Source organism: Meles meles, chromosome 17 (genome assembly GCF_922984935.1).
Source record: "Meles meles chromosome 17, mMelMel3.1 paternal haplotype, whole genome shotgun sequence".
NCBI lineage: Eukaryota > Metazoa > Chordata > Mammalia > Carnivora > Mustelidae > Meles > Meles meles.
The window spans coordinates 66,502,699-66,646,877 of record NC_060082.1 but is presented as its reverse complement, the minus strand read 5'-3'; the positions used below and the strand labels follow the sequence as shown (position 1 = coordinate 66,646,877).

Genomic DNA, 144,179 nt, shown 5'->3' with positions numbered 1-144,179 from the left:
CCACATCTTGAGCAAAGTATTACCATGGTCTAAAGCTACTAGTCTCTTTGGCAATGTAGTTCCTTAAAATCTTGGTAGGCTTAACGCGTGAAAAATCTAGTAGGTTTCTCATCTACTTGCACAATTCTATGTGCCAATAACCATACTCTAAATCTTTTTAGGCATAGTTTTCAGATCTGCTTTATGTCTTTGCTTTCTTATTTCTATACTTGTCTTTTTCCACTTAACAGTAGCCACCTGGAGGCTTTAGGCTTGAAGGTGAAAAATTGGAATGTGGGGGCGCCTGGGTGGCTCAGTGGATTAAGCCGCTGCCTTCGGCTCAGGTCATGATCTCAGGGTCCTGGGATCGAGCCCCGCATCGGGCTCTCTGCTCCGCAGGGAGCCTGCTTCCTCCTCTCTCTCTGCCTGCCTCTCTGCCTACTTGTGATCTCTCTCTCTGTCAAATAAATAAATAAAATCTTTAAAAAAAAAAATTGGAATGTGATCAGTTTTGCCAACAGAGAGGTTTTATGGGACATTTTACCCTCAAGTTTTTTGTCATTACTATCTCATACTCTTTGAGGTTGATTTTTTTAAAAAATCAGTTTTTTTCTAACCCTGCATGATCTAAAATTTCTCTTCTCTCTATAATTATTTTAATTTCTGCTTACAAATTGGCCAATTCTTTTTCTGAGTTCATCACTTTCTTGCTTTTTGACAAAAGCAATTAGCAATAGCAATATTCATTGCTAATTATTTTTTTCTAATCTGCGGATATCATGTGGTCTGGCCCAATGCCCAAGTTATCACAGGGATAATTTTACCTTTTCTTTTCTTTTTCTTTCTTTCTTTTTCCTTTCTTTCCTTCTTTCTTCTTTTTCTTTTTTCTCTTATCTCCTTTTTTCTTTTTTCTTTTTTTTCCCCTTCATTTCTTCTCTTTCTTTCCCATGGAATAACATTCATTTCTCTTTCCTTACCCTGATGCCATTTTTCTCACTGCCTGCTTCACACTACTTGAAAGATTTTAGATTTTTTATTTCAACAATACCTCATTTCAAAATATTAATTTCTGTATTAGGATAATTAATATAGCTACCATAGAGGAGAAATGCCAAAATCTCAAAGACTTAGTGAAATAAGTTTAATTTTCTCATACAATACTTCATGTAGATTGGCAGTCTCCTTCAAACTGTATGCCTTCTGAACCATGTCAGAGAAACGCAGGAGGCACGTCATTTCTTTACTGCCTCATTTTTACTCTTAGCCCATTGGCCAGAACTTGTCACATGGTGCTAACCTAACTGCAAAGATAGTTGGGAAATGTTGAGAGACAAAGGGGAGAAACAACAGAGATATGATTATTAACTATCTCTGCCATACGTGCTAATAACTTAGTATGGTATCATTCACATTTCTCCTATGGTCACATCCTTCTATTATATATTCATAAATACCCATATATATAGCATCTTATCATTGTTTTATAAGTGAAATCATATACTTTTCTTGATCTTTCCTTCTATTCAAAATATTTCAAAAAAATTTCAAAAACACCTACTGGACATCTCTCCAAATTAACTTCTAGATTTCTAATTCATTCTTTAAAAAAAAAAAGATTGTATTTATTTATTGAGAGAGAAAGAGAAAAAAAGAGAGCTCATGAGCAGGGGCAGAAGGAAAGGAAGGGAGAGGGGAATCTCAAACAGACTCCACACTGAATGCAGACCTGTATGCAGGACTAGATCCCACCACCCTGAGATCATGACCTGAGCCAAGAGTCAGACACTTAGTCAACTAAGCCACCCAGGAACCCCTAATTCATTCTTTTTGATGACTCCCTCCATTATATCCCATGGTATAGTTCTACCATAATTTATTGTTTATTTGTTCAGGTATATTTACTTTATTATTTTATTTTTGTTTGTATCAACTGTTTCAATATATATCCAATCATATAAAATCCATTTTTAAAAATTAAAGTTTTTTTTCCCTCCTTGGGATAGATATCCAGGAGTGGATTTACTGGGTTAAAGTGTACATGTCTGGTATATTTTAATATTATGCTAGATTATTGTCCGTAAAAACTGAAAGCATTCACATTTCACCTGTCTCCATGAACCTGACAACAATACGTATTTTGACACTTGGTAATTTTGTCAATTTGATGAGGAATAAAGAGAACTGGGAGGGGCGCCTGGGTGGCTCAGTGGGTTAAGCCTCTGACTTCTGCTCAGGTCATGGTCTCAGAGTCCTGGGATCAAGCCCCGCATTAGGCTCTCTGCTCAGCAGGGAGCCTGCTTCCTCCTCTCTCTCTGCCTGCCTCTCTGACTACTTATGATCTCTGTCTGTCAAATAAATAAATAAAATGTTTAAAAAAAAAGAGGGAGAGAGAGAACTGGGAAATAGAAGTTAAAGTAAGACTATCTTCATATGTTGGTTGGCAAGTTGATTAATTCTTCATATCGTTTCCTATTGGGAGTTATATCTCATTTTTGTCAGTAAATAAGAACTTCTTATTTTTGTAGTTAGTAAACTTCTGGTGATCTTCTGAATTGTGAGGTTTTTTTCCCAAATAAATTCTATAAATGTTTGGATATATTTACTTGTAAATACTTAATATTATAATATATAATATGATAGATAATATTTTGTCATTCAAAAAGTTTAATTTTTGTATTGTCAAAATGATTTTTATGCTGCTAAGTCTCTCCTGCCCCTGGATTATACTTGTGTACTAGATTTTCTTATATTTTGTAGATTTAAGGTTTTTAATCCATATAGACTTATTTTTTATATAAAGTTGTTTCTTTTTTTTTCAGATGGGTAGCTTTTTGTGCAGCACTTTTAATGAAGTAATCCATTATTTTTCCTCTTTTCATATATCAAATCATGTATTTTCTGGGATTCTCTATTCTGTTCTACTGGTCTATTTGTTTCTTACCATGCCTATAACCATATTAATTCAATTTCAACTGTTTTAATAGTATGTTCTGATAGTAAGGCAAGTCCCTATTCACTATTCATCTTTGTCAAAACATGTTTGGCTATTCTACGAAATATTTGCTTCCTTGCAAACTTTGAAGTTTTCCTGTCCACTTCCCCCAAACTTCTGTAATGTTAAAACTGATATTACACTAACTTTAATAATTTTTGGCAAATTGACATTCTTATTACATCAGATCTTTCCATTGAAAAACTGGAAAGACTTTACTTGTGAAAATTTTATTTTCTTTCAGTTGATTTTCTATTTTCTTCGTGTAGGTTGTGTTCCTTTAAAAAATTATCTACACATATTGAATAGTTTCTTCTGATTTACTCTCTTGAGCTACCTCTACAATCATATTCTATTTTAACAAGGTTTGTACCCACCCCTGTCTTGTTCTTGATTTTATTGAAATTGCTCTAATGTTTTGTCATTTAGCATAAACTTTAGCTGCTGGTTTTGGATAAATATACTTTTTCAAAATTGGGAGATACTGCCAAATTTATTAAATGACTTTTGAACATCTAGTGATATGATTACATGGGTTTTTTTTTTTTTAAAGATTTTATTTATTTGAGAGAGAGAGAAAGCAAGAGAGCATGAGCAGAGGGAGAGGCAGAGGGATAAGCAGACTCCCTGCTGAGCAGAGGGCCCAGTGCCGGGCTCTATCTCAGGACCCTGGGATCGTGACCTGAGCCGAAGGCAGACACTTAACTGACTGAGCCACCCAGGGGCCCCAATTATGTGGGATTTTACCTTCAGATTTCTAATGATGGATTATCTTGATAATTAATGAAATATCCCTTCATCCTTGCAATGAACCGTCCCTGTAAAAATAACTGCTTATTCTTTTCATGTATCATAAGATTCTGTTTGCTTATCTTTGGTATGGATTTTGTGTACCAATATCTATCTATATATATATATGTATATAGGTGGTATTGGCCTTTATTATTCCTCTTTTGTAATATTAATTATTAGATTTTAATATGAAAGCCTTGTAGGCTTTGAAAAATAAGTTGGAGAATGAAAAAGTAAAACCAACATTGGAATTATCTATTTTTAAATGGTTAAATGAAATTTAGGTATTAAATCAGCTGTTCCTGGTACTGTTTTATTTTTTATTTTTATTTTTTTTAAGATTTTATTTATTTATTTGACAGACAGAGACCACAAGTAGGCAGAGAGGCAGGCAGAGAGAGAGAGGAGGAAGCAGGCTCCCTGCTGAGCAGAGAGCCTGATGCAGGGCTCAAGCCCAGGATCCTGGGATCATAACCTGAGCTAAAGGAAGAGGCTTTAACCCACTGAGCCACCCAGATGCCCCACCTGGTACTGTTTTAATGGAAAATCTTTAATCATTTTACAGTCTCTTCAGTGGTAATTGATTCACTCCAGTTTTCCTGTGTCATATTCAGTAATTTTATTTTGCTAGGAAATTATTCTTTCTTTGGCTTCTCAAAATTTGTTAAAAGTTGTATGGAAAGCTCATTTATAATTCTTTTTATCTTTTATGAATATATGATTTCTCTTTTTAAATACCTGATCATTATTTATTTATACTTATCTCTTAAAGCTTAGCAGTTTTGTGAAAAAAGTTAATCATATTACTATTATTTTTCTTTTTTAAAAAGTCTACTGGATTTATGCCTTTTCTCATCAGTCTTTTTATATGCAGATTAGACCTTTATTTGAACTTGAGGGAAATTTATTATTTTCTTTTTATTACATCTAATTTTGTGCCTTTTTCTTCCAGAACTTCTGTCATTCACATGTGAGGCTCCTGCTTTATCCTTCAAGTCTCTTTTTGAGATTCTATTTTGTGCTTTGAGATATTATCTTTACTTGATATTCTAAGCCTAACTTGACTCTCAGTGGTAACCAACCATTCCATCAACTAATTTTACTGAATTGCCTAGTCTGGAAATTGTAATTTTACACACAGGAGGTGTGAGGGCTACCTGAATCTTTGTAAGTTGTCCTCTGTTCTTCAACACCAGTATGGAGTATTATATATATATGTATTATGACTATAATGTTCTTGTGAACAGCTGAGCTCTCTTCAACTGATCATTTTTCATTATGAATTCATTGTGTAGTCACTGGAACACATCAAGTGGACTGCAGGCTCTGGAATTGTAGAAGGTAGAGCATCCTTTACAAGCAAGAGGCCGACTCCTATTGAGAGACTATGTGAAACCCTCCTGTTCCTAGCTCTCCTCCCTCTCTTCTAAGCCCAGGAATCACGAGAGTTCAACCAGTCTGCTTTGCTCCTCCTTGGCTCTTAAAGGCCAAAAGACCAGACACCTTCAATGGAAGTAATGTCAAATTTCTTCCAAGGGTTTATGTGATCTTAGAACTAGCTACTTTCCAAGATCCGTAGTTTCTCAGTCTTTACCGCTAGGATCCTCGGGCTCTCTCAGACAGAAAAAAAGCCCTATGTGAGATTTCTCCTCTAGGTGTCCCATGAAACTTGGGTTTCATTAGCACATGAGTGTATACCCACCAGCTTCAGGAGGTCTGGAGACGGAAAGTAGAATAGGCTGAAGTTGGAATAAAAGGGAGAACAGAACATATTCAGGTTACCACCTTCCTAGAAACTTCCTACTATTTTTTTCAGAAATTGTGGCGACTGGAAGAACCCAGTAACAGAGTGATGGAGACTGTGAAAAACTGGGCACTCCATCCAGTTATCGCCAAGTAAGAAGGAAGGTCCTGTGTGCTAACATCTCATTTTTTTAAAAAAAAGAAATCATAAATCCAGAATTTTATGTATCATCTTCCCATTTCAAAATATTGATGATTTGTTAAACTTTTTTTTTTTCGCCAATACTTTGTGAGACAAACCAACTATGTCTTTAGGTTGAATTTAAGCCTTATAGGCTCCTAGGTTAGGATTTCTGGACAGAAGGTAGATCTCTGGATGATAGATGGCCATCTCTAGTTTTGAAGTTCTGCTCATGAACGATGACTATTTTGCCTTCTTTATAGGCATGTGCCTTGCAGGCAGAGCCATGTCCTCTGTGTAGCTTTGTGTTGTAATCCCCAAGGCTCAAGTGTAGCATAAGGTGTACATGGACACTTCATGTGTATTTATGGGATGAAGAAAGACAATCCTGGTGCCACTGTCAGGAACTAATGGAACTTTGCTCTGGCTTTTGTGAATACAAACAGTACCACAGTGAAGGAAGCTGCTGACGGTGTCATTTGAAAATGAAAGAGGGATGAGGCGTGTGGCATGAAAAAAATCCCCTGAAATTGCTTTTAGTGGAAGTAAGTAGAACGTACACTTTTGAATTGTCTATAAGACCAAATGTCTTCGAAATCTCAACTGTTCATCTTTTCTGTGGCAAAGAGTTAGCTGGATAGTGAATACTGCTTAGTGAGAAAGAAGTTTTGTTCCAACAAACTTGTGGATTTGCAGATTTCATAGTCTAATAACCACCTAAATGCAAAGTCTTGTCTAATAAGGTAGAGTGTGAGGATGAACTCAGAACAGGAGATTTTTAGTTTTGTCTATCTGAGACACTTCTATAAGAGACTTCTCTAGGAAAGAAAAGCAATGAAATCATTGTGAGGAATCTGTTATAATGCTGGAAAAAAAAAGATTGTCCGAGAGGAGGACTCAAACACGATTTCAAAATTTGAGGGAGAAAGGCCAAACATCAGGTTTTGGATTGCAGTCCTACTCAATCCCTGATTGGACTCTGGTGGTCTGTTCACCACAGTGCTGCCTGGAATAACCTAAGTCCTATTCCTAATTACAACCCGCCTTTGGTGTTCCTAGACAACATCAACATGTATGGGATTAATAGAGAGAACCGTGCATGCTGAGTAACAGTTGTGACAAAAATACCATTTTTTTCCTAAGAGTATGGGGAGAGGTCAAAATATTAATGTCTAGATTTTCAAGACTGCTGTTATTATTCTGAAAAAAATAGTGTCATTCGATTGAGTTATTAGATTTGTTCTGGGCTTATCATTGAACCCATCTCATTTTACTCTCTAATTTTAAATTTCTTTGTTTATTAATTTTCTCTCTCAGAGTTTGAAACATGAGTTTCAAAACAGACTATTATTAACCTCAGAGAGTATTGGGTCCACTTATACATGGCAAGGAATGTAGAGTGTATAATAATATGACACATTTGCTTATAATCCGTCTACTTTCAAAGAAAGGATGTGAGGTGTGCCATTCAGAGTGAATGAAAGAGATTCAATCAGCCCTTTCTGTCTGGGAATTCGAGAATCTGAGTGTACCCAAAGGAGACCAAACCTGGCAATTTCTCCAGGACTGTCACATCGCGCTCTTTCCCAAGGCTACGACGCGCGAGGAGTTCGCGGCTGTGCTTTCATCACAACTTTAAATTTGACACTGGTGGCATCATAAGCACAGAAAATAACTTTTTTTAAAAATATCACAGCTGAGTTTTTAGGTCACATAAAGTAGCATTAGAAAGTGTGCTCTGTGTAGAGACTGCTGACCTTAAAGGATATACAAGGAAGGGAATTTATTATTAATGAATTTGCTGTGTCAGATTCTGTGTTAGCCCGTTCATATCCATGATCTCATTTACTTAGCCCCATAATAACTCCATTAACTAAGTACTTTATTATCCTTATTCTATACACGAGCAACTGGAGGTTTAAAGAGGTTAAATACTTTCCCCAAGATCACACAGCTGGTAAGTGACAGAATGAGGAAGCTTAGCCATGTCTACCTGATTCGGAAGCATGTGCTCTTCCCATTACAATTGGAATGTTTGGAATTCAGATTCAGTTCTTTCTGGGTCTGAATTAAAGACCTGCTCTGTGGCATCTCTCAGGAATCAAATAAAATAGCAACTAATGAAAATAGCTGGTTCACCTCCTAACAAAGCGTAACACACCACAGTAGCGAAGGACAGGGTCTCATCATTGACATAAAATTATGACAGGAGTGAAAACTTTCTCAGCTATTCCTCTTATGGATGCCATGACATCTAAAAGCCCACTATGAGTGTTCCTTCCTTATGCCCTCTTTAAAAACAGAAACCATTTCTCTGGAGAGCAGAAAGGCTAATACCTGAAAAAAATTCACTCAGGTGTCTGGTATGCTCTCACAGGTGTCAAGTATGCGTTTTATGAGAGGACAGGAAAAGGTAGTCACTACATTTGGTGTATCACCAAGAAGAAGAAATCAGATGTTAGTAGTAGTACCTTGAACAAAATCTTATTGGAAACAATTTCCAAAATTACTATTAATATTGTGAGGCATTAGCAATCAGACAGGGGAAGGATGAATTGCCCTTCAGTCCTGGGGCATTTGATCTGGCATTTATTTATTTAAGATTTTGTTTATTTATTTAACAGAGATCACAAGCAGGCAGAGAGGCAGGCAGAGAGAGAGGGGGAAGCAGGCTCCCTGCTGAGCAGAGAGCCCGATGCGGGGCTCGATCCCAGGACCCTGGGATCATGACCTGAGCGAAAGGCAGAGGCTCTAACCCACTGAGACACCCAGGTGCCCCGGTTTGCATCATTTTAAAGGTCAAGTACTGGCATCAATTTTTGTCTGAATTATGTACCTTTATGATTTTTATAATCCTGTACATGAACAGTACACTGTGAAAACTGAAGTGGTGATTTCTTCCCCTCAGCCTTGTGAATTTGACTTTTGAATTGTCATTGAGTTTGAAGTGCAAATTATGGATTTGACTAAGACAGGTAGTACACAGCAAATTATGTAAAACCACAGTGACTTATTTTGTCTCACTGACTTTCTTACTCAACTGAACTTTGTGTGTAATGTAACTAAATATAGAATATACCACAGGCCCTAAGGGTTAAAAGACAAGAGACAAATTCTAAGCACTGCCCGTAGTTAGCAAAACACAAAGTTCCATTTTTAACCAACTTTTTTCAAGGCTTCTGAAAACTTACCCCGCTCTTCATGAAGCGCCGCTGAGCCCTGTCACAATGAGACCAGCCGATGGGGCTGGCGGCCATCTTGTGCAGTGAAAGACAGAGTGTCTGGATCTGAGCCAAGGAAAGCCGAAGTGATCAATATTACATTCTGAAAGCACCAATGGACCCTTTGTGCCAGGACTAACGCTTCTGGGAGAGGTGCCAGAAGATTCACGTGTGCACATGTGTGCGCACACAGTAACATGATGATTCAGGAAACCCAGTCATGTGGGAAGATCAAAAGCACAGCAGGATGTTCCTGTGACTCTGGCATTGGTCAGCACAGCTTCAATGGCCACATCCAAATACGAAGGCAGTGTAAAGAGTGTACAGATGGAAGAGAAACAGAAACTTGAAAAAACGTCCCAAGGCAGCTTTTTTTTCTCCCGTTGTCCTTCCACCTCCCGTGAGCAGCCCGGGTGCATTGTCCGTCACTCCCTCACACCACTTTGAAGTGTGATTCTGTCCCTGAATCCTAGAGCGTGGATGCCAGCCTGGCCTGATCTCACCTCTGGAAGCCTTCTGCCCTCCAGCATGCTCACAAGTGTTTGGAACATCTCTTGGGAATGGAAGGGAATATGATCCCAGACCCAAGTCCAGACGGCTACTAGAACATGTCATGCGTCTGGCACTGAACAAGATCACGTTGCCAATTTAAAACCAACTTAATGACCTCAGTTTTCTTGGGAAAGAAAAAAGACCATGTGGCCGATGGGAGAACAATGAAAAGGTATCCAAAACCTTTTCATTGTTCTCCTATTTATCTGATCCCAAAGATCATTTCTCTGAAAAGTCGAGGCCATATCTGGGGGTGAAAATACATATTTAATGATAGCATTATCAGAAGAGACTCATGAGATACTCTTGCTACTGTTGTCCTTACAAATAAATTTAAAGGACACATTGAGCCTGGGAGGAAATGCATATTCAGTTAAGAGCTTTTTCATATATTTAATATCTGTGTCTCTCATCATATTCACAATTCTTACAGTCTTTGTTATGAGTAGCTTCTCATCCTGTTTCTGTGAGGAAGATCATCGTAATTACAACCTTACATTATGGGAGAGCAGAAAGAGGGGACTTGGCAGAGGTCATGAGGCAATGCCATTGCCTGTCTGGGAATGTCCTGGACAGGAAGGGAACCGATAGATCTGGAAACCATTGTGAATTGGACATTCCAGCGTGCCTGGAAGAAAGCAGTGCTCAGGTTGCCCCAGCCGAAGCTTTGAGCTGACTCAGAAACACCGATACTGACCGAACAACTGAACGAATGAAGTATTCTCAAAACAGTTTCCCTCCAGATTTTCCCTCTTTTCAGAATGGAGTTATCGTTTCCTTCGATTTCCCCTAGCCAAGAACCTCAGAGTATTCTAAATCATCCTCTTCTCCTCGTCCTAGCATACCCAATTGAGGATCAATTCTGTCCATCCCATTTTCTGAGTATCTGCCCTTCCTTCCATCTCCAGGACCATTGCCACCTGCTTCAGCTTCTGCGTGGCTGTCCGAGGGGATTCTAAACTTACGTGCTACCATGTCGCACTCCTCGCCAGCTCTGCCGCTGAGCTGCATTGCCGTGGGCAAGTACTTCAACCATGTTGTGCCTTATGGTGGGATGTTATGGGGCTTAAATGAATGAATAGGTGCAAACCATTTAGAACTGAGCCTGGGAACGTGGTAACAGTTAATAAATGTTATCCAGTATTTTTGTTATTATAACTTGGTATTCTTCCATGAACTTGCATTGTCTGTAGAAAAATAAAACAACCCCTTTGGCAGGCATGCAAGACCTTTCTGATCCGACACGGCCCACTGGTCTAGTCTCATTTCCCATTCTTCTCCTCGTTGGGAATTCTAGTACTACCAAGCCACTTTGCTGTCTCTGTATCTTTTTTTTTTTTTAAGATTTTTTTTTTAATTTATTTATTTGACAGACAGAAATCACAAGTAGGCAGGGAGACAGTCAGAGAGAGAGGAGGAAGCAGGCTCTCCGCGGAGCAGAGAGCCCGATGCGGGGCTCGATCCCAGAACCCTGGGATCATGACCTGAGCCGAAAGCAGAGGCTTTAACCCACTGAGCCACCCAGGCGCCCCTGCTGTCTCTGTATCTTAGTGCAGTCTTTGTAACGGCACACACTGTCGTCATCCCTTTGCAAACAAACTCCTCTTACCATGAAAGTCTCAGCTTTAATGCTTTGTCCCCTCAAGAACCTTGCTGGACAACTCTAGATAACGTCAAGCACTTTCCCCGAAACCACCACTTAACTTTGTGCATATGCCGCTTGTAGTTATTACCTTACTGTGTTATTAAACTTTAAGTAGCATTTGTCTATCTTCATTGTATACTTCTTTCAGGCAGAAATAGTTCTTTTGATCTTTTTTCCTTTTCCCTGGTACCAGGGTCTGGCATTTAGTATATGTTCAATAATTATTTGTTGAACAAATAAATAAATTGCCAGGAATGACCTATAGTACTAACAGGGAACAGTATTTCGAACAAAGGGAAAAACCTGCTATTATTATTCATGGCTCTGCTGGGACAACTCCAGTTCTGCACATTTAGTGAGGGTAGGCAAGTATGTATGTGCATCCTTTGAAGAATCCCATAGTTTGCGACGGGTTTTACCTCTGTGTATCCCTTCTCTAACACTCTTCCTTTACGTAGATCCAAGTTTCTGACCTACACCATTTTCCTGAAGAATTTAATACTTCTTGAAAGGCATACGTCTCCTGGCAACAAATTCTCTCAATTTTTGTTTATCTCAGAAAATCTTTATTTCTCTTTTGTTTTTGAAGGATAATTTCACTGGGTAAATAATTCTAGATTCGTAGATTTTTCTTTCAACACATTAAATACCCACTTTCACTTCACTTTCTTCTTGCTTGCATGATTTCTAAAAAGAAGTTTGACATAGTTCCTACTCTTGCTTCTCTGTAAGGTGAGGTTTTTTTTCCCTTTGCTTGCTTTCAAGATTTTCTCTTTGTCTATGATTTTCTACAGTTTGCATTGTGTGCCCTGATATAAATTTTTGGTCTTTATCTTGCTTGGTGTTCTCTGAGCTTTCTGTAACTATGTTTGATGTCTATCTTTAATTTTAGGAAGTTCTCAGTCATTAAAGCTTCAAATGTTTCTGTTGCTATCTGTCTTCATTTTCCTTCTGATATCTGCATTGTCATATATTGTACCTTTTGCAGTTGCCTCATGGTTCTGTTGTATTGTTCACTCTTCCTTCTCTGCATTTCTGTTTTAGAAGTTTCTATAGACATTTCTTCAATCTCACTGACTCTTTCTTTGGTTGTGTCCAGTCTATGAAGAGCCCATCAAAGACATTCTTTGTTCCTGGTACAGTGTTTTTGCCTTCTAGTATTTTCTTTTGATTCTTTCTAGAATCCCCATTTCCCTGCCTCTATCACCCACTTCTTGCATGTTGTCAACCTTTTCCATGAGAGCTCTTTACATAGTAATCATAGTTGTTTTGAATTTTCAGTCTAATAATTCTAACATCCTTGCCATATTTGACTCTGTGATGCTTGCTCTGTCTCTTCAAACTGTGTTTTTTTGTCTCTCAGTATGCCTCAAATTTTTTTTATTGAAAACTAGACACAATGTACTGGGTAAAATGAGGTCAATAGGACTTTTGTGTGAGGTTTTACACTTACCTTATTAGGAGCTAGGTTGTGTTTAGTGTTTGCTGTATCTGTCGTTGTCAGAAGCCAAAATTTCTCTCATGTCTTTGTGTTTGTCTTCCCTGATGACTTTGGGTTTTCCTTAGAGATTTCTCCTTAAATAAGGTCTGAGGAATGCTTTCTTTCAGTTGTATTCTCTAGTTATTATACATGAACCTACTGGTATGGTAGTAAGTTGTGGGGAGAGGAGAAGGGTTGTAGTCCTGTGATTAGCCGTCAGTCTTTTGGTGAGCCAGTGCCTTGGGCTGTGACCTTCATACGTGTTTCTCAGTCAAACCCTCCTTCCACTTAGGCGAGTCAGGAAATAATGGTGGGCTGGGATTAGGTATTTCCCTTCTCCCAGATCATTTAGGCTCTGATAAAATCCCAGTCAGTTACATTCTGTTAAAATTGTTTATTTTGAGGGCAAGCCTTGTTAAGAAGTACAGAATACTCCGAGTGAATTTCAGAATGGTCAATTTTCCTCTCCCCCTCCTGAAAACACAGGAGATTTTTTACTGGATGTTCACTGTGAGAACCTGGTGAGGCTCCCAGAGGTAAAACTCACAGAAGTATGGGGGATTCCCTAAAGTCAGGCTCCTTGGAGTTTTTACTGCTCAAACTTGTCCTCAGACACTAAGTCTTTAGCAATATGTCAGTTACAACTTAAATTTTCTTACTCTGCTACTTGTTCTCACAGAGGTTTTGTGCTCCTGGTCTTCTGCTCTGGTAAGCTGTGGTTCTCTGGATATACCTGTTTCTCCAGTTTGATGGACAGTGGTTTGCCCTGTGATGTCAGTTTTCTGATGGAACTAAAAAGTTTTTACTTTTTTGTTTGTTCAGCTTTCTTCTTGTTATGAGGATGGCAGTCATGATTTCTAAGTTCCTTACATGTTGGACCAGAAACCAGAAGTGTAGTTTGTGACACATAAAATTATAAATACATGATTGTTTCCGCTGGTTAATGGTTTGTCCCCTAAGATAAAAGTGAGTGCTTATTTGTCCATCTGTGGCAAGATGACATTGCTTCTGAGAGGTGAATAATAAATAGCCCAATATTATCTGCAATTTTGGGCTTCATTTCAGTTCTACCGTGTCAGAGGAGCATTGTCTTTTATTTTTTCAAAGATCTTATTTGTTTATTTGACAGAGAGAGAGAGCACAGGCAGCGGGAGCGGGAGCAGGGGAAGGAGAAGCAGACTGTGCCACCCCGGTGCCCCAAGCGTTGTCTGTTCACATCAGTGCTTATATTCACTGTGATGTCATAACAGAGATTATAAAGTCAGTATTTTCTTAATTAGCTAAAAATGGTTTCATTCCGGTGAGTCAAATGTCATGGGATGACTTTTTCTAGTAGATAATGAAGCAGCTAAGGAATGTGTGGCTTTTATGGAAAAAAATATGGAAGAAGTGAGTGGTCCTTATAAGGCTGGCATTCTTAAAACGATTTTTTTTTTTTTTAATAGACATAGGGTGACTACAAAGTGACTACAGTGCAGACTGAGACATACAGGTCTCTGGGAAGCAACTATAATTTCCAATTTACTTGTCTTTTTATTGGAAAACCTGATGCTTTGGTAGAATGGAGAGTTTTCCATCAGTCCATCCTTTGCTGATGCTAGGACCAGCTTGTCAGTGATATACATACACATGGATTCTGGAAAGCAGAATCTGGGTGAGGCGTGGGAGAATTTTGGAGACACCAGATTCTAAATTACCGCACGCTATTCTTAGAAGATGAAAATAGCTATTGGTGGTTTTTAATTAGGTCAGATTTCATTGGTTCTTACCCCAGCAAAGACAATAAAGAACTTGTTGGCTAACTCTGGATGTGGTCTCCTTGCATGATGTTAACTTTGGTATTATTGGTTGTCACTCAGTGTGTATGACAGTGTAACTAGATCGAAAAACTTGTGCCTTAAATGTATACGTGGAGTAATATTTTGTGGTATTAAGCAATTTTTTCCTCTTCTTTAAAATAAAAGGTACAGGGACACCTGGTTGGCTCAGTCAATTAAATGTCTGCCTTCGGCTCAGGTCATGATTCTAGGGTCCTGGGACCATGTCCCACATTAGGCTTCTTACTCAGCAGGGAAATTTCTTCTTCCTCTGCCTGTTGCTCTCCCTGCTTGTGTTGTCTCTCTCTGACAAATAAATAAATAAGTGAATAAATAAGATCTTTAAAAAATAAAATAAAAGTTACACATCTAGCAAGTAGCAAATGATTTCAGAAAATTGTTTCTCTAACTTTCTTTTAATAGTATTCACCATTTTCAGAAAAGTGGTAAATATGGAGCACAGAAGCCTTCAGCCAAATAGACTTTATTGTTGCAAAATCCCCTTTGGATTAAACCCAACCTAAATGAACTAAGTATAAAACTATAGGAACTTGAAAAGAACAAAAGAAGAAGACAAACAAATTAGAACAAATAAGGAACTCGGAAGGATAGAACATAGTAATACTGAACAACCATATTATGCTATTATGAATAGCACCACAGCTTGGCCTTATTTATGTCGTTACTATTGTATTTCCTCCTCCTGTCCAGTGTCTCTCTCTGCCTCTTCAAATGCTCTTGACCCTAACATTCCAGCTGCTATGTGTATCACATAAAAAGTTGTGGTAATCTTTGACATTTCAGTTTAGGAATTATTCCAGATTATTGATCATTCTGAACTCCTTGAACCCCCCCACAAATTGGTTATCTTAAATCTCAAATCTCCCCTTGCCTTTGGATCTTGGATTTCTCATCTGTTGGTAACCCAACCTCAAACCATCCTGACTATTATGGGTTGAATTGTATCTCGGTGTTGCCCCCTCCCAAAGATATGCTGGAGTCCTGTTTCCCAGTATTTCAGACTGGGACCTTATTTGGAGAGAGATTCTTTAGAGAGGTAATCAAGTCAAAATAACTGGTGTTGAGGGGCGCCTGGATGGCTCAGTGGTTTAAGTCTCTGCCTTTGGCTCAGGTCATGATCTCAGGGTCCTGGGGTGGAGCCCCGCATCGGGCTCTCTGCTCAGTGGGGAGCCTGGTTCTCCCTCTCTCTCTGCCTACTTGTGACCTCTCTCTCTCTCAAATAAATAAATAAAATATTAAAAAAAAAAACTGGTGTTGAGTATGAGTAGTTTCCCTATGAAAAGATGAAATTGGGACATAGAGACAGAAGCCAACAGCAGGAAGACCCTAAGAGACACAGAGAGAACATGGCCAGCTACAAGCCAAGGAAAAGCCTGGATCAGATCCCTCCTTCACAGACCTCAGAAGGAATCAATTCTGCTGACACCTTTGTTTTAGTCTTTAGCCTCCAGAACAGTGAGATGATAAATTTCTGTTGTTGAAGCTACCCAGTTTGTAGCATTTTATTGTGGCAACTCTAGCAAACTAATGCACTGGTCCTTATCGGACATCGCCTTAGGATGCTGCTTCTGATGAAACTTTTTTTTTTTTTTTTTTTTTGCCTCTAAGCATGGAAAACAAATGCATGATGTCCTCCCACTCCATGAGATACAGCAGCAAAGCAACATTCCTTACGCTCACACTTATCAGGAGGGTAAACTGAATGGCCACACCTTGGGCCTCTGAATCATTTTGCTTTATGTCTACATACTAGTAATAGTCTCTTTCAAAACACATAATGCACTATTTTATAGATTAGCAACTGTTGTTAAAGATATCGTTCGCCCCGCCCATCAGCCATATTATCTTCATGAAATCCCATGTGAGAAACATAGTGTTTCACAATTGGGCAGGCAATATCTATAAAAATTTAAAATATACTGAGTCTATAGTCAAGGAATTCCACATGACCCTTAAAGGAAATATAAGTTTGGAGCATTCGAAGATCAGGGAAAAAAGCCAGTCATAGTCTTTGGATGTGTCACAATGTGGATCTTTCTGAAACAGTCTGTTCTTCCCCTTTGTGAATAATTTAGAGTAGAATGGAATAGAGTGGAAAATACCCTTGAACATCAAATATTTTCTGTTTGGCCCCTTGGGCTTCTTGGAATTTAGAACATTTAGGATGAAACTTTTATTTCAACATAGACCTCACCTACACCATGTAGCTGTGACCCTTCACTTTGTGGATCCTCAAATCGGAGAGGAAAGATGATGTTGCTGATAGGAATCAAATGCATAGGACCCAGACACCGATCAGATGTGTGTTTTAAAGTGATTTTATAGTGTAGCTAAGACAGCACTCAACCCATACATGTGACAGTAATGATGGGCTTCTTATGAATTATTAGTGTGAAAGCTCAGAAGCCTTATTAAACACCCAGAAGAAACAAGTTGTGTGCACCTGCTTCTGTAATCCTTACGTAAGTGAAGGAAGAGCTATGATTTAGACTGTTTTGTGGTTTCTTTGGCCTCTGTCTGCCCCAGAGAAAACAAACACACACACAGCTGTTATAGCACTTGCTTTCTGCTCCAGAAAAGGGCAAGTATGGAATAGAAATCTTGAGTGCCTGCAGACACTGCCTAATAACTAACAAGTGACACGCACAGCAGGTCTCTCCTGCTTCCCAGTAAGGAGGCAGTGATTCATTATAAAAGCATCTCTACACCTGCAGTGACGGCTTTTTCATGTTCATTTGTGCAGCAGAAGCTGTCTTTGCATAACCGAGTGAGTTTGAAGCTGAAGAAGTAACATCACGACTGTGGGCCTGGAAATAGCACAACAGTAACCACAAATCAAAAACCAGTAATAGATATGCACAAAATAAAGAGTAAGGAAGCCAAGCATACCACTGAAGAAAACCAGCAAACCATGAAAGAGAAAGAAATGAAAGGATCAGAGAAACACTGATTAAAAAACAAACAAACAAACAAAAACCCACACAAAGCAAGTAACAAAATGGCAATAATACATATCTATCAATAATTTCTTTGAATGTAAATGAATGAAATGCTCTAATCAGCATACATAGAGTGACAGTGGATTAAAAAACAAGACCCATCTATTTGATGCCTCCAAGAGACTCCTACTAAAGACCTAAAGACACCGCACATTGAAAGTGAGGGGATGAGATACATCTATCATGCAAATAGATGTCAAAAGAAAGCTGGAGTAGCAATACTTAACATTGAACAAAACAGACTTTAAAACAAAGGCCATACAAAAAGACAAAGAATGACATTACGTAATAATAAAGGGGACAATCCAACAAGAAGGTCTAATAATTGTAAATATATATGCACCCAGCATTGGAGCACCCAAATACATAAAACAGTTACTAACAAATATAAAGGAACTAATCAGTAATAATAATAATACAATAATAGTAGAGGACATTAAAACCCCACTTACATCAACGCACAAATCATTCACACGGAAAATCAACAAGGAAACAGTGGCTTTGAATCATATGCTGGACTGTATGGATTTAACAGATATATTCAGAACATTACATCCTAAAACAGTAGAATACACATTCTTTTCAGGTGCTCATGGAACATTCTCCAGAATAGATCACATACTAGGACACAAAACAAGCCTTAACAAATTCAAAAAGATCAAAGTCACACCATGCATCCTTTCTGACCACAACACTATGAAATTAGAAGTCATCCACAAGAAAAAAATCTGGAAAGACCACAATAATATGGAGTTTAAATAACATGATACTAAACAATGAATGGATGAACCAGAAAATCAGAGAAGAAATAAAAAAGTACATGGGAACAAATGAAAATGAGAACACAATGGTTCAAAACCTTTGAGACACAGCAAAAGCTGTTCTAAGAGGGAAGTTTATAGCAGTACAGGCTTAACTCAGAGAGCAAGAACAATCTCAAATAACCTAACCTTACACATGAAAGCTAGAAAAAGAACAACAAACAAAACCCCAAACTAGCAGAAGGAAGGACATAATAAAGATTAGAGCAGAAATAAATGATATAAAGACTAAAAAAGCACAATACAACAGATTAGTGAAATCAGGAGATGGTTCTTGAGATCACAAAATTGATAAAACTCTAGCCAGACTCATAAAAAGACAGAGAGAACTCAAATAGACAAAATCACCAATGAAAGAGGAGAAATAAGAACCAATACCAGAGAAATACAAGATTACATTATATTGTAAGATAGTATTATGAAAAATTATGAAATTATGAAAAATTATATATCAACAATTGGACAACCTAGAAGAAATGGATATAAATTCCTAGGGACCTATAATCTACCAAAACTGAAGCAGGGAGAAATGGAATACTTGAGCAGATCAGATACCAGCAATGAAATAGAATCAGTAATCAAAAAACTCCCCAAAACCAAAAAATCCAAGACCAGATGGTTTCACAGGTGAATTCTACCAAACATGTAAAAAAGAGTTAATACTTATTCTACTCAAACTGTTCCAAAACTAGAAGAAGGAAAACTTCCACATTTATTTTATGAGTCAAATATCACCCTGACATCAAAACCAGATAAAGTTACCAGAGAATGAGAGAGAGAGAGAACTACAGGTCAATATTGCTGATGAATGTAGATGTGAAAATCCTCAATAAATACTAGCAAACAGAATCCAACAATACATTAAAAACATCATTCACGGGGCGCCTGGGTGGCTCAGTGGGTTAAAGCCTCTGCCTTCGGCTCAGGTCGTGATCCCAGGGTCCTGGGATCGAGCCCCGCATCGGGCTCTCTGCTCTTCAGGGAGCCTGCTTCCTCCTCTCTCTCTGCCTGCCTCTCTGCCTAGTTGTAATTTCTCTCTGTCAAATAAATAAAATATTTTTAAAAAAAAAAAACATCATTCACCAGCATACAAGGTTGGTTGGTTCAATATTTTCAATTCAATCAACATAATACATCACATCAATTAGAGGAAGGATAAAAACTACATGATCATCTTACCATCTGCAGAAAAGACATTTGACAAAATACAACATCATTCTTGACAAAAACCTCAATGAAGTAGGTTAGAAGGACATACCTCCAAATAGTAAAGGTCTCATACGAAATAACAGTGAACATCATACTTGGAAAAAACTGAGAGATCTCCCCTAAGGTCAGAAATAAGACAATAAGACTGTTGTTAAACATAGTACTGGAAGTGCTGCCGCAGCAATCAGACAACACAAAGAAATAAAAGGCATCTAGATTGGTAAGGAAGAAGCAAAACTTTCACTATTTGCAGAAGACATGATATTATATACAGAAAACCCTAAGGACTCCACCAAAAAACTCTTAGAATTGATCAATGAATTCAGTAAAGTCACAAGATACAAAATCAATATGCACAAATCTGTTGCACTTCTACACACTAATAATGAAGCTGCAGAAAGAAATTATGAAAACAATCCCATTTGCAATTGCACCAAAATAATAAGATACCTAGGAATAAACCTAGCCAAAGTAGTGAAAAACTTGTACTCTGATGAAGGAAACTGAAAATGGCACAAAGAAATGTAAACACATTCCATAGTTCTGCATTAGAAGAGCAAATATTATTAAAATGTCTATAGTACCCAAAGCAATCTACACATTTAATGAAATCCTTATTGATAGACTAAGAACATTCTTCACAGAACTAGAACAAAAAATTCTAAAATCTATATGGAACCACAAAAGACCTCAAATAAGGAAAGCAATTTTGAAGAAGAAAAGTAAAGCTGGAGATACCACAATTCCAGATTTCAAATTATATTACAAGGCTGTAGTGATCAAAACAGTACGGTACCAGTACAATAGACACATAGATCAATGGAAAAGAATAGAAAACTCAGAAAGAAGTCCACAGTTTTATGGCCAGTTAATCTTCAAAAAAGGAGGAAAGACTATGCAATGGGAAAAAGACAGTCCTTCAACAAATGGTGTTGGGAAAACTGGACAGCTACATTCAAAAGAAGGATCCTGGACTACTTTCTCAAAGAATACACAAAAGTAAATTCAAAATGGATTAAAGTCCTAAATGTGAGACCTGAAACCATAAAAATCCTAGATGAGAACAGACAGTAATTTCTGACATTGGCCATAGCAACTTTTTCTAGAAAGGTCTCCTGAGGCAAGAGAAATAAAAACAAAATAAAACTATGGGGACTACATCAAAATAAAAAGCTTCTTCACAGCAAAGGAAACAGTCAACAAAACTAAAAGGCAACCTACAGAATGGGAGAAGATATTTGCAAACGACATATCCAATAAAGGACTAGTATCCAAAATATGTAAAGAACTTATTCAACTCAACACCCCCAAAAATGGGCAGAAGACATGAACATTTCTCCAAAGAAGTTACCCAAATGGCCAGGAAACACATGAAGATGCTCAGTATCATTCATCATCAAAAAAATGTAAATCAGGGGCACCTGGGTGGCTCAGTGGGTTAAAGCCTCTGCCTTTCATTCGGTTCATGATCCCAGAGTCCTGGGATTGAGCCCCGCATCGGGTTCTCTGCTTGGCAGGGCGCCTGCTTCCTCCTCTCTCTCTCTCTCTGCCTGCCTCTCTCCCTACTTGTGATCTCTCTCTGTCAAATAAATAAATAAAATCTTAAAAAAAAAAAAAGAAAATGTAAATCAGGGGGTGCCTGGGTGGCTCAGTGGGTTAAAGCCTCTGCCTTCGGCTCGGGTCATGATCCCAGGGTCCCGGGATCGAGCCCCACATCGGGTTCTCTGCTCAGCGGGGAGCTTGCTTCTTCCTCCTCTCTCTCTGCCTGCCTCTCTGCCTACTTGTGATCTCTGTCAAATAAATAAATAAAAATCTTAAAAGAAGAAAATGTAAATCAAAACTACAATGAGATATCACCACATGTCAGAATGGACTCAAGAAACAAATGTTGGCAAAAGCATATGAAGAAAAAGGAGCCCATTTGCACTGTTGGTGGGAATGTGAAGTTGTGGAGCCACTATGGTAAACAATATGGATGTTCTTCAAAAAGTTAAAAATACTTCTACTCTAGGGGCGCCTGGGTGGCTGAGTGGGTTAAAGCCTCTGCCTTCTGCTTAGGTCATGATCTCAGGGTCCTGGGATCGAGCCCCGAATCGGGCTCTCTGCTCCGCAGGGAGCCTGCTTTCCTTCCTCTCTCTTTGCCTGCCTCTCTGCCTACTTGTGATCTGTCTGTCAAATAAATAAATAAAATCTTAAAAAAAAATAGATCTACTCGACAATCCAGTGATTGCACTACTGGGTCTTTACTCAAAAGGTTCAAAAAGCCTAATTTGAAGGAAGACATGCATCCCTATGTTTATAGCAGCATTGTTTACAATAGCCAAAGTATGAGAGCCATGCAGTGTCCATTGATCGATAAATAGATAAAGAAGATGTGGAGTGTGTGTGTGTGTTTGCAAGGACATGGATGGAGCTAGAGTATTATGCTAAGATGCTAAGTGAAATAAGTCAGTCAGAGCAAGACAAATACCATATGAATGCACTTATATGTGGAATTTAAGAAACAAAACAAATGGGCAAAGGGGAAAAAAAGATGAGCGGACCAAGAAACAGACTCTTAACTACAGAGAACAAACTGATGACTGCCAGAGGGGAAGTGGGTGAGGGAATGAATAAAACAGGTGCTAGGGATCACACTGTGCACTTGTGATGAGCACGGAGTGATATATGGAATTATTGAATCACTATATTGTACACCTGAAACTAATATTACACTGTATGTTTACTGTACTGGAATTAAAATTTTAAAATAACAACAAAAACTCCTACGTTATGAACATCATCCCAAAACAGTATACACCAATGACTTCATTATTTTAATATGAATAATAATATTATATAATAATTATATTATATTATATTAATAATATATAATAATATATAATAAATTAATATATATTTATATTTAATTTATAATATATAATTTTTATTTAATTTATAATATATAAATATATAATAATATAATATATAATATTATTAATATTATAATAATAATATAATAATAATAAGCTGCATAATATTTAATTAAACTTATAATGTATTTAGTCATTATCTGATTACTTGGTTCTTTCCACATTTTTGCATTATAAAAAATGCTATTATGGATATTCTGGTGTATAGATTGTTGTGCTCCTGCAAATTATATTTTCAGGATTTATTTCTAAAAACTGAATTATGTCAAAGCATACAATTTTTTAAATACAATTTGCCAGAATACCCTTTAGAAAATTGGACTTTCCCTGTACCTTTGTTTTGGCTTAACTCTAAAGCAATTTTGGCAAATTGGGAGAAAAAAGTAATTTCTGTTGGGAGTACATAAAATTTACTGATTAATTTAGGACTAATTGACATTTTTACACACTGTGGTGGTTTCATCTGAGGATGTGTTATGGTTCTCTTCAAAGCAAGTCTCCTTTGATGTCCCTCAAAAGTATAGCTTACCTTTTGTAAGCCCTATACATTTTTTTCATTTTATCCTTAGATATTTGGCATTTAAAAAAATATTTTATTTATTTGACAGAAATCACAACTAGGCAGAGAGGCAGGCAGAGAGAGAGGAGGAAGCAGGCTCCCTGCAGAGCAGAGAGCCCGATGCGGGGCTGGATCCCAGGATCCTGGGATCATGACCTGAGCTGAAGGCAGAGGCTTTAACCCACTGAGCCACCCAGGCGCCCCAGATATTTGGAATTTTATTACCATTATGATTAGGGTGTTTTATTTAACATCGTATATTATATCTGACTATATTTGTCTGTTTTAATATTTATTTATTTATTTTAGAAAGAGAGGGAGTGAAAGAGCATGAGTGGGGGTGAGGTCAGAGGGAGAGAAAAATCTCAAGCAGACTCCCCACTGAGCAAGAATCCGTACCTTGCGGTGGGCGGGGGTAGATCTCACCACCCTTAAGAACCGGACCTAAGCTGAAATCAAGAGTTGGATAGTTAATGGACTGCACCATGCAGCTGCGTCCCTGACTATATTTAGAATGTAGGAAAACTATGGAACTTTTAATATTTAATTTCTAACTGGCTACATTATTGAACTCATTGATTCTAAGGGTTTTCTTTTCTGTTGATTTTCTCTGGTTATTGAAGCGGACAATCATATCATTTTATAACATTTGATAAATTTGCTTCCTCTTTCCAATATTGTTAAACCAATATTGTTAAACCATTCCCTAGTTTTCTTATTTAATTGTGTTAGCTGGCATTTCCTGGACAGTCTTACATAATCTTTGTGATCATAGTCTCTTCTCATTATTCCTAACTTTGATGGGAATTTCTGTGGAGTTACATCATGAGGCATGATATTGTTCAATTATTTTAAGCTATGCATCTTAGCATGTTACACAGTTACTCTCTAATCCTATTTTTAAAGTTTTATTGAGAATAGATACTGAACTGTATTAAATATCTCTTCAGTATCTCTTCTGATGATTTTCTTTTGAATTAGAATGGATATCCTACATATTAGAATACATAGAATACATACATAGAATACATACATAGAATATACATAGAATACATATTAGAATACATATCCTAATATCAAACCACTCCATTCTTAGAACAAGTGCTGCTTGGTCATTATAGCTTAGTCTTTTAAGAAATATTTTAGGTTGTTTAGTTAACATTTTATTTAGGAAATTGATGAGTCCTTTGGTTTTTGTGCTCTCTCTGTAAAATTTTGGTATCAGAGTTTTGTTAGCTTTCAATATAAAAAAGAAGTTAGAAACATTCTTTCTCTATGTTCTAGAATAACCTAAATGACCCAGAATTATTTGTTCCCTGCATGTTTGGATGCATGCACCCACAAAATTAGTTGGCTCCAGAGTCTTTTGAAGGGACAATTATTTAATAAATTTCTTTATTTATTCCATGAATTTTGACCTAGTAAATATTTCTGCCTTTTCTAGGGTTGATATATTTTATTTTTATTTTCCTAAAACATTGCTTATTTACCTTCTAGTTATTTACAGAGAATTATAGGATAAATTCTCAGTTTTTTACATTTTTCTTATCAATTATTGTAAGTTCCTTCTATTCTCTTTTTTCTTAAATAAATTATATTATTGATAATACATACATCTTGCCCATATGATGCATTTTTTTTTAAAGATTTTATTTATTTATTTGACAGAGATCACAAGTAGGCAGAGAGGCAGGCAGAGAGAATGAGAGGGAAGCAGGCTCCCTTCAGAGCAGAGAGCCGGACGTGGGACTCGATCCCAGGACCCTGAGATGATGACCCGAGCCGAAGGCAGCGGCCCAAACCACTGAGCCACTCAGGCGCCCCAATATGATGCATTTTTATTAATAATACACCTGTTGTTATTACTACTTTATTAGTGTATTTTTTGAAATTTTCCTTATTTTTTGCCAAAAAATAAAACATGAAATTGAAGTTATCTGTTTCTTGTTCCATTATACTTTTTCTCCTTCCTTTCATAAAGGCAACCATTATCATGAACAATATACAGTATTATTTTATGTTTTTAAAGCACTTATGGAAATAGTTATGATACTACCATACTGATGTATACTTCTGCATCTTCTATACTCCATTTTCAAAAGCTATGTTAACGGACCTGTAGATAGAGTGACATATTTATACATCTTGATATGGAGAGATTATTTGTTTATAGCTGCTGTTTGGTGTTTTGTCATGTGACTAAACCAGATTTTATTTAATCCCTTCCTTTATTAATATTTCCATACTCTTTATTTTTTCGTCTTCAGTTATAATTTACTCTTTATTAAACTGAGATGTAATTGATTAGTATTAGTTTTAGAAATACAACATAATGATTTGATATAGGTATATTTTGTGAAATGATTAAACTAAGTTTCATTAGCATCTATCACCACACTTAGTTACAATTTTTTTTAAATTTACTCTTTCAACAACTTTCAGATGTGAAATATAATATCATTTTAACTATAGTCACCATGCTATATTACATCCTCAGGACTCATTTATCTTGTTGGTATAATTTGCTTTAAGTGTATCTTTTGTTGGCATATTCCTGGAGTTTTCCTCTAAATATTGTCTGACCAATTCTGACATTTAATAATTAATTTAAATCTGTTCGTAATATTTTGAGTACTATATACTTGATTTTGTGTTTTATATTTACTATGCTTCTCTATATTTTCTGGGTTTTTTTTCTTTTTTCTTTTTTGCTTTCTATTGATATAGTTGAATTTTCTTAGTTTTTTTTTCCTTTTGTAGTTTCAGAATTATGCACCAATTTATATTCTTTTAATGGTTAACCTCAGATTTGTAACATATAAACTCAATTTACCTTAATTTAGCAGTTTAAAATTAATCATTATCAGTATCTTCCTACCAACAGTGCAAAAGCCTTAGAATGATTTAACTTCACATCTGATTTTCCAGATAATTTTTGTCTAGATTTTTGCTAAGCTTGATTTTTAATTACAACAATTTAGTGATTGTCTTTGTATTTACTCATAATAACATCACAAATATTAAAAAATGAGCAAGCCAACTTTACAGAAGCCATTGGGTGCATAAATGGGAATTTTTTAAAAAAGAGTCTATTTATTATTTGACAGAGATCACAAGTAGGCAGAGAGGCAGGCAGAGAGAAAGAGAAGGGGAAGCAGACTCCCTGCAGAGCAGACAGCCCAATGTGGGGCTCGATCCAAGGACCCTGGGATCACGACTTGAGCTGAAGGCAGAGGCTTTAACCCACTCAGCTACCCAGGTGCCCTGAAAAAATTTTTTTTACCATAAAGAAAGATAGTGAAGCCATCTAAGAGAGATTAATAAATATGTTCAGAGTATTTAAAAAAATAAAAGAGCTGATAGTCATTCGGCAAGAATAGGAGACAGTAAGAAAGAACTGGTTAGTTAACATAGGTAGTCATTGAAATAAAGTAACTCAGTAGATAGGTTGAACAACAAACCAGATCCTGCTGAAGAAAGAACTCATAAAGCAGAAAACAGATCTGAGGAAATCAAGTCACTCAAAACACAATACAGAAAGATAGATACAGTATAGGATAGAGAAGTTAAGAACATGAAGGATGTAATCACCAATTCCAATATATGTTTGAAAAAAAAATCAAGGCAGAAGGCACATAGAAAATGGGAGAAAGATAATGGTACAGATAATAACTAAATTTTTTCCAAAACTGAAAAAACACATGAAAAGGAACATATCAAATCCTCAGTAGGTGCATTAAAAAAGCCCACATTTATTCAAACTAGTGAAATTAAGAAAATTTACAGCAAAGAGAAGATCAAGTCTCTAGAGGAAAACTTGGTGCAAATTATTTTTTTATTTTTTTGTTTTTATTAACATATAATGTATTATTAGCCCCAGGGGTATAGGTCTGTGAATCATCAGGCTTACACACTTCACAGCACTCACCATGGCACACACCCTCCCCAGTGTCCATAATGCAACCACACTCTCCCTACCCCCTTCCCCCAGCAATCCTCAGTTTGTTTTGTGAGATTGAGTCTCTTATGGTTTGTCTCCCTCCTGATCCCATCTTGTTTCATTTTTTCCTTCCCTACCCCTCAAAACCCCCACTTTGCCTCTCAAATTCCTCATATCAGGGAGATCATAGGATAATTGTCATTCTCTGATTGACTTATTTCACTCAGCATAATACCCTCTAGTTCCATTCACATCGTTGCAAATGGCAAGATTTCTTCTGATGGCTGCATAGTATTCCATTGTGTATATACACCACATCTTCTTTATCCATTCATCTGTTAATGGACATCTAGATTCTTTCCATAGTTTGGCTATTGTGGACATTGCTGCTATAAACATTCAGGTGCATGTACCCCTTTGGATCACTACATTTGTATCTTTAGGGTAAATACCCAGTAGTGCGATTGATGGGTCATAGAGTAGCTTTATTTTCAACTTTTTCAGGAACCTCCATGCTGTTTTCCAGAGTAGCTGCACCAGCTTGCAATCCCATCAACAGTGTAGGAGGGTTCCCCTTTCTCCGCATCCTCGCTAGCGTCTGTCATTTCCTGACTTGTTAATTTTACCATTCTGACTGGTGTGAGTCTTTGTGATTTTGATTTGTATTTCCCTGATGCTGAGTGATGTGGAGCACTTTTTCATGTGTCTGTTGGCCCTCTGGATTTCTTCTTTGCAGAAATGTCTGTTCATGTCCTCTGCCCATTTCTTGATTGCATTATTTGTTCTTTGGGTGTTGAGTTTGATAAGTTCTTTATAGAGTTTGGATACTAGCCCTTTATCTGATATGTCATTTGTGAACATCTTCTCCCATTCTGTCAGTTGTCTTTTGGTTTTGTTGACTCTTTCCTTTGCTGTGCAAAAGCTTTGATCATGAGGAAGTCCCAATAGTTCATTTTTGCTCTTGGTTCCCTTGTCTTTGGCAATAGTTCGAGGAAGAAGTTGCTGCAGGTGAGGTCGAAGAGGTTGTTCCCTGTGTCCTCCTCAAGGACTTTGATGGATTCCTTTCTCACATTGAGGTCTTTCATCCATTTGGAGTCTATTTTTGTGTGTGATGTAAGGAAATGATCTAGTTTCATTTTTCTGCATGTGGCTGTCCAGCTTTCCCAACACCATTTGTTGAAGAGACGGTCTTTTTTCCATTGGACAGTCTTTCCTGCTTTATCAAAGATTAGTTGACCATAAAGTCGAGGGTCTCTTTCTGGGCTCTCTGTTCTGTTCCATTAATCTATATGTCTGTTTTTGTGCCAGTACCATACTGTCTTGATGATGACAGCTTTGTAATAGAGTTTGAAGTCTGGAATTGCGATGCCACCAACTTTGGCTTTCTTCTTCAACATTCCTCTGGCTATTCGAGGTCTTTCCTGGTTCCCTATAAATTTTAGGATTAATTGTTCCATTTCTTTTTTTTTTTTTAGATTTTTATTTATTTATTTGACAGAGAGAGATCACAAGTAGGCAGAGAGGCAGGCAGAGAGAGAGAAAGAGGAGGAGGAAGCAGGCTCCCCGCCAAGCAGAGAGCCCGATGCGGGACTCGATCCCAGGACCCTGGGATCATGACCCGAGCCGAAGGCAGAGGCTTAAACCACTGAGCCACCCAGGCGCCCCAATTGTTCCATTTCTTTGAAAAAAATGGATGATATTTTGATAGGGATTGCATTAAACATATAGTTTGCTTTAGGTAGCATAGACATTTTCACAATATTTGTTCTTCCAATCCATGAGCACAGAACATTTTTCCATTTCTTTGTGTCTTCCTCAATTTCTTTCATGAGTACTTTGTAGTTTTCTGAGTACAGATTCTTTGCCTCCGTGGTTAGGTTTATTCCTAGGTATCTTATGGTTTGGGGTGCAATTGGAGGTGGGATTGACTCCTTAATTTCTCTTTCTTCTGTCTTGTTTTTGGTATATAGAAATGCAGCTTATTTCTGTGTGTTGATTTTATATCCTGACCCTTTACTGAATTCCTGTACAAGTTTTAGCAGATTTGGAGTGTGGTCTTTTGGGTTTTCCACATAAAGTATCATATCATCTGCAAAGAGTGACAGTTTGACTTCTTCATTGCTGATTTGGATGCCTTTCATTTCTTTTTGTTGGCTGATTGCTGAGCCTAGGACTTCTAGTACTATGCTGAATAGCAGTGGTTATGGTGGACATCCCTGCCGTGTTCCTGACCTTAGTGGAAAAGCTCTCAGTTTTTCTCCATTGAGAATGATATTCACTGTGGGTTTTTTAATAGATGGCTTTGATGATACTGAGGTATGTACCCTCTATCCCTACACTTTGAAGAGTTTTGATCAAGAAAGGATGCTGTATTTTGTCAAATGCTTTTTCAGAATCTATTGAGAGTATCATATGGTTCTTGTTTTTTCTTTTACTAATGTGTTGTATCACATTGATTGATTTGCAGATGTTGAACCAACCTTGCAGACCTGGAATAAATCCCACTTGGTTGTGGTGAATAATCCTTTTAATGTACTGTTGGATCCTATTGGCTAGTATTTTGGTGAAAATTTTTGCATCTGTGTTCATCAAGGATATTGGTCTGTAATTCTCTTTTTTGATGGGGTCTTTGTCTAGTTTGGGGATCAAGGTAATGCTGGCCTCATCAAATGAGTTTGGAAGTTTTCCTTCCATTTCTATTTCTTGGAACAGTTTCAGGAGAATGGTAGTTAATTCTTCTTTAAACGTTTGTTAGAATTCCCCTGGGAAGCCATCTGGCCCTGGGCTATTGTTTGTTGGGAGATTTTTGATTATTGTTTCAATCTCCTTACTGGTTATGGGTCTGTTCAGGTTTTCTATTTCTTCCTGATTCAGTTGTGGTAGTTTATACATCTCTAGGAATGCATCCATTTCTTACAGATTGTCAAATTTGCTGGAGTATCGTTGCTCATAATATGTTCTTATAATTGTTTGTATTTCTTTGGTGTTGGTTGTGATTTCTCCTCTTTCATTCATGATTTTATTTATTTGGGTGAATTCTCTTTTCTTTTTGATACTTCTGGCCAAGGGTTTGTCAATCTTATTCTTTCCAAGAACCAGCTCCTAGCTTTGTTGATTTGTTTTATTGTTGTTTTGTTTTGTTTTGTTTTTTTGGTTTCTATTTCATTGATTTCTGCTCTGATCTTTATTATTTCTCCTCTGCTGCTGGGTTTAGGCTTTCTTTCCTGTTCTTTCTCCAGGTCCTTTAGGTGTAGGGTTAGGCTGTGTATTTGAGATCTTTCTTGTTTCTTGAGAAAGGCTTGTATTGCTAGATATTTTCCTCTCAGGACTGCCTTTGCTGTGTCCCATAGATTCTAACAGTTGTATTTTCATTATCATTTGTTTCCATGAATTTTTTTCAATTCTTCTTTAATTTCCTGGTTGACTCCTTCATTCTTTAGTAGGATGCTCTTTAACCTCCATGTATTTGGGTTCTTTCCAACTTTTCTCTTGTGATTGAGTTCTAGCTTCAGAGCAATGTGGTCTACAAATATGCAGGGAATGATTCCAATCTTTTGATACCAGTTGAGACCTGATTTGTGACCCAGGATGTGATCTATTCTGGAGAATGTTCCATATGCACTAGAGAAGAATGTGTATTCTGTTGCTTTGGAATGGAATGTTCTGAATATATCTGTGATGTCCATCTGGTCCAGTGTGTCATTTAAGGCCATTTTTTCCTTGTTGATCTTTTGCTTGGATGATCTGTCCGTTTCAGTGAGAAGGGTGTTAAAGTCCCCTTCTATTATTGTATTATTGTTGATGTGTTTCTTTGATTTTGTTATTAATTGGCTTATATAGTTGGCTGCTCCCACGTTAGGGACATAGATATTTAAAATTGTTAGATCTTCTTGTTGGACATACCCTTTAGATATGATATAGTATCTTTCCTTATCTCTTGTTATAGTCTTTGGCTTAAAATCTAATTTGTCTGATATAAAGATTGCCCCCCCCAGCTTTGTTTTGATGTCCATTAGCATGGTAAATGGATTTCCACCCCCTCACTTTAAATCTGGAGGTGTCTTTGGGTCTATAATGAGTATATTATAGACAGCATATTGATGGGTTTTGGTTTTTTATCCATTCTGATACCCTGTGTCTTTTGATTGGGGCATTTAATCCATTTACATTCAGGGTAGCTATTGAAAGATAAGAATTTCGTGCCATTGTATTGCCTGTAAGGTGACTGTTACTGTATATTGTTTCTGTTCCTTTCTACTTTAAGCCTCTCTCTTTGCTTAGAGGACCCCTTTCAATATTTCATGTAGGGCTGGTTTGGTGTTTACAAATTCTTTTAGTTTTTGTTTTCCCTGGAAGCTTTTTATCTCTCCTTCTATTTTCAATGACAGCCTTGCTGGATATAGTATTCTTGGCTGCATGTTTTTCTCATTTAGTGCTCTGAATATATCATGCCAGTCCTTTCTGGCCTGCCAGGTCTCTGTGGATAAGTCCGCTGCCAATCTAATATTTTTACCATTGTATGTTACAGACTTCTTGTCCCGGGCTGCTTTCAGGATTTTCTCTCTGTCTGTGAGACATGTAGTTTTACTATTAGATGATGGGATGTGGACCTATTCTTATTAATTTTGAGGGGGGTTCTATGGATTTTGACCTCCTAGATTTTGATACTTGTTCCCTTTGCCATATTAGGGAAATTATCTACAATAATTCACTTCAATATACCTTCTGCCCCCCTCTCTCTTTCTTCTTCTGGAACCCCAATTATTCTAATGTTGTTTCATCTTATGGTATCACTTATCTCTCGATTCTCCCCTCATGGTCCAGTAGTTGTTTTTCTCTCTTGCTCAGCTTCTTTATTCTCTGTCATTTGGCCTTCTGGAAGCAGGCTCCCTGCTATGCAGAGAGCCCTATGTGGGGCTGGATCCCAGGACCCTGGGAGGCTTTAACCCACTGAGCCACCCAGGCCTCCCTCATGTTCCTTTTGTTTGTGTTGTGTGGTGAGTTTTTCCATCTTGTCATTTTATCAGATAAGAATATATGAACAAGAGAATATAATACTATAAGGGTGGAAAAGACCCCAGAAAAATGTACAATAACCAAATCAGAAGAGACCCCAAATTGGAGGGGAGAAGAAAAGGAGGAGTAAAAAGAAGATTAAAGAAATTTTTTAAAATTTTATCTGTGTGTGTGTGTATATATATATATATATATATATATATGACTGGTGAATAGAACAGAGCCACCCACTTGATTTTGAGTGTATTTTTGTCTCTTAGAAGAAACTACCTCCCAAAATTTTAAAGAAAAATTTATATATAGATAGATAGATAAACATGATGAATAGATGGAATATGAGTGTAAAGAGGAAAATTTTTTTAAAAATAGATAAACATGATGAAGAGATGGAATATGAGTGTAAAGAGGAAAATTTTTTTAAAAAATCTAAAAAAGGAATTGACAAGTTGGTTGGAAAAGAAAGAAAAAGAAAGTGGAGAGAATTTGGTCAGGCTTGGGACCTGAACAAAGCCCTGTGCAACTTTTTTTTATGAAAGGTATTGTTAAGATAAAGTAGTTAAAAAATGTTAAAAGAGGAAATAGAAAAGTAAAAAAAAAAAATTAGAATAGGACAAAATTAAAATTAAAAAATTAATTAACTTTGCAAGACTAAAGAATCATGGGGAGAAAGCCATGAATTCCATGCCTTGCTTTCTCCTCCTCTGGAATTCCACTCTTCTCCTTAATCAGTGAGCTTGGTCTTAGCTGGATGTTTTTGCTGATCTTCTGCGGGAGGGGCCTGTTGCCATGATTCTTAATTGTCTTTGCCCGAGGCGGAACCACACCGCCCTTGCCAGGGGCCGGGCTAAGCAATCTGCTCGGGTTTGTGCTCGGAGCTTTTGTTCCCTGAGCGCTTTCTATAGAGCTCTGGAGGATGGGAATGAAGATGGCGGCCGCTCAGTCTCTGGCGTGGAGGAGCTGAGAGCTCGGGGAGCTCGGGGTCCCGCTTCTCAGTGCAACCTTGGAGAAAAGCCGTCAGTCCCTCTGGTCTCCCTGGTCTCCAACTGCACTCGGGCTCACCCGGCCTGTGATCGAGCGTTTCTATGTCTGGTGCACGGCCCCATTTGGAGTCTCCAAACCCAGCAGATTCCTACTGCTCTGCTCTTCCAGTGGATGAAGGTGGGTCTCCCTGGATCTGCCACTTGTGGGGTCCCTGGTCAAAGAGCAGTGGCCTGATTGTACTATGGGTCACAGTTTAAGGTAGCCTCGAGCTGAGAGCTCACTCCTTGGCTCCGTCTCTGTAGCTGGCTTCCCTGCTCTGACACCTGACAGCTCTGGGACACTCACACACCCCCGTCCTTCTGTGACCCTGTGGGACCTGAGACCAGACTGTCCCCGCGAGGGCTCCACCCCCGCTAGCCTCTGGAGCAACATCCCTCAGTGGAGCAGACTTCTAAAATTTCGAATTTTGTGCTCCGTTGCTCTACCGCTTGCCAGGAGTCGGCCCCTCCCACCGTGGTCTATCTTCCCATCACTTCAGATTCACTTCTTCACAGTCTTAGCTTTCAGAAAGTGGTCAGTTTTCTGTTTCTAGAACTGCTGCTGTTCTCTTCGTTTCCTGTTGGGCGTAGATGTTCAGAATGGTTTGATAACTATCTAGCTCAACTCCTGTGACCTGATGTCATCTCAATCTGCCAGTCCTCTGCCATCTTGGCTCCTCCTCCTCTGTGCAAATTATTTTTCATGGGATTTCTTCAGGACTTCCTTTCTGGCTCAGGCATTCCTTTTCCTTGGTTTGGGGTTTGCCTGCTCAGCCTGCCATGTTCATCAGAAGTCAATATGACTTTCCTTTGTAATTCTAGTTTTAATTATGCTTATTAAGTGGTCAGAATCAGTTTCTCAAGCCTTCTCCCATAGAGCGCCTCCCCACCATATCCCCCAACTCCAAGAGCTTTTCCCTCTATTTCCTATTTAGAAATCCAGAAAGAGATAACCTCACAGAATTTTATCCTATATCAAAAAATAACAGGGGCACCTGGGTGGCTCAGTCGGTTGGGTGTCTGACTCTTGATTTAGGTTCAGGTCATGATCTCAGGGTCATGGGATCGAGCCCCATGATGGGCTCCATACTCAGTGGGGAGTCTGCTTGAGATTCTCTCTCCCTCTTCTTCTGCCTCTCCCCCCTTTCTTTCTCTCTCTCTCTCAAATAAATAAATAAATGTTAGAAAAAAAAAAGATGGAAAGGCTTGGTTTGCTTAGGAGGCCTGAGTTAGCCCTCTGAAGACTCCCTCCTCTCCTTTAATGTATAGGAGATATCCAGAAATTCACAAGCCCCATGGTGTGGGAGGTAGGAGTTAAAGAAAGTAATTGAGTTGAACCATTGGACTTTTCTGGTGTTGCTGTGGCATGGGATGAGGAGACTTATGAAAAGGATCCCAGCACTGGGGAGCTGAACCCAGGGGGCTGAAACGGAGAGGGGTATACTTGATAGAGTCCAAGTGGGCCTTAGAGAACCAACGTGAATATTGATTTAACCATCTAAGAGAAAGAAGGTATATGTTCATCAATAATACCTGCAAAAGGGAGGCCAGAAATTGTTCCCAACCATAAGACTTAGTAATCAAAAAGGACTTATCTATGGATTGTGGATCCTATTTGTGGATCTTAGAATCTCTCTCCCCAGTATCTTTGAGGCTTGAAACCCCTCCCTGATGTGCTTAGATGCTCCTAGAGGAAAGCCAGGGGGATGGAAAGCAAGTGGAAAGGGGAGCACCAGAATCCCCAAAGAGACTGAATTATCTTGGAGAGACAATTTGGCTCTAGAACTCTGAGATACCATTAAATACTGAATTTGAGTTTTTCTTCGTCCTTCTGGATGAAGGGCTTGGGACTAGATCAATTTTAGAAATTAAAGAAATTACTTTTTTTATTTCAAAAATATAATGTTCAATCATTGACTCTGCCAAATCATTTTCTAAATTTCAGAGTGTTTATCTCCCCTCTTAGACAATGAACATACCATGAGCAAACCTGGTTTTTCTGTTTGCTTGCTTGCTTGATTGCTTGTTTTAATCCTCAGGGTCAGTAGGCAATCAACACATGTTGAGTTGAGTAAGTAAATGAATGCAGAAAGGTCTGGGAGATTTAAGAAGGGACATATTTTGCTGGTTAAGACTGAGACAGGTGTGAAAAATAAAATGAAGACAGACATCTTGTTGAGAAGTGAAGTTTTGAGGTGAATAGTTAGAATCTGCAAATGTAGAAAATCAAGTTTTTTAAGGTCACTGTGTTGAATTCTATTGAACCTTTAATCTCAAATATCATTAAAAGCAAAATCTGAGCAAAAAAGTGCTGGAATCTTCACTTCATGTGCTGCTGACTCACTATTTATACTTTTATTTGATCTTCAATAAAGCTCTCTTTGTTCTCATACATGAGTAATGGGTTCAAGGTTTTTATTAGTTGTCTTGCTACAGCAGGGTGCAGTAGCTGAAATTCTTCTTCGACCTGTGGAAGTATAGATTCATTTTTCAATGAGACTCTTATCTTCAGAAAGAGCACATTTCACCAACACAGTCCAAGGTCATGATAACAAGTCTTTCCTATGGTCTAAGAATAAGAGTCTGACTCCTAGCAACTGAGGAACATGCTTTTGATAATACTTATGTCAATGTGATATGGCAAAGGAATCTTCATTACAAACAAAAAAAAAATTGGAACCTTTCAAACAAGAGCTGGATAAAAAGAATAATCTAACTACAAGTATACTTTGATTTATAGGATATTTAACCCTACATTTTATAATTCTTTTCCATTTTTCCACCAAGAAAAATAGTAAGTCTGAATGCTACTGTACAACTTTTCTCTTTACTCCATTCCCAGGGGAAGAAAGCAAAGAGTGACTCCAAAATACTCAATGGTAACCCAATTTTGGGATATGGACCCTTTGGTGAGATAAACAAAGGGACTGATGTTCTCTTCTTCCTCCTGATATTTCTAGTTTTTTAATTGCTGCGACAGTATACTCAAGTGAGGTCAAGTGAGAGTTAAGTAGAGGACAAGGGAAGGTAAACAGAGACTCCTGAGGCTGAGTTTGTATTAAAACTTACATTTAGGGCACCTGGGTGGTTCAGTGGGTTAAGCCTCTGCCTTCGGCTCAGGTCATGATCTCAGGGTCCTGGGATTGAGCCCCGCATCGGGCTCTCTGCTTGGCTGGGAGCCTGCTCCTCCTCTCTCTCTCTGCCTGCCTGTTTACTTGTGATCTCTCTCTCTGTCAAATTAAAAAAAAATCTTAAAAAAAAACAACAACCTTACATTTACAGGTTCAGATTATTGCATTGGCATTTCTGTAAATCACTGATACACACCAGCATGACACACCATCTGTCAGGGTCATTGCAGCACGTGCCTAATTGTGGTCAGAGAACCAGGTTCTAATCATGGCTGAGTGCCCTCTCCTACCCTGGGAAAATTACTTAAACTTGGTTTCCTTATTGGCAAAAGGGAATAGTAAAACCTACTTTCTGGGATTATCATGAAGATTAAATGAAGTAATGGGTATATAAAATGGAACACAGTATTTGGCATATAGTAAATACTCATCAAATGATAGCAATTACTGCTATTACTGCAGTTCCAAAGTTAGGAGATTGAGGTTAATGTTAATGGCTGCATAGCTAGGAGGAAATTTCATGGCCTGTATATTTTAGACATCTGTTTTCAGTGCTATATACTTAGTATATCACTTAATTGAACACACAAAAGTATATTTAAGATCCTGCTACATACCAGAAGGCAATTTGTAAGGATATTTGACACTTGTTAAACCAACTAATATTCTGTTCTAAGGTGTTTTTTTTTCTTACATGCCTCTACTCATCCTTACAGAAATTCTCTGTGGAAGACAAATGGTAGATAAATAGCAAGAACTAGGCCTCCAATTTCTTGCTTGAATTATAGTTCCTGTAAAAAATTTAATGTGGGATGTCTTCAGCTTGAGAAGTGGAATATGAAGGGAACTGGCTTTTTTAAACATAAGAGAAACAAACAAAATGCGTTCTTTGTGTCTGACATTTTCCTATGAACACTATCTCTGTGAGCCTCGAACATATTATTTCACGTAGCAGCAGGTAATATTCAGTTATATCAACATCATGCTATATATTCATAATATTGAATATTTGGATTATTTGCAGTTTAAGTCTGTTACAAATAGTATTGCTTATTTGAAAGTCTGTTGTTTAATTTGTGAACTTTCCAGTTTTGCTTCTGTTGTTGATTGTTAATTTCATCTTGTTGTGGTCGGGAAATTTTGGATGATATCTGTTGTTTCAATCTGCTGAGACCTGATTTGTGGCTAACATATGGTCTACCCTGGAAACTGCCCTGTGTGCACTGGGGAGGGATGTGAGTTCTCCTGTCGTCAAGTAGAGTGCTCTGAGAGGCCTGTTCCATCTAGTTGCTCTATGGTGTTATTCAAGACGTCTGTTTCCTTATCTTCTATCTACTTCTATCTGCTCTTGAGAGTTAAGCATTGATGTCTCCTGCTATTGTAAAGCTGTTTACTTCTCCCCATAATTCTGTCAGTTGTTACTTCCTGTATTTTGCTGGTCTGTCATTAGGTATATAAATGTTTATAATTGTTATGTATTCTTGCTGTGTTGAAACTTTTATTAATATACAGTACTCTTATTCATCTCTTTTAACCTATGCTGATATAAAGCTGATTTTGTCTACTATCCCTATAGCAACTTTTGCTCTTTTTTGGTTACTATTCGGTGAAATATCTTCTTCCATCCTTTCACTTTCAGTGTCTGATTTGGATTTAAAGTAAGTCTCTTGCAGACAGCATATGGTTCAATCACACATCATTTCCTTTCCACCAGTCTCTGTCTTTTGATTGGAGAGTTTAATCCATTTACTGATAAGGAGGGAATTCTGCCATTTTGCTGTTTTTTTCTATAGGCCCTACAGCTTTTTTGTCCCTCATTTCTTGCATTACTATCTGCTTTTGTGTTTAATTTTTTTATAGTCAAACATTTAAATTTACTTCTCATTTCCTTTTGTATATATTCTGTAGCTATTTTCTTTGTGGTGACCATGGGGATCACATTTGACATCCTAAAGTTCAAACACTGTAATTTAAATTTATACCAGTTTAACTTCAGTGAAATACAGACTCTGCTCCTTTACAGCTCCGTCACTACCTCTCCTGGTGGTGGATGTCACAAAATTACATCATTTACATTGTGTGCCCAAAAAGCTAAACTAATAATTGTTTTGAATGCACTGGTCTTATAAATCATATATGAAGCAGCATGTAGAGTTACAAGCCAAAGTTACAGTGACACTAGCTTTTAGATAATAACCTTAAAAAATACATTAGTCTCTTAAGTAATGCAGAACAGGAAAGGTGAAATTACAAACCACCGTTAAAATAATACTAACTTTTATTGCTACCTTTGTATTTAACTTTATGAAGATACTTGTTTCTGCAAATGGCTTCAATTTACTGTCTAGTTTCCTTTCATTTCACCTGGTAGGATTCCTGTGAGTATTTCTTGTAAGGCAGTTCTAGTTGAAATGAACTCCCTCAGATTTTACTCATTTGGAAATGTCTTAATTTCTCCCTCACTTTTGAAGGATAGTTTTGCTCGAGATACAGGATCCGTGGTTGACGATGTTTTCTCCCCCACTTTGAGCACTTTGAATATATTGAACCATTGTCTTCTCACCTCCAAAATTTCTGATGAAAAAAATCTTCTAATACTGGTATTGAGGATCCCTTGTATGTGGTTAGCTGCTTCTCTTGTGCTGCTTCAAGATTATTGTTTTATCTTTGGCTTTTGAAAGTCGATTATTATGTGTCCCAGTGTCAGTCTCTTTGAGTTCATCTTATCTGGAGAATATTGAGCTTCTTAGATATTTATATTCATGTCTTTCCTCAAATTTGGGAAGTTTTCAACCATTATTTCTTCAGATATTCTCTCTGCCCCTTTCTCTTTCTCTTCTCCTGGAACTCTCACACGTGTAAATGGCCTGCTTGATAGTGGCCCACAGGTCACTTGGGCTATGTTCACTTTTCTTCAATTTTTTTTCCTTCTGTCCTTCACATTTGATAATTTCCACCATTCCACCTTCAAGTTTGTTTATTTTCTCCTCTGCCTGCTCAAATATGCCTTTGAATTCTTCTAGTGAATTTATCATTTTAGTTACTGTACTTTTCAGCTCCAGAATTTCTTTTTGACTCCTTTTTATGTTTTCTTTCTCTTTGTTGATAATGTCATTCTGTTCACACATCATTTTTTTTTTTTTTTTTTTTACTTTCTCTATATCTTCCTGTAGTTCTTTGAACATATTTATGACAATGATGGTTTTAATGCCTTTTCTAGTTAGATCTTCTGGCAAATCTTTTCCAGGAACACTTTTTATTTATTTATTTTTTTACTTTTAATAAACCTTACTTTTCTGTTTTTTCGTATGCCTAGTGATTTTTTGTTGAAAGCCAAATGTTTGGGGTGCCTGGGTGGCTCAGTTGTTAAGCCTCTGCCTTTGGCTCAGGTCATGATTCCAGACTACTGGGATCAAGCCCCACATCAGGCTCCCTGCTCGGTGGAAAGCCTGCTTCTCCATCTCCCACTCCCCCTGCTTCTGTTCCCTCTCTCACTGTGTCTCTCTCTGTCAAATAAATAAATAAAATCTTTTTTAAAAAAGCAAGAAAGCGAAACATTTGAATCTAATAATGTGATAACCTGGATATCAGATTTTTCTCCTTTCCCAAGGTTTCAATTATTGTTTTTGTTTATTGCTTTTCATTGTTGCAGACTGTGTTCCAAGGATCCGCCTGAGGCGCAAACTTAAGATCTTCTCAGGTCTTTCCGAGCCTGTGCCTTTTCTTGGGTGTAAACAATCACTTTCTAATTTTCCACACATATACAGTTGCTTGTGAATGTCCTAATCTTTATTTATTTTACTGTTATTGAGAGAGAGAGAGAGAGAGAGAGAGAGAGCGAGCACGAGTCGGGGGTTGGAGGAGGTAAGGAGGAAGGGCAAAGGGAGAGGGAGAGAGAGAATCTTAAGCAGGCTCCACCCCCAGCATAGAGCCTGATGTGGGGCTGTATCCCAGGACCCTGAGATCATGACCTAAGCCAAAATCAAGAGTCAGGCATTTAACTGTCTGAGCCACCAGGTGCCCCTGAATCTTGTAATCTTTAACGGCTATCTCCCAAATGGGGAAAAAGAAAAATGAAGGGGAGGAAGGGCACTGGCCACTAAAACCCCTAGAAATCATTTTAGCTTGAGGGGAGGGGATTGCAATAATGGGGGAGTATGACAGTAATAGTCACCCTCATGTTCATCTGCACCTCTGTGATCAGAAGCAGCAACCAGTAATTAGAGCACAGATCCCTGATGTTGGAGGATAGGGTTCTTTTTGCCCATTCTGGATCTAGTAGGTTTCTAGCTGCTCTAGGAACACGTGCACAACTGCCTGCCATAGGGCTTAGTATTAACCTCAATTTACCATCCGTATTAGACAGATTCTGCCACTGTAATTGTCTACTGGGGAGATAATTTCTGGTGTCTCCTACTCCTCCAGCTTCCCAGAATACTTTCTACTCCCCAGCATTTATTTACCTCCATGTGTCAGCCTGGATATTTTCTTCTGGTCTATTTTTCAGCTCACTAATTCTCTTTTGAACTGTGTCAAATATCCATTTAAACTTATATACTGGGCTTTCAAGTTCAGTTGTATTTTTCAGTTCTAGAAATCCCATTTGATTTTTAAAATTCCATTGGTGAAATTCTCATGATACATTACTTTGGTTATGTTAATTATTAGTTTTTTAAGTCCATGTTTGCTTTCTCTGATATCTGCACCACCTATTTCTGTTGTGTATTGTTTCTCTTGGTCTTGTTTCTGAATATGTCTCTTTTTTTAAACAATGAAATGTTAGACATTTTATATGAAAATTATAGTGACTCTGGATGTTGTATTCCTTAATAGAGAATTCAGCCTGTCTTTGAAAGCAACAGAGAGGCAAATCAGCTCAATTCAATGGGCAATGAACTCAATTTTGGTACGATTCAGTCTACATCAATTTGTTTGCATTCTTTAGGGTATAGTTTTCTAGATCTCCTAACAGAGAGCCTGAAGTATTTATTGTGGATTCTTCTCCTTAATATGCCATGAACTTCAGTTTTTATCTTCCTGCCCCTTGTCAGGTTGCCAAAATCTCTGATCTGATTTTTATTCACATTATGCTATGTCTCTTAGCTTTTTGCCTGGTTCAACTTAAATACCTTGAGGGGACAAACATGTGAATATTGGTCTCATTTGTCTCAGCCTCCCTCCTTTATGAAAGCTCAGCAATCCCAAACTCAAGCTTATCTTCCTTTAATGCGATTCCATGGATAGAGCTCTGCTGGAGTCCCTGCTTCATAGCAGGTACTTTCTTCTTGTTCTTGTTCTACGCCAAAATGTGGCAGGCAACCCAAGGATAAAGGGGAAATGGACAAAGTTTGGTTTGCTTCCAAAAGCATTCTTCTCTGGAATGTAATCATTTAAGTCCCAGTTGCCTTACAAGCCCTCTGATATTTGGGGTGAGGAGGATCTAAATATTTCAGATTTTTCGGGCTGCTTCGGTGGGAACATCGTTGGTCTGCTGCAAGCTACGGCATCATAGCCCAAAGTGGAAACGCTCACGTTGTGAACTGCCACTGAGTGTTCACTGTTTGCCGGGCATTCTGACGGATCCTTACCTATGTCATCTTACGTGTTTTCAACAGTTCTTTGAAATGCTGAAGCTCAGAAGGACTAAGTAACTCACTTGAAATTTTTACGACATAGAACCAGGGAATCTACTCCCTGAGCCTCTAAAGTTCTACTCTTCTGTCACGCTGGGCTCAAAGTGGGACATAATAGCCTGTCTGGGAAGGTTAAAGATTCATGGTCATTTGGTCCAAAATAACATAAAACCGGATATTTGGGATCCTGTGTAATAATTTTTAATGGGGAAACTGAGACACCTGATAAATTAGAGAGATCAATAAATCATACTCTTCAAATTTTGAAGGAACTAATTCAGCCTTCGAGCTTAAAGGAGCAGCCGATACTCAAAGGAAAAATCCCAGAAAGAGGAAAGGATTAAAAGGCAAGTGGCAAAAGGAAGTTTAAAAAAAAAAAATCATGTTGAGAAAGATGGTTCCGGTGTTTTAATTAGCAATAATCACGCCTCGGATAAACCTCATTGGCTAAGATACTGCCATTGCACGAAGCTGGTTCCGGTGTTTTAAATGTGAAGTTGGACACCAAGTTCGTGAAAAGCAAAAGTGTGTATTGTATAAAAAGATGAATGGTGATTTAAATGTTGAAGTTAATAGTTCATGAGCCGCAAAGTGTTGAAAAAATACGTTATTTCAGGTTTTAAAAATTTTTTAAATGCGTAAATCTCTTTCTATCAATTCTTCCATCTTTTGTAATGATAAAAAAGCAAGGAAAGAACTAATCTAATTTGCAGTCATGCCTTTTATACTATGTTCCTCATATACATGTTATCACACAGCAACCTTTTGAGGTGAGCAAGAAAAATATGGCCCTGAAATTTCTTACTGCTGTTTGCTGTTGAGCAGAACTTAAGATGAGCCAAATCTGGGTGGGTTTAAGATGATAAAAAATAGAAAACAAGGAGAATAATACATATGTATACCTTAGCAACTGTAACTGGCCCATAGGAGACGCAACCAGGCTGTTTGTTCACCTGAAGCTGGTCTTAGAGGGAAAGGGGAGAACTGGGAGAAGAGAAGGGCGAGCCCTGTTTGGAAGGAGAGATTTGCGCAAGGACTCTGGAGAAGAAAGCAGGTGGAGACTGGGCTGCACTTGGCTCCGGATTTACGGGAGCAGCCAGCCAAAGAAGGTGATCCGAAGTGGCACACCCACCGGGTAGGCTATAAATAAGCACTAAAGTCATCTGAAGGACCTTACGGGTTTCAAGTCAGCCAGACTTACCCAGGCCCAAAGCATTTTGTAGCTCTCCTTTAAGAGCCCACCCACTTTTGCTTGGCTTAGAAATAGTGCTCCAGGGCCCAAAAGGTGGGGAGCCTGCAGAGGCAGAAAGCCAGCCTGGGACCTCGGCTCAGATGTCTTGTGAGGGGCCAAGAATCTAGTGAGCGGGCAGGTCCTTTTCTTCTGAGTGTGATACAAGAAGCCACCAGGCTTCAGCTGTTCTGGGGCAGGAGGGAAGAGTCAGCAGTGGTTTTCCTGGCAGCTCTGTGTGCTGCTGCTCGCCTGGAACCATTCCCAGTTTGAAGCATCTTCATCACATGCATTTGCCTACCCTGGAAGGACTTTTCCAAAATGGAAAGACAACAAGAATTTACTTCCTGTTTCTTTGTGGTGCACAGAGGAACCTAGCTGGGCTATGTGATCCTAAGGGAAAGAGCAGATGAAGGGAATCAACATTTGTTGAGTATGCACTGTGGTAGGACATGACATCTTTCTTCTGTCTTCTTAATCCTCCCAACAGCCATTTGCCCATTTGCGGTAGGTCTGAGTTGTCCTGGTGGTGGAGAAAGTCTCGGGTTCCTCAGGAGAAGGACGGTGTAGTACTTGCACATTCATGTTTCCTCTGAGGGCATTTCGCAAGGCATCTTGACTACTTGTTGTGTTTTACGTATTGGAACACACCGTAATATCATAGCCGTGCACGTCGTCTGTTCGTTTGCTCTGGTCTCACTCAACCTTCAGGACCATCAACCACCACTTATAGACTATATAGTGACCGATTTGATGCAGCTATGCAACGTAGGCAGACCTTAATGATGACCTGCATAAGCTGGAGTGGGGGTCAGAGAGGGAGGAACTTGGGGTAACTCCTAAGTTTCCTGCTGGGGAAAGAGGAGGGGCATGGAGAGATTAGGTGAGTTTGGTGTTGGACATATTGAGTTTAAGGTTCCTTGATGAATGAATGAATGTCAGCAAGAACAGAGCTATCCTTTTTTTTCTTTCTGGACTTACTATATGCTAAGCCCTGTATAAAGGGCTTGTATACATTCTCATTTAATTCTCACAAATATCTGTCAGGAGGGGCCATGATTAGCCCTATGGGAAGGACGCATAAACGGAGGCTTACAGAGGTAACTAAATTGCTCACTTTGCCCAATGCAACAGTAAGTAACAAAACTTAAACTTTAGACACTAGACTCATTGACAAACAGGTGGTCGTTAACCCGTGAAAATCTATGCGATCTTACAGTAACAGCCTGTGCAATGGAGAGCATGGGGAAGATGAAAGGCAGAACCCTGGAGAGTAGCAACATGCAAGACATGAGCTGAAGAGAAGGAATATTCTCTGAAGACCAGGAGGTCTTCAGAGCAACAGAGGACACCAGGAGAAGAAATTTCAGAAAGAGAATGTTCAATACTCTTGATAACAGCTGAGACATTTAGCAAAATAAGGTCTAAGAGTATTCATTGAATTTGGCAACGTGCAGATTACAGATGTCTCTAGCTAAAGCTGGCCCGGTGGTGTGTGCGGTGTGAGTGTCAGTGGTTTGAGGAGCAGACAGCCCCTGTGAAACCGCACTGAGTCCCAACTGAGTATGTTGGACTTCCCGGCCTATAACAGGATAGGCACGTTACCAGTGGGCTACTGGGAAATGGGTTTTAGCCTACTGTATTTCATTCTTGCAAAATTTCAGTATCACTCAATAGGGCTACTGGATGGAGGTGGGAGTCAGTGGAGAGCATTCACCCACGCATAGGAGGAGTGTTCCTGCAATGCCACTTATGAGTACAAGAACCAGAACTGGAAGGGCAAAGGAGAGTTTCAAGGCTGGCAAAGAGTTTCCTTCTCAGAAACACTACAAGCCGGTGAGCCTGCGGAATTGATCTTGCACTTCTCTCTTTTCCCTGTTTCATCATTAATGAATATATATTGGATTGTGACCCATGAGCGGGAAAGCATTTCTACGCCTGAAGCATATTATTTGCGTGAGGGTGGTATTGTCTTGCTTGTGTGTCATGGAACCTGTGACCTGTCTCCTGTGATTATCATGTCAGCTTGTTAACATGTCAGGGAGGGCAACTCCTGGTTTCCACCTCAGAGGAAGCTTCTTAGGGTGGGGGCTCATTCTGCTAGCCAGATGAGACGCCGTTCTGCCAGCTTCCTGCGCCAAGGAAACCCTGGACAGTAATCAATACCAAACCTAACTATGAATAGGACCACCCAAGGGCACATGGCTGGAAATCAAACCTTCTTCCTCCTTCCTACCTTGTTCTGATCTCTTGGCAAGTTTCCTTGCTAGTCCCAGCTTTGCTCCCACTTACTTGTGGAAGAATCCAGAAACAGGAGTTATTTTTTAAAAGGGTAGGGCCGAAAGAAGGGTTGTTGGAAAGGCACTCTCAGATGCTGGAAGGGTCATGAGGAAGAGGGTTCTGGTTACTGACATCACCCAGAGCTTCAGATTTTTAATAAATACTGATTGATGGATGGAAGTCAAAGTGAAAGCCAAGGAATGATCTACACATGTTCAGAGATTTTGAGTTAGAAATGCTCGCCTTCCAACTCTTCCCAAAAGGAAATCACATGGGGAAAGCAAAGCAGTGATTAAGGAACTAAACAGGCCACGGCCTTCTCTGGGGCCTTCTGAGTCCCCAGGATGGACCTGCTGCCTGCCTGCTGGGACGGGCACACGCTCCCAGCCACAGCTTCCCTTCTCCTGACATCTTTCTGCCAGATGGTAGTTCTTGAATTCTAGAGGTGCTTGGCCCTCCTGGTTCCTGCAACCTGAGCCGAAAGAGCTTTGATTCACCAATTTCCCCCTCCCTCCACCCCTCTAGCGAGCAAGGCCCAGCGCCTGGACAGCAAGGAGAGGCCAGGCAGCCACCTTGGGCATTCTGAGAAGGCCTCTCCTGCCCACTTCTGTGTGCCCAAAGTAGAGCACCGGCGCTGGTTCTGAGGGTCCCTGGGAGCCACAAACCCAAGCTTTTCACCATTTATTGGGTGGCCGGAGCTCTCCAGTGGGTCTTGAATCTCCCTGTAGGGTTATGCGCATAGCTTTCAGTTACAATCCAGCAAATCCAGAATCTCAGCAAATTACTAATGTTGTGTAAACATAATCAGGGCGTGGATCCAACCCACTAGTAATTGTTAATAGGAAAAAAAAAGGAAAAGAAAAAAATACTTAAAAGGTCTGAAAGAGCAACACCAAAAATGCACTTCTGCCCGGCCTCTGCCTTGGGGATTTATTTGCTTTCCTGGGGACCCTCCCAGAGCTTTCCTCCAGCCCACCCTGCTGTCCGGACTCCCCGTGGTGATTCTGGCTGAGGCTGAGGGACTCTGGGACTTGGCCACTTGGCCGCTGCAGCGGAGGCATATGGGGTGCCTGCCTGCCGGAGCCCTGAAGGGCCCCTCCAGCCTTCCGAGCCTTCCTTCCGCTCTCCCGTGCCTCCGCAGGGTTCCAGAAAAAACGCTCGGGTCGGTGAAAGGGGGTCCTACCGCTTGCCTCCAGACCCTGTCCCAACACTGGCTTCTCCCTTTCCCAGGACGCCTTGTTAGTCTGACCCTGAATTCCAGTTTCCGGGCTTGGAAGACATTCTGCCCACCCCTCCCTCCCCAAGGTCCACAAAGGCCACCCCAGTTGCTGGAGGAGGACCCCCAGGCTGGGCCTTGAGAGCCTTGGTGCGGGCCCATGGCTGAGCTCGCTCCGCAGTCAGAGGTATTTGAATTCTCAGTCCCAGCAGCTGAGGGTTTTGGGGAAGTGTGCATAGAAAAATTTATACAACTTACACACAGATACATATTCGGTCGACAAATGTTAAGCAAATGTATCTGATGTTTTTGTTGAAACAGCGTCGTAGTTAGTATTGGTAGGACTGGTTGACATTATTACACGAATGACAAGTGGGTAATGTTAAGGGAGCGCCTGATCCGTCCCGAGAACACCGCGAGTCTAAGTGCAGACCTCCGACCGCGTTTCCGAGGAGGGCGCGTCTCTGATCTCTCCTTCCTGTCGCTACCTCCGGGCCACTAACCGGACTGACTGACGGCCCTGCAGGGACCAGGCCGCCGTCTCCCAAAGGCGGGCTTCCCGGACTGACGGAGACCCCTGGGTCTCCATCGGAAGCTGCGCGCGTCCTGGGGGTGTCCGAAGGCCCTGGTCTCTACCCCAGACCTTTGTCACAAAGGGCAGTTCGGTCAGTGTCGGGACAAAAAGAAACGTTCAATTCGGCTGTCAGCGAGGGCAGAGGAGCAGGGAGAGGCTAGGGCCTGGTGCGGGTCTGAGCAGTCCCCGCGAGCGAGCCGGAGGCTGACCCGGCTGCGGAAACCCGCGGGGCCTCGATCGGCCTGCAGGGAAGGGAGGGCCCCGCGGCCCTTTCAGCCCAGCCCGCCCGGCGGGACTCCTGGGGAAGACCTCTCTGTGCGATTAAGTCGCGTCCCTTCGAGAGCGGGTGGCACTGCCCGTGTGGCGCTCAGCTGGGGCTCGCGGGCGCTGCGGTGCGGGAGATCCCCGCGGAAGGCGTCCGCCTCGGTGCGGGCCCACCCGGGCGCGCGGCCGCCTCCCAGCAGCATCCCGCTAGCCCGGCCGCTCGGCTCGCACCGGCCCAGACGCGGCCAGATGTTTACTGCCTCGAGCCCCGACCGCTGGGGAGACGGAGCGGCGGGCGCGGCGCACCGCGCGGCGCTGGCGGGGCTTTGGGCTCGCGGTCGGGGGTGCGAGCGAGTGGGGGCGGGGTAGGGGGAGGGCGAGGGGATGGAAATAGGTGGGGGGAGTGGGTGGACTAATGATGAAAAAGTCTCCTCCATCCCGGCTCCTTAATTAAATGCATGGAAAGAACCGAGGCGAGCACATCTGGTTTCAATCTGCAGCCCTTTGATGGCATCAAATGTTCTTTTCCCAGATCGGGGCTGGGAGTTCTGGGCTAACTATGGCCGTTTGGAGCCCAGAAACCATTTACACACACTCGGACCCTTCTTTCTCTCCAGTCGAGCCTCTTGGCTATAGAAGGGAAAAGAAGGGCGGGGGGGGGGAGCCTAGTAATCAAGCCTGCGGGCAAGTATGTGTGTGTGTGTTTGAAGAACATAAAATGCCACAAATAAGCACTTAATATTTTACTTACTCGTCATATAGTAACTCATTTCTAATGAGACTATTAAAGCTGTTACCAAATTCCAACAGGTCATGAAAAAATCCCTCAGCACCTCTCTGTTCCTTGTCAAGTTAGGGCTAGGCAGACGGGCGGCAGGGCATTATCCCTAGACCTGAGAGTTCTCTGTCCCTCCCTGTCCTTCCTCCTACGGCCCCTCCCCCGCCCGCCCAGGCACCCGGGTAGGACCCTGTGCTCAGGACCCTAGCCTGGCCACTCGCTCCAGGAATGCCCCTGACTCCTGCGCATCTGGGCAACGGGACCCTCCCGGCTCAGCGTTGCCGCCTGGGGAAGCGACCTTGGCCGCACGGAAGAGGTTACGAAATTGGCCAGGGTGGGAGGAGGGAGCAATTTTGCTTCACTCCTGGAGTTCTTTCCTCCAGCTAAATCAATATGTAAATTTCCTACCGCCTTGGCCCCCGGGCTCCGAGCGGCGCGAGAGACTCTCGAATCGATTCGGTGCCTTCCAGATCTCCCCTAACCCGCCTTTGGTTCGCGGAAGAAGCGTGGGAGAGCCTCCCGCTATTGTCGCTGCTGTTATTTTATAACATTATTTAATAGGCTGTCTCTACGGAGCCAAACGGAGCCTTAATTTGCTTGCTCTCTCCTTCGTTCTCTCTCAGACACTCCTCCACCCCCCAAAACTGTCAGAACTACAGGAAACGCTAAAGAAAAAAAGGGCAGAGAGAGAAGAAAATTTGATTGAGATAGTTGTGGATTTTTTCCAACAAGTTTCCCCACAGCTGTTATCAAAACATGCAAATGAGTTTTTCCAACAGGATCTTAAACCAATCTGGAGGAGTTAATGCCCAAGCAAAATAATCAGCCCGTTTGAAGTGACTGTGGGTTTCAGTTTGTCTTTTCTCCCCGTGATACTATTGCAGGGGAATGATAATTAGACCTTTACTTTAAAAATCCAAAGGGGCTCTCTCGCTTTCTCTTCCCTCCCTTTTCGCTCCCTCCTCCCTCTCTAGCTCCCTCCCTCTCTCTTTCTCTCTGGCTCAGATGTTGGCAAAGGGGGTTTTCTTAATCAGACTGTTTTTTGGTCCGAAGGAAAGGAGGAAGAAGGAGATTGTGATGGAGAAAGGGGGTCTGTAAAACGTCAGGCACTGCACAAAGGCTTTGCCACGTAATTACAGGCTCCTATTAAGTCGAGATCTGCCCTCCCAGGGGTCTCCAATTTTCTTGTATTCCCTACAAAGCCTCCTCTGCATGCCAGTTTGTGCCTTTTGAAGTGCCAGAGAGCTTCTTGATCCAACTGAGAAGGAAAAAGGAGCTCAGCGAGAAGAGGGGGAGAGCGAGCGAGAAGGGAAAGGGGGGAAACCCACCACCACCCTCCTTCGGACTCTTGAAGCCCTTTTTTTTTTCTTCTTAACGAAAAGTAAAGTGAGAATCCTGCTCTCCAATACATCTGCAAGACATCACCCTCTCCTCCTGAAACTTTAGTCACTCCTGAGAATCCACAGGAGTGCAGAGAGGGGGAACACGGTTTCTTGAAGATGTTTTAAAGCTGGAACAAGCCTTCTTCTGTTGGTGCTTGAACTCTTGCCTGGGAATAACTTTTTTAACCTTGAAAAAAACCCCACTTTGATTCTTCTCTCCCACCCCTTCTTCTCTCTTCTTCTGTTTGCCTGACTCCCCCGCCCCGCTGGCCTCCCCATTCCTTTCTCCCCCTTATTATTATTTTTAGTGTGTGCGTGTGGACGCTTTTGGAGAGCTGGAAGGAATTTTTTTTTTCTCCTGACTTGAACATAGGGTGACTTTTTAATTTTATTTTTTGGTGTGGATTATCTCCTTGGCCCGCGCGGGACTTGGCCTCAGGAAAGCAGCCGAGGCTGTAGAAGGCTGTCGGTGCAGAACGCGCTCGCTCTGCAGAAGGGGTCCCCCGCCCTCTTTCCGATTTCTTTTTGTCCTTAGCCTCCTTTTCTCTCTCTCTCTCTCTCTCTCTCTCCCTCTCCCTCTCTCCCTCTCCCTCTCCTCGCTCTCGCTCTCTCTCCACTCCCCCCTCTCTCTTCCCCACTCGGCTCCTCTCCCCCCTCGCGCCCACAGCGTTTGGTGTTGATTCGAGCGGGAAGAGGGGGGTGGGTGGGATCGGAGGGGGAGACCATGACCTCCAGCTACGGGCACGTTCTGGAGCGGCAACCGGCGCTGGGCGGCCGCTTGGACAGCCCCGGCAACCTCGACACCCTGCAGGCGAAAAAGAACTTCTCCGTCAGTCACCTGCTGGACCTGGAGGAAGCCGGGGACATGGTGGCGGCGCAGGCGGACGAGAGCGTGGGCGAGGCCGGCCGAAGCCTCCTGGAGTCGCCGGGACTCACCAGCGGCAGCGACACCCCACAGCAGGACAGTGAGTGAGGGGCGCGTGCCCGCGGGAGTGTGTGTCCGGGACCGGGGACCGGGGTCCCGGCTGGGCGCCTGGAACCCTCCCGGACCAGGGAGAGAAAGTCGGGGGCGCGAGTGGTGGTGTCAGCGGCCAGGGGAAGGGCCAGGCACAGACAGGCAGGAAAGGATGACGAAAAGGGGGATCTGCCGAGGGCGCAGCCGGGGCGGGCGCTACACGGAGGCCCTGAGGCCCCAGGCCCTGAGGTCGGGCTTAGGGACTCCGTCCGCTGAGGACTCTCGCCGCAGCCGACCGGGCTGCCCCTCAGCCGGGCGAGCACCGCGGCCAGGTCCTCCTGCGGGGCAGCCGGACTGGCAGGAAGAGAGGGGTGGAAAGTCGGGGAGCCTGCCTGTTTGTGAGGGCAGCGGATTAAAGATGCCGAGTTGGGTCGGGAGGGCTTCTCCCGGGTCGCGAGTGTGGGTTCGGGGGCAGGCGGGGCAGAGAGGCAGAGGGCACCGCGCACGGCGCCGAGACCCACGCGGCTCCTGCGGCACAGCGCGCTCGGGGCCCCGATGTCCGCGGCGTGCGGGGGGGGACCGCGCCGGAGCGCCCAGCCCCAGCCCGCGATCCGCTCTCCGTCCTCTGCTGTCGCCGCGCTCCACCTGCACATGCGTTTGAGACCCCTGCAGAATCAAAGGCCTGTGCCCCGGGAAACTCGGGCAAAGCAGAGGGGGCGTCCTTTGGGGTGAAACCCGGGCTCCTGCCCCGCTCCGTCCCGCACCGGAGAGATGCGCAGTTAAAGCGCGGGCTCCAGTGCGGAGCCTGGTGGCACATCCGATAAGCTCTCCCTATTGGCCCTAAGTCCTCCCAGAAAAGTCCACACAGTCTCCCTTTCCCATCCCTCCGGACTGTGCCCCCGCGGAAATCTCGCCTGGCGTTGTTAACCGGGCCTTGAAAGGTGGCGGCAAGTGTATCCGTACGTTCTGGAGTCTGTAACAGACCTGTCACCTGAATCAGCCCAGGTGACATGGGGCTTGGTATTTCCTCCTCGAGATTGCAGGACTCTGCACGTGGCTGGAAGGTTTTTAAATGAGGCAAATTCTTTTCCATTTCATTATTTGTAGACTGTTATTTTGTCTTCAAATTTGGAACCTGTGAAAACAGGAGATCCCCTAGGCATGCCATCATTCAAAAAAAAAAAAATTGCCAATATCAGACTCTCAGGAAATAGAGGGGAAGGAAACAGGACCCAGAAACAGCTGGAAGCAAGGCCCTAGCAAAACTGTGGGAGCCCAGCAGCATGCCTCAATGAAATGATAGGCAAGGAGATCCCCTCTCCCCGGGCCCCCTGCCCCTTGTCCACTTCCCCAGGTCCATGCCTACCATCCCCTCAGGTTTTGTTTTGTTTTGAAAGCCAAAATCGAACTGAAGTCAATCCGACATAGGTATTCCCAGAGGCAGAGGGCGATGGGGAATTTGGACAGGATAATCTGGCCTGGCCTGGCCTGTCACTAGAGAAAGGCGGCTGCTCTGAGGAATGAAGACCTGGTGTTCCCAAGTCCAGCGTAATGGCTGAGCACAGACGCAGAAGCTTCCTTTTGGTGATTTTGGTGCTGAGAGAGGGTGGGGGAGAGGAGGGTCGTTCCTGCAGCACGCGCCGTCCACAGCATGAGTTAATTGTTTGCGTAGACACTTTGAATTCTGGCAAAATGCACCGCCGAAATAATGTGATTGTTTTTAAACGCTTTTACTAGGGAAAATTTAAATGTGCAAAGCAGGGGGAGAATAGTGTTCCAAATCTCCAAGTGCCTATCACCCAGCTTCACTGATTTCTGCACTTTCTGCCAGTCTGGTTTTGCCACGGTTATTTATTAATCACAACACTTACCACTGTTGGGAGAACTGGAGGCCGGACCCACAACAGAAAACAGGGTCCTGAAGAAACGACTGCGTAAAAGACCAGGGTGGGGCGGGAGAGACCAGTCATTGTTGCTTTACCCCTAAAGCAAGCAAAGCAAGCTTGCCGGCCCTGATGCGCACGGGATGCCGACCGACCGTTCCTGCCCTTTGGCTCTGAGGAGACTCCACGGAGAAGGGAGCTCGGGTTCACGGTGGCCTTCTAATGAGGACGGAAGGAGACTGGGGTTGGAGGCCAGCTGGCGGGCACCCTGGAAGCTGAGGTGGAGGTGGCCGGCGGTGGCAGGGAGGCAGCCCAGGGTTGACTCCCGTGAGACCCAGGCCTGGCATGGCTAAGGTCGTGCCATGCTCCTGGTGTCCGCGGGTATGCGCGAGGACACAAAAAGGGCAGCGGGCGAAGTTGGGGACCTCGTGTTCCAAGGGAAGGTTCCAAAAGAAGAACCATTCCAAGAAATGGTTCCAAGGGAAGGGGATGAAACCTCTGGGTACCTGCCTGATGCAGTCTTAAGCGCACGCATCTCTGCATCTCCGAGTTTCAAGGAGTAAGGAGGCCTGGGGGGAGTGGGCCCGGAAGGGAAACTGAGGTGCAGATACCAGCCAGGAAAAGGAAGGATGGTCCACAGACCGTTAGGAAGGAGGTAGCAGAAATGCAGCCCCAGGTGGTGGGGACCAAGTGACTGACCCCCACTTGGGAAAGCCGATAGGCCTTGCTTTCTTGAGATGGGCGGGGGCCTCTTCTAACAAAGGGTTGTTGCTTTAAAGAAGCAATGTTTCCTCAACCTCCTCACTCATCTCTGAGATGAGGATAGGAAGGTCTGGTAAGGGGGGCACATGGTGTCCAGGAGGAGCCTTGTCCTTAGCCCTGGGGTCCCCCATCAGGTGTCGCCGAGGGGTCTGTTGCAAGCTACGTGAGTGCGGACGGGTGGGCCCTGCGAGGCTTCCAGTCCAGTCCGCAGAGGGCAGGGAGGTCAGACTGCGAGTCCGAGGAGAGAGGAGATTTCAGTCGTCAGGACTAACGTGGGGCTCTGAACCAGAAGGGGACAGAGAGCCACGCCAAGCATTAGGTGCCCCTTGCAGCCTGCTGGAGTCTACCCCAGAGGGGGAAACCATACTCTCCTTTGGAAAACATGGGAAACACATAAAAGACATGGTTTACTCTTCCAACTTTATGGAAACGTTCTTCTTAAATGTTCTTTTCAGCCGAAATTAATGAAACATATTCCATCTACACTCATCCTGCAGATTTTCCAGTTACCACCTGGCATGACCTTAGCACGATCCAAATGAGAGCTTCTGTCTGGTCTCCTTCACTCCTTACAATTCTGTTTCCCCCTTACTTCATACTCATTCCACTTTAGTCTCTGTAGAACGATCCCTGTTCCCTTTTACTGATTTTCCCAGCCCAGTAAATGTCTCAGACTTCTGGGTTCAGATGCCTTAAGTGTTTAAAAGAAATGGTTCTTTAACTGTTAGGAATCCTGTGGCTAATGGGGGAGTCTGGGGTGTGAAGAGGGGTAGAACTGGGGAAGCCTGGGAGAGGAAAGAGGAACAGGTCATAAAAATAGGCAGACCTACTCCGAAGAGGACGGTGCATCCACGGTCATTTCTTAATCCGAACTTCTGCAAACTCTTTAAAAAAAAAAGCTCCTGCTTTCCACGTTCCCAACCTCTAAATTAGTGAAACCAGATTGTCCTAATAAGACCTTTTGTTGGAAACACATGTAGTCATAAAAAGGTAGACGGAAAGTCAATTAGACACGCGTGCACACACGCACACACTCCCAAACCAGTGCTAAGTGTGCACCAGGGCACAGCTGGGCCCTGGGCCTCGGTGGGATGCGAATGCAGAAGGGCGGGAAATCGATTTGTCACAAAGGGAGAGGTGTGAACGTGGCGTGAAGGAATCCAAGGCCCACAGTCCTCCACCGCACTCCCCAGCTCTGCTGCGCACCCCCCCCCCCCCCCCCCCCCCCCCCCCGCCCCGCAGAGGTAAGGCCAGGGAGCCAGAACATCTCTAGGGGGCTCCCTAGTCGGAATACACAACAGAGTATCAGTTTCCCTGGAGTTTCAGCATTTCTAACACCCAGGGCGCCCGTAATTTCTGCGGCACCACCCTGGGCCCCGGAATCGGTGCTGACACTCTGAATTTGGGCCTCAGTTATCTTGATTCAAAGGGGAACCCATGAACTATATCATTTTAAGGGTAGCCTGGAAGTTTTTTCTCTTTACAGGAGTCAATGAAATCCAGGATTGAGGTAGGCCACTGAGTCCCCACGGTCGCATATCAAGTTCAGAGAAGAGGTAAATCTTGTTTATATCACAGGCAGGAGCAGGGCACTGGATGGCCTCCTCTTCATATTTTGGAAAAAATGGACCATCTGGCGACTCCCACCTGCCTGGGGTAGACGGGCTGCCTGGAGTGGGATCCGGGCCTGTATAGTCAGAGCCCCAGGGAGACAGTACCCACTAGGGCTCCAGATCGCCCAGCTCTAGAACAGTGAGCCCCTGCCGCCCCGTTCATTTCTCCCGTGGAGCCCTTTCCAAGACTCCGGAGTGCCTCTGCCGCTCAGGTGTCATGCAGCCCTGCATTTTGGCAAAGCAGCTTTAATGGTCCCCCACATGCTTAGGTCAGAACATAGGGGCTTCAGGCCGGCCGGCATGGGTCACAGAGAGCCCAGCAGAGCCTTCCTCCTCCCAGGGGCATCATTTTAGATTTTACCGCAGGAGTGAATAAATCATCTCCAACCCAACAAGATGTCACACACACCCCTCCCCTGCGGAAAAAAATCACAGCAACTTCAGAACCAAAGATACCTTCCTATCCTACTGGCTCCGATCCGCTCTGATCTTAAAAGGTGCTCCCCTCAGCAGAGATCCTTTCCCACTTTTAAACTAGAGGTCCATTTGATTTTTATTTTAAAAGATGTGTTTCTTTTACAATCCCACTCCTGTAATACCCTACTTACCTGCTCCCTCCTTCAGCAGGGCCCACTGCCCCCAAAGCAGGCCACTAGCTCTAGGAGAGCTAGACCCCCTTCACAGGGGGTCCCCCAGGGGACTTGTGGACTGGGGTGTTGCAAATCTGTGCGTGCCCACGTGTGCACGCCATCCCTGCATATCTCCTGCTCCCGGTGGTGCCAGCTTTCAACAGTTCTGAGAAAATCTGTTTATTTTTTATTCTTTGAGAGATCGAGTTAGAAGAAGCCATAGGAAATATATATATATTTTTAAAATCAGGGAGCACTCTTTATTGAGAAGGAGATGAGGCTTGCTTTTTGCTGCTGCTGCTGCTGCTTCTTTTTTTGCAGGGGGTGGAAGAGTTTCTTGGGGAAGAACTCTACCCCGAAGAAAGAGTAAAACTTGGGTGTTCAGCATCCTCTATTCAAACCAATTCTTAAGGTCATTCAAGAGGATTCTTGGAGTATTCCTCTGGGCGGGAGATTAGACATTTACAGGAAATACTCGGTAAGGGGCTAACTTCCTGTGTCCATTGGGGTGTGCAAACATTTACAGGACTACCTGTGAGTCCGCACCACTGTAATCTGATGAGGCTCGGCTTCCAATTCTGTTTTAATTTGATGCAGGGCCCAGTACCACCCGCCCCAGGCTTGGTGTCCCTTAACTCCCTTTTCAAGGATACAAAGAGGAGGTCTATGTCAACAGCATTAATATTTATCCACAAGAATTTGGATTCTTGTAAATTCAAATCGCTTGATGAGCAGACTAACAATACTCAATTAAAAATTAACTAAAATAGAAAAACAATTTCGACAAACTGCCACAATCTCCTTTTCTCTGAATGCCCTTTCTTATTAAATCAGTAAATACGGAGATACATTGCCCAGACATCTGAGGAGAGACAGTCAGTGTTGCTTGGGGGTTAGCGGGTTTGTTTTCCACCTGCAGAAGTTTTTGAGTAAGATGTCTCTACCGTCGTCGCAATATGAGAAGATTCTTGGCCTGGTCCTTTGTCTAACTTAGCGAGGCAGGCTTACAGAAGTAGTTGTACAGAAAACTGTGAACTCTTGATTTGAGGTTTTCACTTAAAAGAAAATCACTACATCGCACTTGTCCTTGAACCACTTTTCTTGAAAAAATATTGGGAAAAGCCGAGAACAGGGGTGACCGTCGCTTCAGGACAAGGTGGGGGCACAAAGGTACAAACAGTGGTTGGTGGAGGAAATTTTGTGAAAGAAAATAAAGAAAACTTGTCAGAACCAATCCATCGCACAGTCCAAGGACAATCAGAATCTTACGGATTCTGCTGCTCCTGTAAAGCTCCCAGAAACAGCAACGAAGTCAGGACCGGGATTCGTCCTCGCGGAAGGGATGGCCCAGCCCTTCTGCCGCGCCGCGGAACGAGGCGGCTCGGAGCCCGAGAACGGATTTTGCCGCTGTCGACTTCCCCAGACCCGGCTTCGGATGAGGAACGGACCTGAAAAGTGCGTACTGATGTGGATCCCCAAGATTCGAGCTGTTAGGAAGAACAGGGGCCGGCCCGCTGGTTCCTAGCTCGTGTGCGCGGAGCTGTCTGCGCGCGGCTGGAAGAGGCGCTCACGCGCGCGCCAGGAGCGACGGGGCCCAAACGTCCGGGCCGGGGCGGACCGCGCTCGGCCCGACGGAGGGCTCTGGCGGACCCTCGCCGTTGCGGGGTGGAGGCGGGAGGGAGGACGGAGAGTTAATCCCCAACTCCAGGGAGACGTAGACGTTGGACTGGACGGCAGCGCAGACGCCAGTGCCCCGCGCCCCGCGCCCCGCGCCCCGCACCCCGGCCGGGACAGAGGTGCCGGTCCCTCCCGGCTGCGGCCCGCGTCTTCCCGCGTCCGCCGGCGTCCGAGGAGCGCGTGGAGTGCAGCGCCCGCAGGGTGAGCGCGCGGCGAGCCCGGCCCCACGCGCCCCCGCTCTGCCTCCTCCTGCCGAGAGGGGGCGCCCCCCCGCCCCCGGGCCGGGGTCGCCCCGACCGCGCCCGCAGAGAGCCCGGGGCCTGGCGCCCGGCAGGGCCCCTACGCGAGCAGCCAACGACGGGGCGCGCCGGGGCCGCGAGGACCCCGCGGGATCGCGTACGCGCATGCGCCGCGCGCGTCTCGGCGGGAGCCCGGCGACAGCGGGTCGGCCCCGGCCTGCGGTGCTCCGACTGCGGGTGAGCCCGACCGCGAGGGGCGCTCCCAGGGCTCCCCGGTGGGACTGGCGACGCCGGGTCCGCGGGTGCCAGGGACGGCGCCTGGGGAGGGGAGGGTCCGTCTCCGCGCAGGTGGGCGAGCCTCGTGTGCAGGGGCCCCGGGGCTTGAAGAAGGGGGAGCGGACTGCCGAGGGGCCCTGCGGGGACACAGCCTCTTCCCGGGGGGCAGACACTGGCCGTCCTAGAGTTGGGCCCTGCGGTTGGAGGAACCCTCTTTCCCTCAAAGGAAGGGCAGTACTTACCCCAGGTCTTGTGTGTGTGTGTGTCCCCACCCCTGGCTTTCACCCATCCGCCCTTTGGGGGCAAGAGTTTCAGGTGACTCACAGGACATAGGAGGAAAATTCTTATCCCCTTCCGTAACTCTTGGGATTTTCTACCTCGCTCCTACCACACCCTGAATCTGGAGGTCAGCAAGTCAAGGCAACAGTGCGAACAACCAAGGGGCAGAAGGAACACTTTGTCTTCTTAGCAGAGATGGTGGGTCATGCGGACCTTCCCGGATCATCTGAGCTGGGGTGTTCATGAGCAACAGAAGGGCCAGGCCAGGGCTGCAAGGGAAATTGCATTCCCACAGACGTTCGTCTGAGAGGAGGAACATTCACCCCATTCACTTAATTTCTCATCATCAGTCATGTCGTTATATTTTAGAGGACCTCACAGTGCTGGAAGGTGGTGTAGTTATAAATAAGCATAAAAACAGATGGGCGCTCTCCCAGTACTCTAAATGTACATGGGGAGGCCAGAGCTTTTCAAAGAAGATTCAGATATACAACTTAAGGGCCAAGGAGCCCAACTCAATCAAAATCTGAGCCAGGATATGCTAAGTTGAATCAGCTTGACTGTGGGGCAAAGTGAAAGTCTTAGCCAGCACTTGGGATGTATAAAGACAACCCTGTTTGCTCAAGTTTCCATTGTATTTATGCACACAGATTCATGCTAGTGTGCAACGGACTTGGAAGATATGGCCTGGGCCTGGTGGGTGGTGGGGAATCGGGGTCCAGCTTCCTGCCTTTGTCAACCATCCTTGTCTTCTTTGCACGCCCTGGGGCCCCACTGGTTGTCCCAGAGGTGTGTGCTGCCAAGAAAACTGGTGCCTAGAGACCGTGGGAGCCTCCTAAATGGTGTTTTCTAAAATCCTCAGAAAAGGAGAGAGCTGTTGAGCTCAATGAAACCAAGTATTTTCAAGTATTTTCCCTCTCTGATAATTCATTTTATAATAGCCCACTTAGAGACTTCTTGGAAGCAGAGCTTTGGGGAGCTGGTTACTGCTTCTTTTTAAGGTAACTCATGAATACATGTAAGTTGAAAGGTTCGATGGAAATAGGTATTGAGTCTAACCCTTTACACCTGAATACTGACATGTAGCCATTCACCCAGAGTGGGAGGTGACCCTCAGGGATTATGTACGCTGTGACTCTCTCTCCATTTACCACCAGGCCTCTTTCCCTAACTCCTGGTCTGGATCACAGCGGTCCTCTACCACTGGGATAGCTGCTAAACTGTTGCCTCGGCTCAGTGAACGCGTCAATGGGAGAATCACCTCCCCACGTCTAGCGGATCCTCTTTCGAATCCAGCCTAAGCACTGGGCCCCCTCTGCTCCCCTTCCGACTTTATACCATTTGCCTAGGAGCTCTCCTGCAGGCTCACCTTTTCAACAATACTCACCACCCGCATACTGAAGACCCCCAGGTTACCGCTGCATGCCCCCCCCCCCGGGACTGCAAGTCTATGTGCCACCACCGATTCAACATTTCCGTGTGAACTTGGCAGAAGTGCTTCAGAGTCCAGAACAACAAAGCATGGCACCAGCGAGCTCCCTTTGCCCAGTCGGATCCTCTTACAGCTTTGCCTGTTTTTCTCTACCACAACATGGGGATGCAAAACTCAGAAATTTCAGACTCATCCTGACTCCTTCCTCCCGCCTCTGTTCAGTCCATGTCCAAATCTCAACAAGTTTACCTTCTAAAATCACCTGAATCCATCTCCTCTTAAAAATCTGTGTCTTCCCTGCATGGCTCTACCGGCCTCCTAACTAACGGGGTCTCCCTGAGTCCTTGCTTGTCCTCCCATCTGTAGGTGGCGCATAGGGTGGATATAATAGATCCTCAAGGAAAATTTGCTGAAGGAAAAAAGGGCATGCGAGGACATTCTTTTACAAACACATTTTTAAAAAATTGTGGCCCTCTCCTTTAAAACTCACAATTGCTTTTTATTTTTTTAAATTTTTAATTTAAATTGAATTCTCATATACTATATTATTAGTTTCAGAAGTAGAATTTAATGATTCATCAGTTGCATACAACACCTCAGTGCTCATTTCATCAAGTGCCCTTCTTAATGCCCTTCAGCCAGTTACCCCCTCCTCCTCCCCACTCACCCTCTCTGGGGCAACCCTCAGTCGTTCCCTATAGTTGAAAGTCTCTCATGATTTACCTCCCTCTCTGTTTTCATTTTATTTTATTATACATCAGGACCAAATTTGTCCTGTTTGGTGTTTTGTTTTGTTTTTTTAATTACCTTTCATAGTCTATATTTCCATTCATGTCCCAGCAACCTGCCCATTCCCACAGAGACCAGAACTGTTCCCTTACTTTTCCCTAGTATGCTAGTTAGGCTAGAGCATTTGCCCATGTCCTCTAGTCCCCTTTCTGCTGCTCTGACTTCTCCTAGGACGTGTCCTTGCTCTGTACCTCTTCTTTGCAAACCTACCCATGCCACCTTCCAAGGTTCTGCTCCTCGTGACACGTTTCTTGACTGCTTCATTTTAGACCAAGCAAACCCTTTCCCTCGATGCTTTACTATAGAAATGATCAGTGCTTTTTACAAGTATTGCTTAATTATTTTCTAAGTATGATATGGTTGTTAATATACCTTGAGGATTTTCTTAAGATGAGAGATTTTGAGGGGCCGGGTAGGGGAGAGGCATAGTCCCACTATATATAGGAAAGCTGCAGTAAGCAAATTAAGCAGGTCTTCTTCTTCTTCTTCTTTTTTAAGTAGTGTGGTTCTGCTGTTTTTGCAATTTCTAGCTGTGAGTAGTTTTTTTTAATATAAGCATAATGCCAAAGTGCGATACATGCTCATTTTAGAAAATGTATTATTTTACAGTAAAAAAGTTTAAATTGGAAAGTAAAATCACCTGTATTTCACCACCCTGAAATAGACGCAGTTTGTAGTTTGGTGTTAAAATATTTCCTTTTTTTTTTTTTATACAATTTTTATATTAACATTCTCCATTACTGATTTTTCTTAAATTAACAGAGGAATTTTCATAGATTGAGTTTCACCACAAATTAAGAAAATACACAAACATGTAACCCACTTGCTCTCATCAGAAAATTACACACACACACAAACAACAAACAACAACTCCGCAAGGATTGTGGGAGCTGTGACGTCACACCCATTTCCCAGAGTTCCGGCTTCCGGTGGGCCCACTCCCAGCAGTAAAGACCTTCAGAGTAAACAGCTTCTTTTTCTTTTCTGCTTGTTCTAGCTGGGAACCTTCCCTAGACATGAGCACATGTCTCCTTTTGAAATTGGAAAAGCCTGCATAATACTTGAAGGACATTCCAGGACCACAGTTGGAGAGCTACTGCTCAAAAAATTAGTTTTTACATGGTTTAATAAGGAACTGCTCCATAAAACCATCGAGGAGAAAGATGTCTTAAGGGAGTGTACATTTTCTGTTTTCGTAGATCCCTGGATCTTGACTTTTCATTTTATAAGTTTTTTTCTTTTTTAATGTTATAAAACTTATACAATGCTTTTGTAAAAAAGGAGGAGGAAAATGACATTTATCTATACCTTGTAGAATGATGGTCAGGTAGACTAGTGACAGCACACAGTAGAGTATTTTGGTAGGAGAAGCACTTCTAAAAATAAAAAAAAAAATACAATGCATTTATTTGTACATGAAAGTCTACATTGCCACAACCCTTATTTCAAGTGATAATTGCAGAGAAAACATAAATTGTTATCATGAAATGTATTCAAAAATCATTCCCAGGCAAGTTGATGTTAAAATATTTGCCTGATGAATGTAAATATTTTCTTTAGGGAAAGTATTATTTAGTGATATAAAATTGTGTAGGGCAAAAATCTTTAAATTATGAATTAGATATATCTTAGAAATTAATCTTTCTTTCATGGGGAAGGGGGAACAGAGAGAGAATCATGATTTTCAAGGATTAAAAAACCACACTTGTCCAATAAAAGTTTCTGCAGTTCCCTGCACTGCTTGTTTCTGAGGGAAGAAAGAACGCGAACCGCCCAGAGAGCCCTTTGCCTGTAACCAGATGTGCTCTTCAGCAGCTCTGCTCAAGTTTGAGGAAAGACCACAGGATGAATCCTCAACACATTTAAGAAATAAAACGTAATTTAGCTCATTAATCAGAAACTGAAATCTGCAGTTTTGCTACACATATTTCAAAGGCTGAATCCCTCCTGACAAGAGAAACAGAACATATCACCGCACACTTGACTGTTACGAGTCTGGTCTTAGTTTCCCTCAGGGAAGAAGAGATTTTTCTGGGTGTGATCGTTTTTACTCAGAATATGTGGAGCACTAGTTAAATTTATGCCTTTCTCATCCCCCTTCACCCCAACATTCTCCTTCCTCAGGGTGGTAAGAATATCTTTTTTCTGCTGTTTTGGATTTTTTTTGGTTTGGAGAATCAGAGCTACCTTGAATAGCCAGGAAATTCCAGCTGTATCTGGGTAGGCCTTAAAGTCAATCATTTTAACTGACTTACTATATGTACTCAGACTGCTAGAGGATTGAATTCTTTTCCCTGATTACTTGTATAAATTAATGCCCTAGTTTATCTTAAAGAATTAATAACATTAATAATATAAGTAATAAAGTGACATGAAATAAGAAACTGCTTCACAAACTCCAAGAACATTTACCAACACTATTGTGTTTTATAAAACTAGTCCGAAGAAACAGGTGGGGGTAGGGCAATTATTTTCATTTTACAGAGAAGAAAACTGGCTTGGAGGGTTTTAGGAACCTACTGTTAAGTGACTCAAGTATTTCCTTCTGGTCCTGTTTTATTTTTTTCATTTTATCCCATCATCGTTGCTGTCAACCAAATTCTTGTGGATGTGTCACAGTCTAGTGACGCAATGCTGAATTAGGAATAGGGAGACCAGCACACCACTTCACAACATACTACCATGCTGCACAATCTCTTTTATTTCCTTTGGCTCCTAGTCTTTGTTATAAGGTAGGCAGGGAACTGCTGAACCTGTCTTCCTCATGGGAACACAGCAGGCCAAAAGGGTATTGCGTTTGCAAAAATACTTGAGGAATTAAGGGCCAATTTATTATTACACCATAGGAATCAAATGGAGATTTTTCTAAACTAGTTATCAAGCAAAAATTGAAAGGTAAGAATGCGTTTCAATAAATATATCCCCAGCCATCAAAAAGCAAGAATCTTTCATTTAGATTTAAGGCATCAGGGATTTTGAAGCATTTTACTTTGTATTTAAAGAATTCATGGTAAGTTATGATTCTACAATTTACTTACTGGTTGACTTTAGATAACTCTCTGGGTCTTGATTTCCTTACCTAAAACCCTGGCATGCTAATAGCTATTACACGGGTTTGTCACTTGGAATAATGAGGTGATGTGGACAAGGAGTCACGCACCCTACTTCTGTCCCACTGAAGGCAAGGACATGTTTGCTCGTGTCCTGCTCCCCCCTCCAGAACATCTCTGACAAATGTCACTTACTCCAGGCTCGGATGGATATTCAGTGTGATTTCCCAGTCAATGTTGGAGGCCATGTTAATGTCATTAAAACTAGGAATAGTCCCATACTCCAAAAGCCATGCTTTTAAGCATGTCACTTACCAAGTGACTAAGTAGACAGATGTTTTTGATCTACAGTCAGGAACTGATGCCTTATGATTTCTAGTGACACACATCTAAGTCACACCATGAGTGCCTGGCAGAGCTGGGAGTCTGGCTCAGAGGATCCCTCCCATGGTCCCCTCCTTCAGGCCACCCTTCCCCTCGTTAGCGTGAACCAGTCATCCGAATCTTCTTGAACTCTGAGATGGCAGCGGCCTTTCCTGCTTCCACTGGCTTCATCCATCACTGCGGACTGTGCAGGGACTGAAGAAGACAAATGTCTTCCTCCAAACTTGACCCTGAATTGAAGGAGAGTATAGGACACAGGCTTCCGACCTCGGGGATCGAGACTTCTTATCCCAGCCCTCCCGCAGCCACTGTGTCTCCCAGAGACCAGCCGTGCCGGGTTTTTCTGTGGTGTCATGTCTGACAGCACCGTTCACCGCTCCCCTCAGACTTCTGTGGGGTCTAGTTGATTTTTTAGACACAAATAATACTCGCCATGTTCACTGTGATTGTACGTACAGTTGCTGTTCTTGTGCCAACCTGGCTTTCCTAACCAGCAGAGGAAGAGAAACATTCTGTTCCCCAGTCAGATACGTGACCTGCTCTCCCGTGTGTTGCTTTGAAATCTGGTCAGCCTAGAAGACATACAGACCCCGTTTCTGTATCATAAAGCATCCGAGACTCTCTATTTTGCTGCCAGGCAATTGACAATTGAATCTCCTTGGCATCCTTTGGTAACAGGTGCGCATCAGCTGTGATACATGCGGAGAAAAAGGGTCACTGTGGGTGAGGCAACTGGACGAGCCTGTCACGTGGCTCTGCGCGGGGCCAGAGAGGCAGTTGCCGTGTGCTTTCTGCAAAGAGAGGCAGAGCTCTGAGCTTGCTCGGTGGTGAGCTGGAGACGAGGAAGTGACCTGTCGTAGCATGAGTTCTGACATACAGGGGAGGACGCGTGTGTTTGCTAAAACGCTGGCTCTGCTTTACGGGGTTACAGTCTCTGACTGGGGTGTGGGGAGCTGGATCGCCATTCTCCTTTAGAGAGCAGGCACCTGTCCCCGTGCAGGAAAACCTTCCTTTGGTCCTTGTTGACTTCGTTTCCTCCTCCTCTGTGTCTCCTGTGCGGTTCATCTCTAACGATCTAGAAGCAACAGACAAAGAGAAATAACAGGTCATGGGATTCTTTCTCTATGGAGCTTACGGTCGAATCTTGTAGATCTTCAAGTGTGATGCCTGGTTTGTCTTCATCAGAATGAACTGAAATGTCTTGAAATGCAGATTCTGGGACCCCATCCATACCCAGCAAATCAGAATCTCCTCAAAACGTGCATTTTTACCCCAGATGATTTTCATGTGCCGTCAAGTCTGTAGACGTAGACGTAGACCACGTTCTTTCATAGCGATTGGCATCAAATGTATTTTTGCCTGCTGTCCACTGGCCTGTGTGGCCCGCTGTCATTCAACCTTCCCCTTACAAGCATTGGTTTTCTCTCTTCAGCAGGTATTTAAAGTTTTGAAGAGAAGGGCAGACCGAAGGAGGCTTTATACCTCAGAGTGTGGCGGTGCTTTCCTATTGTAAATGACTTAATAAGCAGTTGCTGACTGCACAATGCATGGCGCATTCGCTAGCTGCGGGCACTGTTTTAAGTGCTTCACCTGGGAGGGGGGGAGGAAAAGATATTTAAGGCAATTACTGAAAGTTGTAAAAATCCTAACTCTGACTAATTTTAGGTGATTGTTATCTTAGCTTGTATTCTGGAAGCGAAAACGTGCACCAAGAGGGCAGTCTATCACACAGATACTATTGTTCGCAATTTAACTTCAGTTTTAAGTATGTTTTCAGATGAAAAGTATGCCATGTTTAGAAGTTACAGCTCAGTATTTTGTATCTCTCTCTCTCTCTCTCTGTTTTTGTTTTTTAACGAAGTCTTTCCTTCCTGTCTGATGGTTGATAAAGCACAGTTTTTCTATTTGTGCAATTTTGCTTACCTTTTTTTAAAAAAAGATTTTATTTATTTATTTGACAGAGAGAGACACAGCAAGAAAGGGAACACAAGCAGGGGGAGTGGGAGAGGGAGAACAGGCTTCTTGCCCCAAGCAGTAAGCCTGATGCGGGGCTTGATCCCAGGACTCTGGGATCATGACCTAAGCCAAAGGCAGACTCTTAACGACTGAGCCACCCAGGGGCCCCTGCTTACTTATTTTATACACAGTTGGAAAAGCCCACTTGTTTTTATTTTGTTTTGTTGTTTTGTTTTTTTTTTTTTTGCCAGCACATGGAATTTTATTAAAAACCATTCAATGAGTAGGATGGATCTTGGCGTTTTCTAAACAAAACTCTGAAGCATGAGTTTATAAGTTCTGCATAACTTCATCAACCCATACTACAAGGGAAAAGGTGGCTGGATGTCACGTGGTGACTGAAGGACTGAACAGACTATTCCCATCGTCATGCGGGGACATCCCCGAGGACTTGCAGAAACTCTTGGGTGGATAAGGTCCTGAATTACCAAGTGGAAGCCAAGTCCAGACTCCACCTTGGGTCCCATTAGTTATAGACCAGTGGCTCCCAAACATTAGCATGCAGCAGAATCACCTGGGGGGCTGTAAAAACACGGATTTCTGGACTCCACTCCAAGAATTTTGATTCAGGAGCTTTTGGGTGGGGCCACTAAGTTTTCATTTGCTGCCTTTTTCAGATACTGGCCGTGAGGTTTTATTTGAAATTTCAGCATAACTTTTCCACCTTTACCATGTTTAAAGATAAATTTATCCCATTAGTGGGGTACTAGGTTGGCACATACTCAAGTTACATCTGAAATATCTTCTTTTAAGGTATGCTCCAAGGCTTTTGTCCTAAATGGATTTTCTACTAAATATTAAGCTTTTTTTCCCTAATGAAGTATATGCAATTCATAGATTGTTGTCCAAAGGGTGTGTGGAGGGGGAGGGGGAAGGATAGAAATAGCCTCTTAAATGACAGACCATTTAACTCATTAAACATCATTTGGAAAAGCAGGGTCAGCAGACTTTGGAAAGCTCAGAGGAAGAGAACAAGAATGGAGGGCCCTTGCAGAGATGAGAAGGGCCAAAAAGCAAGGGGAAGGTCTTCTCTGGAGCTGTATCTGCAGCAGAGACCACTGCTGAGTAACAGGCTCGGAGCCCATCTGGGATTCTTTGGTGACATGAACTTCGCTCTCATGGTTTATGACATCACTGGAACCCCCTTGGTGGAATTACAACTTCATAATTCACAGTTAGCTGTTGTTTATTTTATATTTAATCATTTGTGGAGCGCACTGGCAGCATACCCAGGGGAACTATGTGGTTATGCTCCTGCAAATCTTGTTGTTGCATAATTAAGTACGTCAGAAGTAATTCACCAAGTGTCATAACATCCCATATTTCAGACTTGCAGATGCTGGCCTTGCTCGTGATTGTCCTGAAAGTTATCCCATCTGACTCACCTTCTCGATGAGTCTTCCTTTTGGAGGAACAGTTACCAAAGACAGCTGGGCTTCTGGGCTTAAATGCTGTTTCCTGAGTAGTAAGCACAATGCTTCCATAGAAAGACGAACCCAAATGTGATATTGACTTTGATAATGTAACTGTAAAATGCGGTTTTATTTCCATTATCCCATAAGGATGTAAGATGAATCAATCAAATAACAAAGACAGTTTCCGGGTTAGCCTAGGGAATGGAGATTTGTCCCAGTATTTCTTTGTGTTCGGCCCTTGGCTGCTCAGAAATGACCCCACTTATCTAGTGCCTTTAGGACTTTCAGAGGGAGAAGGGAGAAAGGGAAGGGAATTAAAATTTCCTCCATCTTTCCTAAAGGAACGAAATGAAGATTTATTGACACCCAACATGACCAGGTCATGTGCTGGGTGATTTATACTACTTATGTTATGTTAAATTCTCACAGTAATGTTGAGTGGTAGGTATTGTCACCCTCGAATTCACAGATAGGGCTGAGACTCCGAGGAGCTTAGCAACTTGCCTGAAGCCTCAAAGTCGGTCTTGTTGAAACCAGCACTTGTCTCGATGCCTCTGGAACTCCGTATTCCATAATTATCTCATTTACCTTCCAGTGGATAGAAGGCTGGAAGAAGAAGTTGAGCTGAATGGCTTTTCTGCAGCATTTATTCAGTGAGACACGGAACTCCAGGGAATGTAGTCCTGGACTGTGTATTGGGATCGCAAGTGAAAAAATGCAAATACCCCGTCTGGAATGATATCTTTGCAAAGAAGATGCCTCGATGGCATTGGATAGTTCAGTGAGCGGGAAAATGGAGGGTAATTACGGGGCTCAGTGAACTCGAATGAAAGAGTGAATTGGAAGATAATGTTAGAGAGGAAGCTAGGTGAGCCAGAGAGCTTTTCTGAAGGTGAAGAATTTATTTTGATCATGGTTCTGACCTTGAACATGCCACAAGGCCCTCTAAACTATAGTCTTATGAGACAGGAAGAACAGCAATGTATTTTTGACGAGTCTGTTGAAGATTAAATCAGGTATATGTGGACCTTCCTTACTTTATTTACCTCAAAGTACAAAGCTTCTCAATTGCATCAGTTCTAATACCGATGAGAATATTGGGGGAAGACCCAAAATTTCTGCTTAAATTCCCTCCCTCTATGGGAATGAGTTGTGTTTGTTTGTTTGTTTTTTAAGAATAGGATTTTATTCGAAAGATTCGGATAGTCTGATTTGGTTGTTTGGGGCTGGAAATTCATTTTCCAGACGGAATGTTACAAGGCGTAATTAGGTTCCCTGGAAGCCTCTGAAAGGCTGGTACATGTATGAGACAGACGGACTATAGTGACCATGGAGGCAGCCAGAGTGTTGCTTCTGGAAGGAATTGGCTTAGTGGTTCAACAGTAAGGAGGAAGAGGGTGTCTGGGCCTCTTTTAGGTGTAGGACCAGTGCTGGGCAAAATTGGGAACAAGGTGAATTTAGTCTCTGTGCGGTCTTCTGCAGCACCCACCCCTGGCCACTGCAGTCCAGGTGCCTGTCATCCTACTCATGCCTCTTCTCTAGAGTTCCCAGTGAGGAGGACAAACACAGAGAGTGATAGCTGAGTGGGAAATAAGGCACTGAGTTGTCATCGTCTGGGCAAACAGGCAGTGAGCCCTGGGCCCTCCAAGGCCCCATCTTCTGGGATTTGCTGATGAAACAAAGTTGGAGGCCTAGGTTTAAGTCTGTAATGACTGCAGAACAAACTCCCACTCTACTCTTTCTTTCTCTCACTCACTCTCTCGTACACTCAGCAAATTTGTGTTGAGTACTTGCTGTGCGCCCATCACTGTTCTAGGTGCCGGGGATTTGGCAGTGAAAAACACCGCTTGCTTCTGCTCACAATCTTATTTTCTCCGAGAAAGGCAGGCAATAGACAAGTAAATAAACAAACAACCAGGTAAATAATGCAATTATAAAACGTGGTAAGTCCTGAAAAGGAAATGAACCAGGCTTCTTTGAGCCGGGACAGGGAGGAAAGGAAGGTGCTAACTATGTGGAGATCAGAGTAGAGACCACCGGAGCATTGTGCCTCCCAGGTAAAACCGGGCAGCAGAAGTGAACCCTGTGGAGGCCAGTAGACATGAACAAACCTGGGAAGTCTGAGGAACACAATGAAGGACAGTGTGGCTGGAGGACAGCAAGTGACGGGCGCTGGCAGGTGACATCAGAGAGCGGCGCAGGGGTCAGGTGATCACAGAGGGAGAGCAGGGCTTACAGCCTAAGAATGATGGCCGTGGGCAGCCGTGGGAGTGACTGAACGTGGCGGGTCTCGTGATCTGACTTCGGCAGTGAAAAGAACGACCTGCTCTATCCAGAACGTTGGCAGACTGGAAGAGAAAGGGGATGCAGTCCGGCGGTTCTTGCAGCGGGCCAGTGAGGGTTATGGCGTCTCCAACCGCCTTGTGGGCGAGGCGCCGAGCGGCGGTGGCAGGCAACATCTGGGCTCGCCAGAGGGCCCAGGAGGCCAGTGAGTCGCCTCGCTTTGTCCTTGCAACAGGCCTTGTCCGGGGGCGCACCCAGGGCACTTACTTTTCTTAGTCTCTTCCTTTCTGCGTGTCTGTACCCAGGTTTTCTCTCAGACTGGCCAGGCTTTCCCTGGCGGGCTCCCTGGCGGCAGCGGACAGAGGAGAGGGAGTGGTTGGGTGCAGCGGGAGTGAAACGGCAGCGATGTTTTCCCGAGTTCGTTATTTGAAAGTTAGAGCCTGTAATTCGGGTCCTGCCTGCGATCTTCCCCGAAAGGAAGGGCTCCGCTTCAATTCTGCAGAAGCAGCCCCTCTGGAAGTCCCCAAAGCATCGGAGGGCAGCGCCGCGAACGGCCACGACCCGGAGACGAAATGCCTCCAGAAGGGCTTCGTGTTGCCTGGGTCAGAGCTGCTGCCCTGCAGCGCGTCCGCGCTCACGCCGCCGGTCAGGGGTGCCCCGGTGTCTTCTCCCCGCGGCGGCCCGCGACCCCTCCTGCAGGCTGCGGGCGCAGCGCGCTGCCCCCCGCCCGCCGCTGCGAGGACAGACGGTCCCGTGTCCCCTGTGCCGGCTCCGGAGGACGCTGGGGGAGCCTCGGGCCTGGGCTCTTGCCGGAAGGGCCCGTCGTCCCGCTGGTGACGTGAGTCCGACACTCGCTCACACACGGCTCACCTCGTGGCATTGCGGTCCCCAAGCCCGAACGCTCCTCCTCTTTTCCCTCTGACCGACCGTGCCTCAAGCCCTGGGCGGGACGGGCAGAACCGGCTTCCGGTCTCCACGGCAGCACCGCCCCTCCCGGCCTCTCCTTCCGGCCTCTCGCGGCACGCGGCCCTCCGGCGGCGCACGTCCTGCGTCACGACGGCCGGTGATCCGCCCCCTTGCGCCTTCCGCTGGGAGCGCTCTGACCGGCGCGGAGCGCCCATCGGAAAACCGCCCGAGGACGCTGAGCTGGTCCGTCCGTCCTGCTGCTGAAGACTTCCAACCCCGAAGAGTCGAAGCGTTTTCCAGCTCGTCGCACCCGGAGCGCTGAGGGGCGCGTCTGCCTCCTCTCCCGGAGCGCTCGCGGGCCGGCGCCTCTCGCGTCGTGCCGCGTCATTGGGCGGATGACAAGTCACCGTCGGCGGAAGCGTGTCATGGCGCCGTCGGTGAGGCCGACCGCGAAGGGACGCCGGTATTTGAAGGGAAAAGCTGGTCCGCACCGAGAGCGAGCCTGGGACAGGACGGCCCGGCCCCGAGCTCCGCAGCAGAGCGCCGAGGCGGTCGGTTTCCGAACTTCTTCCCGCGAGGGAGTCGGATCCGAGTTTTCCCGGGGCTGAAACACTGGCCTTACCGCAGGGTTAATTCGGGGTTGTATTAGGCTTTTCGCTTCGGGGCTCCCGCTGATGTCAGTGTTCCCGAACAAACAGGCACCGAACAGGCTGTGGCCGGAACCACCAGCCTCTGCACCGCTGACACGGGGCCACGCAGGACAGTCGCGGTGGGGAAGGCCTGCGCCTGGGGAGGCCGGGCCGGGTCGCTGCCGCTGCGAAGGGCCGTCAAAGGGCGACCCGGGGCTGGACAAGCGGCGGAGCGGGGAGCGACTCCGCAGCCCCCCAGAGCCCGACTCCCCGCCAGGGGCTTCCGACGGCGTCTGCAGGACTCGTTTGGAGGGATCAGGATTTGGGAATTACAGTACTTTCGCTCAGACTCGGAAGCTTACAGATATTTGTGCCCGAAGACAAAGAATAAAGAATTTGGAACCGGAAAAATCTAGGTTTCGGGTCTGCCTATGGCCTCCGGGCCGTGCTTATACGACGGCATGATAATGTCTGCTTGTTCGTGGTTGTCGTGGGGTCTTGGGTGCGGTGGGGGAGAAGGGCAGGTGGAGCCCCTGGGCAGCGTGCCACGGGCGAGGAGCCATTCGAACAGGACTCCAGTGTCCTGGAATTGCTGGTACGGGGCAGAGGACCACGAGTTAGGAACCGTGTGAGCACGAAGCAAGCACACCGGGAATGGATGCCGACCTGCTCCGTCCCGCAAGAGCCGCTCCAGGCAGCAGGGCGAGGCCTCTGCGTTTCCTTGCCAGTAGCTGACATTGCTTCACGCCGTCATCGTTAAAAATACCGACTCTCCGCCCCCAGACTGTCAATCTGGCACCTTTCACCAGTATTAAACACATTTAAAAATGATTTGAAACAACATTACATTAAAAAAAAAAAAAAACCTGGTAGATTTTTAGTCAAGGGAACAAAAAACAAGTTGCTGTTTGTGTCCCAGAGATTTTTTTTAAACACATCGTCTGCCCAGTGGAGGAGAATGGCAGCTTGGAAAACAGGCTGGCTTGGGGGACCAGACGCCTAAGAGGGGGGAGGTGGGCAGCTCAGCGTTTCACATCCCAGCTTTTCTTCAAAAGGACCGACGGTGGCCTTGGAGAGGAGGGAAGCAGAAGGGAAAGGAAGAGAAGTGGAGAAGACAGTTTCTCATTCACATAATCCCATGGTTTTCAGCAAGGTCCAAAGTCTGAGAGTTCTGTGGTGGTGCGGTGGGGAGCGGGACTAAGGAAATGTGATTTGCCAACATCAGCAGTTTCTGACACATTCAAATTCTAGCCTTCGGGGATAGGTGTTTGATGAGAGCAGGAGGAAGAGGTGGCATGAACAGATGGCATCTGGCATCGGTGGGGGACAGGCGGCGGCTGCAGCTTGCTCACTCAGTTCCATGGGAGGCATTTCCAGAACAAACAGAGTCACCTCTTAATTGCCTGCATATGGATCTCCCACTTGGTGGATTCTTTTCAAAATCTGCCGTTGGTGTTTCTAAGGCACACACTGTAGACTTCCTTCACTCTCAGAGAGACTACACTCTGAGACTCCAAGGTCGCCTGGAAACTCAACCTAGGAGAGACTTGTTGGAAGTGTATACCTCCTAGGTAAATGAGAGCAAGGAGACCACATAATTTTCCAAGCATGAGTAAGGGCTATTACACCACCTTCTGTTTCGGGGAATGGAACGAACACTCATCATGCACCTTGTAAATGGTCATGCTTTTTTTCTTTCCATTAGTTAGAATAATCAAGAATTGGTTGGCCCCTTCCCCATCTCCACCCCAAACCGAACTCATTTACGTTCTCCTGCTAACAGCAGCCTGTTTTAAGAGTAGCACAAAATAAAACAGAACGCACGATTTCTATGATATTAAGGGCTTTGTAAAAAAGGGTCACCTTGACCATTTGGGGATTGTGTTTCTGTTTTTGTTTTTACAACTCGGAATATCGAGTGGAGAACAGTATCAGCACTAAACAGGCAGCTTTCAAACCCCCAATGCAGAAGCTGGTCCTTAAATAATGAGAAACTTCTGGTATCGAGCATTTCCAGTCCAGTGAGGTCATAGTTGGTGAACAACCCCACTGGACTTTGGGTCTACACACTTCCCTCTGTAGAGAGTTATAGGAAATTTCTTGGGATGCTCAGCAGTACCCCATGACTTTGGTGAATTCTTTCTGGCCTTTCGGGTCTGAGTTTTGCTCTGAGGGAGCGGTGGGACCCCCTGGAGCCAAGAACACGGATTCCATGGAGCCCCTCATTTCCCTCACCTGCTTGTTCTGTGCTGTTTCTCTGGAGCCTCAGCTTTCTTTTCTCTGAAACAAGGATCCACTCTGGGATTGTGAGCATAATGTGTTGACTGTGGCTAGCCCTGTGCCTGGCATGTGGCAAATTCCAAATGGAAGTTGTTTGAGAATAAGTGTTGTGTTCTTACTTTACAAGAGCAGACACTGTGGAGTCCTTTATCACTCAGCCATAAAACCGTGTGCATATTTCCTTGAAATATTCGTAAACATCTGGAAACAATTTAGTCTGAGGACACTTTAGGTAACTAAAGGGACTCATTCTTAAAATGAATATATAGTCTCTGGAGACTCTGGGGTCAAAGAGCAAGTGACCAAATACATTGACTCGACCCAGAAAGTTTCATGGTGAGAGAAAGGGGGAAAGAGAAGAGGTCAGAGAGAAATAGATTTTGCTTAAAGCTAAGTACCAAGAACATTTTGAGTGAGAAGGAACTTCTTGTTTACTGTATCATCTCGACGTCAAAGCACTTGGGCTGTACCTCTGTGTGTTTGCTGAATGACTTCAAAGTCGGTGGTTGCGCCTCTCTAAAACTTCGTACTGTTAGGATTACTTTACCTATCGAAAAGAGATCTTAGAAGGTAAAACCTAGAGCCCCCTACTAACTTTGAACCCAGAAAGCAGTATCAAATAACGTGAGAAAGGACTAACACTCAAGGTACAATGTGGGTCAGGAGTTTGTAATGTTACATAGCGTTCAGAGCTCTCTCTGGAAATGGCCTATACTTGTGGCAAAATTGAGGTGTCTGGTTTGTTTTCTGTTTTTCTTAAAAATTGCTTTTATTTAACCCATTCGTTTGAAAAAGCAATTCGATTTTTAAATTTGGTCTTAACAAGAACACAAAGTCAGGTATGTTACAAGGGTTCCAACTTTTAGCCCAGATTTATGCTCAGGGTTATCTCGTCTTTAAAAATATATCTACCCAGTTAAGTTTTCTTTTAAAAAATCTGGGTACCAAGTAAGGATATTTAATAAACTTCCTACTATTTTCTGTGTATATTCTTTTAGGAAAGAAGGGGCATTATAGCACCAACATAACAAAATGATTATAATCTCAAAATGAAACAAATGGGTGCCTTTAACTTAAGAAGAAACTCACTATGGCATTCTTACTACTTTATTCTGGGTTCTTGAAAACTTCGTTCTTTGTTCTGAGAACTGTTGACGGGAATCTCTGCTTTCTGCCTCCTAGACTTCACTATGTAATTGCCGATTTCACTAATGAAACTCACTTGATGATTTTGTGGTGACCCATGTTCAAGTAAAATTTATATTATTCCTCAGCTATACATCTTTTGGTTCCCAGTTCCATGACAACCAAATTATCATCAATGTACATTAACAACCAACTGCCGAGTTAAAGCCAGATAAAAGACAATCTGAGCTAAAAGCAGACATTTGAGACATGAATTATTGATTTGCAGTTGTACTGCAAATCTTGAATCCGTCAGGATATGTTGTTTCCTAATCCACTGATACCCAGTCTCATAGTCCGCCATTTCTTAGGGGCAGTAAAGGAAACCTTTACTAATTTTCAGTGTTTAAAGGCACCTAATAACAAAATATGTTTGTACTCTCAAACAACAACAAAACTTGAAGATTTTTCAATTGCATCAATTTGAGTTTAGAATGACTCTGTGGATCCCTGTACAGTCCTTAGAACATAGTAGGGACTCCTCAAAGAACTAGAGGAATGCAGGACTGAATGATGATATTCTCCACCATCACAGGCTAAAGTGTACCTTGGACAGAAAATTTTAAATTTAGTTAAGGCAAATGACAAAATACAGTTTACTTGGTAGAAAAAGTTGTAAAACATGGAATCTATGGGAAGAAGGCGGTCCATGATGCTGAAAAGATTGAGAGCATTTATATTTTTTGGTGAAGATATGAGTGGAAATAAGACTGTACTTTGAGGGAGGTTTTTGCACTTAATCTTTACGTTTATGACCAGAAGTCTATGCCAAGAGGGACGTGGGGGTTTTTGTTGTTGTTGCTGTTTTGTTTTGTTTAACTTTCAGTATTTAGTTCCAGGGTCCTAATACTCAGCCCCTTAAAAAAAACATTTTCATTTCTTAGGTATTTATCTTGCTTGCTTTAGGACACCAGGTGGCGATATGGGGCGAAGTGTGGGGAGCTTGGGGCACCGGGATTGGATCTTGTCCTATGAAAGGGGAAACAAGGATGTGGTTGGAGATCTGGACAGTGGATTGATCAGCAAGTGTTTGAGAGACAGACAGATAAATAGATCAAAAAAGGGAGAACTTATTATAGATTTGGTTACCTTTGGCTGAAAAAGACAAGGTTGACATTCATCATCTGTAGGAAGTACTTGTGTCATGAGGTTCTAGAAAATATTCTGCTTCGAAAATTCAGGAGCTACAAGAAAGTCTCTAGCTCCTGCTAGCCATATATTTTTTTAAGTGTTTTATGATATATAAGATGCTCCCTCCTCTCTACCCTTCCATTCGTTCAACTGCAGAGCATCTACAATGTTCCATGCATAGCACTAGAAATATTGGAAATATAACATCTGGTCCCTGACCCCTATGAGCTCATAGTTTACAAGAAGCAGGTGTGTGAATCCTAAATCATCAGTATGTTTTGGGTTCTAAAGTGGAGTCAGGATTGGGACAGGATAAAGAAGGGTTGCAAAGAATGGAGTTGTCATCCAGTGGCCAAGGAAGAACTTCATGGAAGATAGGAACTTTGAGCTGGACAGTGAAAGATGAACACGTGTCCATCATTTAGAATAGATCAGGGGAGGGAGATTATTATAATGTCCATTAGGCCACCATGAACAGTTCTAGTGTCTGTGGTGTGTGTGAGAAAAATTGGTTAGGTCTTAGCATTTATTCATAATCATACTCAAGGGGCACCTGGGTGGCTCAGCCAGTTAAGCGTCTGCCTTTAGCTCAGGTCATGATCCCAGGACCCTGGGATCGAGACCCACCTCTGGCTCCCTGCTTAGCCAGGAGCCTGCTTCTCCCTCTCCCTTGGCCCCTCCCCCTGCTCATGCTCTCTCTCTCTCTCTAACATGCTATCTATCCTTCTCTCTCTCCCAAATAAATAAAATCTTTTAAAAAATAATCATACTCAAAAGCACAAACAGTAGTTACTCTCAGGAGACTAATTTTTGAATTTGAAAATGGGAGAGAACACATGTTTGGCAAAACCTGACTTCCCCACAACCCCTCATATATGAGAATTTGTGTGGTGAGAGCAATTATAGACGGAGCTCTAGATATGCAGACATTTTTGGGTCAGGATGGATATACATGGCCTACCTAGATTAGGTGCCAGAGAGGTCTTAGAAGTATGATTCCAGGAAGAATACAGATAAAATAAAACTTAGAAAACAGATGGAAATTTCAAAAGATCTCAGAGCCTAGAGAGAGAATAGGAAGTTGACTTGATGCGGGTAGTGCTGTTGGCTCCAGAACAAAGGAACGCGCGGCCTGGTCAGAGGCAGCCGCTGGAAGAGCCGTGACTGCAGCGAGCTTTTCCCAGGCAGACAAAATGAGGCTAGTGAAGATAAGGTGCTAAAGAGGTGTTTGCTTGACAACATTTGGGGGTGGCTAATAGCACAAGTCTGGGTTGTGGGTTCCCGTGGAGAAGGTAGGGTGAGCTTTCAGGTGGGAGATGAGTTTCAGTCAGCACTCTTTCTTCAGAGCCAATCCCCACCTGGAAAGTTGTTGTTCGAAGTGTTTGTTGAATGAATAGTGAAATAAAGCAGGTGGGTTGGGGGCCAGCCAGCAAGCAAAGATTGGGTCAAAATGTTTATCAGCCAAACTTGGAGTGAAATAAAAAGCGTCTTTTGGTGACGGCTGACGGGTTTGATCAGGTTGGACACACAGATAGCAGGAAACCGCTTGTTTTTATTGAGCGGGTCCCTCGGATGGAGTCTGACTTCACCGAGAAGAAATTCCCTCCCTCCCATCCTTCCTTCCTTCTTTCCTTCTTTTCTTCCTTCCTTCCTCTTGTCTTGCCTCTCTCCTTTTTTTCCCTTTTTCATGTTTTTGTCTTTATTTCGGGTACACCGCATTGTTTTCCTCAGCCTCCTTCCTTCCTCCTTCTCGCCCTTTCTTCTTCCCTCTCCTTTCTTCGAGTCCTCCCTCACCCCTGCTTTCCTTCTTTCCCCTTCCTCCTTCTCCCTTCCCCTCCCCCTCTTGTCCCTCCCCGTTCTTGTGTGAGTGACAAGTATAGTATTGAAAATAAACAAAGTAAAGGAGCATAGTCCCAAGGGTTTAATGTAAAGTGGGAAAACTTTAACCCTTGTGCCCTGGGTGGTTCACAGAGTTCCAGCAGCAGGTTTTAGGGGCCTGTGGGACGTTCTGTTGAGGGGGGAGGCACAGTGCCTTATTATAACACTCAAACCTGCCTTATTGCAACATTTACTCAAGAACTATCTAATGTACAAAAATGTGTATGTGGTACTATGTTAAGCACTCTGACGGGTATTAAGTTCTTTGTTCTTCAGGTAACTTAAGACTTGGTTTATGGGTCTAGAATCTGGACTCTAGATTAGATATATAAACAAATATATACAAAATCAAGTGGAAAGGAATGAGAGGAACAGATTATATGAGAGGAACAGATTATAGGAAACGGTAGTTATTTTCATCTTGGCAATTTGGAATTGGAGTGGGAGCTACAGGAAGCACATCTCCGGGAAATACGTTTCTATGCATTTCCAGGAAGGAATATGTGTTTATATTAACAATTGTCCATGGTCAGGAAGTCCTTCCAATGACTGACACTAATCCTGTGGGTTAAGAACTAATTTCTTATTTTCCCATAGTTTTAACACTTTTGATTAAATTATTATTTTGAAGGGTTTAACTCAAGAGAAGAGTCTTAACAGTTTCAATAAGTGAAGGTTAGTAAATGCATCGGAACATCCTTCCTTGGTTCACTGTTGAACTGTATAGTAGAATGTGGCTAACTCTTTAGAATGAAATTAAAGGATAACCTTGCATTATTGTGGATTATAACCTTGTATTATAATAAGCATTATAACCTTACATTGTTATTAAGCTGTGGTACTACATGTATTTGATGAAAAACTAAAACTTTTTATTTCAGACTACTAGTTTTCTCTTATTTAATAGTCAGATTTGTCCTAGTTGAAGAATCATTTTTTCAAGATAAGAAATGATAGGCCATAACAAGTCGTGAAGATGGAAATGGATCCAACAGAGAATCTTTGGAAATAAGTGAAAGAAACCCCTAATTCCCACTCCCTCACTCCTTCTTTCTCTCTCTCTCTCTCTCACACACACACACACTCACACACACACACACACACACACACGCCCTACTTTCTTACATTTTTCTGCATCTGGGGCTTTTGAAATTTTTATGTCATCAAGAAGGCTTACCTTCTGCAGAAAGCCCTTGACCCTGAGGTACTTGGGAAATTTTAGGAGCTGGCCTAATCCTATATATATTCCAGGCAAATTTTGACAGCCGTATTGCTTTTCCTCATTAAGTGATCCTGGAACTTTTCCTAAATAGTCGGGCACATTAACACCGGCATCTTGATTCGGTTCCAACCCAGCCTTCAATTGATTCCATTCTGGCTAGTCACAGCATTCTTCCCTGTTCCTCCTGTGACCTGAGCCATTCCAGGAGACCGATGTGTGTGTTGTTAATACATGCAGAGTTCTCAGGAGACAGAAGCTACAGAAAAGCCAAATACCATGGTTTTGTTATTATTACTAATCACAGGGCCCTGCCTCAGAGGAATGAAGGTGAGAAGAGATGAATTAGCATTGATAAATGACTTGCAAAATGGAATATGCTGTAGAAAGGCTCTAAATATTACTATAAAGAGTGGAGACAGCATGCAAATGTGATTAAGGAGGTGAGGTCAGAGGGCACGCGCTGGAATACGGGTGCACTTAGGGTCAGTGTGACCAAATTCTGGAATGATGTAATTTCCTGCACATACCAATCTCAGAGGCAGGCTTTCAGGAAACAGGATATTTGATATGGCAGTTCTGCCTTACTTCGGAAGGGCCCGGGGAAGAATAACAGTTGACTTTCTTGCTGGGCTACAATCCCCTAAGCCCCCATCCCCCACACCCACTAAACTCAACAATTAACATCGTAAATAATTTGAAAATTTGTATTGCTGGGTAAAACAGGCACAGCCAGGCTCTTAAAGGGAAAACTTTTAGGAACAAAAAGTCCGATAAGATGGAGAGTATGGTGGAGAATGGCTAATAGGTCCATTTGGTATTTGTAATTTCTTGGAAACTGAATTAAAAAGTTGAGAAACTCAGATCTTGAACTGGACTAAATTTTAAGATAAGACAGTGGATCAAGAAAAATATATTTTCCTAGAAATCTGATCTTACTGAAGGTGAGATACGATGGCCAAGCAATGCTTCTACATCGTATGAAACTCAGGGGCACTTTTGCTTGCAAAGTCAAATGGCTGGGAGCAATAATTCCGTCTTATTTACAAATACGTGATTTCGAGTTTTCATGTTTCCTGCTTGCGAGACGTGGGAATAGTATCATTTATCACACGGAGATTCCATGAGGCAAATACAGTTTGTTTGTTTTAAGAAATTATTGATTTATTTGGCAGAGAGAGAGCAAGCAAGAGAGCGAGCACAAGCAGGGGTGGGGCAGGCAGAGGGAGAAGCAGACTTGCTTAACTGACTGAGCCCCCCAGGCGCCCCCCAAATGCAGTGTTAGTTTTCTGCGGTTTGCTGGGAGGAAGGGCACGACCACAAAGGAGTTTATTCCATAAATGGGAATTTATGGGTCCAACATCCAAATTTCAGTGCCACGAAGTTTCCATTTCTCGCTTGGGTTTGTTATACTGCAGGTCAGCGCATGACACTCGGGAGAAAGGCTGGATCCGTTTTTATAAAATGAATTTAGGGAAATGTAGTGACTCGAGAGAATCTTTGAATTCAAAACTGAAAGAGTTTGTAAGTTGTTGAGTCAAATCTACTCTGGGATCCGGAGTGCCTTCTCTGGTATTCCGGCGGGCAGAATCCGGCTGCTGGAAGGTCCTCGCAGAGAGAGAGCCGCAGCTCAGGAACAGCTGCTCACTTCGCAGGGTGCGAATTAGTTTCATCGAGTTTCTGTGAAAATCTTGTGTGTGTATATGCTTGTGTGCATGTATAACACACATGTCCTGTAAGAGGCGTATTTTTTACGTAACTGCATTTTCTCTCTCAGAAGCTGGTCACATGGGCTAAGAAGTGTGCGCGCACTGACGGGGAAACGAGGGAACTGGAACCGCACTCAGAATCTGGGAAACGTGCCCATAGTGTTTACCAGTGTTTTAAGAGAGCATATTCATACTCTTCTAGAAACAAGCACATCTTTTTATTGATTCAGGATCTTCTACTATTTCACAATGAAAGCAGATTATAAAGAAACTCAACTGATTTTCTTTTTTCCTTCTGTAGTAACCAAAGGCCCCGGCCGGGGGTCTAATGAACAGCAGCTGTGCTCCGAGGGTTTCTACAGATACAAGTTAAAGTAGGGGAACATCCGAGGGTTTTGTCGTTGTTGTTGGAGTAACAGCAGGTGTAGGAGTTCGAAGGGAGCTAAAGGCATCAGCTCTGCTAATTTGTCCTTCAGGCTCTTCATGCAATAGACTAGGAAACTGGCAGAGCCCGGAATCGGCTGCACTGGGGGGAGGCTGAGCGCTGAGCGGCCTGTGGCCGGGGCTGGCCCCCCAGGGCCCTGCAGGGGAGGGTCTCACTCACCCCCGCGGATGTCTCTGGAGACCTGGATCTTACAAGTCAGCTGCCAGGGGAATGGCTACGTTCATTAACTGCGCCCGATGGATTGGCAGAGCTGAGAAGGGGCGCGGGAGGGTTTCCTTCCAAACCTTGTCTTTGCAGACCGAGGAAACCGGGGCGATCCGCACGGGATCAGCTCGCTCGTTGGAGAACTGGGGCCTGGAGGCGAGCTTTGCTCCCGCTCAGTGCCTGCTGCCTTCCACGGTGGCTTCCGGGGGCTGCATCGTGGTTGTCAGCCCTCGGAGTGACGTGCTGGGTCGGTGTCGCACACCTGTGCGTCCAGTCACTTGGCCCCGTCCTCCCCCTTCTTTCAGCAAAGCTTTTCTGGAGTGTATTTGATGCCAGTGTCCGCTGTCTGTCCAGACGCGGTTGGGGGAGGGAATGGGTGTCCGTGGGTGGAAAGGTCACTCTTTCCTGCTGGGAATGTGGACACGCGTGAGAGTCGCGGCCACAGCTGGGGAGGGGAGAGCGTTTCTTCTTCTGGGTCAGGACCAGAAGCTGCCAGGTGCGCCCAAGTTCTTTCATGGACGAACCAGTGACCAGTGACAGCTTCCGTCGGTGCCCATCAGCTCCAACTCATTCCTCCGGTCAACAAGGAATCCTTAAAACTAACAAACAGAACCAGAAACCCATCGGAGGTGTGAACCTGCCTCTTCCCATCCCCCCGACTAACCTGACCCCGTCTTCTCTTTTCGCCCCGTTTTCGGGATACACTCTTTTCCGCCCTGTCCCCTGGGACAGTCACTGAAACCTCAGCTGACCCCAGCACAGGCTTAGACCGACAGGATGATTTTTCTGGGACCTTCTAGATATGCAGTGTGGGGGAAATAAAACCTAAACATGCTGTTCTCTAGTCTTCGGCCTGAAAGGTTCTGCCCTTGAGCGTGTCCCATCGGCAGGGGTGCGCACGTCCAAAACCCGGTGCGAAAGACAGAGACCAACACCTCACACCTGAGCCGGTCACTCATTCATGCCACCAGGTGGGCAGGAGCAGAGGAGACAGTGCCACACGAGAAGTCCCAGGGCCGTACGGCCATCAGACAGGACCAGCATGCTGCTCTGTGGCTCTTTGGGAACTCAGTGGGCGTTAGTCCCACGGTGTGGGCGCCGTGGTAAAGGCACCGCTATCCATGACCAGCAGTGACACATCTGTATGAGAGAAAAAGGGGCGACCTTGAATCTCAATATCGTATTTTAAGCCTTTGGATGCCTGTCCCCAGTGTGCTGTTCTCCGAGAGCAGTGAAACGCGGTATTCCTCGTGAAGAGATAACAGGAGCGGCAGCGGGCAGTCCAGAAGGGATGTGGTTAAGATTTGTCGAGCCATTTGAAATTCTTTGTAAGTAGAAATACTTCCCCCAGTGACTCAGGAATCCAAGTTTCCAGTTTAAAAAGGGCAAAGAACACACTCTGCCATTTGTGCTAGAGATTACTATCTTTATTTACATGCAGATTACTTTAAAAGCTAGGAAAACCTATAAAATTTTAAACGTCCCACACCAGGGGGCTTGAACTAAGTCTTTGTCAAAGAAAATGAATTCTCCAAGATCTGTTTTGAGCTACTTTCTTTGCATCGAAGCACAGTCTCTCCCAGAGGAAGGAAACAGTAAAGTTCTCACAGAGAGAAAAGGTTTCCCACTCAGTCAAAGTGCCTGCGCCTCCCCCTTACGAAAGCTTTAATTTGGCTCCGCCCTCGCCTCCACCAGTTAACTTGGAGCACCAATAAAAGGAGATTATTTTTGGACTGAGAATCTGCCTGGCACATTCTTTGAACCTAATAGAGCTAAATAAAGCCATCCAAACCCCCGTGATTTTTAAAGGGGGTCGCCCACGGGTGATAGGCCTGTGATGGGTTTTGTGCAGGCAGCATGTGTAAGAACATGGTCTCATCTGGACACATCAGGAGCGTCGTGTATGAATACAGCCACTTCTCACACACACGTTAACTGAAAAAGATACGGTATGTGAACATGCGGGTGTGCGTGAGTGCTCATGTGCGCAGACACACAGACACACACACACACACACACAGACACGGGGCAAATCACTGAACCTCTTAGACCCTCAGTTACTTTACTGTAGAATGGAAACAGTTGTCTCCCATGAAGGGTTATCATATTGGGTATAAACAAGTTTATACATTCATGTGTATAATATTTAGTTTTGAAGTATAATATTTAATTTTGATTTTTTCCTTGCCTGTAACTTTTCTATTTTTGTATGTATTTTTTCCTATTTATTTGTCTCTCTCTTACAGTAAATGTAAGACGAGCTCATCACAGATAATGAGAGTAGGCTATAGAAAAGACAGTAAGGGGAAAATATCCATTATTGCATCACTCAGAAGTGAACACTCTTAACATTTTGATTTATTTCCTTCCGGTTTGGGGTTTTTTTCTGAGTATTATTTTATATAGTTAAGAATATACCATATGTGTAACACATTCATGAATATGGACACGTGTATACATCATGCATATCACAGGTGTTCTTTCATATCATTTAACGTCTTTATACACCGACTTTTATGTCTAGATAAATCTCTAGACCGTGGCCGACATCATTTATTGGCCACTCTGTACCAAACTGTGTAAGTAGTTTACATATGTTAGCTCATTCTCAGAGATAGTGAGGCGGCACATGGAGACACGTGCAGCCCATGCGACCAGAGAGTAAGTCAGCCTCTGCCAGGCACTCCGGGACCGTCTGAACTCATTTAAGTGGCAGCAGGGGAACTCGCGAGCGTGCGGCAGTGACTTGGTAAAGCCCTCGTACCTTGGGAAGTTGAAGCCAAAGAAGGACGTTTACAAGTGTTTTTAAGAAAGATCTCTTGCCTCCTAGGGGCTCCCGGGCGGCTCAGTCGTTAAGCAGCTGACTCTCGATTTCGGCTCAAGGCTTGATGTTGGGGCGCTGGGCCTGCGTCCCCGTCGGGCTCCACGCTCGGCGCAGCGTCTGCCGGAGAGTCTCTCTCCCTCTCCCTCTGCCCCTTGCCCCGCTCCCTCTCTCTCTCTCTCCACAAATAAAATCCCAAAAAGGGGGAGAGAGAAAGATCTCTTGCCACTTTTATAAGCACTTGAGGATATTTTTTTTTTAATTTTAAAGCCTGGAGAACAAAGCGTCTTTTGTTCTCTGCTCCGGGCGCATCCTGTAGAGACGCCGGCGCTGGGGAGCGGGGTGCGCCCCGCAGACACGCAGGCTCCAGCGCTGGGGCGCGCGTCTCAGCGCCGCGGCGGAGGCCTTCGCTTGTGAAAATCCACCGTTTTTCTGGCCTTTGAGCCTCTCAAGGAGGCGGCTGAGAGGGAAACGCCGCAGCATTGCTTGAGCTTCCCAAACGCGGTCTCGGAAGTGCCAGGCGCATCAACCGCGTTCAGGGCAGCGCTGGGCCGAGTCGCTGCCACTTGCCTCGGCCAAGGCTCCCGCTGCGCTGACCCCGCAGCCACCACGGCTCTCCGGGGAGCCTGCGGGGCGCCCGCCGCCTGCCGGCCCAGGCGCAGGAGAGAAGGTGCTGGAAGGGCGAGAGTTAGCACAGCGGACAGGATGGTGAGGGACGGTGGGCGCGGGGTCCTGGGGAAGGGGCCGCCCCGCCCTTAACTCTCTGACCCGCCCTCCGGGAGCCCGCGGGCCCGAGCCTGCTGCTCCCCCGCGCGGGCGGTCCGGGATCCCGGTCAGGCGCTGGCGGCCGAGTCTGCACTCGCAGCTCACGTCGCAGCTCGCGACTTCTTTCGCCGACGCCCGTCGCAGATACTTCGTGCCGGGGAGGGACTCGGCTCTGCCAAACCGAACTCAGCGGGCGTCTGTGGCGCGTGGCGCAGCGCATCGTCCCCCGCGGCTGCCGGCGGAGCGGGTCTGTGCGGGAGCGGCGGGTCTGTGCGGGAGCGGCGGCCTGTGCGGGAGCAGCGGCCTGTGCCGGAGCAGCGGCCTGTGCGGGAGCAGCGAGTCTGTGCGGGAGCAGCGGGCCTGTGCGGGAGCAGCGAGTCTGTGCGGGACCAGCGGGTCTGTGCGGGAGCAGCGGGTCTGTGCGGGAGCAGCGGCCTGTGCGGGACCAGCGGGTCTGTGCGGGACCAGCGGGCCTGTGCGGGAGCGGCGGGTCTGTGCGGGAGCAGCGGGTCTGTGCGGGAGCAGCGGGTCTGTGCGGGAGCAGCCGCCTGTGCGGGAGCGGCGGGCCTGTGCGGGAGCGGCGGGCCTGTGCGGGAGCGGCGGCCTGTGCGGGAGCAGCGGCCTGTGCGGGAGCAGCGAGTCTGTGCGGGAGCAGCGAGTCTGTGCGGGAGCAGCGGCCTGTGCGGCAGCAGCGGGCCTGTGCGGGAGCAGCGGGCCTGTGCGGGACCAGCGGCCTGTGCGGGACCAGCCGCCTGTGCGGGAGCGGCGGGCCTGTGCGGGAGCGGCGGGTCTGTGCGGGAGCAGCGGCCTGTGCCGGAGCAGCGGCCTGTGCGGGACCAGCCGCCTGTGCGGGACCAGCCGCCTGTGCGGGAGCGGCGGGCCTGTGCGGGAGCGGCGGCCTGTGCGGGAGCGGTGGGCCTGTGCGGGAGCAGCGGCCTGTGCGGGAGCGGCGGCCTGTGCCGGAGCGGCGGCCTGTGCGGGAGCAGCGAGTCTGTGCGGGACCAGCGGGCCTGTGCGGGAGCAGCGGCCTGTGCGGGACCAGCGGGTCTGTGCGGGAGCAGCGGCCTGTGCGGGACCAGCGGCCTGTGCGGGAGCAGCGGGCCTGTGCGGGAGCAGCGGCCTGTGCGGGAGCAGCGGCCTGTGCGGGAGCAGCGGGTCTGTGCGGGAGCAGCGGCCTGTGCGGGACCAGCGGCCTGTGCGGGAGCAGCGGGCCTGTGCGGGAGCAGCGGCCTGTGCGGGAGCAGCGGCCTGTGCGGGAGCAGCGGGTCTGTGCGGGAGCAGCGGGCCTGTGCGGGAGCAGCGCTCTGCGTGCGGCTGCCCATTTCCGGACAGAAAGGACTTTTCTTGTGGAAAAAGCGTTTCTGTTTCCCCGGCAAACATTAATCAGGTTGTGTATATTTTTTTTCACTCCTAATTTTTATTCTCGCCCAAAACTCTTTCAGAGAGGTGCGGGTTTGGTCCCTTGAAAGGAGAAGGATTCTGCGAGGTTCCCCGCGTGCCCCTTGTCTGTCTGCTCGGTTCTGGGGCTCCGCCCGCGCGTCCTCGTCATCGGGGACAGTCGTGCTGGCCCGGTGGCTCCGGGAGGAGGGGACCAGGGCGTCCGCCCACGGCAAGACCGAGCGCGACCTGTAGACGGAGGGCTGGAGAGTGGCGGACAAGAGGGAAGTAAGGCTTCCTTGGGCTCACAAGGAGGCAGCCTTGCTTACACTTGCATCGGGATTACTGCCTTTAAAAATAAGCAAAGTGACACAACGACACAATGAGAAATACCGGTTTGCCTCCAGGTACCAGTACATGCGTTTTGGTACCTGGTACCTTTCGTACATATGAGATTACGTTTTAAATGTACCAGCCGATTGAGCAATTTAAAAATATCCTAAGGCCAATGTTTGTCCTATCTGATACTGTGTTTTTGGAAATACTTTTTTATGAGTCAGGTGGCTTCGAGGGAGGCTTCTAGGACATGGGATGTGCAGCAGGTCCCAGGTGGAGGGTTGGAGGGTCGGAGGTGCCTCTGGCCGGGACAAGCCTTCGGCGGGTTGTGTCCGCAACTGTCCAACCTGCGGGTGCTTGGACCTCGGCCAGATCGTTGGACGACTTGGAAAGCCCTTCAGAGCGCTCCCAGGCACTGAAAAGTTATACTTCTTCACGTCTTGAATTTGCACTTCGCGTCGTTAGTAACTAGATATGTAGATGCTTCGTAGGTTGAAAGAAAGATGAGCGGGAGGGAGCGGCAGGTGGCACCCGGAGACGACCCGCCCGCGGCCCGAGATTCGCATCTTTTGCACTGACCTTCCGGATCTCTAAGGCAGGACATTCGTCCCATGCCCCGCCAAAACCAAGCTCCACACGGTTCCCAGGATGCTGCCTGCAGAGCAGAAGGTTCTCGTCACCCAGTCCCGCTGAAAAACCCGTCACCGGTTCCCCCGCACCCAGAAATGAAGCCCAGAGTCCAGTGTGAGAGGCCCGCGGCCCGTGGCTCTGCTTTCCCTACAGCGTCGTCCTTCTTGCCTCCTCAGGGGTCCCAAGTGCTCGGCTGTGGCGACCAGGAGGGCCGAGATCAGATCGCTTCCAGCCCTGCATTCTGGAGGCGTCTGCTTCTGTGAACCTCTACAATGAGCACAATGACAGGCTCCCACACGGTGCGGTGGTGGGGAATGAACGAGGTGAAAATCCACTGTGAGGGATGAGTAATACTGCTTATGTCGCTCCGCCCGTCAGTTCCAGACTCTTCCCGACCCCCACCCCCACCCCTGATCAAAACGCGTATTTTTCCTCCAAAACTCCGTGCAATTGCTTCTTTTTCTGTGACTCTTCTCTTGTGGGAAGGCACAGCGGGTTCCCTCCTTTGTGCCACAACTTGACAGTCTGTGCTGCCATTATTTTACTCAGTTCATTAAAAAAACCTACTTGTGGATATATCTTTTTCTTACTAACCTGTGAGATCCTTCGGGGCTGGAGGCCACTGACCTCTCATCCCCCACAGCCAGCAGGCAGCCAGTAAACATGTGCTGCCTTGAACAGAAAGGAAACAGCAGTAGGAAATCGAAATTGATTCATCATTGCAATTTCATTTCAGTTCCAGGGTTTGAAAGCTCTAATAAGCTTTGGGCATGGACTCACTTTAATTCGTGGCCATCTGATCGCTCCGTCTCTACTCAGACCAAATGCTCTTCTTGCTTCGCTCAAGAATCACACATTTGTCCGACTCCCCCACCCCCCCATGGAGTTGGCAGGGGCATGAGGTGTGTGTGAGGGAAAAGCAGACCCACGTTTCTGCTAACAAATGTAATGCTCATCACAAACGGACTAAAGAGAGCATTACCCAACGTAATCCCCTAATTTCTTAACCATGTCCTTAGATTGAGGTGCTTTCCCAGGTTTACATCAGAAGACTCCAAATTCTGATTTGTTTTCTCCCGTTTCCATCGTTCTATCACAGGAACACCCCCGGAAGGGTAGACACTCGTTTTAAATTTTACTTCGATAGCACTTAAGACAAAGACAGTATAATATGGTTCTTCCATAAATGGGAAATGTAGAATGTTTCAGACAACTCAGGGATTCCAGAAGGCTGAGGTTGTGGCAGCTCAATGATGGATGACGCGGCGCGTAATGGATGGGCACGAGATCTCTGCAATCATCTTGTTCCCGCTGGCCTTGTGCATAATTGGATTCGTGCTCCCAGGATTTGGGGAGGGTCTGTAACTAGATGATTGGGAGAAGAGTAGAGATAGCTTGCAGGCTGTAACTGCAATTCTCAATTTGTTGCCAAATCAAATGCTTAGAAGTGTTTCTCTGAACGAAACACCTCTTATAAAAACCAGAGGATTGCAACCCAATCATAGCGAGAAGTTGGTGTCTTTACCTATTTTAATTTCTGGGTTAAAACTGTACCCAACACATTCTCTCGAATTCCTACCCACTTCTTAGAAGTTCTTCCACCTTTTAATAGTTTAGGAAACAGATTTCTTAACCTCTGCATCCTTTCAGGACCTCTGGTTGTATGAGAGGCAAGCGGGGCCAAGCGTTTCTGAGTTGCATTCTGTGGCAGAACTGGCAGGAGTCAGGGAGGCAGCTCTGTGCCGTTGGTCAGGCTGCCCATCCTCTCTCTGCCTCAGCCTCTTCATCTGCAGCATGGGGCTAATAATTACATGACCTCCCGGGGAATGCAGTATGAAATATTCCACATAATGCACTTAACCTGGCCAACAGCAAGTACTCAGTAATTGTTAATCAAGGAATGTTTATTAAGCACCTACTTGGGAAGCCATATTTATCCAACATTAGATCCCAGAAAGTATGTACAGGGTTACAAAATGTTGTCGCTGCCTTCAAAGTTGACAATGAGGATGCCTTACTTAGGTGCCTAGTATTTTTAGAAAAGTCATCTTATTTGAACCTCACTTACAATCCTTTCTGACATTTAGGACTTTGATTTTCTTTCATGGTTAAGTAAAACAAAACAAAACAAAACACCCTGGAGCTTAGGAAGGATGAGGGGTTTGCTGAGAGATGATGTGTGACGGAGACAGGACTGGCTCTCGGAGCTCTGCCTTCTGACTGCCATTTCCAGTACACACCAGGCTCTTGGTTTAGTAGCTCTTCAGATAAAGACGTAGAAAACAAAGAAGACAAGAAGACAGTGCATTGTAATGCGCTAATTGTATAAATCAAGCACTTTGTGCAATTAGGGTTAAGAAAAGAGACTAATTTGGTCTGGAGAAGCTGAGAAAAGTAAGAAAATTTTAAAAAATTTTTAAAGATTTAATTATTTATTTGAAAGAGAGAGGGTGAGAGAGAGAGAGAAAGAGAGAGAGAGAACATGAGTGTGAGGGACAGAGGGAGAGAGAGCCTCAAGCAGACTCCGTGCTGAATGTGGAGCCCAACATGGGGCTCGATCCCACAACCCTGAGATCACGACCTGAGCCGAAACCAAGAGTCGGACACCCAAGTGCCTGGCCACCCAGGCTCCCAAAATTAAAATTTTAATTAAAGGTTAAAGATAATGTACACACCTACTGATCATTCTTTATTCTGAATGTTACTAGAAGTTGGTTTCCCTATATATGAAATTAAAGGTTACTTTGCTTAGTTTTGCTAGCCACTATTAAATTATTAATGTTTTTTGTTACAACTATATTGTGCTCTTTTTTTCCACCAAGAAGAGATTTGAAATATAGCGGACATAGCATATGTGAGGTGTTTTACAATCTTTGGAAGAAAGGCTCCGCAGAAATGCAAACTTTCAGCTCAAAAGTTATGAACACAATTACATTGTCTCTCCCTAATGGAATTCTGTTCTCTCCAACTACACTGAAAATGAGTGGGGAACATAGATTTCTAGTTATTTTCCTGAGGTTCAGCAATCTCTAGGCTGTGGTTAACTTTTGGCTTGAGAACACAGGAACACACTCCAAATATCCGTCGTCTCCAAAGGTTATGTAGGGGGCACGAGATGTAATTGATTCATTGGTCATTGGTCACTGTGGTCATTGCACAGCACCATATGTATGCAAACATGCCTTCTTGGCTGTACTGTGTTCTTCAAGGAACCCTGAGAGGCAGGATAGACTTCAGAAAGCCAGTGACATACACCTTCCTGTCTTTTGTTTTAAGCTCCCACAAGGGATGATCATGGCAAAACTCACCTTTGTGACAGTCTTTGTTGAAACAAATAAAATTAAACAGATTTGCATCAACAGATCTTCCCCCTGTGTCCAGTAGACTATATACCAAACTTTTCTTAACCCTAAAGGTTGGACTTTCTCACTAGGTCTGGATGATATATTGTTTTTCTGGATGTTCTGCTCTTGGAAGAGGCATCGACTTGGAATCTAACGAATAGGCCTTGATTCTGTTGTTCCTGGATCCTTTATAACATTATTTTCCATCCCTGTCATGAAACTGCTTTCTAGAGGGACCAATAAAACTTACCTAGTAGCTTGGTCTGGACTTTGAAACAGATACTGAAAATGGTTCTAAAGGCTCACAGCTTCCTTGGCTCTGAGTGAGCTGCTGTCACTTTGTAAGCTCTCAGAGTTTAATGGAAGAGTATCCTTAGAAATTTACCTTTAATGCCCTCTCACTCCTTGGGGGGGGCACATTTCCTTCGTGTCTGCATTATGCAGCAATGTGTGACTCCTGATAAAGTACTTGTACCAACCAGCACAACGTGGCAGTTGACTTCACTTGGAGCAGTACACACTCTGCCTTGTTTTATTTAAAAAAATTTTTTTAATGTATTTCATGGCTTTTTAAAAAATTTTTAGTTTATTTTTGTGTGTGTGGTTCCAAAATTCATTGTTTATGCACCATGCAATCCGTGCGCTCCTTGACGCCAGGCTCATCTTCCCCCTGCCCCCCTCCAAAACCCTCAGTCTGTTTCTCAGAGTCCACAGTCTCTCATGTTTCGTCTCTCCCTGATTTCCTCCAACTCCCTTCTCCTCTCCATCTCCCAATGTCCTCCGTGTTATTCCTTCTGCTCCACAAGTAAGTTGAAACCATATGATGATCGACTCTCTCTGCTTGACTTATTTCACTCAGCATAATCTCCTCCAGTCCCGTCCATGTTGCTACAAAAGTTGGGTGTTCATCCTTTCTGATGGAGGCATAATACTCCATAGTGTATATGGACCACATCTTCCTTATCCATTCGTCCGTTGAAGGGCATCTTGGCTCTTTCCACAGTTTGGTGACTGTGGCCATTGCTGCTATGAACATTGGGGTACAGATGGCCCTTCTGTTCACTACATCTGTATTTTGGGGGTAAATACCTAGTAGTGCAATTGCAGGGTCATAGGGTAGCTCTATTTTCAACTTTCTGAGGAATCTCCACACTGTTTTCCAAAGTGGCTGCACCAACTTGCATTTATTTAAATCTTAAACATCTGAAATATCTATTTAAGATACTGTGGAGTTTCGGGGTTTTTTTGCTTGCAGCTGACTCCAGCTGGCACTGACCTCCCATGAGCCATTGTCCGGGAGCTTCTAACCTAGAAACTGATATGTCAGAGTGAGTTACCAGACATCGCTGGCATGAGCCTAGGTAATGACAATAGGTCTCAGCAGTTTCAGTGGGCTCTCCGGAAAACCCAAACCCGTCAGACCTTTCACAGTGCCACAGGTTTGTCCTTTTCCCTGTGGGCCATTGGATCTGCTTCACGTTCTCATGTTCATAGCACTGTTATAGTTCAACCCAGGATTTTCTGAGCTGAGTCACACGTCCACCAGTACGGACACCCACGTATACACACACATGCACACTGACATTTTATGAGAAATAAGTCCTCCATCTTTCAGTGCAAAATTATTTTAAAATTCCAGAACTTTGCAAAACTGTTTTTCATCTTTGCTGCCTTCTCGATTGCTTGCATAACTGTCAAATCTGATCATTTTCTTTAAAAACTATTTAAAAGAAAATAAGCATCCATACAGTGTTGAAATGACTCTGATATCCACAAAGATCATTAGTAATGTTATTTAAAACATCAAGAACATTACGCATTTGACTACAGAAGTCTGTAGACATAGAATTATATAAACTGTAGTTAATCTGTGTTAAACTAATAGATTATAAAAATGGAGATAAGTCATAAATAAGTATATTGTTATTTACTCTGGAAGTGTACAGAGTTATCCATTGGCCAAGTATTTGAAGAAGAATTTGTAAATTAAAATCCAGAAGAGATATTTGAAATAGTCCAATTCAGTGCCCCATTTGGCAGCAATAGAAATGGAAATGCATGTGGCAAAGTTACCTTTTTTTAAAGATTTATTTATTTATTTGAGAGAGAGAGTGAGCGAGCATGGGGGGGGGCGGGTAGAGGGAGAGGAGGGAGAATCTCGAGCCGACTCGGTGCTGAGTGCAGAGCCGGCCTCACGGCTTGACCTCGAGATCCTGAGATCGTGACCGGAGCTGAAACCAAGAGCTGCCTCCTTCACCCAATGTACCACCCAGGCACCCCCCACAAAGCTACCTTCTCAAGATGGCAGGACTTGGGTGGGGGGTCATGCGCTTTTTTAGGGACGGACAGGATGAAACCCACATCGTTTGACTCTAATCCCCTGAAGTGCCTCCCCACCCCATTCTATAAAGTTGTCTTAATGATAAAGTTTATGAAAAAACTTTTTAAACTATTGAATTGTAGAAAATGTGAGAAAGGTTATAAAATCACTATTACGCAAGTCTGCTGTGGGGTTCTGACAAATGAAAGAAAGTCTTTGATATCAGAAGAATGGGCTCCCTCCAGTCAGGTGAACATGGAGTGTTACCTGGTCCCCACACACCCACGGTGGCCAGCAAAGCCAGCGCCCGCTGGTCTTGGGACGAGCTGGGACTGGCCCTAAAACTAAAGTGTCAGGGAAGAAAAATCAGAATCATAATAATCAGCCCCAGACAAACAGATCTGTAATAAAGGAAGACGCTTCCTGCTGCTGTCAAAGGAGGTATGATCACTGTCCCTCGAAAACCTTAGTATAGGAGTAACCAAAGGAACAAATTAAAGGAGCCCAGCGAGGGTCTGCAGACATGTCTGGAGAGCAAAAAAGGAACAGATTTCCTCGTAAGTAACTCCCGCTTGGGCTAGATAAAAAATCGTAAATATGTAGTTTAGGATGTCCCCACTTTTGCCTAAATCCACTATCATACATATACTTTCCTTTAACCACTTTATGGCAAACATTTTGCTTGTAAAATCTGATTCTCCAAAATCTCTTCCCCCACCGGCCCTCCTAATTAGGGTATGTTTTATAGGGTCCCCTGAATTCATAGAATCTTCCAGTTTATCCCTAAGATACTTTATTTTAAAGGTATTGGCTTCAGAGTAAGGTAATCAGGTCATTAAACTCTATGCTATTTGAATTGGAGTCACAGAGGAGTAGAGAGGGGAAGAAAGCTGCCGACGGAAGTTCTGTCAGTGGTTGGGAAATGGCTCTGCCGTGGAATGACAGACCAGGCTGCCCCCGTTTGTCCTTCCTCTTGCTTCAACATACCACTCTCAGAGTCCTCTAATGAAAGTCATTTACAAACTTGAAAAAAATCTAAAACTAAGAGAAATCTGAAATAAATAAATAAATAACTCACTCACTCAAGGAGGTGGAGGGCAGGATGCCTGCGTTGACCCGGAAGGCACATTGGAAACAGATGCTGAGGAAGAGAATCATTTAAGTGGATTGTTCTTACCCTTGGTTATCCTGCTTTTCTGGGTATCTCTCCGTTCCTTCCTTCCTTCCTTCCTTCCTTCTTTCCTTCCTCCATCTTCCCTCCCTCACTCCCTTCCTTCCTTTCTTCTTTCTTTTAGTCGACTCCAAACCTAGTGTGGAGCCCAGTGTGGGGCTTGAACTCACAACCCTGAGATCAGACCTGAGCTGAGATCAAGAGTCAGAGGCTCAACCGACTGAACCACCCAGGTGCCTCTGGTTATCTTTTCTTTTAATCAGTAAGATTTGCTATTAGGTCTTTCCTCTATCCTGGCTTCTGCCTGTTATGAGTTGAGGTATGACTTCTTCCTGCCAACACTCAGATGACGGGGAGCTGGAAATGGTAGCCATGACGTGAGTCACAGTGACACACAGATTACTCATAGGTTTCCACTCCAGGCAGACAGAATCACCCAATGACAAGGAGTTCTTCAGTGCTGTTCAACAACAGGGACATGATTCAGTAGAATAAGATTATTCCACATGGATTTTTGAGTGTTCTGCCCGAAACCTCTTTTTTTCCCCTCATGTGACCTTAGTGCATCAGCTTCCTTCCTAGTTAAAATAGTCACACAACCTTGGAGGGGAAATCACTATTAATTAAGGTTTTGGTGTGCTTGGCAGGCAGTCATTCGCTGTAGGCTGGAGAATGAAGTCACCGGGTTTTGCCCAAGCTCCTTTTCCAGTGAAAGGGAACAGAAAACACAGTGACTAGAAAGGACTAGTTATAAGAAAATACAACCTGAAGCTAAACATAATTTTTGGCACATAGAAACGAGTGCACCAGGACATGTCTAAAGTGGTCAGGAGTTCCATACTTGTCATCGTTATCAAAGCCGAACATTCGTTGGGTGCTGCGACGAAGGATGGGGCACCATTCTCTAGGCTTTGCTCACCTGCCTTCGAGGCTCACCTTCTAATTTGGGGAGATAATTACTGACGCAAAGTCTTGCACAGAGAAAGTACATGGAAAGCCTGGGTAACACATGCTCCTGGAATTTACGCGTCTTATAAACAATGCAGTGAACCTTCATTCCAGGAAAATTTGTGTGCCAAGGCTTTCCAAAAACTCACCCTGGAAGGGGCTGTCAGATTTGGTGGCTGCATGTGAGTTGATCAGGGTGTGTCAAATAGGCATTTTCTTTGTTCTTTTTCTAGATTTTATTTATTTATTTGAGAGAGAGAGCATGAGCGGGGAGGGGCGAGGGAGAGGGAGAAGCCGACTCCCCCACAAGCAGGAGCCCAAGATCATGATTGGAGCTGAAGGCAGACGCTTAGCCGACTGAGCCGCCAGGTGCCCCCAGACAGGCATCTCAGCAGGCGCCACTGACTACCGTTCTGTCATTCCAGAGAAGGGCCTTGGTGGGCCAGGAGCTGGGATATACAGTTGGTAAGTCAGAGAAGGTTCACCACGGAGCTCGTATTCTAGTGCACGGTCAGCGGCCGAATTGCATTTGGTCAGAAGTGTTGTTAGAAGGCAGGTGGTTCAGACGCTGGACAGAGGACCATGAGGGCAAGGCTGCTTCTGGCTGGTGATCAGAGAAGGTCCCTGGGATTGCTGACAGGTGACTGAGGCTTGGAGGAGGACGAGGAACCATCGAGATGCAGACTCAGTGGCTACAGGTAAGGCCTAGGATGTATTGTCAGGTGGAATCAAGGCCAAAGAAGAACAGAAAAGGAAAGACAAAGAAAAGGTCACCATGGTCCACAGCACACTAGAGTGCAGTGAATGGAGGGACATGTCACAGCATGGCTGAGAGAGGGGTGCGGGACTTCAGCGGGACAGAGGAAGCCTCAGCAGACCGTCTCCTGACCTACCTCCATGCTGCTGTCTCTTTCCTCCTCCCTGGCCCATGACTGGCTCTGATGGCCGCCACCCCTACTGGGGTAGCTTTTTGTTACTGTCGCTTCACTTTTCAAGAACTTGTGACTTCTTTCCCCACACCAGTTACAAAGTTCTTGAAGGCGGACTACACGTACGGTTATTTCTCTGTATCTCTCCGAGTGCCTCTCTGCCCAGCCGCTTCACGTGCTCAGTAAATATTTGTTCAAATGCATGAACCAGGTGTGAAAGTTCAAGACTGATGTGACCATGGTTAGTGACCTCACTTTGGGGGTTAGCCTAAGCTGGTTGATACAGACACTGTGAGCTCACCCGTGGCGGAGGTCAAGGCTGGGAGAAAGAAGAGAAATGGTCATTCTCATTTCTGTCTGCTAATTCCAAGTCTCTTAGAAAACTTCTGGTTTCCTCTTTCTCTCCACGGTGCTTATAGGTGAACTTAGTTCTTGGAAAATAGAGTCGTGCTGATTCCAGCTTGGAGACTGATCTCTGTAGGGGGCTCTGGGTGTGGAGGAACAGGCCGGTTCCCTGGGCTTTCCCCAGCATGGGTGACAATAGCCCTCATCCACTCTGTCACCTAGCCAAAGGTGTTCTCAAACCAAGACAAAACGAGACAAAGCAAAACCAAAACCACAACAAAAACCACAAAAGGACAAGATTCAGCCACTGCCTTAAATAAGCTACGATTGAAAGTTTTCTGTTGGGCCAGTTACGGAAAATACAAAACAATCCTACAAACCTGCAGCACGGATCTGGAGATCTTAGTCACCGGGTCCAAACTTGTGATTTTTCCGTAAGGACGCTGAGGCCCAACGTCACAGATTTGACCAGTAATCCTGCTGGGTTAGAATCTGAGCCTTCAGATTGCCCCCCCAAAGCCCTTTCTACAATTGTTCCACAAGAGAATTTAAAACAAAATAGAAGAAGTGTGTGTGCCTGATTGTAACAATTTTAAAAACGTGTTGTTTCTATCTTGTGTTTATAACCCGTTTTACAGACAAGGTTGAAATGCAGAGAGATTATGGCACGGCCTCTTCCTCCACAAAATACTGAGCATAAATCGCTATTTACATTTGGCTCTTCTTATTCCTAAAAGAGAATTTTAGGGGTTTCTGGGTGGCCTGGTCGGTTAAGCGTCCAACTCTCAGTTTTGGCTCAGGCCTTGATCTCCGGGTCCTGGAACTGAGCACAGCGTCGGGCTCCACGTTCAGCAGGGAGTCTGCTGGAGATTCTTTCTCTTCCTGTCCCTCGGCCCCCACTCGGGGGCACGCTGTCTCTTGCTGAAATAAATACATGGACCTGAAGGAAGAGAGAGACAGAATTTAATTTCCTTCCACTTAAACATCACTGAAAAAGAGCCAGCCTCTTCTGTTGACCGCGTTAGCATAGTCCAGGCTCCACAGTGGTCCAAAGTCAAAGACGGGAAAAGCGGCTGCGAGGGCTGCAGTTCTCTTCGGGCCCCTCTTTGACTCTGTCTGGTGTCAGCACAGAATCACCCTGGTTCCTTCTCTTGTTGCAGTGAGACGTGAATTCTCTGTTCCCTGTGGCTTTCTGCTGTAGGCTGCTTGTCCTACAGTTAAAACTTGAGATGAAAGAAAAAGAAAAAGAAGAGAAAAACAACTTGAGATGAAAAGTTAAGGAAGTGAAGTCATGTCTCTCTTCTCGGGTTCTTAAATGCCCCACGATAGCCTCTCGATTGTCTTTTCTCCCGTGAAGAGTCTAGTTCCATCACCGTGGTTCTTCCGAGGCTGCGCGTTTCCACTGCTCTCTGCTTTCAGCTGTGCTTTTTGAAAACCTGTTTTTGCCCAGATTTTTCTTTAGAACATTAAAATTTATTACCCCTCTCCCCCCAAAAATGAATCATTAAAAAATACGACTCAGAGTGGTTACCTCCCATGAAGGCGCCAATTTCTGCGGCTAATGTCAAGATTGATGTTGTGTCTCTTACAAAGTGACAACAGTCTCACTACAAAGGAGAACGGCCATCAGCAGAAGGCAGGGCCTTACGGTTCATCTAGAGCTCGGCAATCCTGCTCGAATACCAGGGCTTGCGTGGGGACCACACACCTGGAATAGGGCAAGTTTAGAAAGCTCTTAAAATCTCAGTCAGAACTCACTCTTTTCCCAGAACTGTGCCTTTCTTGGTTTTCTTCTTATCCATTGGCATTCACCAAAGGGCTCAGATATTTAGGGGGAAAAGATCACTGAATAAATATTGAGTAATATGACCCAAGATTTGTGTTTTTAGACATGTGGCGACCAAATTAGTTGACCCAAGGCACACAGGCTGGGAAATCACTGGATTTTCATAGCCTGGCTTTAGCCCTTGGCCTTCCTCCTGTTTCCTGTCTTTTTTTTTTTCCCCTTTCTAATTCATTTCTAGTGAGATTACTTGTTAAAAGTGCCCATGGCTTACCTGTCGTTGAGTGTCGAATCTGCCTGCTTTCTGAACGTTTCCCCAAAATCTGAATTAAGAAAGGAAAATTGTCTTGTTAGAAAGCCAGGAGTTGACTAGCAGAAAAAATGTCCCAAATGGGGCTTTTCAGACAAACGTCTGTGCATGGCTTCTGTGGTGCAATTTTGGATGAACCACCACGTCTCAGATCTTGGCTCTTAAAGCTTTTGTTCGTTTGTCAAACTCCGTAGATCTCACTCTGTGGTCCAGAAGCCGAAATCAAACCAACGAAGCCGCGTCGCACATGTGGGTGGTTTTCTCACTTTCTCTGCAGTTCTGCTGTGATAGAAATCTTCCCAATTAAATACCGACAAACGGTGAATGGAAGGGAAAAAAGAAACAACAGCAGTGGCTTTGAGCAGTCAGTCGGTCTCTGAGGAGAAACCACGTTAGCAGCGGTCGCCGTGAAGCCCGCCCGTGCCCAATGCCTCCCTCGGGCCAGCAGGTGTGCGTCGCGCTGTCCGATGACCCGAGAAAGCAGGTCATCTTACCTCTGTTCTATTGTTTTGTAAACTGAGGCTCAGAGAAGGAAAGTGGCTTATCCAAGGCCACGCAGTCAGTAAGTAGCTGGGCCTATGGGAGAGCACAGGTCGTCTCGGTTCCCAAGCCGGTTCACCTTCCATTCCCTGCCCCTCCCACCGTGCCCCCTTCCCAATGGCTGTTCAGTTGGCGCTGATGGAAAGACTCTCTTTTTCGTTTTTTTGTTTGTTTGTTTTGTTTTTTGACATCTAGAAATAAATTAAAAGTAGGTAAATAAGTAATTCATCCGTAGAGACATTGGGAGTAGGTTACATATCTGAAGCCAGGATTTTACTTTATTTTTCATCCAAGAGAACATATTTGTTGGGTAATTGAAGTCCTGTAGTAATAATTCCGGTACATGAGTGTTTTACATCTGATCCTCCGTTCGTGTTTACTGGGCACTGAATGCAAACATACATGTCTCACTCTGAGGTTACAGTCAAAAGTAGACTCAGAGTCACATGGCAGGTCCCAGCATGGGGGAAATGACGCATCGAGTCCCAGGAGAGAGCCAGGGTTCCAGCATGGGGCTGCACGGGAAGGCTTTATATCGGCTCTCCTCGGGGTTCCGATCAGGAATCCTTTCAGAAAACTGTCCTAAGAGAGTTAGAGTAGATGAGATGATCCCGAGTCGTGGCTCTCTGGGAAAGGCTCTGGCCTGGAGAGGTGCGAGCGAACCCATGAGACAGAGTCAAAAGCAGCCCAGGCCCCACGAGGACACCTCCAGCCTGCAGGCTTCTGTCTTCTTCTTCTTTTTTTTTAAAGATTTTATTTATTTATTTGACAGACAGAGATCACAAGTAGGCAGAGAGGCAGGCAGAGAGAGAGAAGAGAAAGCAGGCTCCCTGAGGAGCAGAGAGCCCGACGTAGGGCTCGATCCCAGGACTCTGGGATCATGACCAGGGCTGAAGGCAGAGGCCTTAACCCACTGAGCTACCCAGGTGCCCCTGTCTTCTTCTTTTTTTTTTTTTTAATTAATTTATTTATTTTCGGTGTAACAGAATTCATTGTTTTTGCACCACACCCACTGCTCCATGCAATCCGTGCCCTCCTTAATACCCACCACCTGGCTCCCCCAACCTCCCACCCCCCATCCCTCCAAAACCCTCGGGTTGTTTTTCAGAGTCCATAGTCTCTCATGGTTCATCTCCCCTTCCAGTTTCCCTCAACTCCCTCTCCTCTCCATCTCCCCATGTCCTCCATGTTATTTGTTATGCTCCACAAATAAGTGAGACCATATGATACTTGACTCTCTCTGCTTGACTTATTTCGCTCAGCATAATCTCCTCCAGTCCCGTCCCTGCTGCTACAAAACTTGGGTATTCGTCCTTTCTGATGGAGGCATAATACTCCGTTGTGTATATGGACCACATCTTCCTTATCCATTTGTCTGTTGTAGGGCATCTTGGTTCTTTCCACAGGCTTCTGTCTTCTGAAGGAGCATCCGCCGTGCCGAGAGCTGAACTCTGAGCTGTGGCCACGTGAAACCACAGTAGCTTTACACAGAGCGACTGACTCAGTTTTGGGGGCAAAACTATTACAAATAATATTGTACACTTTTAAGAGCATTTTATTCTCCAAAGGATGTATGTCCCCAAAATTACATTTGAGGTGTTTTCATGCTATCTTCTAAGGCTTAGGACTGACACTTGACTCAAAATAAATAGTGTCATTTGCCAAGTTGACCGTAAAGAAAGAAATTTGCACGTCAAGGACCACGACGTGAAGTTCAAGGTCCGGCAGCTGTGGTGTGACCAGTGCTGCCCCACAGCCGGGCCTCTGTGTCGGCAGAGACCTGGTCGGTCTGGAGAGTTGCCGGGACTCAGTGGTGGAGGAGCTCAGCTGCGCTGTTGACAAGGCATGGATGTCCCCTTAAACTTGGCTTTGATCATCGTGATGCGCTAGGCTTGGTCTCCACTGCAACAGTCATCCCAGTGAAATGACCCCTGTGCCATTTATCGGGCACATATTAAAAGGACACAGTCCTAATTGCAACTGGAGCTTAGTGTAACCAAAGAAACTCAAATGAACGCCGCAGCTGTACCTTGCTGCTTTTCATAGGCCTTGCAATAAAAGCTAAGCAGTTTTTAGTGGCTTTTACAATTACACTTCCCTTCAATTTTCCAAAGGTTGCAGGGCCCACCACACAAATCCCATTAAAGTAAGTAGTTGTTGTGCAATGTAAGTTCCTTTGAAAACATTCTTCAATGCCTGTAAAATGATCAGCGGGCTGCTCTGCAGATCCGCTCGCCTGCCATGTTTTCAACCAAAGGAAGAAGGCAGGCTTTGATGTGGTGGTTGGTCTCTGCTACTGAAGCTGGTGTTTTATCTTCTTGCATCAGATTTCTTTCCAAATTGATGTGACTCAGGCATACGAGACACATTCTTCTTCAGATTTTATTCCTAAAATATGTTTTTGCTGTACCTTTAAATTACATTTGGCTGACCTATTTGGAATTCCCAAGGCTTCTCCCACCAGATGCAGAGCAGAAGAGGGTCGGGGTCTTTGGGAGTTAAGGGAAGGCCGCCTGGCAAGTGCGAGGCTGTCCGGGGCTGGGGTCACCAGTGCTACCCGGTCCCCTGTCGGAGGAGGACGGCCCTCCTCACTTCGTCTTCCCCACCCAGCCTTCAGGGCAGCTTTGGCAGCCAGATGTGGGGTCCCCTGTGATTCCAGCCCCGGGGACGCACAGAGCTGTTGTTCCCTTTAACTTGTATTTGAACGCACGGGGCTTCCCACCGAGGACTCGGGCTTGCCTGCCTGAAGCGACGCTCACATGGGTTCTCATCCGCATCCATCACAAGGCCATTCCCTTTCACATCTCGTTCTCACCAGTGTTTCTCCTTGTTTGAGCCCTTCCTTTGTCTTGGAGCTTCTTTTCTACTACGGGATAAAAATGAAGGACTAATTTCTTCATTTACGAAGGAACCCGAACCACACAGCTCCTCCCATCTCTACTAAGCTAGCTGAAGAAGAGATGGTGAAGGTTCTGTCCTCCATGGGTAAAGTCATCCGGAAACAAAAGATACCGTTAACCTAGTTATTTGCTAGGGACTGTTAAAAAGAATAGTTGGGAATTCAGAAATTATTCAGCCCTTCAAAACGTCAGAGAATCACCGAAGTTCTAAGTTTCTGGCCTGCACCTATACCACAACACTACCATGACTGTTTCAAGAGTTTATTGTCTTGTAATTTACCAAGAGACCCTCAGTCGTTTCCGCGGGAATACAGGAGCACGCAGAGGTGACGTAACATTGACTCTGGCAGAACTGAACCATCATTGTTTTAAGTATTTGATTACACACTGAAATATATGTAGGGATTACGAGAATGGAGAGATCAGTATGGATGGAAATTATCGGCAAAGTTTTAGAGGAGGTCACATTGGGATGCATCATAGGAAACAGAGATTTTGAACTGTGTCCTAAAATGAACGAAAGTGAGGGGCTAATAGATGGAAAATGGGGTTTGCTACTTTGTAAAAACCTGCTCATGTTTAATTGATGAAGCGGAGAGGAGCGGAGGCCATTGAAAAAGAAACTTCGAGAACATCTGGATCGAAGTCGCTCTTCCAGATGAGAGTTTAGTTCTCAGTGACTCTTCTGGTAGGAATGACAACGCATGATACACAGGGACCCTCTATCTTAGACCCTCTTTGTAGAATTCATGTGGAAAAGCCTGTATTTCCTGTAACATTTCCCCAGGGTCATGGTTTCCTCTGTGCCTCTGACACTTCATGCGCGTGACCATGGTCCGGCGCGGGCACACCGGTGTTGTGATTTGCGGGAATTCTCACTTCCTTCGTCGAGCCTTCATTTACCTCCTCTATAAAATGAGAGGGTGGAAGTAGGCGACTTCTTTGGCTTCCATTGTTTTATGACTCATGCGTGAAAGTACACCTGCTCACAGGGCCATTTTGCTTTTTTTTTTTTTATTAGAAATCATGGCCATAACTGTATACTGGCAATTTACTCAATCATCCACAACACACATAAAAATACTAATCATTCATAAAACCCACAAATGCCTTGGATCAGAAATGCTGCGATTTTGATAAAGCTGCACCCGCACCCTCTGTGGTTATCCCGCAGCTCGCTGCGTCCTGCCCACTCCAGAACCCCAAAGCCTGAGACGCCCCCGACGTCCGGTTCAACACTGGTGTCCTTGGGCAGCGTGTGTTAAAACCAACTGGCACTGTGACTGGTTTTACAGAAAAGACGACCCCCTCCAACAACACATACACACAACCTTCTCCCCCTCCCTCAGCCGGCGTCCAGAATCTGTGAAAAACGACTTCTCACAGGCGCTGCGAACCCCCCGCCGTTGTAAGGCTCTGCGACGTGCACCTCTCTTCTCAGGCCGCCCAGGACACTGGGTTGGGTCCCGTCTTCTGTGTTCTTAGAGGAAAACAGCTTGTGGATGGTGAGCAAAGACAGCCGAGCCCTCGGGCTGCCGCTCGAGCTGCCCCTGTTGCCGCCGACTCAATGTCTCGTTCCGTTACGCCAGCACTAGGGAGGACATTTGCCAGATCCAGGCTCCTCGGACTCCTGTTATTTGTGTGTCTTTTCTCACCTTCAACATGATCCGGACGAGTGTTTCCGTTTGTTAAAAACAACAAGAGCGTTCACTGGGAAACTTTTGCTGGCGTCATTTCAGGTCATCATAGCTATTTATTCTGTGTCATAAACTATAATTCTCCATTTCCCTTCCTCCCACGTCAGGGGAGCTGGTGGTTTCTGGTGGACAGTCAGTGGAATTTGAGCGAACGGTGGAAGGTTTCAAAGAACTACCAAGAGATTATGTAGCAGGTTGTAGGACTAAGAACAAAACATAAAATATTCTTGTTCTTGATCACAGTTTGGCAGCACAAAAAGAAAAGGCTCATAAAACAGCATAAAGAATTTAGACTTTGTGGCTCTATCAGAGAAAGACTTCTCTTTGGGGGAAACAAAGTGCAGTATTGGCTTAATAAGGGGTTTCCTTCATGTGAATAGACGTAATCGTCCAGGGTCTGTCTGATCGGTCTCAGTCCTGGGCAGGATGGAATCTGCAGATTTTTTCCAGAGCCCTGTTTGAGAGGAGCACGAAATGCACCTTGTGCTGTTGTCAAAAAGGCCCGGATGACCTAGAGAGAAGTACAAGACAGATAAAGCCGTAGACAGGAAGACTGGGGAAAGAGAATGGAAACCACAGGAAAGCCTCCAAATATTTAAATACGAAGGAGAACACAGAGGTAAGGCCCCTGCTGAGTGCTGTCTGACCCCAGGCTTTGTTCTAGTGTGGATGACTGTGGCTGGTTCTGCTGATCGTGAGCAGTGGTACAGTGAGGCTGGGGGCTGGAATGTTCCAGGCCTCGATCGGTCCCCGAAATCGCGCTAGTTCAACTGGCTCCCGTGTCGGGATGCTGCGGAAATGACATTCTTACTGAAAATGTCACAGCAGCTTCTTTGACGCAAGGCTCCTAGTGGAGAGACCACAAAGGGAACAAAGCCAGGGAGGTGGTCGACTGTGAACACGACCCTAAAACAGAATGTCAGTCCTTCTTAGCCGGGGGAGTGGAATTGGGATTATACGGGGTTTTCAGCAGAAACCCGAAAAGACAAGGACATTTCACATTCAACAAGCACCTGCTCTCTCCGGGTGCTTGAAACATCCCGAGGAAACCTGCGGTCGCTGTTCAGCCCCCGGGGAGCAGGGGTCTCTGAGCAAAACCACTTGTCAGGCACTGAGGGGTCCCTGCTGGGGCTCCTGGATAGGAGCCACACTTCGAGTCCACACCCAAATGTAGATCGTGCCCTCAGTTTGTGACAAGGATAATATTACAGCTCAGGCAGCCGCCACTTCTCTGAGGATCTGGATTCGCGCCAGTTGCTTTTACTCATTTATTTTGTAAGTAAATTTCCGGGTCCCTGGGAGCCCAGTGCAGGGCTTGAACTCATGTCCCTGAGATCAAGACCTGAGCTGAGATCAGGAGTCGACGCTTCAGCGACTGAGCGCGTGCTTTCTTTTGTGTGTTGTGTGTCTCTGGCCAGAGGATCAGGAGAGTCGCGTGCTGGGGGAAGGGCCAGGAGCTCCTCTCTCCAGCGTGCGGAGCCCGGCCGAGCTCTTCCCTCCGTCTGTCCCCGCGCCCGGCCGTCTGTCTCCTGCGGGGCTGAGAGGCCGCGGGGAGGGTCGTGGGAGTGTAAGTCCAGCTCCTCCGGCCGAGCACGTGTCTGAGCCCGCACCCCTGCGCTGGACATCTCTGGGCGCGGCGTGGCCTCGGCAGGTGGCCCGGCCTCTGGGGACGGCTCGCGGGTGGCGGCGGGGCCGCTGGTGTTGGCCCAGCTTCCCGCCTCCTCGTTCCTGTCGGTGCCGCTCGGCGCGGGGCCCCACCCGCCACCCTCTCACCCCAAGCGCGGGCTGGGTGAGCCGCTTGCCGAGGTGTCTTTGGGGGAACCGACAGGCAAACAGGTGAAAACTCGGGGTCACGATCCCCCGAGGGCCCTGGGTGGGGCTGTTCCAGAGATCGCGCCGTCCGCTCCCGTGCCGGCTTCTCATCGGGCGAGCCCCAGGCCCGTGCTGGCTCGGGGGCCGGTGTGGGGGCGCCTCCCTGATCCGGGCCGAGGCTTCGGCCGCTGCCCTTAGCGGAGCCCGGAGCCTGGAGCACGTGAGTTAGGCGTGATCGGTGTCCCCTGCAGAACGCGTGGGGAAGCGGGAATCCTTCTCACCGGTTTGACTCGGTCTGCGTTCGTGGGGTTTTTGGTTTGTTTTTTAAGATTTTATTTATTTGACAGAGAGAGGGAGACAGAGATCACAAGCGGGCAGAGAGGCAGGCCTGGTGGGAGAAGGGAAGCAGGCTCCCCGCGGAGCAGAGAGCCCGATGCGGGGCTCGATCCCAGCACCCTGAGATCATGACCTGAGCCGAAGGCGAGGCTTGACCACTGCGCCACCCCGGCGCCCCTCTGCGCTCGTGTGTTTGTGGGTACGTTGACGAGGAGCAACCGGAGAGCTGCTGGTTTCCTTGGTGGGAAACTGCACTGAAGGTCCTAAGACAACTAAGGCCCCCGGCCACGTTCTCTCCGGCATCTCCGCAGAAGCCCCGAGAACGGGGCAGCAGTGAGGCGCCCCCGTCGGTCCGGGCTGGTCCCGGGTTAGGAGGCGGCGCGGACGTCGGGGCTGCCGGGCTCTTCGGGGCTGAGCTCAGGGGCCGCCGCGCCCGTCCGCAGGGCGGGAGGGACGTTGGGCTCCAACCGTGCAGGAAGGAGGGGGCGCGGGGCGCGGCCTCTCCCGGTCCACACTCGGGAGGGGGTGACGGGGACCCCGCCATGACCTTAGCGCCTCAGCCTGGGTTTCTTCCGCCGCAGACGAGCAGCTGAACTCGGAGGAGAAGAAGAAGCGGAAGCAGCGCCGGAACCGCACGACGTTCAACAGCAGCCAGCTGCAGGCGCTGGAGCGCGTGTTCGAGCGCACGCACTACCCCGACGCCTTCGTGCGCGAGGACCTGGCGCGCCGCGTGAACCTCACCGAGGCCCGAGTGCAGGTACCGCGCCGCCCGCGCGCGCTTCCACGGCGGCTGCGGCCGCTCCGCAGGGGCCCCGAGGGCAGCATCGGACGTTTCTTGTGTGCTAAGGCGTTAGTCGTTGATCTGTGAGAGCCCGGGCACAAGCGGGGCCCCACGTGGGACTCGACCCCGGGGCCCCGGGACCGTGGCCCGAGCGGAAGGCCGACGCCCGGCCGACTGGGCCACCCGGGCGCCCCCGCGCAGTATTTTTAGAAATTGGCTGCGGGCCCTTGGGCGGGTGGACCCTGCCCGGCTGCGGGGCTCCCCCACGGCTGGCGGCCCTGCGGATCCCGCGGCCGGCGCTGTTTTCCCAGAGTCTGACCCCCCCCCCCCCAGCCCCATCACCCCCCCCCCCCCGCGTCCGGTCTGAGCGTGAGGTGGCCGCGGAGATGTCCCCGCGCCACATCTCCTCCTGCTGCGTTCGGGCGTGTCCAGACCTGCAGGAGGCTTGGGAGGCAGACGCGGGGCTGTGCGCCCTGCTGGGCGCGACGCGAGCGCACCAGGGGCTGCCCCGGGAGCCTGTTTGGGGGCGACTCCGTGTCTCTGGGAAGGGGCCGGGCCGGGCCGGGGCAGGCAGCGGCACGTCCTCCCGACACTCCCGCGGCGGCAGCTCGACTCGGCCCTGCGGACGTGGGCGACGGCGCGGCCGCGCTCGTGGAGACACACGACCGCCTCGCCACCGGCCCCTCGGGAACCCTCTGCCCAAGTGCGGTTCGACGCCCTTTACGCGAACGGGTCGGATCGCTCGTCCGGCCGGTTCAGGGAGGCGGCGGGTGCCCTCACCCTGCCGGTGTGGAAACGGAGGCACAGAGTTCCGAGTGCTTCCCCGTGTCGCACAGCCCGCGAGCGGCTCGGCTGGGACCTGAACGCAGACAGACACGGTTCATGCTTTCCAGCCCCGCAGGACGCGTCGAGTGAGGCGGCAGCTCGCGGCCGAGCGCTCCTGCGGCGTCGCTGTCGCTGTCGCTGCTGCCGGTGAGGACCGCTGTGTCCTCGGGAGCGGGCGCGGGTCCGGCCCCCCGTCCTGTCCGCTCGAGGAAAGGTCGTTGGTGTGTGTGCTCAGTCGGGGCTTGAGGATTTCTTTCTGCGTGTGACACATCGCGCCATCGACAGGGCTGGGGCGAGACCCCCAGAGCGCGGAGGCGCCCTATACCTCGAGGGACCCTTGAGGCGATGGAGAGGCCCCCGGAGGGCCCTTCAGCCCGCGGAGAACGTTGGCCACAGCCGCCCCGGAGGGAAGCGGCGACCGACCTCGAAGGGCCTCCCGGGAGGAGGTCAGCGACGGGAGGATGGGCCAGAGCCCGGCCCGCGCGGGCGTGAGGCCCCCAGCACTGCCCGGCGGTCCCCCGCTCGGGGAGAGGGACCGGGGATCTGCAGGGCCGACGCGCCGTTGTGTGGTCTCCGTTCTGCCGCCCAAGCGCAACCCCAGGCTTTGCCTGCCCACGTCCTCTTCCCCACGCAGCTGACCCAGCGCTGCAAACCGCGCTGCGTTTCCCGCCCAACTGCCTTCCTCTCCCGTCACCCCATCTTCTGGGCCCGGGCCTCGGCCTGCCGCGTGGCGTGAGTCCTTTTACCCCGCAGCACCTGGAAGCGCTGCTTCGGCCGGCACAGAAGGGCGCCCGGACAGGCCGCTCAGCGTCTTCCTTTCTTCAACGCGAAGAGCGGTTCGTGAGCCGGTCTTGGCCCCCTTACAGCGACGAACAAATGCTTTCTTAGACGCTGAAACGATTTTCTCTTCCTCCTTTCTCACCCCACTCTGTTCTGATCCCCCTGGGGGCTGCGGACATTTCGGATGTGAGGGACAGACCTTTCCCCCCGCCACGTTGCTGCTCCTCTGGGAAGTCTCCTTCCCCAGTCCCCACCGCTGCCTTCTGACCTTGGCCTCCCTTTCGCATTCATCCCAACATGACACCGTTCGGTTGAGTCCTATGTGGGCCAAGTTCCCCATGAGTCTGTGAATCCTCTGGGATGGAAGCCATATCTTACCACTTTTGCAAAAATTCATTTTTTTCCCTCTTTTTCCTCTTCTTTTTCTCCCCCTCGAACATTTCTCAAGCACCTATTATACTCTTGGAAGTGTTTCACTTTGTTGGGGATGAGTGAGACCCTGGCCCTCTCCTCCAGGGTGTTGTCGGTGGGAGACAGAGAAGACAGACGAAGATAGAACGCCACCCTGTTCTGACGTAGGAGATGATTCCTCCACTCAAGGAATACACCAGAATTCGTGATAGACCAGAGGAAGGGACGAACAAATCTGCCCAGGGAAAAGGGGTAAAAATACACTTCAATGAAGCACCCATTCTGTGCCAACTCCCATGACAGCCCCGTGAGTATTAGCATCTCTGTGCGGTTCGGAGGCGCAGGATCAGAGGCGCTGATGGCAGCATTTTCAAGCAGTGGGGCCGGTATTTTGGTCCAACTCCATTAGACTTTCCACTACGATTCTTCACAAGAAGGTGATTAATTAAAGTCAAATCTTGAAAAGCAAGTCGTTGGATGCCTAGATGGAGGGGGGGACTGTCATAGGCAGAGGGAGCCTTCAGAGTGAATATACAGAGGAGGGAACAACTGAACACGTCCAGTAGTCCCGAGCCCAGGGCGGGAGCTGGAATGACGGAGGGTCCATGCATGAGGCCCATGTGAGGCAGGATGTGGCTGGGATACGGACCAGGAGCTCATTCCCGAGCAGACTCTGTTCTATGGTAAGAAGTTCTGGTTCTATTCGGTGAGCGATGGAGAGCCAGCGGATGATAGAAAGCACATTGCATTTGCATTTAGGACGATCAAGGTAATAGTAACGCCAAGGACACGTGAGCAACAAAAGAGCAGGGCGCGTGCGGAGCCAGAAAGCGAGCGCCAGAGTCACCTTCTCTGATTTCTGCCCGGCCCTTCCACACGCACGACCCACGGGGCACCAGCCGTGTGGTGTTTTACACCAACATTGCTCCCAGGAGCCGTGCGGCTGTCCCACTCCACACCAGACTGGCTTTTTCCCAGGCCTCGTCCAGCGTTTCCCGTTAATTGTACCTAAAAGATGTGTTTTGCAGTTTGTCAAATGTACGTGTCTGTCTTCTTTTACGAGACTGGGAGCTGCTTATGAGCAGAAAATAAGCCTCATCTCCCTACTCCTGGCAATTAGCACAGACTCTGGAACACGGCAGGGACCCCATAAAGCTTTCTTGAATGAGTGAACGATTGCATACGGTTCCATGGCTCTCTGGACGACTGGTGTGGTCATGAGCCAGATGTCCTCGAGCCCAGGCACGCAGGCGCTTCTGATCCAGTGAACGCCAACAAGTGACTTACTCTGATCGAACCTGTTTCCTCGACTCTGAAATAGAAAAACTAAAACCCAGTATATGGAATGAGCACCACCAGTAGAAGGAACGAATGCAGTGTGCTTCCGGAAGTTTCCAGCCATAGCAGCTCTTGATAAATGAGAGGTGTGCTGTGAGCGGGGGCGGGTCCTCCCCGCTGTAACTTCCTGCCCCTGGAGCTCTTTGCACGGCCCCAGTACACCACTTGCTTCGCAAACTCTTGCCGCAGGCGCCAGTGGATCTGGACACGGAGAACTTTCTTTAAATGTCCAATAATGCATTTCAAAAGCAGATGATATTTGCACATTTTGGAGAATTTTGAAAAAGACTTCTAAAAAAGCCAGTCTCCATGGCAGAAGTCTAATGAGGTTTTTCTCTTTTCCTTGATTACAAAGCAACAAGGGTTATAGACCACATTTTGCTGCCTTGTGGGTTGGTCTTGGATCTCCTTCGGGGGGTGGTGATGGAGGCCCCGAGGGGCCTGTCGTGATCATCGCCGATACTAGGGCAGTGAGCTCACGTGGCCCGCCAGGCAAGGACTGCGGCGTCTTCGCATCGCTCCGGGAAGAAGGCTGTACCTGACCCGTCTCTTCCGTGGGGAGGCGTTATAGGGTAACCTTGGCCAGGACATTACGTGATTCGTGTAACCTCTTCTTGTTTCCCCCTCCCCCCCGTGCCTGACTCTCTTCCAGGTGTGGTTTCAGAACCGAAGAGCCAAATTCCGCAGGAACGAGAGAGCCATGCTGGCCAACAAAAACGCTTCGCTCCTCAAATCCTACTCAGGGGACGTGACTGCTGTGGAGCAGCCCATCGTACCTCGTCCTGCTCCGCGACCCACCGACTATCTCTCCTGGGGGACGGCCTCTCCGTACAGGTGACTGGCGGGCCCGCCTCCCTTGCTCCACTTCCACACGTGTCTCGCGGCCGGCCACGCGCAGAGCTGCTGGTGCGGCCGGCCGACATTTCTTACTGGGTTAACCTCCTCAGAGACATTCAACTTGCTGACACCCCCAGATTTTCACGGGAGATTACTAGTTGCCCCAGGAGCAGGGTTTGGGGCAGAAGAGAGAGGGACGGGCCATCAGCCATCTCCTCTTGGACTCAGGAACTCTTGCAAAGGTTTCAAAGATGGGGAAGAATCTAAAAGAAAAGGTCACTAAGATATGCCCAGAGTCCCTCTTGCAACCAGTGAGGAACAAAACTTGACTCCACTTCCAAATGTAAGATAGATGTGTTTCATTAGGCTGAAGGAGAAATTTAACTCTTAAGGCTCCAAGTGCAGGCTCAAAGGTGAATGTTATGGTAACACTGATTTTGAATTAAAAGACAAGAAGGGGGGCGCCTGGGTGGCTCAGTGGGTTAAAGCCTCTGCCTTCAGCTCAGGTCATGATCCCAGTGTCCTGGGATCGAGCCCCGCATCAGGCTCTCTGCTTGGCAGGGAGCCTGCTTCCTCCTCTCTCTCTCTCTCTGCCTGCCTCTCTCCCTACTTGTGATCTCTATCTGTCAAATAAATAAATAAAATCTTTAAAAAAAAAAAAAAAAAAGACAAGAAGGAAGGAAATGAAAAGGAAGGGAGAAAGGAACGAGAGAGACAGAGCCAGAGAGGGAAGGAGGGACATCCACAACCATCCTGACAGCGCTCATGGCCACAGTCCCTTGTTAGCAGGTGGGGATGTCTTATGATCCAAAATACCTTCCTGTTCTATTGCAAATTCTCACTTCTCTGGAGTGCTTTGGGGGCCAGTTTGTCCGTGTGGGGTGTTTAAAAGATAAAAACAATGTGTGATTCACACTAAACTTTTATATTAAAAGGGGAAAATTTTTCAAGAAGTAACAGAATACTATTTCAATTTCTTGGAGAGGCTCTTAACTTCCATTTATTATGCTGTTCACATAACACAGATTAATTTAGCCCAAGAGAAGTTGAACCTAAGCATCGTTATTGTTCTTAAGTGCCTTTCTTTGAAACTAACCCTGAGTACTCTTAGACACAGGGTCAAGGCTGCGTGTTCTCGCTGGCCAGCTGCAGTGGAAAAGTATTCACAAATTCATTTATTATGTTTTTATTTGCCTTTTTATTGTGAAGGTTAATCAACGCTTTAAAGAGAGGTCTTCAACTAATTATAGGAGATTATCCCCCAGCTAAGGTTCGACTCCTAAGTGAAAAGCCACATTCGTGAAATGTAAATACTTTTCAAAATTGATGGTTTTAATCAAAGCGTAAGGCCTCACCTCAATGTTCTTTCTGTTCCAAATCAATTCCTTGAAAGAAATGCCACAATTGTATTTGGATTTTTTTTTTAATCCCCCATTGGGCAATTAGCCTGAATTATGTTGGTTTTAGCACTTAGAGACCCCATACCTGGGAAACTGGAAATTTCTCCAGCTCTCAGATATAGTAAGCCTTGCTGATTTCAAAAGATTAGTCCTATCTCTATGCCGATTTAAAATTTAGACTCTTTTCCCATCGGAGAACTTACTAAAAACACATTTTGAAGACCATTTTGAAATCACATATCTTTTAATATTTTAAATAAGTACAAGACTGCTTTGTTTCTCTGATAAATATTGCTATAGCTCACAGACTCATTCAATGGCCTGGGGAATGGATGTGGTTCAAAACTTAATGTTTCAAGGTCTCTGGTTTGAACTTGGTCCTGACCAGGAAGTCTTGCTCCTTTTCCTGCCTGGGTCCCAGTTAGGAACTTTTCACCCCAGCTCTAAGCCGTCCAGATGGCTGCCATGTATGTAGTCCTTCCCAGTCCGAGAGAGAGTCTGAGGGCGCTACAGTGTGTACGGGGGGCTGAGATCCTCCCTGGATTAGTACTGGATCAGAGTGCCCGCCCCGAAGTGGAGGTCAAGGCCCAGTGCCTGCATCATCCATGTGTGGTATGTGGGCATCATGCTGAAATTACTAACATGCAGTTTGTGTGTGCCTTTTGGGGAAGTGTTCTATTTTATTTTGAAAGATTTATGTAGAAATACTAGATACATTTTTTAAGAAACATTCATAATGCCACCATCTTGATATAACTAGTCTATTTTTGCAATTAGAGTTCAGTATTTTATATAGTGTAGCCTTAGTGTACATATCTTGTATTCTGCTGTTTTCATTTAAAAATCATATAAGCTAGTGCTTTTGACTCATTTCATGGTATACTTTTATATAATTTTTTCTCTTAGATACAGAGTTTGTAAAAAAAAATTAAAAATCACATAGAATCTGATTGTTCATATTCTGTATGAAGAATAAATTAATCTCCAGATAGAAGTAGAAGAATGATGGTTCAAAACACTAATTTAATCAATATCAATGTTTTTGACCCAATGTTGACTGAAGTGTTTATATTTTGGTTAATTTCTAAAAGTGGCAAAGCTATTCTGTTCCTCGGAAATTTTTCTGCTCTGTTTAGGACCAAAATACGTTATGGTTTCACAATTTGAAGCTTGGTAGGAAATGTGTCTTGTTTAGGAAACATAAAAGAGAAACAAGTGTTGAAAAGCAAAGGAAATGAGAGACCTTTTGTGTTATGAACAAATTAACTGGCTGTTTCTGTTGGTACATTTATGTCAAGTTAGTTATCTCATATGTGACATTCATTAAAAGGCATTTCTTTTGGTTAATCCTTGGAACGCTCCTGTGTGCTAGCTCCGTCCTTGCTGTGGTTCCAAAGAAGAAACTGAACACTTGCCCAAGTGTAAGCCTTCAGCCAGCAGAATGAGACCCGGTGCTCGTGGTGCCTGTGTCTGTCCAGCATACTAGGCCACATCACCATGTTCTCATTCAGATTCGGGCTTCCATTACACTGAATGTAGGAAAACGAGGAAGACCGGGAAACTGGAAACATGCCCTTTGATTCAGTGTCTATCTCAGATCAGGGTTGCATGCCTGCAACTGAGAGCCGCCTTCGGGGGTGTGTGAGCATCCCCTTGGAAGGATTGATGTGGCTTGGTCATGCGACCCAGGCAGAGTGAGCAGTTTTGCCAGAAAGGATGGCTCGCTGGCTTCCACAGCTCTCCCCTGGAAGAGGAGGGGAGGGAACCAAGACTCAAAGCAATCGTTTGCATGTGGTCAGAATCATGGGATGGGACAGAGCCAAGACATTTTTTTCTGGGTGTCTTTTATATCCAGCGTGGTGGCTGTATAATTTATCGTCCAAGCTGGGACACTTCGGAAAGTGAAAGGGGAGTGCTATTAATAATGACACCAGAACAACCGGCGTCACCGGGGACATAGGGTTCCCCCTATTTATAGCACAGCATGGCCCCGTCCGTTCCCTTGAGCATGTTACGGGTCATGACGTCAGGCAGGCAACTGAACCACCAGGAGGAGCAAAGCCTTCTCCCACACAGACACTGCTGTCCTGGCAGGTGTTGGCTTCATCTACCCATTGCCTGTGGGGTGGGGGGGGGGCTGGTTTTTGGCACATGTGCCCACTGCTTAGATCAGAACTGTTTGCCGTGGGCAAAGGAGGGTGCACACGGCACCAGAGGTATTAAGTCCAACAAATCCCGTGGTGGCTTTACCTCCTGGGGAGCAGCGACCAACCAGATCCTAGACTTTGACCTGTTTTTCTAGATGAGGTAGTCGAGAAGCTTCTCCCCAGAGACAGCCTTTCCTATGGGAGCTGGAGAATGGCCTGGATCATCAGTGCCGGTTCCAGAGGGGGGACTGGGCTTCAAAGAGAACTAGTGACAGGCGAGAGAGCGGCCAGCTGTCCCTGTCCACCGCTCCCCTCCCCGTCCTTCTCCTCCTTCCCCCTTTGATCGTGGTCACGGTGCTGCCTGACATCCACTGAACGCATTTGGCTCATTTCTCCCTTTCACGCTTTCAAAAATAGATCCTCGTCCCTCCCAAGATGTTGTTTACACGAGGGGCTTCATAACGGATTCTAACGGAAGACACTGAAAAGGTAACTTGTCAGAGGGGGACGAGGGTGGCTGCCGGGGGTAGGGTTTAAGCGGGGACGAAGTGGTTTGAGAAAGCGGGTCTTGCAGTTTTTATCAACTCCACCAGCCACCAGGGAGGTCCTCAAGTGGGGGTACGATGGGGAAGCAGGGCCACAGGCGTATGTGTCCTCGAAGGTAAGGGGAGTCACATAGCCGAGAGCAGGCCTCCGAGATTACCAAGCTTGTGAGTTGCCTGGGATCAGGTTGCAATGCAGATGCATTCTGTATGTCTGGAGCAGGACTCGGCTGCGTCTCTAACCTGCTTCCCCGTGGTGCTGAGGCTACGACCCTAGGAGCAGGGGACTATAGGATATGGGGCAGGGGTCGGAAGAACCGCGTTCTTGTCCTGGCTCCGGCCGCTCCCCAGGCTGTCGGGTCGGCAGGCTCTCACGCAGCCTTGCATCTAAGGCCGAGCGAGCGGCGCTTCCCTTCTCCACCCCTCCCAGGGCGTCCGAGTCCCAGTAGCGGACCCACATGTGAAAGAAGAGACACGAAAGTTCTCGAGATGAGAGAGAGATGCAGGCCCGTGTGTAAAACGTTCCTAGGAGGGGAAGTTAGATACGGCAGAAGGATCGTGAGCAAACAGCACACGCCGAAGGCGAACGCCAAAAATCAGATTCTGAATTTCAGAATTGCTTATTTAAATCACAAAGGATCACCTCCAGAAGGATTTATGGGGTCTCTCTTTAAAAGTAACCGTCCACAGGAGAGTGGGTATGGCGTTGGCCTAGATAAAGCGGGTACACCTGGTTCTCGCCCTGCAAGAGCCCCAGCCAGAGGCCGGCCTCGGACCGCCAGCATCGCAGCGCCACAGCGGCCTCGCGCTCCACCGCCTTTGGAAAAACCCAAGCTGGTGAAACCTTAGGGTCTCAGGATGACACCCAGGCTTCTCGGGCTGACAGATTTGTCTTTGGGGGGAAATTTTCGACAGCTTATCATCTGTCCGAGAAGGCCAAAGAGAAAACGAAGTTGCGTTGAAAACGGAGGTAGGCGCTGTTGTCCCCCAAGCGCTCCTCAAGGGTGTGGTGATTTGTGGGGCGTTTCAAAAAGCAGAGGGGCAGGTGCCCGTAAGTCTCCTGGTTTAGAGTCATACCGTATATAGAATTTTCCATGCTTCCTTGGTGTTTGGCAGTGATCTGAACACGCTCCTCCTCCCGACAACCTTTCGGGGTAGGTTGAAGTGATCCAAAATGATTTGTCCCCAGTGCAAACGGATCCGAACCCCGCCGTGGTTAGCATTCTGCCATCTGTGGCTGATCACCATCTGTTAAGAATCTCCAAACAAGGAGATGGAAAGATCTCAAGCTTGCTAAAATGTGTCAGCTCCGTACATGACCCGGCGCAGAGCTGCTGAATCCACGGATGGGCCCCAAGCACTTCTGTTTCATCTCTGCTTCCGCAGTGCACTTCACTTGGCAAAGCGGTTTCTCGGTCACAGACACAAAGAACCGACATTCTTCAAAACTCGAGAGAAAAGATGCTTTCGCCAAATCCTATAAACCCAGTCCCTGTGCTCAGCTCATGTCCGTGTCCTGTTAGGGGGGCAGGTGGCTCTTAGAAGGCAGGACCAGTGGGCCGCATCTCTCGGTGCTGCTAAGCTCTTGACGTTGTCACGTGCGTCATCGATACGGATCACTTAGTCCCTGTCTCACTTCCTGATCCTGGCCAGTGTTGCCTTGTGTAGGAATGAGTGCTCGTTTCACATTTTGAACGGTCCTATAAAATTGGTCAAAATAGCTAATTAACCCTCTTTGGTTTCGTCTTGGGATAAAATGTTTCAAGATCCTCTCTCTCTGCCTAACATAGACCTTGATAAGTTTTGGTGGCGTGGGAAACAGGTGGTCACAACAGTCTTTCACATTGGCAGCCAGCCAAGGCTCTCTGTGTCTGTTGTCACTTTGGGAAGTGGGTCCTCTCCAACTTGCTTTTCATGCTTTTTTAAAAGCATGACTAAGCGGCTCTAGAGTACCCACTCTTCAATTCCGTCTTCTCTGACCTGTCACACGTCTTGCTTGTCACTGGTGTGCCAACGGACTGCCCGCTCCAAGCCTCCATGGCTCTTTCAGTGCAAGCTGAGGAACCAGAACCATGTCGAACTACCAGATGGAGCACAGACTTGTAATTCTTTAGTGCGGGCGCTATTCCAAACCCTGGTTAATTGCCGATGAAGCAAGACGGGCTCTGTTCTTGTCTCCTACTTCTCAGAGGTGTGCAATGTGCTAGACTAAGTTGGATCCATTTTTGAAAATTTATAACTTTCCTAAACATTTATCAAGGGCAAATGTTATCATTTGTTATGCTCCTAGGAAACTGCAAGACTCATTCCTGGGAGCAGCTGCTGTTTTCATCTTCAGGCCCCACTAGCTCGAGGCCTACCTACAAAGCACTGCACGGTGTCAGGAGTACAGTGACACCCTTACAACAGCACCACAGTCCAATCGGACTAGGGTACTTTCTTGACTCTGGAAACTCAGGCTTCCATTTAGGGGAACGTGTCCCAGTGAAAATCCAATTTCCTGCGCAATATATAACTCTAATTTGCACTGATTTGGTTTTGAGATGGAAAATGGATTACTTTCTGGCCGCATCAGAGAAGGAATCTCAGTATTTCCAAGAGATGTGTTACCATATGAAGTCTTCAGACTAGAATATCAGATGAAATTAGTCAACTATGAAGCAGCTATATAAAAATTGTCTGTAAAATAGATAATATTGAAGTCACAGCTACAGTAGATGTTTCTAGAAAATAGCGATGATGTCTTCAGTAAACAAAAACAATCCCCCAAGGTTCCAGTCCCCTTTGTCTACTATGGAAAAAGGACTAGATCTTTGACCATCAAAAAAGAAGAAAATCAGGGCCCCTGGTTGGCTCAGTGGGTTAAAGCCTCTGCCTTTGGCTCAGGTCATGATCTTGGGGTCCTGGGATCGACCCCTGCATCGGGCTCTCTGCTCAGCGGGGAGCCTGCTTCCCCCCCCTTCTCTGCCTGCCTCTCTTCCTACTTGTGATCTCTGTGTGTCAAATAAATAAATAAAAATCTTTAAAAAAAAAAAAAAAGGAGAAAGTCTCTATTAAATAGGACTTTGCTTGCCGAGAGCCTCAAAGGAAAAATAGAACCCCAAGAGAATTAGGTCCAATACTTGAAAGAGTGATACTCCATGACCATCCACAATTCACCGTCAGAGAATTTTTTCTTTATGCTCTCTCATAAAATTTTAGCCTTCTGTTTCCAGGAGCCTTCAATTTTATTCTGTTTAATGAATAACATAGATAATGTACCACTTCAGCTCCTCTCTTAGGTGTTTTGAATGGTACTATGGACCATTGAATTCTCTTGCAAAAACCTGGTTAAGAAAGGTGGACTGGTTCATTTCATGATCTGTAACTCAGGAGCATTTCCCAAACTCAGTGGTCTCTTTTCCTAATAACTGACATCTTTGATTTCCTTGAAACCTTGGGTTTTGGTATATACTAGCAATTTTTTGAATGCAGGATTTACAGGTTTGCATACATTTCTGGTAGTGCCTTGAATGGAAGCAAGTAATTCATGTAGAAACTAAATGAGAATACTATATGGGTTTCAAAAATAAATGAAAAATTTTGGTGTATTACTAAAAGCAAAATAAAACAAAGAAATAAACTTGTCCTATTTTAACAGGGTTTCTGATCATTTACCTCACTCCTAATTGAAACCTATCTTAACTGGGGACACTTTTTCTGCCCTGTTGGTAGACAGTGGCAAAGTGATAGTCTGTTGTTAGATATATACTAATCTATACTAATATTTGTTCATTTTTTAAAGATATTTTTGATGGATCAAGAGTAGGTAGTCCTCGGCCCTGGCCTTTGTCCCGTCCCTTTGATTTTGCTTATTCTATCAAGATAGCAAATGTAATACGAAGGACTACTTCCTAATGATAAAAAAATATTGGTAAATTTTTTAAAAAGATTATTTTTTTATTATATTTAAATTTTTATATTTAAATTTTTAAAAAAGATTATATTTATTTTTTTGAGAGAATGCATGAGTGAGAGAGAGAGCTCAAGCGGGGAGAGGGGCAGAGGGAGAGGGAGAAGCAGACCCCCTTCTGAACAGGGAGCCTGATATGGGGCTCCATCCGAGGACCCTGGGATCATGGCCTGAGCCAGGACCCTGAGATCATGATCTAAGCGGAAGGCAGAGGCTTTAACCCACTGAGCCCCTCAGGTACCCCTGGTAAAACATTTTAGAAAAATCATTACTCACAGCAGGAGACCGAGATCATTGACACTGAGCAGGAATCCATTTAATCATAGTAGATGATTATCAGTTATCTATTCATTACTTTCTCGAGTGTCGGTATGTGCCAGATACCAGTTAGGTTACCCTCACCTGAGAATATAGCGGTGAACCGGATAAGATGTGGTGTCTGATCCACGAGCTTATAGGCGAGGCATCGAAGTCAGTGCTAAAAGCGAAATTACAGGACGCTCTAGGAGACGGTTGAGAGCTTCTTCCCGGATATGGGTAAGAGTAAAGCAGGTAGAAACGAAATGGAAGAACGTAGGATTCTTTTGGAACACTACCGAGTCTTCCTTTTTCTGCCTTAAGACACACACACACACACGCACACGCACGCACACACCAGTGCTATAAGAATTTTAAATTAAGGTTGTGTGTTTCTGGAGAGACCTAGTGATCTGGGACTAATTATACTTCATTAACTGAATTTTCCTGGGTTAACTGCTAGTAAGTGAGCTGAAACAGGCTATTGTGAGTCTTGACCGTAAGTCTCCCAAACAGGGACGCATGACACAGGCTGTCTATTTGGAGAGCAGCTTTACTTTTCTCTCTTTCTGGTCTGTCACTTGATCCCCAGAACCACAAACTCCCGTGTGGCTGGTCGACTGCCCCGGAGTGCAGTCAGCCTGGAGCTCCTGGCGTCCCATTTACAGTCTATCTCATTCCAGGCCTCCGTTGAAAGGGATTTTGCTAATCTTAGAAACAACTAGAAGCATTCTCATTTAACTAGAACGAGTTCCCTTTTAACTGTTTAGCAGACAGTAAAGAATAATTTGCTTCCAAGTCCGAGAGACCCTTACTTTTTCCTTTAAAAGAAATTCATGGATTCCATTCACGGAAAACCACCAAATGCCCATTTCTGTCCAGCTGCTTTCCTAGGTCTTAATTACCATCTCTGACAATGAAAAACAACTCCAGGCTTTTCTCAGGAATAAGGAAAAGAGAAACAGTTATCTCTGAGGCCAGGAATCCTGAACCTGGACGGAGCCTTTGCTCGTTCATCCAGGGGATTTAAACAGTTCCCAAATAACTGACCTAAAAGGCATCCTGAGCTACTCAAGTCCTCTTGAGAAGAAGCTACAAAGTCAAGGCTGGTCGCATGGGAAGCTGCGGCCGCACTGGGTGCTCCGGGCCGTGGCGCCAGGGAGGGGGGCTCTGCTGCTGCTCAAGCAGCTCTGGGCGCGGTCCCGGATGGCCCGCAGCGTGGTGGGCGCGGAGTCGGCTCCTTAGAGTGACAAGGGCCCGGTGCCCCCCTTCCAGACGCCGCGTGTCTCGCTCCCCGCTCCCGCGGGCCGGGACAGCCGCAGAGAGAGCACACACTGCTCCGGCTGCTCGGCCGGGAAACGTCCCGCTTTTCCGCAGAAGCAGCTTTCTCCTCTCGGCGCAGAAATCAGTTATGCCTCCCTGTGTCCGACACTGCAGGTCTCTCTCCCCGCCCTGCCCGCTCTCCCCTGCGCCTCCCCTGCCCTCCCGGACGCCGCCGTCCTTTCCCAAGTGCCCTAGACCCGTGCAGGTCCGGGGCTGAAAGGGACCTCAGAGGTCACCCGTCCAGCCCACCCGGCCCCGCCTGCCCCGTGCTGAGACTCGTGTCCTCCCGGGGCACCGACCTGCGGCTTCGTGAAACTAATGCCTGTTGTTCTCCCCGCTCTCTCCTTTGTCCCTACAGCGCCATGGCTACTTATTCGGCCACGTGTGCCAACACCGGCCCTGCACAGGGCGTCCACATGGCCAACAGCATTGCCGACCTGAGACTGAAGGCCAAGGAGTATAGTTTACAGAGGAACCAGGTGCCAACAGTCAACTGAGGAGAAAAAACCATTAAACAGGCCTACGGAGAAATCAAACACCATAAGACACCTATCCTGCTCTGTCATTTCTTCATCTGCTGGGAAAAAATCAATCAAACAAACAAACAAACAAACAAGCAAACAAACCTGAACTAAAACATTGGGACCATGGCAGAGAAAGCAGGAGAGGAGCAAAACGAAAATTAGTTCACCAAGTTTCTCCTCCCTCCCGGGTCCCACCACCGCCACGTGCTTCTGCGTGTGTTGATTCTGCTTTTCCTTCTCCTCGTGCGCTTTGCTTTAATATACTCCAAGCTTCTTCAGTGAGGTTCAGCCCACCCTCCACCATGGCCGTATAGGTTTCAAAACGAAACAAAACAAAAAAACTACAGCAGCCAAAGAAACCACACATACATTCAGAGTCATTGTCTAGCATCTCCTCAGTGACCTGTTTGAACCTCAGTGCCTTGCCCCATCCCTCTTCCCAGTTCTCTGTATAAAAGCTCTAGGAGCTTCTGAGAAGCCTAAATCTCTCTGAAAAATCTGTGCCAGACACGATTTCCTGTTTTGTGGTCTCCATGTCTGTCGGTCATGGTAAGGTCTTTCCATCAGCTACTGTTCAGAAAGCAGTTATGTACAACATCTGGTCACTGGCTTGTGTCTGGCTAATTCTGACCTCTAAGCGGTAGATCGAAGCTCTCCTCATCAGCTAGAGATGTAAGCTCTCAGCTGTAGATGACAATATGGCCATCACCACCACCCCGCACCCCCATCCAGGCAATCAGCCATCGTAAGTCAAAGGTATTTGTTATTTTTGAATGACTTGTTGACACTCGAGAGAGGGAGAGAGATTTCTTTAGGAAAACAAAGACTGGGTGTGAAAGGCCTGGCCTACATCTCTTTAGTGCCTTAAGGATAGTCAGATGCACACTTATATATATACTGTATATATTTATATATTTTATGTATATATATATCTAAAATATTCTGGCAAGCCTGAGTTTGCAGTTTCTCAAACACTACCAAAAGCAAATCTCACACCATCACCACTGTCCTTAATCTCTACAGTGATGAGATGTTTTGGGGGATCTCGTTTCCTTTCTTTCTTGACACAAAATTCTCATCAAGGCCACAGAGCACAGGGCATGTGTTTCAGAACAGGTCTCATTTTCACATTTGAGCTTTGAATAAATTAGAGCCTATTCGAGCCTATAAAAGTGTTCTTGAGTTTGGAGACAGCTCTGGTGGAACAGGAGTATATCCTGATACGTCACGGGGGTTACATTTAGAGGAGGGAAAGCCATGTTGTCATCTGCCCCTTCTCCACTCAAAAGGAATCTGAAAGACACATGTTTGAATGGAATCCTTAATGTCTTGTCTAAATTCCAAAAATGTAAAAGGCGACTGTGGGCTATTCTTTTACTAATATTTTGAAATAAAGTTTAGTGCCTAGGACTGTGAGCCAGGACCGACCTGTCTTTGTTTCTTTCTTTTTGTCTCCAGCTGTGCTTTTGTAACTTGTCGGGTGGACAAGACCAAACCACACTACCATGCTGTGCCTCAGTTTACCTTTTTGTAAAATGGGTTTAATAATACTCACCTACCTCACAGGGGTGTTGTGAGGCTCTTATTCATTTGCTCCTTCATTCTTTCCTGTGTTCTCTGCTTGTGCAGCACTTGGTAGCCATGGGAGGAAAGGGACTACAAAAGTATACAATGTTAATGGAAGGGTACGGTACCCAGAAGCCTTGTTTTCTAGCAAGGAAATGCTACCTTGCTGACAATACTTACAGCCTTGTTTTTGGAAATGAGAAATAGGTTTCTATTTACAGACCTCTCAAAAATCACATCACTTGACCAAAGAATAATTTAAGATACATAGAACAGACACATTTTTGACATATTTTTATCCTGACCAGGTTGGTTTTAATAACTTTAGTTATCAGTAATTAAAAAGCTTTAGATTGGTTTTGGCCAAATATGCCAACTCTGAGTGACAGGCATGGACTGCTGAGTTTAAGATGCACTTTCAGCACACACTTGATCCCCCCTCGGCCTAGCAAGTTGAACCAATGGTGGCACTTTTTCAGCCAAACAGCCACCAATCTGAAAATGTATTTTAAATGTTGAATCTATACTTCTTTTAGTAACAGGAAGAAAGCCCATCTTGTGCATTTTGCTTCCATCCACTGATTCCCTCTTCTTTTAGTGTATTATTAAAATATTTCTTTCTGATGTTTCATGTGGACTGGCTGAACGCCACATATTACTTGCTTCCTAAGGATTCCCTTGACTAATTCTTAGGTCCCACTAGCTGCTGCGGATTATCAAGATTCAAAGGAACAGTGTAGACTAACAGACGAAAACGTTCTTTGTGAAATGAGTGCAATCCAAGAAATTGGTGAACATTTGGAGTTTGACTTTGGGCTATAGTGCAATGAAGAGAACTCATACAAGACAAGATGTTGCTAGGAAAGGGGAATTTTTGAGGAGGGAGGAAAGGAATAGAAAGTCATGTGAAACAAAGTCATTTGAAGCTTTTGTCCTGACATCCGTTTTCAGTAGTGAACAGAAAAGCCTGAGCCCAAAACCCAAACGCTATGTGAAACTGGGCAGTTTTGCCACCAATGCCTGGGAAGCAATTTCTGGGAAATCAGAGCGTAGCCAGCGCTGGTCAGTCATAGGAATTTTCATTGCTTTTGACTCAACACCACCAACATTTATTATCTAAGCACCTGATCAAGAAGTATACACATGAGACAAGCACTCAGTATTGTTCATTTATTATTGATTTTTTTTTTTAAAGTAGAAGTTTGATATATGATTTAGAGGAGTAGCCTTTTGGCTTCCAAGCCAGGTCTCAACAGAGGGCCTCAGGACAACAAGTTCCAAGGCCTAATCCTCCCTGTTCCTCACCATCATTACACCCAGATAGAGATGAAAACATGCAAACTATCTGTCTGTGTCCCCAGTCCCTTCCCAAACAAGATGCTGATCTGTAGGACACTTGGCAGGTTAAGTCAAACCAGAAGAGGTGATTGAATAAAAAAGGGAATGATACTTAGGGTATAAGATCTCATAATAAATGTAATATGTAAATTATATCTTGCTTTATGATGTAAAATATACATTGTTTGCGCTAGAATAGAAATGATTCCTTTTCAATAAAAAGAAGAAGGATACTACTATGCGGTCTTTTGTTATATACATTTGAGTCTGCTGATTCTTTTCTCTTTGAACTTCAAAAATAAATCCACTAGGACCTAAGGGTACTTGCAGGGAAGAGTGAAGGTAAGAGGGATTTGTGAACAGAACTTTTATTGGAGTGTGATAGTATTTCTGAAAAATGAAAATAGTCTATTCCTCAATAGCAAAGACAATGGTGGGAGGGAGAGGGGATATTTATTGGCATAATGCGTAAAGGGACACTTTTATGAGAAATTAGTTAATTTTTACCCATTTCTTTAGAATCCACAATACCAGCTCTATATGACAAAACAGACAAAATACCACACACATGTATTTTAGGATAACGAAGTAACAGAGTAAAATTTGAGCACCTCCTGTGTTTAGCACTGGGTGTGTGGTATGGGGGTGGGGACAGAAAGCCAAACTGGGAGGCATATGTTCTGTTTTCATACAGATTAAGAGCCGATTTAAAAGGGAAGTCCGTGATGAACCGACGCGTGCAACAGTCAAGACAGTAAGTGAAGGTGACAAACGAACAGAGCAGACGGGAGAGTCCAGAAGGAAGAAAGACACACCGAGCTGAAGTGAGAGAGGGCTTCACGGAAGAACTGGGGCTCGTTTAGTCATCGAGGACCGGGAGGACAGGAGGTGCTGCCTCCAAGTCAGAGAACAGGAAACGGATGAACGTGGGGACACAGGAAGGAGGAATTGGTGTTTGGGGACCATGACAATATGGGCCCAGATGGACTGGAGGGCTTAGTTTGAATCCACGTGGAGGAAAACACCGGAGACTGAAACTGAGCCTTCATCCTGCAGATACGGTGTGTCGGGACAGAGGAGTTTGGGATTTTGCTCAGGCCATAGAAATCCACTAAAAGTCACTGAGTGGGGGAAAAAGTCATGCAAAAATAGCAGTACAGCAAGATTACTGTGGTGAAAGAACGAAGACAAGCCAGAGCAGAACAGGAGCTAGAAGCCGAACAGTTAGAAGGGACAAAAGCAAAGGTTGCACAGGGAACATCTTGCAAGGAAAGAATCAACAAGACTTTACGGCAGGAAAAAGAGAATAGAGTCCAAGATAATAATGAATTGAAAAGTGGGAACTAGGAGAAGGGATCACAGACAAAACGGACAAAACCCAACAGAAACGGGAGACCCTGTGAAAGAAGGCAGTAATTACAGTTTTAAGTACGTTAACTGAATTTGAAAACAACAAAATGTAAGTTAAGATATGAAAACTTGGCTTGAAACCAAGGTCAAGGATGGAGATAGAACTTTGGGATTCATCTTTAAGGAGGTGATACCTTGAGGTACGAGAATGAATGAGTTCTTTGAGAGGAGAGAACATCCTTGTGCTTCCACTGGAAGCGTCGTGGACCCTTGAACAACACACTTTTGAACTGCCCAGGTTCACACCAATGTGGATTTTTTACAGCACAGTACTTTAGGTGTATTTTCTCTTCCTTATGATTTTCTTTCTTTAAAAGACTTCGTTTATTTGAGAAAGAGACAGAGAGTACAAGGAGGGGGGATAAGGGACAGAGGGAGAAGGAGATGCAGACTCCCCACTAGGAGGGAGCCCAAAGCAGGGTTCAGTCCCAGGACCCTGAGCCAAAGCCGATCCTTAACCCACTGAGCCACCCAGGTGGCCCTTTATGATTTTCATAATAATATTTCCTTCTGTCTAGCTTACTTTATTATAAAGATACGGCATCTAATGCATGCAAAAATTTGTGTGGGAAGACTTTCTGTGCCCTTGGTAAGGCTTCTGGTCAAGAGCAGGTGTTAGAAGCGAAGTTTTAGGGGAGAGGAAAGTTTCACGTGGATTTCTGACTGCACCAGGGATGGTGCCCCAAACCCATGTGGTGCAGAGGGTCACCTGTAGTTTCAGCCCGGGAGGAAGGTCCGACTCTGCAGAACACGTAGCGAGGAGACAGCTGCTGAAGACCATTTGCAAGGAGCTGTTTGAGAAGCAGGAGGAAGACCAGCTTGTTGGCTGCCCCAGAGTTAAGGAAAGAGGAGTCTCCGAAGAGCAGAGAGAGCTGAGTACGGTCAGATGCTGGGGAGCAGACCAGCTTCACTGGGGGTGGAGGAAAGGCCACTGGATGCATGACTTTCTTGAGTATGTTTACTGCGGCGCTGGGGGAAGAAGACACATTTTGACCAGTCATGGTAAGGATGAGTTCCTTAAGAACCGGAAGTGGAAGCCGTGGCTCATAGACTGCTTGCTCGAGACCCTCTGGCATCGGAAGTCTATGAATAAGGATTCTTTGAGCTGCAGGTGGCAATTGGTTCAAATCACAAGGGCTGTATTTAAAACCCACGGGGGTGTCCACTGGACCCAAAGTACGACTGACTGCTGGAGCCGAGCCACTCCTGGGGTCCCAGAGGCTGGAATGAGGCCGCACCCCTAGACAAGCCAAGGTCCGCACGCCCTGCCCCGGAGCCCACTGGCGCTCTTCCGACGCTGTCCGTCCTCTGGGCAATGAGTCTGCAGCGCCAGCTGGATGTGCGGACCTGGAACCTGCCGTCCTCACTGCAGACCACCCTTCGGGCACTTCTGATTGAGGCTCCCTGCCCCGGTGATCTGGAGCCACTTTCAGGGCCCCATGACGGCGACTGCTGTTTGGGGAGGGTCAGGGCGTGTAGACGGAACCCGGTGAACACAACGCCGTTGCCACCCTTGCAGGTGGAAGTCTACTTTGGGTGCAGGATGGGCTGACGTGGAAAGGGAAGTGAGTGGGCCACAGGTTGGGATTCTGGGATCCGACCATCCCCGCAGTGCCGTATTCTGGGAAGGAATTCCAAATAGTTTGAGAATTCTACATGTCAGCCTGAGTTTCCAGGTCAATAGGAAGTATATTCATTAAGAGAACAGTGTCGGGCATAATTTGTGGAGTAGTTTGTTAGCCTGATTGGTAACAGAAAGGTCTGGCTATAAACGTGGATTTTCATTTGTACTCTTGCCCGGACGGCGCCCGGTGGAGGAGAACCACACGCCTCCTTTAAGATCTGGCCTGGTTACCTTTTCGTTCACCTTCTGGATAATCCATTAAACAAAACCAACACCAGAAATCTGGTTGAGACGTAATTCTTGAATGGAGAGCCATCTCAGCCCCGCTATTTTTTTTTTTTTTCTCTCTGAACAGGACTCAGAGCTCTGCTTACGCCTAAGGCCTCAGTTTACTTCTCCCATGGGACAGGCTGAGAAGAGTTTTGAAAAAAGTTAACTTGCCTCCTCTACTCAGCATCATCTCAGTATAAAGGGCTTTACAGTCGATGCGGTCCTGACACTGCATCAGGCTTGTGGGGGGACAGGACAGCAGGGAGTCTGGGAAGGGGCCGAGAACGAAGACTTCCAGTCATTTCTCCAGCTCCTTTTAAGCCCCTGTAATTCCCACTGTGTCTCAAACCTTCTGACTCTGCTAGAAAAGAGGGAAGTCTTAACATTTTGCAGAGTTTGCTATTATCTGACCCTTGGGAGGCTTGGAGGCCTGGCCTTGGGTACAGATCCTCCCTGGTCTACCGAGTACCGCAGGTCACCTGGTTCTCGATTTCAGAGCCTGTAACAAATGCTCCACTTTTACCCATCAGTTTCTATATGGTCAGGTACATTTCAGTTGCAAGTGGCAGAAACCCAACTCAAATCAGGCGGTGATGGTTGAATCAGGGGATTTGTTACATGGATGGGGGTAAGTCCATATCTGTTATGTAAATGGGGGTAAGAAGGAAAGGAAGAGCTCTAGGATCTAGGGTAGCTCTGAAAACCCCAGGCAACAGAACTGAGAATTGACATCCCCAGAACTCTGTCTGCCTCTCACCTCTGCGTGCGGGTTTTCTCCACGCAGCAGGGAAAGCCGCTACCAACAGAGGCAGCGTCCCATCCATTTCACCTGGGAAGGAAGATCAGAGAAACAAGCTCCTGTTACGAAAACCCTGGGGGAGGACTCTATCGTCCTGATTTGTTTCGTGGACATGCATGACCCAGACATCGTGTCCTGTGGGTGGAGAGGTACTGAGCACCCAAAGCAGGGCTCCTGCTTGTTTCAGGTACTACTTAGGCACCAACATGATTCCTCTTGCCCCCATCTCTAGTTCTGGGCCCTACAGCAGCGCTCAGTCCCCAGGCCATTTCAACTTTGGAGGCTGTATTTTATTTTATTTTTTTTAAAGATTTCATTTATTTATTTGACAGACAGAGAGAGATCACAAGTAGGCAGAGAGGCAGGCAGAGAGAGAGAAGGAAGCAGGCTCCCCGCTGAGCAGAGAGCCCGATGCAGGGCTCGATCCCAGGACCCTGAGACCATGACCCAAGCCAAAGGCAGAGGCTTAACCCACTGTGCCACCCAGCCGCCCCTGGAGGCTGTATTTTAAAAATGGTAAAGCAGCAGTTAGCCCTGGACTTGAAAAGTGACTGCAGGGAGCAAAGGTATAACCCTTGCTGGCCAGGAAGCATCTTGGAGTGTTAGATGACAGAGAAATGAAGTTCTGCTGTGTTGAACCATTACGCAACAGGGCCTATTTCTAACTGCAACCTAGCCCCACCCAAATGGTACACCTCCCTCCTCTTTCTCCTCTCTTTCCCTATTTGTTCCCTCCCTCCTCCCTCCCTACCCCCTTTCCCTCCTTCCCTCCCTTCCTTTTTTCTATACTACCTGCATTTCAAGATGTTTCTTGTATCTCATAGCCTTATAGCTCTCCCTGACCACATCTTCTAACTGGACTTTATATGGTTGTCCATATAATGGATCTTGTGCCTTTTGGATTACTCCTAATAAAGTAATTAAATGTAATAGTAAATTAATACGCTAAGTAATATTTTCAGTAAATTAATGCCTAACACTGTGGGCTTCCTGGAAAATAACTTCCAAAATGTTATTCTAGTTATAAAACAGCAGCATTCCTGAAAGGAAGATAGCCAGGTCTTCTACGTATTGAAGGCATCTGAAAACTATCTCTTAGAGTCATATATTTATTTGCTTAGTGTCACTCAGTTAAGAATAGGTAAATTAAGGCCAGCAAAACTGGACAGCTAGAGAAACTCACACATGACCATGGGAAGACAGGAATAAAAATGTTCATTCCAGAATAGTTTGTAAAAACGAAATTTTGGAAATAAACGAAATGTCCATCAATGGGAGAATAAATAAGCTGTGATATATTCATATAATGGAAAACTATTCAGAAATAAAAAATGAATGAGTGAACCATGGCTACACATGTCCACTTGCATAGCTCTCAGAAACATAGCTTTGAGGGGAAACAGTAAGTTCCAGAAGTCCATGTGACACTATTTTATGAAGTTTAAAAACGCGCTCTAAGATATACATTGTTTGTGAACATGAATGTATGTGGTAAAAATATAAAAAGATGCATAGGGATGAAAAGCAATTTCAGAATAATAATTTCAGAGAAAGCAACTTCTGAGTAAGGAGACAAGGGACTGGATTGGAAAGGGCACCCTTGGTGTTCCAAACATATCTGAAATATCTTATTTCTTAAAAAAAATATGAGAAACAAAGAGGACAAGTATTAAAGTTTGACGAAAGCTGTGCGGTAAGTACAACATGTTCATGCTATTGATCTCTCTACTTTTCTGGGAATATTACATTTCAAAACTTGTTAAATGTGGGAAGAAGAGAACGTGTATGTCTATCTTACTGCTTCCACAGGGGGAGATGGGAGATTGAGGTGTGTGTGTTTGTATAATCCCAGATTTTGTTGTAGCCAAGTAGAGAGGAAAGAGGTCATAGTACCTTTTCTTAGAGGACTAAAGAAAAAAAAATCCTGCATATAACTTAACTCACCTAATCGAGCTTCGAGTATAGAAGTGTTGATGTCTCTGAAAGATTTCTACCAAAAATATCTCCCTCGGTTTAAAAACCTAGTTTTTAAAAACCTAAATTTGTACCTTCAGAGTATGGGTTTCCAGGAGTTGCCCATGATCTGGGAGGTATGAGGTGACCATGCCCTGAAGTTATCATTAGCCATTTTTTATCATTCCTGCATGATCCTGAAAGAATCGGACATAGTTTTAAGACACGGGATGGGGGAAAGAGGGAAGAAGAGAAGTGTGTGTGTGTGTGTGTGTGTGTGTGTGTGTGTTCTGAGAGTCCCACTGCAGAACAGCACACGGACAAGATCTCTGCGCAGAAGAACCGAAGGGGGTACATGACGCAGTGAGACAAGCAAGGGCCTTGTTTCCGGTCCCTGCTTAGTTACTAACCTGCCATGCGATCTCAGGCAGTTGCTCCTGCCCCAGGTGTATTTTTCTTCTTTGTAAAGTGATGACCCGCCCCACAGCCTGGGGGAAGGATTAAAGAAGACACATACACAAATACACAAAGCACTGAGAGCCTATTTGAATCATGTTGTGGATTTCCTTGTCTTTCTGTACAACCAAGGGACAACTCGGGTACAGGGAAGAGAGCCGGGGAATGTCATCAGGTCGCCCAGGCTCTCTGTGTGGCACCAACGCAGAAGAAACTCAAGGATGAGGAAAGTGTGGCAGCCAGAAACGGAGGGGGAAAATGCAGAAAGGAAAAGAAGGAACATGTAGTTTAGAATGTGTGTGACTGCCCTGCTCTTCCCAAAAGTAGACACAAGATGGTTTTCCCTCTGCCTAGATACTCTTACAGTTAAGGTATCTTGGGGCACCTGGGTGGCTCAGTCAGTTAAGCGGCTGCGTTGGGCTCAGGTCGTGATCTCAGAGTCCTGAGATTGAGCCCTGCATTGGGCTCTCTGCTCAGCGGGGAGTCTGCGACTCCCCCTCCTTCTGCCTGCCATTCCCCCTGCTTGTGTAGGAGCTCGCTCTCTGTCAAATAAAGAAAGAAAGAAAATCCTTTAAAACAATTGAGGGGTCTTTACAGGCAATAATGTAGCAACTTCTTTCTAGATATGTCTCCTGAGGCAAGAGAAACAAAAGCAAAAATAAACTATTGGGACTTCATCAAAATAAAAACTTCTACACAACAAAGGCAACAATCAATAAAGCTGAAAGACAACCTACAGAATGGGAGAAAATGTTTGCAAATGACGTGTCTGATAAAGGGCTAGTATCCAAAATATTTTTTTAAAAAGTACACAACTCAACACCTAAGAAACAATAATCCAATTAAAAAATGGGCAGAAGACATGAATAGATATCTCTCCAAAGACATACAGATGACCAAAAGACACATGAAAAGATGCTCAACATCACTGATCATCCCACACCTGTCGGAATGGCTAAAATCAACAACACAAGAACAACAGGGATGTGGAGAAAGGGAAACCCTCTCACGTTGTTGACGGGAATGCAAACTGGTGCAGCTGCTGGGAAAAGCAGTGTGGAGGTTCCACAGAAAGTTAAAAATAGAGCCACCCGACGACCCAGCGTTTGTACCGCTGGGTATTTAGTCAAATACAAAAGTACTAATTCAAAGGGATACATGTATCCTGATGGTTATAGCAACATTATCTGCAACAGCCAAATTATGGCAACAGCCCAAGTGTCCATCAATTGATGAATGGATGAAGAGGATGTGGTATTCATATATATATGTACGCACACATGCATATATACGTATACGTATGTAATTTAATATTCCGTTGTGTGTGTGCATTTATATATATACAATGGAACGTTACCCAGCCATAAAAAAGAATGAAATCTTGACATTTGCAATGACACAAAGAGAGCCAGAGAGTATTATGTTAAGCAAAATAAATCCATCAGAGAAAGACAAATACTATATGATTTCACTAATATTGGAATTTAAGAAACGAAGCAAATGCACAAGGGACGAACAAAGGGAGAGAGAGGCAAACCAAGAGACAGACGCTCAGTCATGAAGGACGAACCGACGGTTAGCAGAAGGAAGGGGCGTGGGGGTTGTGTTAGGTGGCTGGCAGGGATTGAGCGTGCACTTGCCGTGATGAGCACAGGGCCACATGAGGAAGTGGTGAGTCACTATGTACACCTGAAATGAAGATCGCACTGTGTGTTACTAACTGAAATTTAAATACAAACTTTTTAAAAATTGACCTTTTTTTTTTTTGGTGTGTGGTTTTTTGTTTTTGTTCTTTGGAGTTTTTTGTTTGTTTTTGTGTTTGCCTTGAATACAAAAATGGCACTCACAAGTTTAGAAGCCCTTTCTCCCACTCCAGTGGAAATCCTACAGAACAATGACTGAGGAGTTCCAAAGAATTCCTCTTTCCTCTTTGGTTACACAAAGAGCTCAGACACAAAGCAGCAGGGCACAGAGAAGACTGTGTTTTACTTCAGTTCCTTCTCCTGCCTGTGTGATGCTCCTTCTCCTCAGGGAAGAGGTGTTTGATGACAGTCTGCTAGAGACATCCCTCAGTCTGGATGGCACTCCCTATTTCTCCTGATTCCCAACCTCTCCCTTCCTGACTCCAAGCCAGTTTCAAAGAGTCTGTTTGGAATTTACTGGTTTTGAGTCAGCAAGGGAAAAGGCAGTCATCATGGAGGCCTAGAAATGATTGTGGAATGTCCCTCTCCAAGACTGAAAAAACTGAAGTCTGGGCTGTTTCCCATATGACCTGCTGTCTCTGTCACTGGGAACCTACCTCAGGCCCTACCTCTCAGGAGACAATGTGCCTCTTTCCCGTCTCACCCCAACATCAAATAAATGGCTAGTGTTCAGATGGTATTGCATTTCCTACAAATATACGCTGTTGACAGGAGATGCATAAAACACAAGGATATTTTGAAGAGAATATAAATCAGACGAGTATTAGACCAAAGAAATGTGGCTTTTCCATATTAGTAAGAGATAACATAGATGTTAAGGCAAAGAGCACCATTGGGATAAGAAGGGCTACCACATAAAGGTAAACAGAACAACGCAACATGAAGCATCACAATTTTAAATAACACTTAACAACATGTAATGATGTAGCCTTAAAACTTGCAGTATATAAAATGACAGAACTATAAAAAGAAATGTAAAAATCTACAATCACAATTGGAAATTTTAACACACTTCTCTCAGTAAATGATACAGAAGATTAAAAACCAGAAAGCTTATTGGAAGAGTTGAACAAGACAGCTACCATACTTGATCTTTATGAATACTGATAATATAATTTGTAAATAGCAAAGAACTCAATATATAGACTACCTTTTTAACAGAAATTGATTACATTGATTAAACAATATCATTAACCAAAGAAATATGATGGGGAAATATCATGGACCATGTATGAAAGTCATAGACATCAGAGGTGTTCCAGAAGTATAGGTCCAGGAAAGCCAGGAGACACTTTAGGTAAAACCACCGACTGATTCTTACTGATTCTGATAAAATTTTCTCTGCTAAGAGACAGTTGGTTCTAGGAGCAAGCCCAAAACAGGAAATATTCTCTTATCCTGTCTCCAGATGGAGCCTCACCAATCTCAGTGATGTTTATTGTTGTAAGTGATTTCTACATTTCGTTCTAAGTTTGAGTCAGACAGCTACATGAGGATAATTTTTAAATGTCGTTTTTACATGACTCTGATGTATTTTCACCGCCTGAGTGGCATGGCCCCAAAATAAGCAAGGTGCCAGCTTCTGGTAGCTAGCTGGGTACACCAGAGGGACATGCCAGCTCTCAAGTTTCTTCCAGTTTCCAAGCCTTTTATGGCAAAATGCAACTCAGAAAAGAAAAAGAAACCAACATATTTTGCTGACTGGGCAGCCCTAGCACATGGATTTCAGGACAAAGCCATCAGTGTCGATGAATTTCCCTAATTATGCTTTAGACCCTGACACACCATTTTGAGAGTGGCCCCACATCGTGCTGGCCAGTTTGAACTCTAAAAATTGTCCAATTGCTAAAGCAAACATGCTCCAGGTTTTCCAAGGAAAATAATCTATTTTCCGATTTCCTGTGCTCCATCAGGGTGCAAAACATAAAATAAGCCAAAATTCCTCCACAGTGGGCTTGCAGTCTTAAGAAGACCATTATTTTCTACACAGAAAGTCAAATATTTTTTCCAGAACCAATTTTCTTGCTGACCACATTGAGTATTGAGAAATCAGGGAGAGCCTTCTTGGGAAAGACTGAACCAAAGGAGGAATTTGGCTTTAGAAAACAGGAAGTGGGTTTCTATTGCTGTGCGTGGCCAAGAGAGAATATGACTTCTAGACCGCATTGTCAAAGGTGTGTGAATTGTCTCTAAAGACAGTCAGTACTCCTGAGTCTGACCTAAACCAAGGCAAGTTTTACCCATTACTCCTCCTTTAAGGACAAAGCTCTAGGATAATCCTGACGGACTTTACTGCATCTTCTCTCTTTTCAAGGAAAAGGAGATCAAGTTGGGAAAGATCGGTTCAACACTTCTAAGAAGTCTTTAGTACAAACATATTTCATCCATTAGGGTAATGTTTTCCTCAGGCTTGTCCAGGAATAAATCCCAACCTTCTCCCCTTCAGATCCCAAAGACACAGCTGATTTGTTTTCAGTTGGGGCAATGAAATGTTGAAATGGGAAACACATGTCCATTTGGTCTGGAGAGGACAGGCTAGGAAGCGTCTTGTTTATGAGGCCCCCACTCAGCAATAATCTGACGGCCCAGAAGACCGAACAAGCAACCAGCAATTAACTCCTAAATAATAGCTCTTCCTGGGAAGACAGTGGATTTTAAGTCTGTGTAGAACCCTCATTATCTAATATGAGGCTTAAAAGGCTCCTTATTTAAAAACAGGAAGTGCTTTTAGAAACCTTGCTTAATTGTTGCCCTTCTCTTTCTTAGAACACAAATAATTGGACTAAGAGCCCCACCCGGACGCTTGTGACCCTGGATCCCTGCCCGTCACAGGTAGTGCGCCACTAAAATCTCCACGAAAGTTCTCCCATTGTGTTGTTTACCTTTATAGTTTTTCTAAATGCATCCCAAAGAAAATCGGCTGAGAAGTCGGAAAAATGGAAAGAAAAGTATTATCTCCCGAGAGAATTAAGCTCAGTAAGCCACGCAGAGAAGTCGCTGAGTCAAATAAATCTCAGGAAATGGGGACCTGTGGGTGGGGCGTGTAACGGCAGCATCCTCCGTACCAGGACGGGAGCGCACAGGAGGGGTCACCGTCCGATCAGCCTTGTTTGTGTCCCCTGCCCCGGGACCAGTGTGTTTGTGGCCCCGTGTGCTGCCGACAAAGACTCACTCCTGGAAACAGTACAAATACAGGAAGTTTAATCATATGGAATATTTTATGTAAATTCTACAAGTAGTGTTTCCAGAAACAACAAGCTGGGAGGCGAAATGGTGAAATAGGTCCTTCCGCTGATAATTCCGACACACGATTCTGTGTACTGCTGCGGTCCTTCTTAGAAGCGCCAAATGTCACATTACTTAAATAATTCCCAGAGTGCTTTCTGGTGTTTCCTACTGTTTGACTATTTGCTATAGACCATGGTTCTTTCTGGTACCGCTAAACTTAGTGTCTCTTATTTATTAACAATGAACATTGATAAATTAATAATCAATAATGAATACATTTATTAAACAAACACTTTTAAGAGATCCACGATGAGTAAAGAGTGTAAAGAATGTTGGAAAGATTTTAAGAATAACTTATGACTATCAGAATTCCCAGGAATTCTGATTTCTTGTTCCCAAATCCCTAAGATTAATACCTGTTGGGAAGGTAGACCACTGGCTGTGGATAAATTTAGAAAGAAATCGTATCTAGAATGGAAACCCGGGGCTCTGGTGTTCAATGCCCTAGCAAAGAATGGTGAAAATGTTATGAATTTGGGAACTGGAAAAGTTGAATATAAGCCTTCCTGCAGAAACCTGCCCTGCAGGCAGTCCCAGGGCAGGCCACTTGGCAAAAGAGTTTAAACTAATACTTTACTGGAATGTCGATAAGATCATATAAAATTAGGAATTCCACTTTGTGCTTTTAAAAGAACTTTAGATAAATAAAGGGTGTAAATTTGGGCAATTGTCTGTAGTGATCTTTGCTAAAATTTTGCACGCACATGCATAAAGCTGGGAAAGGCAAAAATGGGTGGAAAGCTGACTGGAAATTGGTAGAAACAGCTTTGTGTCTAGCTCCAAGTTCTCTGGCCCTAGTAAGGCGTCTTCTCCTTCTGCAAAATAGGGTCAGGAAAGGGTGTGGTGAACGGCTGCTGACTGGACTGTGAGATCCTGGTGATTCCTGGAGACTGCCTCCAAGCAGGCTCCAGGAAATCTTGTACCAGATGAGCAGGAAAGCACAAAAAAAGGGATCAGCCAAAATAGAAAATCAAAGGTCAGACGTGGCCCAAAGATGCTACCCAAATAGTAGGGGCGTTAGGACAACGTGACCATCTAGCGTTTCCACTGCTTCCAAACTTCTGTCACGTGAAGACCATTTTATGCTTTCTACAGCTGCATACCATCCCTGCTCTTATTTACTTAATATTTTTCTTTAATTCGATCCATTTTTTAACTTAGCCTTGTCCCAAACAATAATAAACATGAAGTTATTGATTGATGTGCAAACTGTATTTCCCTAAAGCGTACTTGCGTAACTATTACATGCATCGTAACACGCGGGTACACAACCACCACACTACACAAGTGTCCATCGGCACACTGCCTACACACAGCTTGTCTGGGGCGCCTGAGTGGCTCAGTGGTTAAGCCTCTGCCTTCAGCTCAGGTCATGATCCCAGGGTCCTGGGATCGAGTCCCGCATCGGGCTCTCTGCTCAGCAGGGACCCTGCTTCCCCCTCTCTCTCTGCCTGCCTCTCTGCCTACTTGTGATCTCTGCCTGTCAAATAAATAAATAAAATCTTTAAAAATAAAATAAAATCAACTTGTCTACCACTGAGCCATACTTTGGGAAAGAGTCATAAAGACGACTTTGCCCAGTTGACAGAATGAAACCTGGAGGAAAGCACTTATTTTCGAGGAGTGAAGGGAACCCCTCTGGGCTGACACACAGGCCATGCTCAGAAGGGCCCACGCTTGGCTTCATGCTCTGCTCTCACCTTGGAATTATTAATTTTTAAACAAGGAGCCTCATATTTTTGTTTTGCACCGGGTACCGCAAATCATAGAGCTGGTTCCAAAGGGACAGAGGAATATGAAAGGGCGGGCGTCAGAGCATGGCTCAGTTGTGACCCTGAAATTCGCTTTTCATCAACAATTTTTTGCAATGAATCACTAAGTAGTTACTAGAAAAACCACCACCCTAAAACTATGCAAGACAGGGGCACCTGGGTGGCTCAGTGGGTTAAAGCCTCTGCCTTTGGCTCAGGTCATGATCCCAAGGTCCTGAGATGGAGCCCCACATCGGGCTCTCTGCTCAGCAGGGAGCCTGCTTCCCTCTCTCTGTCTCTGCCTGCCTCTCTGCCTCCTTGTGATCTCTGTCTGTCGAATAAATAAATAAAATCTTAAAAAAAAAAAAACTATGCAAGACATCCATGGATGACAAAAACGAAATGCTACAAACGGGGGGGTTTTGGAGGGGAGGGGTGGGGGATGGGTGTGGCTGGTAGAGGGGACTCAGGAGGGCACGTATGGCGCAAAGCGCTGGTGTTATACCTGAAAAAAGAATCATGGAACACTACATCCAAAATGAATGATGTACTGCATGGTGGCTAACATAACATAATAAAAAAAAGAAAAAAAAATTAAAAAGATGCTAGATATTAATTATCTTGCATTAGAGCTTATAGTCAGGTAGGGGGTCAAGATGAAATTCAGCAAACAATTTGATAATCTAGCTTAAGAGCTAAACTCTATTTTGTGGATGATAATTACAATGGTGTTTTAGAAAAGAAAGCCATCTCTGAGGAGGTCATCATGGAGAAGATGCAAAAGGGAAAGGTCTGAGCCATTCGACGTGGCACAAATCCAGTTTTAGAAGTGTCTGTGTCGACCCTCTCATAGAAAACCCTTCACAGTCTGGACTCAGGCTTTCTTTCCGGTTTCTTCTCCGACCAGTTTCCCCAAAGACAGACTCGTCTCTAAAATTTATAAAGCCCAGGTCAAGGGCATCCGTGGCGGCTCACACCGCGTGCATCTGGATGTTCGGAAGTTATCAGGCAAGGTAACGCTCTGTGTAATAATGCACGACACTGGTATCCGACCTTCACCAGGATCTGCCGCTGGCTTCCAAATTACATTCCCGGGACCCTTGGAGTCCCACTCGGAAGTGGGGTGGGGTGGGGAGAGCTGGCTCCCAGCCCCAGCGGCAGCCTTCTGTTATGCATCCGGCCCCATCGCAGCGCAGTGACCTCAGCGGGCCACGCCTGTCCACGCACTCCCCAGTAGCTGCCTTCCGGCCTCATCTCCGCATAGGGCTGCTTGCCACGATGGCATGCTTTGCCTTTGGAAGGGGAGATTTTGGGGAGAGGAACTTGCAAGCTCTCCACTAGGTTGGGGGGCCATTTGGACAGGGGATTTTGGATCCGAAGAAAGCAGATCGTGGTCTGCGAAAGACAAAGGTAGGGTGGCGGGCAGGGGGTGAGTGTGGGCTCTGGGTGAGCGTGTCCTCTCGCCCACGCGCTCCTTGGTTCACGGAAGGTGGACAGCTGGGGGCCGACTGCAGCCTGGTCCTCGGATGCACCTGACCTCGAGAAGGTACAGCCAATGTACCGCATGTTCTAGCCCCCTCCTGAGGGGTCCTTTTCCCTAAAAAGCATTTTTAAGTATCTCTTTGTCTCTACATACGTCACTCTGCCTTTCTTTTTCAGCTGGAGCTCCTATGTCTGCTCTGCTGAGGTACAATAAGACCTTGTTCAAACGCCGTCTCATCTTGAAGTGCTGCCAACTTTCAGGCAGAGATAGCTCGTTTCCACTTTGCTTCCCCTTGGCATTTTGTTTATGTCTCTGGGACAGATTTTATTACCTCGCATTCTAATTACTGTCTTTCCCTGTTGGACCGGAAGTGCTTTGTACGTGTTTGGTTCCTTGTACAAAAACAGTGACTGGTGATGCAGAGTCTTCCCTCTTAGAAAGGTATTTACTGAGGGAATGAATGAATGAGACGCTCCTGTGGGCCCAAGTGTGCCACGTTACCCAAGGGCATCGCCGGTCTCTATGAGTCTGTGTGAGTCTACGGGGCACCAACCTGCTGAAAACTGGAAACAGGCATCCAAACATTTGGTGCCACGTGGATGAGTCCTCAGATGATTGACTGAACTTTTCAGTTGTCATCGGAATGATTGGCGTCGGGCGTGCACGGCCTTGGGTTACCCGTCCTTGTACTCCCAGCACACTGTGATCTCCAAGTTACTCTTGCAGACTCGTGCGCTCGGCCGCCTGGTAATGGGATGCAGCCTTCCTCACCACACGCTGCCTTTGCGAAAGCTGACAAGTTCAGTGCCAAAGGTGACTCCAGTCCATCAGTCCTCCTTGTCATTAGCAAGTAGCATTTATTAGGCACCCACATGTGCAAAACACATTTCCAAATGAAAGACATCATGACAAACATTAGCTGATGAGATTTTTTAAGCCACGGAATCAACTTTCCTGCCGCCTAGCAAGCTATTTTACAAGAGTTCCGCCACAAGGGATTTGAAAGCATGTGCTACATTTTGATTATTGAAATCTCCCTCACTTCATCGAAGTCCTCTGTTTCCCCAATTGCCTGCCTCTTGTTATGCCTTTTATCCCAAACTCCGTTCACTGAGCGTGCTTGTTTGTTAGCGTGTCTGCCCCGCAGGGCTCGCTGGGATCGAGTGGGAACACGGCACACGGAGAACCAGCAGCCCCCGCTCCCGCTTGCCTGTGTCACTGGTGATTGGAAGGAAATCACTGACCTTCAATGCCTGTTACAGAGCTGCTGGGAGAATGAACGAGGTAATGCCCGAGGAAAAACACTTCGAAAACTCTTCAGGAATACAAAAGCAGTAGGGTTGTGTTGTTACCTGCTGTTATCTACACCTTTCCATGTGACCTGGGGTGTTGGTTCTCTTCTGAAACAATCCGAGATGGTGTCTGAGCCATTGTGCTCTCGGGTGTCCAAATGTGACAACAGAATAATGTAGTCAGTAAGAGCTGAATGGTGATTGTGAGGGTAGAAAACAGGATACCCTTAATCTCCGGACATAGACTGAGGGCTGCTGGGGGTCGGGGGCACGGATAGGGTGTCTGGGTGATGGACACTGGGGAGGGTATGGGCTGTGGTGAGCGCTGTGAATTGTGTGAAACTGATGATTCACAGACCTGCACCCTGAAACCAGTAATACTTTTTATGTTAGTAAAAAAAATCAATAGTCTATTTAAAAAAAAAGATGGGAAGTTAGAGACTCAACATTTTCCATAGGTTTCCGAGGAGATTCAGGACTTCTAATGAAGATTCCAAAGCTCAGTGCACTACGCTCCTTCCAGATTCCAGCCGTCTGCACTGTCCTCCCCCAGCCATAGCTTTCCCTTAGGGGTTTTTGAACATGAGACCCAATTTTTCATGTGCTTTTATGTGGCTTTCATGATGGAAAAGCTGCAGAGCATCAAAGAACCAGCTTAAGCCGGTGCATCCGAGTGGTCTATCCCACACGGGGGCCATGGGGTCGCTCGGAAGGAGCAGGCCAAGCGCCGCTCTCCCGTGTGGCCAGGCAGCAAACACAGGGTGGCTCTTCTTTGACGCAGTGACATGGGTACACGTGCCCTACTGACGTTTTCTGGACACACGTATTTGGCCAGCTGGTTTCCTCACCTTCCGGAGAAGTCCGACAACACAGACGTTTGTGAAGTCCTACGTCAGGGGAAAGCTATAAGCACCTAGAAGAGAATGGACCCGTAAGATGCAGAAAAGATCCTTCTTAGATGAGAACTGGTCAGAGGAAGGCCCGGGCGCTGAAAGACGCGGCTCTTTTAATCGCACAACAATACCACACGGTGGCTCCAGAAAGAACTGCACAAGAGGGCAAAGTGTCTAAAACCAGTTTCCATCTCACAGTACCTTGCTCTGAGGCGTTGGAAGAATTTCACAAAAACAAGTGCCGTTAAAAGTAGAAACTGTGCTGAATATTTGAAACAGCTTCTCAAATATTGCAAAGAAATATTTTAAACTTATATTTTATCGGACCTTCTCTGATGGTCCCCAAGCGGATGGGGGCCTCGCAGCCCCCAGTGTGTCTGGTAATTGCCCACTCGACCTGCCTTGCTGTCCCAGTAGGTGGCAAATCCCGAGGGACAGGCTAATGTGCTGGAAAGGTCTGTGAGCCAGCGGCCTTTTCGCGGGTTTAGCTGATGACCTTAGGAAAATCACGTACGCATTTGACTCAGTTTCCCAACCAGAAAAGTGGGGATCAAAATGAGTACTTCAGAGTGCCATTGCCAGGAAGTTACGGTCAAGGGCGAACAGTGTCTGCTGTAAGCAGGTTCCTAATCCACGGTTGTTGAATGAAGAGAAGATGTGTCTGCAGAACACTTGCGTGCACTTTTCAATCTGAAGTCTGGGACTGCAGGGTGTTTTCAAAAATGCAATTTAAAGAGAGCTAGTAGGATAAAATTCCTTCTTTTTATACCCTTTGTCCTGTCTTTTGCTTTTCTCTCTCAACACCTCTTCAGGAAGACTCTCCTTCTACTGGGCCTGCATAACTCTTCTAACTTGTGCTTTGTGCTTTCCTCTTGCTACACATACAAATATGCTCATTGATTCATGACTTAAAAACATTCTTTTGGGGCGCCTGGGTGGCTCAGTGGGTTAAAGCCTCTGCCTTCAGCTCAGGTCATGGTCCCGGGGCCCTGGGATCAAGACCCACATCAGGCTCTCTGCTCAGCGGGGAGCCTGCTTCCCCCTCTCTCTCTGCCAGCCTCTCTGCCTATTTGTGATCTCTGTCTGTCAAATAAATAAATAAAATAAAAAGTTCTCTTGATCTGCAACTCCATCAAACTGATCTTTCACCTTTCTCCATTTTACTATCAAAATTCTCAGATTAACTTTCTTCTTCCATCTCTTTACTGTGAAAACATACTACAAACTTCAAAACTGCTTTATTACTCACTATACAACATAAAATATACTTCTGAATATCTCCAATGACTTTGTAATCACTAGGTTTCATGGACTTTCAAAATCTTATTATTAGATATTTTTTAACCTTGGTAGGAATAAAGATTTTATGTTCTAGATCCAGAGTCACAGCTTATGAGTTTTAAGATATCAAATGAGTCCACTAAAGGTCTTTAGACCCAAATTTCTAATACATATATATTTTCCAACTTGTGAAAATACAGTGAAACAGGGGTATATGAACATCCTTTGAAAATGGTAAAGTGTTGTACTCATATTAAGAATTATTCATGAATTATTTACAATAATTAGTAATTATTCTCAAGAAAAAGATCTGGAAAGAACAAAAATACATGGAGGTTGAATAATATGGTACAAGACAGTTAATGAATCAACCAAGAAATCAAAGATGAAATCAAAGCATACATGAAGACAAATGAAAATAAGACACAATGGTCCAAAATCTTGGGGATGAAGCAAAATCTGGTCTAGGAGGGGAGTTTAGAGCAATAAATGCCTACCTCAGGAAACAAGAAACCGCCCCCCCCCAAAAAACCCCCCCAAAACAAACCTTATACCTAAAAGAGCCAGACACAGAGTATACTCAAATGAACAAAATCAGAAATGAAAGAGAATAACTCACACTACAGAAATACAAAGGATTATAAGAGAATATTATGAAAAAGTCTATGTCAACAAATTAGATAACCTGTAAGGAATGGATAAATTCCTAGAAATATATAAACTTCAAAACTGAGTCAGGAAGAAATAGAAAATTTGAACACACCAATTACCAGCAATGAAAATGAATAAAAAAAGTACCAACAAACAAAAGTCCAGGACCAGTCAGCTTCACAGGTGAATTCTATCAAACATTTAAAGAAGTTAATACCTATTCTACTCAAACTATTCCAAAAAAATAGAAGAGGAGGGAAAGCTTCCAAACTCATTCTGTGAAGCCAACATTGCCCTGAACAATACTTGATAAAGTTTACTGATAATGATCAATAGAAAGAGAACTATAGGCCAATATCTCTGATGAACAGAGATGCAAAAATCCTCAACAAAATATTAGCAAACCAAATCTATCAATACATTAAAAATCATTCACTATGATCAAGTGGGATTCATTCCAATGGATACAAGAGTGGTTAAATATTTGCAAATCAATCAGCATGATACGTGACATCAATAAGGAAAACAATAAGAACCATCTGATCATCTCAATAGATGCACAAAAAGCATTTGGCAAAGTGCAATATCCATTTGTGATAAGAGCCCTCAACAAAGTAAGTTTAAAGGGAACATAACTCTACATAATAAAGGTCATTTATGAAAAACCCACAGCGAACATCATATCCCACAGGGAAAAACTGAGAGCTTTTCCCCTAAGGACAAGAACAAGACCAGGATGTACATTCTGACCACTTTTATTCATCATAGTTCTGAAAATCCTAGCCACAGCTATCAGACAACAAAAAGTAATAAAATTCACCCAGATTGGTAAGGAAAAAGTAAAACTTTCACTATTTGCAGATGACATGATATTATATATAGAAAACTCTCAAGACTCCACCAAAAGACCACTAGGACTGATAAATTATTCATTAAGGTTGCAGGATACAAAATCAAAACACAAAAATCCATTGCATTTCTATACAACAATAATGAAGCAGCAGAAAGAGAAATGAAGAAAACAATCCCACTTCCAATTCCACCAAATATAAAATAAGTTTACCTAGGAGTAAACTTAACCAAGGAGATGAAAGACCTGTACTCTGAAAAATATAAAACATTAATGAAAGAAATTGAAGACAACACAGATAAATGGAAAGATATACCATGCTCATGGATTGGAAGAATCAATATTGTTAAAAAGTTCATACTACCCAAAGAATTTACAGATTTAATGCAATCCCTATCAAATCACCAACAAATTTCTTCACAGAACTAGAACAAAAACATTAACATGTGTACAGAAACACAAAAGAACCTCAGAAGCCAAAGCAATCTTGAAAGAAGAACAAAACTGGAGGGGCACCTGTGTTGTTCAGTCAGTTGAACATCTGACTCTTGATTTCAGCTCAGGTCATGATCTCAGTAGCCCACCTCAGACTCCATGCTTCTTTCCATCTGTCTCCCTCTCCCTGTACCCCTCCCCTTGGTTCATGCATGCTTTCTCTCTAAAAGAAATAAATGAATCTTAAAAGAAAGAAAGAAAAAGAAAGAAAGAAAGAAAGGAAGGAAGGACAAGGCTGGAGGAATCACACTCCTAGATACAGGATATACCTCAAAGCTATAATAATCAGAACAGTATGGCACTGGCACAAGCTAGATGCACAGATCAATAGAACAGAATACAGAGCCCAGAAATAAACCTATCATTACATGGTCAATTAATCTTTAGCAAAAGTGGCAAGAATATGCAATGAGAGAAAGACAGCTGCTTTAACAAATGGTATTGTGAAAACTGGACAGCTACATACAAAAGAATGAAACTGGACCATTTTCTTACACTATACACAAAAGTAAACTCAAAATGGATTAAAGATCTAAATGTGATACCTGAAACCATAAGAATCCTAGAATAAAGCACAGGCAGTTATTTCTCTGACATCAGCTATAGCAACATTTTTCTAGATATGTCTCCTGAGGCAAGGGAAATAAAAGGAAAAACAAACTTTTAGGACTACATCAAAATAAAAAATAAGGAAACAATCAACAAAACTAAAGGCAACCTACTGAATGGAAGTGTCCATCAATAGATGAATGGATAAAAATATGGTGTATGTATACACACACACAAGGGAATATTACTCACCCATAAAAAAGAATAAAATCTTACCATTTGCAACAACATGGATGGATTGAGGGGGGTGTTATAAGGCTAAGTGAAATAAGTCCATCAGTGAAAGACAAATAT

General features: G+C 45.1%; 1 protein-coding gene and 1 pseudogene across 2 annotated transcripts; one reads left to right on the top strand and one right to left on the bottom strand.

Annotated features, from left to right (window-relative positions):
• Window positions 1-41,983: 41,983 nt before the first annotated feature.
• Window positions 41,984-42,135, bottom strand: LOC123928508 (annotated as a pseudogene).
• A 7,692-nt stretch (window positions 42,136-49,827) lies between these two features.
• On the top strand, window positions 49,828-123,261 carry PRRX1 (paired related homeobox 1). 2 transcript variants are annotated; one of them, XM_045983640.1, is made up of 5 exons: window positions 49,828-50,349; window positions 105,598-105,773; window positions 109,804-109,985; window positions 113,953-114,024; window positions 120,008-120,091. In XM_045983640.1, the coding sequence occupies exons 1-4, from the start codon at window positions 50,109-50,111 to the stop codon at window positions 114,005-114,007; spliced, it is 654 nt and encodes a 217-aa protein (XP_045839596.1). In that variant the 5' UTR covers window positions 49,828-50,108; the 3' UTR covers window positions 114,008-114,024; window positions 120,008-120,091. The 2 variants fall into 2 exon arrangements, with proteins under 2 accessions (XP_045839596.1, XP_045839595.1); XM_045983639.1 differs by lacking the exon at window positions 113,953-114,024 and having other exon boundaries at window positions 120,008-123,261.
• Window positions 123,262-144,179: the final 20,918 nt, after the last annotated feature.

Coding starts and splice junctions, on each gene's coding strand:
- PRRX1 (XM_045983639.1), top strand. CDS start 50,109: ATGACCTCCAGCTACGGGCACGTTCTGGAGCGGCAACCGGCGCTGGGC. Junction 105,774..109,803: donor TCACCGAGGCCCGAGTGCAG/GTACCGCGCCGC, acceptor ACTCTCTTCCAG/GTGTGGTTTCAGAACCGAAG. Junction 109,986..120,007: donor GGGACGGCCTCTCCGTACAG/GTGACTGGCGGG, acceptor TTGTCCCTACAG/CGCCATGGCTACTTATTCGG.